This window comes from Ascidiella aspersa, chromosome 5, assembly GCF_963924565.1.
Source record: "Ascidiella aspersa chromosome 5, kaAscAspe10.2, whole genome shotgun sequence".
NCBI lineage: Eukaryota > Metazoa > Chordata > Ascidiacea > Phlebobranchia > Ascidiidae > Ascidiella > Ascidiella aspersa.
The window spans coordinates 22,141,822-22,265,239 of NC_139451.1; the positions used below are offsets into that span (position 1 = coordinate 22,141,822).

General features: G+C 37.5%; 9 protein-coding genes across 11 annotated transcripts in view; 5 read left to right on the forward strand and 4 right to left on the reverse strand.

Moving 5' to 3' along the window:
• Nucleotides 1–1,438, forward strand: part of LOC146145412 (uncharacterized) — a 5,587-nt gene extending 4,149 nt beyond the window's left edge. Inside the window, exon 4 of one of the 2 annotated variants that reach the window (XM_083390375.1) lies at nucleotides 1,228–1,438. In XM_083390375.1, coding sequence (XP_083246501.1) covers nucleotides 1,228–1,338 — 111 coding nt within the window. In that variant the 3' untranslated portion in view covers nucleotides 1,339–1,438. The remainder of the gene's footprint in view (nucleotides 1–1,227) is intronic. The other variant, XM_083390376.1, reaches the window with a different exon arrangement.
• A 10,163-nt stretch (nucleotides 1,439–11,601) lies between these two features.
• LOC146145413 (tropomyosin-like) lies at nucleotides 11,602–16,278 on the reverse strand. The gene is made up of 8 exons (XM_083389688.1): nucleotides 16,165–16,278; nucleotides 15,525–15,650; nucleotides 14,565–14,722; nucleotides 13,678–13,771; nucleotides 13,184–13,254; nucleotides 12,674–12,812; nucleotides 12,138–12,207; nucleotides 11,602–11,687 (listed from the first exon to the last, which is right to left on the reverse strand). Exons 1-8 carry the CDS (start codon nucleotides 16,276–16,278, stop codon nucleotides 11,602–11,604), a joined length of 858 nt encoding a protein of 285 aa, XP_083245814.1.
• A 1,432-nt stretch (nucleotides 16,279–17,710) lies between these two features.
• On the forward strand, nucleotides 17,711–21,073 carry LOC146145414 (large ribosomal subunit protein eL19-like). The gene is made up of 6 exons (XM_083389805.1): nucleotides 17,711–17,766; nucleotides 17,977–18,083; nucleotides 18,487–18,609; nucleotides 19,162–19,282; nucleotides 20,469–20,579; nucleotides 20,908–21,073. Exons 1-6 carry the CDS (start codon nucleotides 17,762–17,764, stop codon nucleotides 21,035–21,037), a joined length of 597 nt encoding a protein of 198 aa, XP_083245931.1. The 5' UTR covers nucleotides 17,711–17,761; the 3' UTR covers nucleotides 21,038–21,073.
• A 3,327-nt stretch (nucleotides 21,074–24,400) lies between these two features.
• LOC146145415 (endoplasmic reticulum junction formation protein lunapark-B-like) lies at nucleotides 24,401–30,380 on the reverse strand. 2 transcript variants are annotated; one of them, XM_083389559.1, is made up of 11 exons: nucleotides 30,240–30,380; nucleotides 30,029–30,124; nucleotides 29,579–29,712; nucleotides 29,036–29,094; nucleotides 28,923–28,963; nucleotides 28,688–28,826; nucleotides 28,180–28,338; nucleotides 27,629–27,731; nucleotides 27,201–27,271; nucleotides 26,433–26,618; nucleotides 24,401–25,544 (listed from the first exon to the last, which is right to left on the reverse strand). In XM_083389559.1, the coding sequence occupies exons 1-11, from the start codon at nucleotides 30,264–30,266 to the stop codon at nucleotides 25,351–25,353; spliced, it is 1,209 nt and encodes a 402-aa protein (XP_083245685.1). In that variant the 5' UTR covers nucleotides 30,267–30,380; the 3' UTR covers nucleotides 24,401–25,350. The 2 variants fall into 2 exon arrangements, with proteins under 2 accessions (XP_083245685.1, XP_083245684.1); XM_083389558.1 differs by having other exon boundaries at nucleotides 30,029–30,183; nucleotides 30,240–30,340.
• A 330-nt stretch (nucleotides 30,381–30,710) lies between these two features.
• Nucleotides 30,711–31,761, reverse strand: LOC146145416 (m7GpppX diphosphatase-like). Its single transcript, XM_083389560.1, has one exon. The coding sequence runs from the start codon at nucleotides 31,718–31,720 to the stop codon at nucleotides 30,722–30,724; it is 999 nt and encodes a 332-aa protein (XP_083245686.1). The 5' UTR covers nucleotides 31,721–31,761; the 3' UTR covers nucleotides 30,711–30,721.
• A 7,711-nt stretch (nucleotides 31,762–39,472) lies between these two features.
• On the forward strand, nucleotides 39,473–45,391 carry LOC146145417 (uncharacterized). Its single transcript, XM_083390555.1, has 3 exons — nucleotides 39,473–40,558; nucleotides 40,889–41,092; nucleotides 41,258–45,391. The coding sequence occupies exons 1-3, from the start codon at nucleotides 39,473–39,475 to the stop codon at nucleotides 45,389–45,391; spliced, it is 5,424 nt and encodes a 1,807-aa protein (XP_083246681.1).
• A 13,836-nt stretch (nucleotides 45,392–59,227) lies between these two features.
• Nucleotides 59,228–68,149, forward strand: LOC146145418 (homeobox protein Hox-A1-like). Its single transcript, XM_083390556.1, has 3 exons — nucleotides 59,228–59,951; nucleotides 67,145–67,323; nucleotides 67,928–68,149. Exons 1-3 carry the CDS (start codon nucleotides 59,228–59,230, stop codon nucleotides 68,147–68,149), a joined length of 1,125 nt encoding a protein of 374 aa, XP_083246682.1.
• Nucleotides 68,150–73,235: 5,086 nt separating this feature from the next.
• LOC146145419 (CLIP-associating protein 1-like) lies at nucleotides 73,236–112,968 on the forward strand. The gene is made up of 43 exons (XM_083390557.1): nucleotides 73,236–73,326; nucleotides 73,551–73,691; nucleotides 74,157–74,235; nucleotides 74,956–75,059; nucleotides 75,358–75,525; nucleotides 78,213–78,310; nucleotides 78,921–78,991; nucleotides 79,626–79,643; nucleotides 80,381–80,533; nucleotides 81,394–81,474; nucleotides 81,949–82,100; nucleotides 82,463–82,608; nucleotides 83,280–83,415; nucleotides 83,899–84,029; nucleotides 85,266–85,343; nucleotides 85,606–85,694; nucleotides 86,105–86,162; nucleotides 86,246–86,307; nucleotides 86,573–86,701; nucleotides 88,277–88,381; nucleotides 89,074–89,583; nucleotides 90,105–90,131; nucleotides 91,253–91,378; nucleotides 92,737–92,943; nucleotides 94,258–94,350; nucleotides 95,750–95,844; nucleotides 96,363–96,472; nucleotides 97,038–97,175; nucleotides 97,577–97,640; nucleotides 97,744–97,755; nucleotides 98,497–98,660; nucleotides 99,402–99,480; nucleotides 100,229–100,372; nucleotides 101,323–101,463; nucleotides 101,947–102,062; nucleotides 102,809–102,935; nucleotides 103,622–103,705; nucleotides 104,487–104,610; nucleotides 106,068–106,282; nucleotides 107,061–107,189; nucleotides 108,523–108,732; nucleotides 109,908–110,027; nucleotides 111,160–112,968. The coding sequence occupies exons 1-43, from the start codon at nucleotides 73,288–73,290 to the stop codon at nucleotides 111,229–111,231; spliced, it is 5,145 nt and encodes a 1,714-aa protein (XP_083246683.1). The 5' UTR covers nucleotides 73,236–73,287; the 3' UTR covers nucleotides 111,232–112,968.
• Nucleotides 112,969–119,593: 6,625 nt separating this feature from the next.
• On the reverse strand, nucleotides 119,594–120,478 carry LOC146145420 (uncharacterized). Its single transcript, XM_083390558.1, has 2 exons — nucleotides 120,085–120,478; nucleotides 119,594–119,811 (listed from the first exon to the last, which is right to left on the reverse strand). Exons 1-2 carry the CDS (start codon nucleotides 120,476–120,478, stop codon nucleotides 119,594–119,596), a joined length of 612 nt encoding a protein of 203 aa, XP_083246684.1.
• Nucleotides 120,479–123,418: the final 2,940 nt, after the last annotated feature.

Here is a 123,418-nt window from a genome sequence, read left to right on the forward strand (position 1 = left end):
TTTTTCTTAGTTCAATCAAAGAACACAGTCGTTGTTAACTTACTTTCTAAAAACTTTTACATATGAAACATTTTTTTTCTTATAATATGAAACCAAATACATTCGCTTAATGTCAGTTTGTTGACTAGTCACACTTTAGAACCTATTTCTACTGCGTTTATTTGTGTTCTTTTAAGTTAAGGGTGTTGTCTAATTATATACTCATTTTAACAGTGATTTTAAATATTTTCTTGCTTGTAAACCTATTTACAATTTAAAAGAACTTTAACCATGTACCAAATTATAGTAAAATCACACACAGACCAGTCATTTAGAATCACTCAAAAAGTTCATGGATACTAACATAAGGCCTAAAATACAATTTTAAAGTAGTGACTTAAAAAAGACCTAGAACTCTCAATCAAAACTTAGTTATCCCAAAAAATGTTTTCAATATTGCAAAAACAAACTTTGTTTAACAAGACTGTAAGACATGTAATTTCATGCTATGTAAATTTCAAAGAGAGCATTTTGTAAGTGACTAAGTAAGCCTTACATAGAGGTTGGCAAACTGCGACTCACAAACATATTTTATGGCTCTTCAGCTGCAAATAAGACTATTCCGAAACAACATAGTTTAAAACTCCTGTTAAAAATGTGTTAATATATCAATCTTGTTTAATTATGACAAAAGCGGTATTATATCTGCTTTTCAGTTCTATTAACCTAGATAGCACAATTATTGAGTAACACAATTGATCAGTTGAGTAAGACTTGCCTTGTTTTTCCATATGTGTTTTTGCAATTCTGATTTAGGTATGTGTAGTTTTTCACCGGGCTGGGAAGTAACTTAAAAACAACCAGAATCTGACCTTGGCCAAATTTATTTATTTTGCTCAGTCGCAAATATGGCTCAGACTTTGCAGCCTGTATTACACCCATCCATGTAACCAAATTGATGTGGATATACAGCAAGCAATCCACTCAAAGTAGTATCATATAACTTATCCACCCACAAAACGTGGTGCGAAAATAATCCACCATATGCTGGTCCATATTTACCATTAACAGTGTTTAACCTAATTACTCAAGTCGCGAGTTGGACTCCAAATATGTATGGTAATTATGTTTTTAGGTTTAGTCTTAAATTGCAATAAGCAATTTATTTTCTTCGGACCAAAGAATGGCTAGCAAAGGCATGGCGAAAGATGGTTTACAGCTACAGCATTTTTTAAATGTTTATTTCAGGGACAAAGCCCGCAATCTAACAGTTCTTCTTCCATGGTAACTGGGTCCACCGGAAATGGCACAGAGCAAAGCAGTCATTCTCAAGTAAAAGCAATTTATATAGTTGGTTGATTTGTTTACAACTTTCGGGATATTTCCCTGATACCAAAATATGGTTATTAATACTTATTAACGGAAATGTGTGTCAGATGCAATTCAAAGCCTATTTTTTTTATTTTAAACTTAGCGACAATTTCTTAAATCTCATTTTGTTTAGGTAAATATTTATATGTAAGTCGATCAAAAACGTCGAAACAGATTTTATATCTGGCCTGCGATCTTCAATTTACTGAGAGTTAATAAACAGCAAATATTTTTTTTCTAGGAATTTGCTAAGATATGCAAAAATGTAAAATATAAGTAACATAAGCTGACTAGTAGAACAATAAATAACTAGTTTTTTAAAGACATTCCAGGTGTGACTAGAATTTTACTGAAACTAGTTTTTAGTGAGTGCTGATTAAATAGTTGTTTAACTGCAGGGAAATGTTTTGTGGTAATGATTTAAATTCGGTTATGATTGGATATACTCAAAATGATCTAAAATGAGTTTGTTTGGGTTATTTCAGGGACAACGCCCACAATCTAACACCCTTTTTTCAATGCCAGCAACATCTACTGATAATGACCAAGAACGAAGCAGTGATTCTCAAGTAAAAATATTTATTGGTTAATATGTTTGCAAGTTTATGCTACATGATCTAAAACCGTGGTTCCCAACCTGGTCATCGCAAACCCTAAGTTGGTTGCATGAGGTTGTATGGGAGGTCGTCAAAAAAATGTGCAAAAAAAATTAAAAAACAAAAAAACAAACAATATAAAAAAACAACAATATAAACAAAAATTAGCAGCGCAAGGAACAAGAATATCGGATAGACAATTGTGGAAATTTTATTTGTTTTAGTGATGACATCACCATTGTAGTTGAATTTAATCAATAGCATAGCTTCAGTCCAAGAGATTTGTATAATATAAATAGGAACGGTTATATTCAATTGAGGACCCGTTTTATGACACTTCAAAGCTGTAACAACATTTATACACAACTTAATTTTTTCTCACTTTGACACCATTTCAGGGGAAAGCGAGATAGTACAAGTTTCTTTACAAATTTACCGTTTGACATGTCAATTTTCCATTATTTCGTAACAAGAGCAAAATTTATTTTCTACTTTGTTAAATTCGGACATTCTTGCCTAATTTTGAAACAATCTATCAAGAAATTTGTACATTTTTCGAATTGGTTAAGATTGTAATATGGTTTATGTGTAATACACATCAATTGGTGGGTTGCATGGGTTTTCAAAAACTTAAAAGGGGTCGCCAAAACAAAAAGGTTGGGAACCACTGATCTAAAACATATCAAAATCAGGTTGCCTAATCATGATTGTATTGCAAGCAAGGCTAAGATACAAAAATCTAGTCTTTGGTAAGTACCTTATAGTGTTGGGAGAGAGAGAGACCACATTGTATACCCACATTGATTTCTTGGCCTTTGTTCAACAAAAAAGCTAGTTAAATGTAAAGGAGATGGTTCACTGATTATCAGAAGTTCTGTAACTCTATCCAAATCTCGTTTTTTTTTCTCACCTACTCGTGCTTAGCTGTATCCTAGTTGAGATTGACATGCTATGTTGTATAATCAAAGCGCCCAGTAATCCAACAACACTTCTATACCATGCAATGTTCAGCAAGGTTGTCAATTACAGTTCCTTTGTGTACGTTTTTGCTAATATATCCAAACAAGTATCGGGGCTATTGTGGTTGTGCAAACTAACTATTAATGTATCCCTTTCATAAAAATACTTTTATTTAAATCTCGTTTGGTTTATACTTAATGACATATATGCCTGAATAGTTCACTTCTAAAACTAGATCGCAGTTGAACATATATAGTCAAATATGTATAGTTGTTTCAGTACTTAACAACAAACAATAGCAAGTTTAGGGCAACCAGCCTTACTCCTTCACTATTATTTTTAAGATCAACCACTTCTTTAAGGATACGTTAAACAGAACAAAAATAACTTGCTGATAATAGTGTTTGCCTGTGTCCAGGTAAACAGTCACCTCGAGGATGGCGAAAGGGCGTCAAAAAGTGGCCATTGTAAAGTGTGTGTTTTTAAGCTGCTGAGAAAGCTTGTTTGTCTGTGATTTACCAGGGTAAGAGCTGTGTAGCTGTCGTTCTGTATCCTGTTTGTCGTCTGGTCATGTTATGTCAAATGAACAAAAGTTTTTTTTTTTTTAAGCGTCTTTGGATTTTCTTCAAATAATATGCAATTATACCTACGGCACACAGCCGTCGGTTGTGTTTCATATCACAACCTTGAAACTTTGTTTTAGACATTGTGCGTATAAATTGCATTGAAAAGTGCATACACCTTTAGGTTCTAATAAGTAGCGTAGTTTGTCTCATAAATACGTTCTTTTGCAACAAGTTAAAAAGTATAGGGAGTAAGTCCGACTTACTGGCGGCTAATTATGAAAAATGTTTTTGTAACGGAAAAAATGCGTCATTCCATCAAGTTATTTGAACATTAACGTTTACTATAGTATTGGACTTGGTTTATTTGTCATAAAATATCCCGTTCACGTCACACTGTTACTATTATGGGCACTTATGTTTACTGCATTTAATAGAAAAACAGACAAGGACTTGCGTGATCATTGTCGTTTTGTATGTTTGTTAGTCGTCAAGTTTTGAGGAAAATCCACATCATCCCGAAAAACAAAGATCCGGCAATCCCCAGCATGCATCGGTCGGAAACGTAAGTTATCTTCTGGTATAACGCACAACTTAAAACTTTAAAGAAACATTTGTACCAGTAATTAAACCTGTCCGAAAGTGTTTACAGACCGTGAAATCTCGAGAAATTTTGCGCTACAAAACTTTATGAATTTACGCTTACTGTTGACAAGGTCGTTGAAGTTATTTCCGAATTTAGGCGACAATGTGTCCGCAAGTAACTGTCAGACTGATACCTTACGTGTATATAAGGTATTCTAATATGTTAAGTTTATAAGGTATTCTAATATGTTACATTTAAGTGATAATATAACAAAAAGTTACTGGCTTTATATTGCCCAGATTGTTTTGTTTATTCCCCTGAAGATGTGTGCAAGTCACCACCCTTGTGTATACACTTCAATGATCGCATTTGGCTCCAATTTCCATTTCCCGATTGGGCGTAAAAAATCTTTGTCTATCCCAGACAATATTTGGCGAACCATTAGCTGCTCTACAAGCATAGAAATTTTGATAGCCGAATTTTTAATAGCGCCTTAGTGTTTAAAGAAAAAAAAAAACATTTTTCTATAACAAAAAAATGTTAGTTTGATCCCATGGCTGAAATGCACAAACAAAATTTGCTATCTTGGGATCGGATATCGTCTCCCATCCAAAACATTTGTTTTACAGCCGTGCCGCTGATAAGGTATAAAGCAGGGATTCTTAAACTTTTTTTACAAAAAAAAAAAAAAATTGGCGGGGCTCGCGTGGACCACAATAGGCAAAAAAATGACGTCATAAATTTAAGTCAAAATACAAATGGACTTCTCAAATCTTCTCATTTCTGTCCAAAATGTGAAAGTGAAATGAAGTCTAAATGCATTCAGTGCATAAGCGTTTAATCTTTAATTAAACGATTTGTTTGATAAAATTGGCTTCCTAAATATACACTAATATTTAAATTAGGCGTTTATGGACCCCCTTAAAATAGTTTACGGACCCCTAAGGGGTCCATGGACCCCAGTTTAAGAACCCTTGGTATAAGCAACATGTGCTTTCAAAATGTACGTTTTCTTGCAGTCAAAAAGAGAATCTGAATCAGAAACCCCTGGACCCTCTTCAATGGCGATGCCCCAAAACCTTCCTCGAAAGAAGATAAGAAAGTCCAATCGACCTACAAACGTAAGAATGTTAAGACGTGTTGCAAAGATATGGGAGGTTTTACTACTGGGAGTTATACGTTGCACTGTCACTTTTTTGCATTTTTGCTGGAAAAACGTAAAATGGTTTATCATATTAAAAAGTTGTGTTTTAAACAAATTTTCTACATGTGGTGCAAACTTTATTAGTGTAGCGAGTAAAATTATTCAGGTATTCGTAGCTTTTTCGCATAATTTCATCACCTTAAAGGTAAACTAGCCCAATACTGATTAAACTGTAATTGGTCATAGATTCAAGGGCATGTCAAAAATTATTTTTTAATTTTTTTTTTTTGCCTACTTTCGTGATACTTTCAGTACCGTTATCAAACTGAAAATATTCTAACAATCCGTATTGCTGCTAAGCTAGCGATATTTAAAATAATTGTAGGCCAACTAGCAGTCAGAGAACAGCGCTACACAGCCCAAATAACTAGGAATGTTCGATACTTGACATTTTATTTGGATAGCGATACCCGATATTTTGATCAAATACTACTATTGTCCTATCCGATACCAAATGACGTCATTACTATGGTTAAATATAAAACCAAATAAATTAAAACGTTCAAATGTATATTTTCCAAAATGTGCTATAGCCTTTAGTAGTTCGGTTACCTCCTGTTGTTAATCTATACCGTTGATAGCTTTGCCTTTCAAGTTAAAAATCATTGCTAAAAATTCTATATCTAATTGGTATTGGATCGGCACCCAAACCAGACTCGTTATGTGACCATTACCACCAATTTGTATGGGATATAGACTCCCGATTCGATATTATCGGATATTTTTACCCTTTGCATCGCAGCCTCAAACTGCTCGCGACCGAGAAACGTCAAATCACCTTGACAGCACACCTCAGTCTCCGCTACCATCTCCGAGTGCCGATGTCCAGATCACTAACGTATTCGAGCCGCCAGGTAAGCTTGACTGATTGGACCTATCAGGCTTAGACAACTAGATTTATTTTTTAGCTTTTTAAAATTAGATTTGAATAAAAATTTGATCCTTTTAATAGTTTTCTCAAATTAGATTAGATTTGAAATAACCGAATTTTTAAAAAACAAAAGTTAATCTGGATTTTGAACTCAAAATACATTTAATTATTCACAATGAATTTAGTTTAAAACGCAATTTATTCTCATAATAATGTAAATGGTAAGTATGTGTGTGCTATTTTTACATAGCATAGCAAATGATTGTTAGACTGAAAAAATCGCCTACAAGTCCGACTAAAGAGTACAAATTTAAATTGCTGAAAATAGTGTTGGACAAAGCAGTTTTTTGGTAAAATCCGAATTGGATTAGAGCTTTATTTAGAGCACTCAACTAATTCACAAATTAGATTAGAATTAGCCGCATTTTGGTCTAATTCATTATTATATGCATTAACTTAACTAAAAAATAACAGAAACTCATATAGCAAGCAAATTGTTTTACGTGCAAAAATTTAGATAATTGTCGAAATTTAACAAACAAATGTTAAATGAAAACACTTCGTTTCAACCCAATAGGCATTTGACTCAATGACTTAGGTCTATGTCAAGTCATTTGCTCAAATACTTAAGTCAAGTCAATCTTTTTACCGAAACGACCTAATTGAATTAAAAATATTAAAAAAAAGCAACATAAGTGCCCTTAAGTCAGGTCATTGACTTAAGTCATTACAAAACTGTTAGCAAACTTAGCTTCTTTTAGAGTTTTGTCCTAAAGCTAAATCTATTAAGGAATCGGTTTTCTTCTTTTAATAATGTTTTTCACTGTACCACAGTGCACAGTGTTGGTGATATGAATGAGGTTGCATCTACTCGTAGTGCTCAGCAGGTACCAATGCCTGCAAGGAGAGTTGACAACGCCCTGCTTCAAACCATCCCTTTTCCAAGACAGGTTCAATCCGAGATAGGTAACTGTTTGGATTCGGTGTTTTTTTTTGTTTTTTTATAACAGTAAAAATAAATTCCATGAGTGTAACATGGTCGGAAGCACAACTACAGTGTTTAACCCAGTCGGTTATAAACTTTCAACATGTAGTTTACCTGAACTTGTTTTTTTCATAAGAAAAAAGCCAGTATGGGCAAGAAAAAATTAAAAAGGCATTTCAAAACCATTAAATACTTTACGCCAGCTGAATATGTAATACCGATACCCAATAAACATAACGCTTTTTATCAGCGATTTTAGAAATCGTGTTCTTTAAAGGAAAACAAGACAAATTTATACCACGAAGGAAAAACATAAAACACAGGACGAACAGTGTTTTCGTTTTGCAAAATTTTTCAAGTTGTCAGTTGATATGTCGCGTAGGGATTTTGTAAACTAAATTAATCAATAAATACAGCGCAGGAAAAACATTTTTTCCGAATATTTTAGTCCAATCCTATTTTGTTTACATTGCAGTGGTGCCCAACATACGAGCGTTCGACGATCGACGTCGCAATCACCATGCATGTTCTCACCCGAATTGCCAGGTGATTCTTGTCTTCCTAATTCCCTTACTTGTGTGGTTGGGCGGCGGTTAAGTCAAATTTATCATGTATATTTTTATTGCTATCCTAACTTAAAATCGGATTTTACAATTGTCTGAGATGACCTAAAAACGTCGAAGACATTGGATTGTCACATTCTACGGCTCAATACGTTTAGAAAGCTACTGGTAAAATATGTTTCACTCCAATGTTCAAACAATGACAAAAAAAGTTAGTTAATTCTCTTTATCAGCGAAAAACATGACAAAAACATCGAATACCATCCCTCTGCCGCTTTGGTTTTTTAATCCAATCATTAAAACTTGTTTTCATTTTACCGTATCTGTATGTTAAACAACTGTATGAAACAGGGGTCTATCAGACTATAATTTTGTAAAAAAAAATTATTTAAGTTTGTAAAACATAAAACTGTTTGAAAAACACTGCTTAAACAACTAGATTTTTTCACTCAGCCGTTTCTCTGATTTTGAACAATCTTCACTCAACCATCTTCCGCAGTTTAAAAATACGCTGATAAAAACTTTAAATTATCGCACTAAACCGTTTATCTTGGTTTATACCAGGGCTGGGGAGCCACAGTAAACCAGCGTTCGCTCTGGCTCCGGCTTTGTAGCCGTAATCTTTTGAAAAGTTGCTTCAACACAGGCTAAATTAAGTTACATTTGCCACAATAGATTGTTTAAAAGTTTTCATTATAGAGCAATTTAAAGTTATTTCGAGCTAGAGCAGATAACTTTCCTAGCTTTAGCTCTCCAAATTTAAAAAATAGATCCGGCTCCAGAAAAGCATTAAAAATGGCTCCAGCTACGGCTCCGTCCACACCAAAATAATAAAAATGGCTCCAGCTACGGCTCCGTCCACACCAAAATAATAAAAATGGCTCCGGCTCCAGCCAAAATGCTTGACTTCGGGCTCCAGCTCCAGCTCCGGCTCCCTGGCCCTGGTTTATACACACACCACCGGTTTAAACTTGAAATTCGTCGTTTTCACTCGTTCAAAAAGCACCGATGCAAATGCCGTAGTCTATTAAATCTCTACCGGCCTAAACGTACACACACTTATATTTTGTCTGCCTTCACAGAATGATCTCACTGGCCACCGTCTGGAGTTCTGTGTCTCCTGTTCGTCGGCCTTCTGCCCTCGCCACGCCTCCAACCACCAAACCTGCCGAGTGTGCGTGATCTGCCACAGCCAAACTCCAGTCGACAGCAGCGAGTTTTGCGTGTCCTGCCGTCGTCTCGTCTGCCCGTCGTGTAGTAGCCTTCCGCATAACTGCCGTGTTATGCTATGTCCCGTCACCGGGCATTCGCACGTGCTACAATCGGTCGGCGAGCCGCCGCGTTGCCTAGTCTGCCGTTTTCCGCTTTGCCCAGGCTGTGCGGAATGTCACCGCTGCGGCGTCCGCCCACCGCGGACCTTTTAACTTTAAACGGTTCGGGCGGTTTTCGGTTTTCTTCCTTCGACTAGGGATGTTCAAAGTAGAATACCAGGGGTTTTTCTAGAACTATAGGTTTCGAATCTAGAATAACACACCCCAGTATATTTTTATTAAATTAAATGTACTGCAAAGAATACAATGTTACTATTGCCATGACCGATAGTTGACGCTGTGTATAACCTCGCTAAATGTTGGCATAAAGTTGACCTTCAGTAACCCTGTAGCGCATTTTGTCCAATACCAGCACGTTTTACGAGGGAATGTTACTTTTGCAGCTTAACGCAGTTTAGAAAATGGCAAACTCTGCACCTGGCATTACACGTTACTCGTTCGCCCAATAACGCTTTATTGACGCTTAACTATTAAGCGAAGGTTATCGCGAGACGCAAAGAATAATTGGTCGCCTGAAAAAAAACGCTGATACGCACAACTAGGCTACTTTTAAAGCAAGCACTATAAATGTTTCGCGGCAGCGACAGGTCTTTATCTAAACTTGCCACTCGCGTATGTATAATCAGGCGCAACCATCGGCGGTAAAACATTAAATTATATCGGTTCCAATTACCCGGAATAAAGGGCAGAATTTGATATGAATCCAATTTGGATTCGAAACAAAAGATTTGATATTCTGCTTTGAACATCCCTATTTTCGACTGACGTTTCGGCCACAAGCCGCTGGAATCCTCGCGACGTTTCGCTCTTTTAAGTTTGAGAAAATAGTGTCAGGCGTTCGTGAGGCGACCGGTCGCGGTTTGCTGCTCAAAGAAATTGCGAGGCGCCGATTTTGAAGGACGGAAAAATCCCCCGAGCCATTGATTTGTACATATATTATGGTGATACTGTATTATTGAAAAAAAAAAATTAAAAAAAAATTAAAAAACACTAAAAAAAATATACAAAATAAAATGTAAATAGTCTTATTTGACCGACTTTGTCACGATAACGTTTTACAGTTTGGTAAACAAAATTAATCTTGTTAGTCAAATTATATTCTGTTTGATCACTTTCCAACAAAAGAGACACGACAATTTCAAATAAACTGATAGGGCTCGCCGACTAAAACGTTTATTCTTCACTTTTGTTACTTTTTTGAATTATCGATTAAATGCAGTTATAAGTCTATCAAAGATTTAATCAGATTAATTTCTAACATTTTGAAATCTAAAAAAACCCAAATTCACTCGATTTGCGTTTTGTCGCATCGAAAATTCGTTTTTTTAAATGAAATTTAATCGATTTCCATTTATTGCGTGGTTTAGTAAATATTGTTCCATCATGTGATATTAATTTTCTGTTTAGCCGCTGTTCTGTACATTGCTTTCATTATATACTCGTGCTTTTATTCTTCCTTTTTGTTTTTCTAAAAGGCCCTTTCTAAATATTCACTATCATTAGGAACTTTGTTAGGGATTTTTTTAGTGTGGCATAACCACCGTGCATCTTATTATTTAATATAGCAACGTTTATAGACAATGTGTTTTAAATCTGTTTTTTTTATAAACTTGCCCCTTTTTATTTTAGTCTTTCTTGCGGCATTTGTGGTCAACGTTTCTCGCAAAAGGTATAATACCTGCCCGCATTATGGCTGGGCAATTTTGGCGTAAATTGCTTCCTAAAAAAAAGGTAACACTGCGTAAGTAAACGGTCTGATGTTTTCGGGCGTTGTGTCGTTTACACATTTCAGCGCTGCGAACCAAACTTTTTGAACCAGGTCGAACTTTCAAATTTCTGACCCAACCAGAACTCTAACATGTCAAAAGAATATGTTTCAGTTAGTTACAACAGGAACATACTGCCCTTCATATATTTGCGTGCCCGCGGTACATACGTCTCACTTTAAAAAACACTGTTTCAGTGATGATCAATGTGTATCTTGTCAAAACACACGTTTTCAAAATAACGGTCGTTTGAAAAACGCGCACGATAGTGTTAATCGGTTAATCAAAGTCATCAAGCTGTTGCCTCTTGTAATGTTATGAGTTGTTTGTGAAATGAAACGACTTAATCCTCGGCTATGGCACACAACCATCGGTTAGGCATGTCACACTTGTTTTACGTTACGTCAACTGTGACAAATATCGATCAGGAATTACTAACAAACGTAAAACCCTAAGTTGTAGCAGCAATTGTTCGACTGGCGATTGGCAATCGGACTCAGTATAGAATGTTTTAAAATTTTATATTTTTCTTCTATATTCAACTTTTGCACTTCTCGAAGCAGAAACATCTGAGATTGTGACTATTTCAGAGAGATTCCTATGTTTGTCGTTGCCCCACATTTAACTCAAAATGCACCACGGTGGCCCAATCCGTTTCATATTGACGCGCCACTGATTCTATGTTTAATGTCATTATTAAAAAATAGAAAATTCTTGCTTTTTTTCTAAAATAAAAACAAATCTATGCGGAGCCTGGCTCGTTTTTTTATTTGTGCAGCACGGTAACGATTGACAAAGTAAGAGTGCGCGTATCTTTTGCGTTGGTTTAGTTGAGGTCGACCATATCTCCAAGAGTTTTGTCCAGTTTCTCGCTGATTCCCTTGTAGGAAAGCTTTTCGACGTAGAGTTGATCTGGAAAATGAATAGAGGGTTATATAGCCATATTATAACCCATATAACCAAATTAAAACTTTGAGGTTTCACTCAAGACCTGCAACGCCCCGCAACAATAAGGGCTACTTAACTTGTGGAATTAATCCACTTCTTAACGGACCAAGTGGTCTATTTTATTACAAATGTTCGACCGGAACACTAGACAGCAATAGGCCTATGCATGGACCGTTTTTTCAAGGTGGCCGTCTACATTTGAGTATATAAACAGAAATCACAAATATGGTAAAATAAAACTATAAATAAGGCCATCAGCAATCGTCTTTGGTCTGTCGTCTTAGAAACCTTTACCTAAATTAAGTAATTAAATATTCAGCAATGGTTAAAATACGCGTTTCTTATACGTAAGTGTTATTTCGTCTTATATGTACGTATAAATATAAATAAGTCGTGTCATAAAGGTCAACTTGCCTTCCAAGTAATCAATTGTCTTCTCCAATTTGTCCACGGTTCTTTCAGCAAACTCAGCTCTGGTTTCAGCCTGCGAAGAATACCCGAGTTGTTATTTAAGTTGTTCACAATGCGGCGTTAAGTATACTGCTATGAAAAGGTACATTATAATATCAAGACATTGTAATAAGAAATAGCCTGACAAAGTGTTTGAAAAAAATTGTCTGAAACTACATCTTAAAAAGATTTTTTTTTAAATACAAATGCTGATCCTAATCTTCTCAAACCGCCGCATGTTTAATTTTTTTTATGTTTATTTATAAAATTATGTTTGTTTAAAGTCGAAACTGTTTAATATAGTTTCGTACATCTCAAACAGTGTTGCCTACCGTATAAATCTATTTTGTTTAGCCTAAAATGTTTAAAAAATTATTTGTAATTTAAAGGTATGTGTCATGTATATTTAGGTAATGTGTCATGTATATATTTTAGGTATGTGTCATGTATATTTAGACGCTGCGCATATTACTATAAAGTTTATTTCTCTGTCGACTCACGTTTTTCAAGTTTTCGGTGAGCGCGTGAATCTCTTTCTCGTACTTGTCCTCCTGCTCGGAATTCTTGCCCGAGATCTGCTCCAACTGCCTCAGGTTCTCCTGCAGTCCCTTCACCTGGTCGTCGGACTTTTTCACCTTTCTGCGAGCGGAGGGTCGAGTATGAAGCAATCATTTTAAGGGGGGCATATACTATAGAGATATAGTAACGCATCTCTTAAAGTAATATGGAACTAATTTGGGGATTCTGTTTAGTATAACTTTTTATATCTGCATATCGAAAGTCTCTAGGCCTTTTTAGGGTGTCAAACTCTGGTTAGAAAAGTGCCGGGTTACATGGAATAAACGTCAATGAAATTGTTAGAAATTAGTTCAGTACGTTTATGCCTTTAAACGTTTGTGTTTTTTGGTAATGATGTTTTACGTCATCTTTGACACGGTGGTACCCAGTAAATATTAGTTGCAAGACGATCAAATTAAAAGAAAAGCTTTCAACACCCTACAACGACTCACCCTTCATACTCCTCGGCTCTGTCCAAAACGCGCTCCAAGTCGTTTTCCACCATGCGCAGTTTACGGCCGACCTTGAAACAACACATATGTCAAACACGCAGATACAAATAACACTCAATAACCGAGGGGATCCTGTGTTACAATTCGACTTTTCAAAAAAGAAAAACTTGGTGCCGTATGACTTGGAAAGCGATATTTATACCATACAAGTGGACCATAAACACGTCCAACGAAAAAACAATCAAAAAGGGCAAGTATAGGTAACTGTGCCAATCAAGCTTTTTTGATACGCGCGTGTCATACATTCCTTTTTTAACACATATTTTTGTCCCGTTTTCTTCATAAAAATGGTTGGCAATTTTGGGCTTTTAGGCCTTTGAAAGAACGTAAAATAGCCAGCAACCAAGTTTACGTGTACCAGTTACGAAACGGTAAGCTATTAACAACCAGCAGATAGGCATTTTCCATGTTTATGTGTATTCATTATATTATACCTCCTCATATTTGCGATCAGCATCTTCAGCAATTCCCTTGGCGTCCCTGAGCTGGATTTCCTGCAACTCCAATGTCTCTTCGTTCTTGAAGGACCTGGAAGAAAGAAAGCAAAACTCCTGTTATCGTTTGTCAGGTTTTGACGACTACAAAAGATTATACCGTAACATCACAATATTCTAGCGATGCTAATGTTAAGGTCAACACTTTATAAAGATGTCAAAAAGGTATATATATATTTTTTTGCCAGCGACATTTGTTTTGCAAGGATCAAGGTGATTTGAAATATCACACATTAAGTGCAACATCTATTAGATTGTTTGGGAGGGTGTATAGTTTAATGCCACGCCATTGACGTTGGTATGTCATAATTTGAAATGTCTTTGGATTTAGTTTAATGGTTAAAAATGGTTTAAACTTTTAAAAAAGTAAAGTGTTACTTTCAAAATAAAGTGTTACGAGATGAATTTGGTTTAGGTGTAACATATGTGTTTAAAACTTTTGTTGACATAAAATCTAAATATGAAGTGTTTCGCAGCCCCTTGTTAGTCCATTGTGAGGCCCATTGTCGTATAAATGATAAACCATTTTTATAGGGAATCCTGTACACATAAAGTAAATTGTGATTTCTTTGTAAAGATATCTATAAATATTTCAGTTTTGACCGATAAGAGTAGGAAAAAGTGAACATGCCTTGCATGTGTAATCCATTCAATAAACTTTTCCTAAATTACAATAAAGCACAGTAAGGCATATTTCTTAAAAAAAGGTTTATATAAGGTAAGCCGCGGGGTCGTAGTTTGCACAGGTCTGTACTACTGATCGACTTATTGAAGCACTAAGTCACTAAAAATCTAAAGTCGGTCATCCGTGACGCGTTCGTACTGACCTTCCCTCGATGACCTTGCGACCGCGCTCGCTTTCCTCGGCTGCTTTCTCGGCCACCTCGAGCTTGGCCACGACCTCGTCGAGTCGCTCGGTCACGCGCTGCATCTCCTCTTCCAGCAGCTGCATGCGCCTGGTCTGCGCGTTCACCTCCAACTCGGACTGAAACGATACGTAGTGGTGTTACTCACACAAGAGCTTCCCGAAATCAACGGGTCCGACTAATAGGTTTTATCGACCGCAAGTTGTTTCATGAATCGTATACAAAGTGTTAGCTAGAATCAGAATTTTTCTTTCGAATAAATAAACATTCTGCCTGAATCCGAATGGTGCAAAAGAAACTATTCTGGTTGCGTATCAATGATAAAGTTTTAACTAAGTACAGAACTTAATAAACCGAAAATCAGTTTGTTTGCAGTTTATATAACAAATACATTTTGCTCCTAAAACCATCATCGGCATCTTAATTCGAAGGAATGGCATATCTAAGCACAGAATGTTAGATAGATATGAGTTGTAGTAAGCGAGTTATCCATAGCTTATAAGTTATTAGTCTCCCCGTTAAAGCATGATACATATGTCGACATTTTGTTGAGGCAGTGGTTTCCGAACTTTTTTTAATACCTTGCATACTGACCGCATTTTGAGTTTACTCAGGATACCTTATAAACATTATCACTAAAAAAGCTGGGTTAAATAAAAAAAAATATAATAAAAATGTCAGTAAGGCAAGATACCAATTACTCAAATGTCAAAGCATGTTACAGAATATTTTTAGTGGGAAAATATGTAATCGGAACTTTGCTTAGTTTTGCTTATATATTGTCTTCTCCAAGCTGCTTCCCGGACACAAAGAGAAATACAACATAAATAAAGGTATATCCATCATTTAGTCATCTAGGACTTTTTTAAGTCCAACGACAGTAAACGCCCCAGCGCGTTTCTTTTATGATGTCATACTTACGTCGGTTGCAACTTTCTGGGCCACTTCCAGCTTCTCGATGGAGAGCCTGTACTCCTCCATGTTTTTGTCGAGTTCGTCTTCCAGAGTCATGATGCTCTTGTTGAGGGCGTTGATCGAATTCTCAAGCTGCGAAAATACGCAGTGTCGAGGATTTTTAGTTTTATCGGGTTGTTTGTCAGGAAGCAATGCTAGAAAATCAGCAAATTAACTTAATTGTTGCAAGCAATTCCAAGGCTGTTAGTAGGCTAAGTATTTTTTCGCGACCTGATATGTCTACCACATTTTTGATAATATCATGGAATAAATAGTCCAAATTCATTCTTTCCCAAATGCCATTATAGCGTTTTAACGCTATGCTAAATAGTTGCACAAACCCTATTACATTATGGAGTTTATTGGATATGGCGGTTTTGGTTAAACGAAGTTGGATTACCTAAGCCCATATAGAAGTAGGTAACATTTGTTGTTTGTTTCGAGTACTCTTTAAAAACCCCTACTACGCATTTAAATATATAATACGTGTTCTATAAATTTAGATTCGCCGAACACATCAGGTTAATACATATGTTATGAATGTTCAATCGGTGTTATCCAGAAACTCAATAAATAATTCTACAGTCCAAATTTTAGCAATTCAAACCTCTTTGGCCTTCTCTTCGCTCTGTTGCTTGCTTTCCTCCAACTGAACGGCGCGTTCAATGGCCTCATCCTTGTCCTTGATCAGACCTTCCATCTTGTGCTTGATTGACTCCATCTTGTTTTTGTCAGCTGAAAGTCCGTGTCTTTAAAGAAAGATCTCGAATTTAACTCAAGTTTGTGTGGCGATTGAAAGCAACTTGTTTCGATCTTGTACGTTGCAGCGCTTTTATTATGGCGATGTTGAACGGGAAAAAATGCCCAAGGTGACGATTGCGTATCGCCATGACGTCATACACACTCGATGCCCAACCTGCGTTCTGTCACTTTGACGACAGGCCCACTTTGCCGGCTGCTGGAATGAATGGTTTGCAATTGCGCCAGTCTTGGTGCGAACAGATGGCAAAACTGAAGACATGGTCGTGCCATTAAACACTAATACTTTTGCATATACTTGTTACAAGTCACAAAAGTTATAGCAAAGCCTTATTAAAGTGTAGTGCTGCCCTTCGTTGTTCTTATCTATACAATTCTTAGCCTAACCTTTTTTGTTATAAAAGGTACAAATGTCTGTCGTAAACAAGTATCATGTTTGTGCGCTTTTCAAATTAGTAAAACTCAACAAACTCATGTTTTTTTTTCAATAGTTGACTAGAGACAGTAATTACCACAACCTTTTGTAGCAAATAGGTGGTTTGTGGTTTCCACATATGCAACTTTTTGAGAAAATGTCTTACCGCAATACTGAAGATTATGCCTCAAATGTCGATCCGACAAAATGTCTGACAACAACACCATAAGAGTTGGATGAACGTTGTCGGGGTCTGTTAGTTGTTTCTATGTCGCACTTATCCAGTTATTTGAAGTGTAAATTAGAAAGGTTGACGTAGTCTTCGAGAAGTTTTATTTCGACCCAAGCGTTCTGCTAGCCTAACTAAAGGGTAAAAAAACATTTTGAGAATGATTTATTACATTACGCAAGTCAATCCGTCGTTTACTACTATTATTGAGTCTGTTAGTGCAAAAACACTGGTTTTATGTGATTAAACACTCTTCTTGCTATAGAGATTTACAGGGGGCATCCACGAGAATAGGAAAAAAAGAGTTTGAGCCTATTTATTAATATATTTTCGTTTTATCTAATTTGAAGTAATCGCAAAGGTACATATTTTTCGCGAAAACGTGTTATCAAATTTCATTGTTAGAAACACAGGTAAAGTAAACTCCCTGGATGTGCCACGGTATGTTATTAATCCATAACATAACGAGTTAGTGATTAAAAATGGCGCTTGTAATGTGAGACCATTGGTGCGGAATATTGGAATTTCTAATATGCGGCCATGCATTTATTTAAACTTTAATAAGTATAAGTGCCAAGTTTTTTAAAATTGTGTTTTAAAAAAATCCTATAAATACAGATTAAAATTGTTGAATAAGTTTAAACTAGTAACCTCGCCATAACTGACCCAAAAGCTAAGAAATATTTAGTAATAAGAAAGCGTGCTTCGGTTTACATTACACTCATCCAATTAATTTTCTGCTGTTGCTGGACTAGAAACATCCGGGTCTTTTTCCCCGTGCTGTGGTACCCGTGAACAATCATGAGGTTTGTTTTCATTATTTTTAATATAATAAATGCTTTTAACCAGTAATTGGATGTCGAATTGTTCACCTACAAATACACAAATCCCTTGATTGTACTTCAATACATAATATCATACAATTCGTTTTATACTTTAACTGTTACTTATAACGTAATCTCAAGCATGTGAAACGTTAATCTGATTTATAGAACTAATGCTTTTTATTTTAATAGTACTCTTCGGCTGCAAAAGCGGTTGGCCTCCGCTGTTATGAAATGTGGCAAGAACAAGATTTGGCTCGACCCAAATGAAACTTCCATGATTTCCAATGCCAACTCACGTAAGTTAACACAATAGTTAGATTAGTATACAAACTGCTCGTTTTAGTAAAGGACAATGGAACGGATTTAATTAAAACTGCTTTCTTTGTAGAATACGGGCACATAAACTATATATAGTTTTATGCAGTAATAAAATCAATTATTTCTGCCTACGACAAAACATATGGAAACTTTAAAGAATTAACTGCATATTGTTTTAAAACTACCATTTTTTTATACAACGAGATTTGTATAACACAATAGTATTTTAGGCTAATAGTTATTTTTTCTCCATGGATCCAACCTTTTTGTTTTATTGCAAAACTATAACAACAAACGATCTATTGTCCTAACATTGTTTAAACCTTTGAGAAATAGCTCTAATGATAAAAAATAGCTTAAAGTAAACTTTTGTTGTTTCAGGGCAAAACATCCGGAAACTGGTCAAAGATGGTTTGATTATTCGCAAACCAGTTGCCGTCCACTCGAGGGCCCGTGTCCGTAAGAACACCATTGCCAGGAGAAAGGGACGCCACACTGGCAGAGGTAAAGTAAAACTAAAGCTTTTTAACTTGAATTATATGTGACGAGACGGATGTTGCGACTGTTCTCTGGTAAAGGGTGTTTCTTTATGAAATCCAAAACCATTGGCAGCAGGTTTCTGATCACTGTTCTGCTGAGTCTGCTGACGCATATATAATATTTTTCTATGTATATGTACGTTACTTTATAGGCTAAACATATTTAAAAAGTCTGATCCTGGTTTTACCCAGGGTTTTAGTTTTATCGTTCTCTGTGTAAAGTATTGTAAGGCCACTGGACTAGTTTTTCACTGATTAAGTGGTACCCAAAAAAATTAAATGTATTTTACCTACCCTGAGATTTTTTACACAAGATAACTGTATAACTTAGATTAGAATTTGGCACCATTTTTTTTGCATTTTGCCTGGTGTGTTCTTTGCATAATTTTTTCAATGGTTAAAATCTTGACAGTTGCAGTTGTGTGAATAGATTTACTTAAATTTAAGTGTATTAAATCTGCATGAAATGCTGCCATTTATTCTTCACAGTCTAATCTAATTTGTAAATCTTATGAAGGTAAACGAAAGGGTACTGCAAATGCCCGTATGCCTGAAAAGGTTGTGTGGATGCGGCGCATGAGAGTTTTGCGCCGACTTCTGCGCAAGTACCGGGAAGCAAAGAAAATCGACAAACACATGTGAGGCATTTTGTTAATTGTTTATGTTTTAAGGCAGGGTGATATTTAATGTTCAATAATCTTACTAAAACACTGTCTATCAGATTGTAAAGGACCCAGTGTTTTATTTTTTAAATATTCGGGCCAAATGTATGACAGTCCTGTGAAACACTATGCCAATGATTGCTTGCAAGCCAGTATGGAAAGTATGGCAGATCTCGATGAGATCTCTGGGGGCTCTTTATGATTTTACTATGCTCTTTGTATTGCATACATTGCACTTTAAACATATACAGATGCAATAAATAAGGGTGCACAAGTGTTTTACATTTAGGGTGCAGTTCAGATTTTTTTCAGGGTGCACTTTTAAAAGGTTGAAAAAAATTGCGGGTGCACTTGCCATACTTTTCACAGTGGCAAGTTGCATTTCATACAAAACCTGATTTGTGCAGCATATTCCATGGTGCTTCAGATCTCCATTGGTTGTTAACTGCAGATTGACGAATTATCACTTATTTTGACTGTTACCAATAACTTGTTTAGTATGAACAAAAAATAATGTGTTTACTTGTTAAACTGGCAAAACATTAATCAAAAGGATCACATGAGGCACAAAACAGAGATTCAAATATTGCTCAAAATAGCGGTGTAAATAGTCTAACTGATTACGTAACATATAATGGTCCTTTTTTTATAAGTCGCACAGTGTAACATGCAATAGTAAGCATAGTGGCTTTGGGCTGAACACATTTAATTAATATTAAAAAGCGCGAAGAGTGAAAAAATATTGTATTTACATAGTTATACTTGGCTAGAAGTACTATTTGGGGGACCTTTGCCTGCTGGCCCTATGATGCCAAATTTAGCTGAAATAAGCACTCTTAGCCACAATATTTATTAAATAAAGTACAATGAATAAATGGTACGGCTATAACGCAGCTTACAACAACATAGTAAAATTGAAATAATAAATAATAGCCCACAGTTCACAACAATTAAAAAATGGCTCAAAGATCCACATTTTGACTGTGGCCCACAGTTTTCCAACCAATGTTTAAATGCTATTAACTAGTATTACATTGTTATCGTAACTTCTTGCATTGGTGGTTTTAAATTAAAACCTATATTTTAAGCTATCCGCGTTTACTTTTTGCTGAACTGCACTCAACTCCGGTATAGGTTCTTTAATTTATACGTTTTATCACAGGTACCATACGTTGTACTTGAAAGTGAAGGGTAACGGCTTTAAGAACAAGCGTATCCTCATGGAGCACATCCACAAGCAAAAGGCAAAGAATGCCAGAGCCAAGATGTTCGCGTAAGTAGGAAGTTTTTTTCATTTCCAGTAAACTGAATCCTACAAATTTTTACTTGTAACCGACGAACACAGTTTTGCCAGTTACAGCAAAAATAGCTTATAAAATTCCTAATGATATAACATATAACCCTGCATTTTGTCTAGCACTCTGCAGACCACCATAATAAAACACCAAGATAAATATAAGTAGTGTCACTTTTGTGTCAACCTCAGCAAGCAATACAAAATGGACCACTGTATTTATCCCACTGATAGATAAATTCACCCTTTAAGCATTAAGTTTTTGGTCTTTTTTCTTGCCCACTTATTTACGGGTTGCGTTCATTAGTGATCAAGCGAGCGCTCGTCGTCTCAAGAACAAAGATGTCCGAAGGCGAAGAGAAGAAAGGATTGCTCTCAAGAAGAAGGAAATGCTTTCTGCTTTGGCCAAGGAAGACGAGGCCTCCAAGAAAGAGTAGAGCGTTTCTTCTCAATAAATCCCCGTACACCCAAGAGTTGGGTTGTTTTTCTGTTCAGTAGGGCTCACGTGAATCGTTTTTTGGCAAGTTTGTGCGTAGTTAGGTGAATCCAATCCCATAAAAACAGGGTACTAAAAAGCAATTTGCGCTGTTTGGAAAATAAATTTTCTTGAATATTATGCTGGTGGATAAGTGGCTAGGAATAATCATAGTAGGTGGTTACTGTCCCAACAAAACTGAAGAGGAAATACATAAAATTTCGCTCACTGATTTCCGTAGCTCATACTTTTTCAGCGGAATGTCTTGCTGAATTTTTCGGGGTTGGTTAACAAATATAACCATTACGACTGCCTAAGTGCTTCATCACGCAATTTGCATATTGTGTATAAACAGAACACGTAGGTTTCAGTTACTGGATACGGGCTGTAAGGTTTTAATTGCGGAAAGGATGTAACTGGCAACGGTGCTATGGTCGTTTTTGGAGGTCTTCTGTTCAAAGTCTCCGTAGGATAGTTGTTTTTCGAGTTGCGCGATTGTCTGCAAGCCATCCGGTGTATTATATTGTGTGTCGTTATCGTGATCAGTGCGACTCACAGAAAGGCTTGGCACAGAATGTACATGTTAAAAATCCTGTTTCAGTTCGAATATCACCGATCAAAGTGCAACAAAATAACAGAAAAATATAGGTTTAAGTCTACCCAAGCGGTGCTGCTTGATCACTCCATAATCTAGAGATGGCGAACCACTGACCCTTCAATCACAGATTTTTATTAACCTGTAGCACCCGTTAGAACAGCTCACATTCACATTCGCTGAAGAGCTACTTGTCTCTCTAGAAATGCTATAAAATAAACAAAATTCAGGAAAGAATTTCTCTTAATCTTTGTAAAAGCTGTCCATTCCAGGGCTCCTAAAACTGGGGTCGTGCAAAGTGTTTTAGAGGAAGCGAGTAGGCCTTCCCTTTAAAATGTGCAGCAATAATACGCTTCAACAAATGCGTGCAGAGAAAGACAACTAAAAACATTTTTATTTTCCGTTTTAAACTTCCGAGGTGGAATTTAATAGATTTAGTATGTAACTCGTTGTAGGCCATAACCCAAGGATTGGTTTCTCGTTGGCGACCCATTATTCCATCATAATGACTTAAGCAGTTTTAGTGTCGACGTTTGAACTCCCTAGTTCGACCGGCGCCACTGTTTTGGCACCGGATTGTTTGCCTCTGTTTGGGGTTAGAAATTGGGTTAGGGTTTATTATTAGGGGAGTCGGTTATGTATTTAGGAGTGGAGTTTAGGGTAGGGCCTGATTCTGACCATTTAGTTTTTATTCCGTCGAATTTAGGGCTTACTCCGATTTGGACGGCTTAACGACTATTAGTTCTTGAGCCTATTTTGGTCTTCTTCCGAAGTGTTTTTTATTTTAAAGTTGTTCTTATTTCTGTCTTATTTCTTATTTTCTGTCTTCTGGAGTCCAATTATACAAACAATAGCCTATAAATAATGATTACCATGAAAGAAAAACTGTGCAGAGCCTTACTAAATTTGCCTAAAGTTTAACATTTCATTTGAATTGCATCTGACAACATTTTAACTGAAGTACTTCATCTTTAATAAGGAAATGTATCGCGAAACGGATTGTTTGACCCGGCGGTATTTTTTTCCGTATTTTGGTGATGCCTGTTGTAAAACATAAGAGGTGCATTCTGAGCAAAAATGCAAGTCAAATTCATTTTTGAATGGTTCGAACCGCTCAATTCGTGTTCGACAAAATATTGAGAATTCACAAAATAAACAAGTTAAGAAGCAAGTTAAATTCATATAGTGTGCTGACAGCTAATTAGCAAATGTACCAAAATGACTTTTAATATTATGCAAATACCAGGCTTCTCTGCCTGCCCTGCAATGCGACCTTCTGATTTAAAATAGTTAGTTAACAACTGAAAATTTAACAATTATTTTACCTTTGGATATTGAATTGACAAATAATTAAGGGTATTTTGTTAAGCCGCAGAGAGAAGTGCGAATTTAAAAGTTGGATACCCACTACCCAGTCAAAAAGTGAATTGTTTACATCGCACTCAAGACATACCTCGTAATAAAACTTATTTTAAAACGCTATTTCATTATTGACAATAAAATGAAACAATTCTTCTCCATCATTAAGAGAACTTTTACACAATGATATTTTAAGTACCGGTACCAACAGGCAGGGCTGTGGAGTCGGTTAAAAACAACCCGAGTCCGACTACGGCCAAAAAAATACACCCGAGTCCCGAATCCGACTCCGGCCAAATGCAAGATTTTGTCGAGTCCCGAGTCCAGCTGTGACTCTACAGCCTGTATTTTACCCATTTACGCAACTAAACTAAGGTGGATTTTCTGCAATCCACTCATATTGGTGTCATAATTGATCAAAATACTCAAGATTTGAATTTTATTACGATTTATGTTGTTATCAGTAAATATCTGGCGTAACCATTCTTTGAGGGCAGGTCAGTGCCCAGCAGAACAACAGTTACAGCCACTGCTCGACTAAAACGAAGGTTAAAGCTATGTAAATCGGCTGTTAAAAAGCCCCTATCGTAAAGTTTTTTCACCTTGTTTTCGTTTGCAAGCAATTTGACCGAACGTTTAGTGCAGGGATGTCCAACCTGCGGCCCGTCTAAAATTTTTGTGCGGCCCGCTAGTCATTTTCACTCCCAAGTAGTATTTTAAACCTTCAATATTAGCCTAATTAAAATGTACTAGTCAGCTTTTAGGGGCGCAGTAATAGTATAGGATGGGTAAATATATATATATATAATTCTAAAGGCTCGTTATAATTCTAAAGAGCAATACTTAATCTTGAAACGTAATAGGTTCTGCGGCCCATTAAATTATTTCAAGTGTCAATGCGGCCCACTATAATAAAATGTTGGACATCCCTGGTTTAGTGCGTCACTATTGCGTCAACAATCAGACATTTTTGTCAGTGTTATAAACAAGTCATTTTGTAATGACTTACGTCCAAGTCGGGTCATTTGTAAAAAAACCTTAAGTCGTTTAAAAAATAACAAGTCAACGCCCAGTTCAAGTCAGCAATTGCCCAAATAAAGTCCCAGTCAAGTCATTGGGCCTATTAGAGCAATTAATAAATTGGTTAACTCATTTGTCCAAAAAGGCTTTTAGCCGTAAGAGGATTAGATTTACAAACCGGAAGGTTAAACCGTCCCGAGTAGTTATGGGGCTATTTTAATGTGGAATTATCACGTAAACAACGATTTCGGTTGCCTCATCATTAGGACTTAGTTTTGTTAAAAGCTAATTTGCTGCCAAGTCTCTCCATTGTTCTTAAAGTTGACTGCATATAGGAGTCGTTGGTTAGTGTAGCAGACAAGTCGTGTCAACGAAGAACGATAGGTTTTTCAAACGAAAAAAATTGGGAAAAAAACATAGCAAGTACACAACTAAAGAAGTGGAAACCTCACACCGCACACGTTGGCGAAACGAAAAATATTTCGAACATAACAATAAACATTGAAAGTATGCATTTATGTTGTAACGCGTCATACCTACAATACCATAAAGTAAAGCCCATTCTCAGCCCATATAAGTTATTGCAGGACTAAAGTCACACAAGCTAAAGAATAAGTGGGAGTTAACAAAAAGCACATAAAACCTGCCTTCAATTTTTCGACAACATTAAAAAATTGTTATACGTAAGCTGAACGTCAGACATGGCAGCGTTTAAATTAGGAGGATTCTTTGGTTTTGGGCAGTTACACTAACTAACAAAATCATAAATTTACCGGGTGTACACAAAACAATCAACCACCAACTATGATAGTTCAGGTGCAGAAATACACACCTAAAATCCTGCACCATACATTAAATAAGGTTTTATGAAACAGGATTAGATAAAGCCGGAGAAGTTGTCGGATTTAAAGTAGGGTATTATTTATGGAAAGTTTAAAAAAAAATTATCATTTTTTGTAATTAAGTGTTACCCTACGAAATAGCATTTTCATAAGAAACAAAAGACCACCAGCTTTCTGGGCATTGTCCGACTGGACAAGACTAAATGCGGGACGACACAAAGGTGATCCACCACGCCAAACACTCCGGTGTCATGAGCCAAACCACAACTTTGCAGATTGGACACAAATCATTATTCCATTATATAATAGTCGCGTACACTTCGAAAGCGGGTCGCCAAAACGTACAAATCGAGCTACCGCGTCATGCTGCTTTGAATAATACCATCCTTGCCTACCGCACACGGGCCACGGGGTTATGCACTAAAGCGAACAACGTAGAACAATACGAAAAGAAAATAACTAGTCATTCTTCGACTGGTTTAAGGTGGTTGAATCCGGTTCCGCCGGCTGATCGACTTCCATTGGGTCGACGTTTTCTTTTGATTCATCGACCGAAGACAGCGCGTCAATCCGGTCGAATTCCAGCTTTTTAGCGTGTGTTTCGGGCGGCGGCGCTTCTGGAAGTTTCGATGCAGCGGCGGCGTCCGCGTGCTCTGCGCGATTTACGTTTTAAATTTACAGGTGAATTATACGCTGATCGTCAATAGCTGGGGAATCGACGCGAAAAACAGCAATCTAGGTCGGGGCAAGAGATATACACGTAAATATTTTTGAATCATTGACATCGGGTTAAAACCTCGTTAGCCGCAACATTTAAAGCAGAGTTACGTGTTTAGAAAAAAAAACTAATGCCCGGGTAATATTAACAATTCTTGTTACTCTGGCGAACAGGTAGACTTGTTTAAGAAATTGATACTGTGCTTAAATTAGAGCGACCATATTTAGGGAGTTACGGACACTTTAAGAAAGACACTTGATGTCGTGTGCTAGATGGTATAACATGTTTTTACATCTCTTGAGATGACAGGCTATTTGTTGTAACATGTTCAACCACCGCTCAAGTTTTACCCCCCTCAAACTTATCTTACATAAATTTAAAGCACAAGACAAAAAAATTCGTAAACGCTTTTTAAAGACAAGTGTTATATGATGGGATTTTTTTAAATCATTATTACCATTAATCAGATATTGTGTTAGGAGTATTCAGTTACCACCATGTTGTTTAATGAAAAACGAGGACATTAAAGTGACCCGCAATGAGCGACAAAAAAAAACACGGTTAACTTTCCATCAATATTGTTCGAGAAGAAATAAAAAAAAATGCGCTTGTTCTATCGCATAAACAGGGGTAGCCAACACGTCGATCGCCACATTTCACCTGGTCGAATATGTGCTACGTCATTACGGTAGCTGTCGCGCACAAGGGAAACAATAAAATGACCATTTGTTGTCTTGACAAGCCTACTGTAATAGAGCGTTCTTTGAAGTAACAAGGCATCACCTGGCATAGAGCATCTAACAAAAAATCGAGCCAAACTTACCGGTTTCTGACTCTTTGGAAGACGTTGGCGAGTCGTCGTGACCGCTGTCTTGGTCAAGCGGCTTGGGTGAAGGTGAGGGCGATTTTTCTTGGGCGAGCGGGGGCGGGGGTCGTGTGGGGAGGACGGGCGCGTTGGGTCGTTGCTTCTTAGCCGGGTTGAAGAAGCGGCAGTAGCCACAGCGGTAGTCTGCACAATTTGGAAGAGGGAATTGCGTTTGGGTTTTAAGGGACTAAACGAATTTGGCCGTAATAGCGATATTGCGGCAACTTTTAGGAAAAGTATTGAAAAAATTGTTTCAGAAAATATCTGAAAAAACTAAATGCACAACTCAAAGGATAAGTATTGAAAAAATTGTTTCAGAAAATATATGAAAAAACTAATTACGCAACTTTTAGGAAAAGTATTGAAAAAAAGTGTTTCAGAAAATATCTGGAAAAAATATTTGGCAAAATTTAACTTGTCGTGGGTGGCCAGAAAATTTGGTAATTGGTTTAAACATTTGCAAAACTAACATTTTCTAGTAATTAATTTAATGATTATTACCGGGGACTTGTAGGATTTTTTGTTAAATATATTAATCATAAACCGATTGGCGTTCCCATTCAGTATGTGAGTACCTTGTATCAACGCTCTACTCATCACTCTGTCTAGTATCTTCAGAATTTCCTAGCTTAAGTTTCATCACACATGGTTTGTTACAGGGCATAGTGTAATTTTGCCTAACTTTTAAATGAGAAGGTCTAAAAATGTACATTAAACACAACCTACCCAGAAACTCAAACTCCTCGCGTAGGGCCATTCCATTGTGGGAAAAGCAGTTCTTGCATATCAACGCGTATCTGCGGATAAAACCAGACGTGAGAATAAATATGAGCCAACGAATTATCTAGGTAGGTACACGGTTTTGTTAAAACAAGAGCTCAAACCGGTAATGTCGGAAATGAGTTTGCTTGAAGACAAGGTTGCAATTACTCTGAATTGTAATGATTCTAATAAGCGATATTTTTTCACTAAGAATCAAACAATTGTAGATTAATTTAAAAATAATGTGAAAAAAATATCATAAGATGGCTTGATTCTTAAATTTTGGCGAACATGTTTAAGGAAAACTATAGTTACAAATTGGACAAAAAATAATTTACAATGACAACTTATCTGGCGAAAAATAATTTACAAATATGCTGCATAACAATTACCTATTTCCTGGCCCATCTCCAGTAAGATACTCCAAAACCTTATCCATTGTGGTACGGTTTTGATCAAGCAAAGGTCGAGGCAGAATAACTGGTGGACGAGGTCCTGTGGCAATAAATATTAATTGTCTGATAGATACATTAGGGTAACACATAATTCTGGGGTGTTGAAGTCTGTAATTATGGGATATCACACACACATAAAAACTTATTCAACTTTGGCATAGTATATTGTATTCATCTAGACCGGCGATTTAAAAAGTTGGGTCTGCATAACAAATGTGTCCCATAAAGTGCTTTAAGAGGGTCATCTATGAAAAGTTTTTAGCCCTAAACTCAACGCAAAGACATAAATGAAAGAAGCCAAGTAATTAAATAAATTCCCATAAACTTCCCTAGATAATGGTTTACTTTTTTATGTTGTTGTTTTATATTTTTTTACATGGTTTTTTACTTGGTGACATCTATTCTAAGGTATTTTTAGTGCATGGATGCATTATAAAAAACACTTGCTTACCACACTAAAATAAACAATCAAAAAACAAACAGTATACCTCTGAATGCACCATTGTTAGTCATTAGAGGAGTTCCAAGAGGTGTGGGTCCAACATTGTTTCTCTGATTAGGGGAAATTGGGTTGCCCGATGAGCCAGGCTGTGAAGTTGGTCGAATTTGTCCTTGTGCATTAGGACTGACATTTCTCCGGCGTAGGTCTATAACAAGAATGCAACATTCAGGAAAATAAAAAAATATTATTATTCTACCTTTATTCATTTAAAATGAATAAAGAGTTATTTGAAAAGTTCAAAATGATATCAACTTCTGTATGGGCTTTGATATTTTTATTACGTTTTACTACAACATCTAACCATTATGCTACAAAGATTTTTATGTTACATGAAGTTTATTTGTTTGACTTCTAGCGATTAAACTACTGAATTACGTTTGTAAAATAAGATACCATATAATACCAGAAAAATTGCCACTAAGAATAAAGTATGTTTTTCCCCTTTTATTTATATGCATAGGACAGTTTTAATCAAAAATATTGCACAAAATAACCTGAACCAGGTGTAGGAGATGGCTGAGGTGTTTCTCTTCTTGTTCTCTCTTCTTCCAGTTTTCTCTTTGTTTCCGGATCGAATTTCTCCAGAATTTCCTTTGCTCTCTTGTATGTTTCTGTTTCCATGACGTTCTCGAGCTATTGGTTTACAAAAAAAAAAAATAAGGAATAAATTTAAAAACATAAGTTAAGCTAAACATTGTAAAAATTACAATACCAAGTAAAAAAACTTACAATATCTTTTCTTTTGTCTCTCAAAAGTTCCAATTGCGTTTCTAAATATAAAGCAATTAAAATAAACTAGCAGCGATATATATATACTTTTATTTAACAAGAAATATATTTACCATTGTAGCGGATCTTGCGAATAAACCACCAATGAAGAAAGCGCTTCAAAAAATAAATTCTAAAAAATTCAATATTGTTAATAACTTCTTGTGGGGATGCTTAGCCATAAATAATTAATATGTTATTTTTTTAATTTGAATATATAGGAAAATAACCTAAAAAATACATTTACATCGCTTTTAAGAATAATGGTTGTCACAGATTGGAATAGTTCACCACATGTTTTTTTTAACATAGATGAACAGTATAAATTGATGTGCCTTTTTAAGTTGCTTAATTAAAAATATTTCATTTTAAGCATTTTAAAAGCCTTAAATATTACAATGGAACTACTCAATTTAATTGCTACTTTGTTTATTGAGATATTTGTATGTATTGCATGCTCTTGTAGGCAGAAAATATTGTGAGAATAAGTAAAACTTTAAGTGCTAACTGCTAACAAGTGACAAACAACTTGTAGCTTTATCTAGGTATTCATGAGAGCAAGAAGATATGTACATAGCAATTGTTAAGTATATGTACATGATATTATTAACACTTACATGAAAACAAAACACAGTGGTGCCAATACTTGCAATAGGCGGTCAAGCGAAGTTTTTGGGGTAAAGAAAATGTACAACAAAGGACAACCAATAATGCACAGGATGATTGAATAAAAGATCAAACGGCCAATAAGCTAAAAATAAATAACAATCTGAGTAGAATAAACATAAGTAAAACTATTTACAAATTGCAAATTGGTTAAAGGTTTTAGTTAAATGCAGTTGGAATGTCGAAGTCATATTGAAGTAGATAACATTTATTTTTCAACATTAAAGAGAAGATTTAAAACATTCAAAATGTTGCCCAGTTCTATATAAAATCAATCTTTTTAAATTTTATCCAAAGATTTTAATTTTTTTACAACATACATTTTAATGACATATATATGCATTTTAAGTGGCAAAAATATTTTGACTTCTAATAGTCAAAACTACTAATTAAATACGAACCCTTTTTTCGGTGTCATAATTTGATCTTTTGTATTTTTCCAACTTTGATATATCTTTGTCAATCTGTTCCAAAACCTCAACTGTAGTTTTGGATTTCTGAACAAAAAATACACTGACTATATGGATATGCAAAACTGTATACAAGTGGAAATTACCTAAAAAAACAGTCCAACTAACTCTCATACAGTTACAGCAAACTTTAAACACTTACTTTCCATTTCGAAAACAAGGCACCCATCTCGTTTCACTTGAAACTTATAAATTGCCCACCGTCAGTTGATCATTGGTATATTTACAACAAACCTCATTCCCTACAATGTTTGATGCGCCTGGTACAGAAAATGTTTTGTAAAAAGTTTAGCAGGCAGCAGTGGTGCAAATGAATTGGAATTGACTTATAGACGGAACATGGCCGTATGCATGTCAACAAACATACACAACTGTGCATGACATGCCTGTCACATTAATAAAGGCTGTTGGTGTTAATAGTCACAACAATGATGACAGAATGTTGCAACACAACAAAAGCAAGTTTAAGCCTTGTCACAAAAATTTGCCACATTTAGGAAAACAGGTCCACAACTTTTTAACAAACAGGCAGTGAAAACAAACCAATAATTCAAACTTGGTATAAAAAACATTATTGATTAGTAAGAGTAAAAAAAAACATTTATGTGAAAAATGTTCATGATTTCAGCAATTTTTTAAGGCAGCATAGAGCTTATCGCTTTCCTGAAGAGTCATAACCATGGTACGCTTTTGGTAAAAGTCTCCTTTTGCCTCTATATTTTCAATAACATCATCAAGCAAGTGCGCGCGCATGGCACTGGTTCCGGGCAAGTCCAACTCAATATGATTAAAGTGAACATGTAAATGGTAGAATGAAGGCTGATAGTGAAAGTATACACGAAGCCTATCAGAATGAATGCCAAACTTTTCTGCTATTACAGCAAGAGACTTTTGGCGTATATTATCCAGCAGTGGTAAATGGTCACTGTTTAAATCCCTTATTGACTTTAGGCCTCGCTTGTGAGGCAGAGCAATTGCGTAAAGCGAATTCACATCGCTTGTATCCCACTTCATATCTGGAAGTAGAACAAAACCGGTTTCAGGGTCACTGTCTTCAAATATAATCCTCTCTGTTTCAGCTTTATGGTCAAGGATGTTGTATACCCATTGAATGTTGAATTTTTTATCTTTGAATTGCTGCTCAATGTGTGGCACAGTGATGTTTGTGTAATTTTCAGCTGTTTCCTTCACAACAAAGATATTCTGTTTTCTGTATTTGTTGATGTGCTTTTCAGATGCTGGGCAAATCACAGTGGCTTTTATGTCGTTTTGCACTGAAGGAAATGCAGAAAATGTGGAGTAGACGTCATTTTTTAAGTCCGGCACAAGTTTTGTGTTTTCGGACAGTAATTTTTCAAGTGCTTCTGGTGAAGTATCAAAAGGTTTTCTTTCAAGAATGAAAACAGCATCCTCTTTTTCGTTTTCCGAAAATTTTCCATGAAGAAACAGTACCTTTTGGCTTCTTTTGTCATTGAGAACAGACACAACTTTGGCTCCTGTAAAACTACTGCGAGTTTCTTTATTGGATTCCTCATCTAACTTTATTTTCTTACTTGCTACTTCTACCTCTGAAGCAACACCATTTTCATTTTTAGATGTCATCTTATTTTTATCAGATGTCATCTAACAAGGGATTTAATCGAATCTAAATATTAAACTGTCCCTGATCTGCAATGTAAAGCATTTATCAATCATTATTCACCCTCTTGTGCTATTAAAATTTTCTGTGGTAGGTGACATCTTTGAAAGTTTATAGAAAACCACCACAGACACAACCTTGTTAAGTTGTGACCTAAATTGTTTTATTATTTATGCAACTGCAAGATTTATGTTATGCTTACGTTTCCTAACAAGTAAAGATTATTAATCTTTGTCGATTAAAATATTATATTATCACTCTTTGTCTATGGCCTAAAGACCGAACCCAGAACTAGAAGTTTGAGTTGAGCTAAACATTTTGGTTAAGCTGACTTCAGAGTTTTATTAAAATATTATTAAATTTAATGTGCGCTATCCAGACATAGTTTGTATACCAAAGTTGCAAATTACTGTTTATTATGTCATCAAACATATAATTTCACACTAAGGTCCCAAGTTCTTTTATATACAGTGTTGATTATAAATTAAAATTTGCACTCGCCAGTCGGATAAGTGTCTACCAGTCCGAACTCGCACAAACAACAATTGCCCCAAAATTTATAGCATGCCGTGTACTGTCTGCAAAAGTTTTGACACTGGTTAAACCAGACTTTCTACTTCAGTGCATTAACATAGTACTTTATAATGATAAGGACTTTTACCATAGCTGCCATGCTTTTTTATATTTTGGAGCATAATGGTTGAAGGTTGTAGTAAGACGTAATAAGAATATCAAAGCCCATACAGAAGTAGGTATTATTTTGAACTATATTGGTTTTTTTTTTATATTGGTTTTGTAGTTGTACATTATTTGGTTGAGAATAACAAATTGAGTCCAGTAGGTCATAGCGACTCACCAGTCATAGGGACCACCAGTTTTGTGTGCACTTCAAAAAGTACCTTGCACCAAAATTCAGAAAACGGTTGAGATGTGCTAAATTGCTGCACCTCAAGTGTGCAAAAAACCTTGGGCGCTGGTCTAGAATCCTACCACAGTTCTAAAATCAACGCACAAAATTTGAGTTAGGTTGCGGGTTAGCGTTTGGGTGTGGGTGGGTCAAGTATTATTATATTCTTTATTTAATAATAATACTTGACCCACCTTTACCCAAACGCTAACCCGCACCCTAACCCAAAAGGTGTTTCGTTGTGGTAGGATTCTAGACCAGCGCCAAACCTTGATTGTACATTTGCACAATATTTCACACCCTATATCTCGGGTGTGAGTGCCATGGAATGCAGAATAGTCAGTTGGGCATATGAGGGAATTGCACTGGCAATGGCGTAAAAAAATTGTCGTTTTTGACTAATATGAAGAAAAAATAGGGCGCTCCTTCACTTCTGCACGTAGAAAGTTATGCAAAAAAACGGTCTGCAAATACCGCATACCATAACGCACATTATTTGGGTTGGGGTGCGGATTCGCGTTTGAATGGGGGTGGGTCAGGTGTTATTAATAATAAATATAATAACACTTGACCCGCCTTCACCCAAACGCTCCCAAATATTGTGCGTTATGGTATGCAGTATTTTTTTTGTTTTTTTACATAAATTTATATGTGCAGAAGTGAAGGAGCGCCAAAAATTGTACTGCATGCGCTGTTTTTAAATTAAAACTAAGACCTTGTAAGATGGCAGAAAGCAATACTACAGAATATAAATGAGCTTAATTAAATGTTTGGAGCTAATATAAAATAATTTCAAACGTCATAATGACGCAATTTTAGGTATAATTTTTTCGTCGGGATTCCCGGGAAGTTTCATTTTTCAATCCCGATTCCCGGGAGTGAAAAAATCCGGGAAAAAGAGGAACCCTACGCACAATATCAGGGTTAGAGTGCGAGTTAACATTTGGGTGTGGGTGGGTCAAGTGTTATTATATTCATTATTTAATAATAATACTTGACCCACCCTAACCCAAACCCACACCCTACCTAACCTAAATAATATGCGTTGTGGTAGGATTTTAGACCAGTGCCCAAAGACTTTTTTACAATAGTGAAACAAACCGTCAAAATTGAAATTGCAAGGAAGAAATCATCATGGGACAATAAATCTCACAATAATAATTGACAAACCCTATCCCAAACGCTAATTTGCACCTTGGCCCAAATAATGTTAGTAATATTGCTAACAATATATACCCCAGTCCTGGACGAAAATGTGGTGCGATTTTAGACCAGCGCCAATTTTTCCGGCACATACATTCTAAAATATTTCACAGTAATTTATAAACTTCTGATTTCGCAAACTTGGTCAACGAACGTCACCGTGTACTTAACTTAATCACAACCAATCACCATTTTAAAATTCGGTAATGTGCTCCACCAACTGGTTTATAAATATTTCTAAAGACCGACATGTTTTATCACGTATAACTATTTTTTTGGGGGGGGAGGGGCATGAGCAATACACTTAAAAGGGAACATTTTTCAGAAGGTAAAAATATTAGTAAAAAATTGTTTCGCTACATTTAAAAATAATAAAATCCCGCAAAAATTAGCAAAACATTATTTTCTTATTCATTTTTTGACTATTTTCTTGCAATGGTGCTATAAATGCGCAAACGCCAATAAGTGACATTATTAAAACTGTTTTAATATATTATAGTGACTTCCTCAAGTAAATTCCATAAGTTTGGCCAAAAAACGAAAATCTTTCGTTCAACCTGTCTCAAAGCAACGACATATATCTATACAGTTTTATGAACCTGTTTTGGGCTAATTTTATTCGAATCGTAATCGAACCTTAACCGTTTTTTTTAAATTAGGATTCAAACCGGAATTTAAAAAATTAGGAGTCGAACCGGAACTCAACCGATTATCTGGAGGTTACTCGAAACTTAAATGAACCTAAACAGACCAAAAAGCTGTTCACTCCGGCATGACTTGCTAATGGTGGCGCAGCAAAATATTTAGTGCGATTTTTTCGTTTCGAATATTTTAAATATACAATATCTCAGTTTAATAGCTTGAGAAGCGCAGAGCTTTTTATATGAATATGCATTTTGCCATATAAATAAATGGCATCATCAGTTTATCTTATTCAAATAGAATGAACGAACGATCTCAGATTAACTGACAAAAATGTAATAAAAGCAACGACTAAATCGCCCTAACCAACATCGCACATTCATTAAAAAACGGGGCGTGTTTATTGTTGTGGGTTTAAAAGCAACTGCTTCTTTTGTTAAAAAAGTTTTACGTTCTTAGATATTTAATTTTTATGCATTAGATTAAACGTGGGTTTACATAACGTATGAATGCTATTTAAGGTAAAGTCTAGGCTATAAGTTTTTAGTTGACTGTAAAATCATTTCATTGAACCGAAACCGGCACTTTATAAACTATTTTTAAAATAACTTTGTTAGAAACGGAGCTGAATCTGAACTTTCAATTTCCTTCTAAACGAAACCGGAACTGAACCGGAATTTGAAAATATCTTAAACATGAACCGAATAAATCAAACGGCTCAATTCCCTATATACCAGCCAGTCTTCGAGAAACGTTATAAAGCGCAATTTGCTCATATTTATGTATTGCTGTAATCAAATTAGGTGGGCAATTGAAATACCGCATTTCTACTTTCCTAAAAGAAGCTTTAATCACAATATTCATTGATTCAATAATAATGTAAACCAACTAACGCGTACCGGATCAAAAATACCTCGCTACCATCATGCCATGTCCCAAATTCGCTCAACGACGTCTCATATCCGGTGACGCATTGTACGAAGTTTCATGCTACATATTTTTTTCTTTCTGCAACCGCTTTGCGTCATTAGCTTGTGATAGTTTGCTCGGAAAAGTATGTATTTTTTATATAGTCGTTTCGTTACCTCATCGTATGATGCAACTTTATAACATCATCTTAAAATTTCCATGCCTTCATATTTTTTGAGTGTTACAATTTGTTGATTTTGAATAAAACCCACATGGAACTGAATGCTATGCTTTTCCAAATTTATCCTAAACAAGTCTAAAGTATTATATATAGTCCTCAGTGTATCTGTAAGTTTAATTGTGACCCCAGAATCCGAGATCTTTACACCGGATGACGTCAAAAATAAAAAAAATAATCTTCAAAAAATGGTTGTTTTCGAGCAAACTCGTGCGTATAGTGCAGCGAACCCTGGACGAATCGCAAGAAGCGCAAAAAAATTGTATCCACGTAGGAAAAGATGACAAAAATATAGTTTTGGGGGGTTATAGCCTGATGGCCCTCTGGATTCGCCCCTGTCTCCAGCAGGGTTGCGCAATTATATTTATCAACGGGTCGCATGGGACAGAGAAAACGTTATACAGGGCCGGGTCAATAGGGATTTAAGATAAACACGTAATATGAAATGTGATCCAATTCAAATAAAACTATTTCTATGCTTGTTTTGTCAATGTTTTGTCTTTCAAGTGTAATTTGTTTAATAAAATATTCTAAAAAAACACGTAAAGGCTTATTTTGCCTAAAAAAAGATCAATATAAAGATAGCCGCGAGCTGGATTAGATTATTTGGCGTGCCGAGCCCGGCCCGCGGTCTGTAGTTTGCCAAGAGGGTACCGGCGTTCGAATAAAAAGCTTTGGCTATAATTAACCCAACACATTGGCAACCTCGGCAAAATTTTCAAATCATGACTCATTTTGCCACTAGGCGATGCTGGAGCGTAAAAAAGGTTTGACATTAATTTTTTTAATAGAATTTGCTCCACCTTGCTAAAAAAAGAAAGCTGATGTTGCACTAAAAACGCAAATATACCATTAGAGTCCTGAAAAGAATGTGAGCTAGCATCAATGAAAATCCGCGGTTTACATTCATCATGAAAAAATGTGTTATTTGCAGAGAGGCATAGATCGGTAATAGCATTATGCCTAATAGGCTTAACATCAATAAGGATTATTATATTCGCAGTTCGTGAGAAAAAAAACTTTTTTTAGGTTGAAGGTTCAACGATCTGCCTACATGTCACATCTGTGCAAGGCCAGACGTCACGTATAATACGTTTTCTGAAATACCTGCGCTATTTTTGTATATGCATTCAAAAAAAGTTTTCGAGCCACTGACTTCTGGGTATAGTTTATTGTGTCCAAGCGGCGTTTTTGCGTTCTACTCGAATTCGACCTAAAATCGCAAATCTATAGCGTCTGTTTAATTGAAGCTTTGTACAATTCGCAGCCTTATGGGAAAGGGTTTTGTATTGACCTATCAACTTACAAAAATTGAAGTGGTAAACTTTTAGATAAAATAAAGTGTTGCAGCATTTCAAAATAAAAGGGACACTGTGACAATAAAGACGTGGCACCTGCCGTTGAATTTTTAGTGCACGCACCTGGAAAGTACAAATTAACTAAAAAATTAAAATTTTGGGACTTTAGATGAATTACGTGCGTCATACATCATGAGAAAACTGTCAATATGCAATCATGGACAGGTGGGGTTGACGACATACCATATACGTCAGAGGACCGGAATACTCTATACACCGTATGATGGATTTTGATGGAACTCTTCTATAAGCTGGCTGCAAGACGCATATAAACGCAGTTTGAGATCCTTGGTTATATGTTGCTTAACAAAGGCCTTTGCAAATCAGTATAAGATGGATGTTTCAAACGTAATTTCCCCCACGAAAATAAAGACAAACTAAAGGAAATCTACCACGTTTTTGGTGGTTTTGGTAATGGGTAAAAATAAAACCAGAATTTTCAAAACTGTTCTTTATAACAACAAAACGTTTAAGAACATAGAAGTGACGCCACTCAATAACCAGTTTTTTTTTTTTTTGCATTTTGTAAACGATACATGTAAGTCAAATTGCGTGTTGGTAAAACAGTTCCATAGGCCGCGCGACGACTAGTTCTGCTGTAATAGCTTTGGGTCGTGTAGAAACAAAATGTCACACATCCTGCTAAACATAAGTGTGTAATAATGCGTTACCGGGAATATTTTTTCCTTATGGTTTCGACTATATCAAACTTGCCCCCATGAGAATACAATCCGCTCTAATTAAGAAGTCGTTAAAACTTGTTTAGAAATGTTCGAGGACTTATGGAAAGTGCTGGTTATAATGTTATATATACGTCGAAAAAGTTTAGGGTTAACATAATAAAGTTTTTATACACTCTAACCAAGTGGTTCTCAATCGGTGGTACAAACATACAAATATAGTAATCGAAGATTTTTAGGTGGCACGCGACACCCTTTATGCCTTATGAGAATGTTGGAAAGGTGTATGCAAGTGTAAAATAGAGTCTGCATTATCTGTTTACTAATCGACTTATTATCTGAATGACATTTTCTAACAGTAAAAACAAGATTTTTCTTAATTGTTTTTAAATTTTACCGTCAAGTAAGTTATTCAGGTAAGCAAAAAATGTTCGTTTAAAACCACGTGTTATGCCGTTGAAGCCACAAAACACTCAGTGATACGCCACCACAAAACGCTAGGAACAACTGATTTAAATGTACAAAAAAATTTTCAACGGATGGAAAATAGAAAGTATGCTGTAGTTCTGTCGGTGCATAAAAAAACTTTTGCCTATTTAATAAGTAACAATATCTCTTTGTTCTCGTGACCCCTTTTAAGTTTTCGATACCTTGCGCGACCCCCCAATTATATTTAATACATAAAACACAGAGTCAATAATAATGACATTGGGAAAATATCTAGTCTAGACGGATTGTTGTTTTTTGTTAACATGTTCACTTAGACCGGTTCACAATCACTTAGACTGGCGGTTGCTTCTGTTTGTTCTATACTGTTAAACTTTTAGTTCGTATTGCTTATTTCTTTAAAGTTTTTCTTTGTCACATACTACACGGCGATCTCCCAGGCCACCCCTTGCGACCCCCAGGTTGGGAACCACTGCATTAAAGCTACAAACAAATGATAATGCCTGTAATATAAAAAATAAACGTATTGTTACATCGCAAATCTACATTTTTGTAAACTGTTCCCCTTTCCGTGTAATTTAAATGGTTAAAAACACCGCCTCATGCGGTCACGATGTCGCCTCGTTTTTTTGTTGGAAATGTAGCCGTTTTGTTTGCTGAGTTTTTAAGCTGCTAATGTTTTATTGTTAATGCCTTTGCAGAAGTAATTTAAAACCTAAATTTGACCTAACTGTGTGAAGTTACATTTTCTGTGTATTTGAACGCAAGCTGATATTTTGGTAAGTGTTGTGTTGACTGTTGCAAGTGTACATGTAAACATAACTCAGTGTGTAGTAATTGTAAGAATTGTCATTATTGTTCATTGTTACGGCAATTGTTTTCATTGTGCCAACAATAACTAACCTAAATATCATGTAATTATTACAGTTTGGCTTCGTACCGACACATATTAAATTGAAGACCCAGGCACAAACGTTTCGGTGAGATTTGTGCTAATTGTTGTTTTGTGTTGAAATATGTATATATAATTTGCCTATTCGTTGATTTTAGAAAACCGCTCACTCGCCTACATAATTGCTCGTCCTGCCATTTCAAGCCTTTAAAGCGTGTCAATAATAAAGTTTTGGTTAGATGCTTTTGTGGAGTCTTTGGGGGAGAGAACTGTGTAGGAGGGCGCGTTTTGGAATCGTCAAACCTGAAGTACCCGTTTGGGCGTCTGCGTAGGCCTGGACGCAGAAGTAGACGCTACATTCGAAGTTTTCGAAACGTTTTTTTGTAAACGTTTTGCACCGAAGATTTTGAAACGTTTTTTGTAAACGTTTTGAACTGAAGAACAGGCCATATTGCCCACAATGCCCGGAAGTGAGAGTGGACATTCCTATAGATCTTCTCCTATGCATAGGAGAACAGTACAGCTAACTAAACATGCTGTACCTTCAATGCAGGAACTTAAGCATGATAAAGATCTGTTAAATGACTGGTACAGAACGGCCGAAAATGCAATGATGTATAAGGATGCATCATTGGTTAAATCAGTTAGTAAACGTATTGAAGAAGTTTCAGTGCGTCTAATGAATAATTATTCAAAGTTATTGGACTGGTTACCACCTGGCGAAAAACGTGATGATTTCCAGCAGCAATTAGATGGAGTCATTTATGGCAAGATGGAAATGGAAAATAGAATTACGCAGTTTGAACAAAAGCTGATAGATAACATTGGACATGACCTTACTTCGAGTTCCTTGACATTTCTAACATCTCCTGTTGCTCAACGAACAATTTCAGCTGGAAAGCCTTTACCTGTTGCTAGTGAAAACTCACACTCTTTGAAGTCTACGCATCGTTCTGGAAGTGTTGCAAAGACCCTGTCAAGTACCTCATCCAGTACAAAGAGACTGGAAGCTAAAGTTAGACTTGAGAAGGCACGGGTAAGAACATCACATGTTGAAAAGGAACAGAAACTTGAAACTGAAAAACAGAAACTTGAAACTGAAAAACAGAGACTTGAAACTGAAAGTCGGAAACTAGCAGCACGAAGGGAACTTGAAGAAGCAGAAGCTGAAGTTAAAGTGTGGGAGACAGCGTCAAGGCTGTCTGTAGAAGATCATGTTGTAACACATGTTAATACTTGTGATCTTCCTGTTTTAGAACCACCTAATAAAATCGTTTCTGAAGAGGAAGTCCGTTCTCCATTTAAACTGGTTCTGCCTCAGTCTACCGTTACACAGGAGCACAAACATGATTATGATCCCCCAGCTAAGGAGGAAGTGACACAAAGGGAAAGTAATGCTGTAGTTCGTGGAATTATGACTGCAGTTGGAGAAGCAATGTACACCCCCAAAACGGATGCTGTAAAGTTTAATGGAGAACCAATGGAATATTGGCCATTCATCAGAAGTTTTGAAACAATGATAGAGAAGAAGGCACCATCTGACCAGGTGAAATTAAATTATCTGTTGGGCCATTGTAAAGGAAAAGCATATTCTCTTATAGAGCATTGTACAGTTTTACCCCCAAGTGATGGATACAATGAGGCTCGATCCATATTATATGATAATTTTGGTAAACCTTATATTGTTTCGAGGGCGTTTGTTCGCCAACTTACCAGCGGACCTAACCTTAAACCTGATGATTCAGATGGCTTGCAGCATTTTGCTACTTCATTGCGAAAATGCCTTTTAATTTTGAAAGGTTTAGGAAATTTCAGTGACCTAAATACTACTGATCGCCTAGTAGAGTTAGTACTCAAACTACCCTACAGTTCACAGAATCTGTGGAAGCGACGTGTGGCTACCATTCTCAGGGAGTCTGGTAAAGAAGCAAATTTCCAGCATCTGGTGGAATTTGTTGAAGAAGAATCCGAGGTTGCCAATACTGTTTTTGGAAAGCTGTTGGTTCCTCGCAAAAGAGAAGAAAAGAAGCAGACAGAAAGACAAACGAAAAAGAGCTCTGTTCACACCGTTGTAACAAAGGTGAACAGAGTGCCAACCCAGCCCGTTTTTGTTAGGCCAGTACCAAGATGCTTGTTTTGCAGTCAAGGACATTTATTTGTGAATTGTCCATATTTAAAGGCAAAGACAGTTGCGGAAAGAGCCGGCTGGCTACGTGAAAAGAATCTGTGCTTTAATTGTTTACAGAGTGGGCACATTGCAAGACTCTGTAGAGAAGCTGTTACATGTACTGTTCAAGGCTGTGGAAGAAGGCATCATGCACTGCTGCATTTGCCTCCGAAAAGCATTCCTGTCTCAAGAAGTCCTGAAGCAAGAGAAAGGCACCCACCTGAAAATGATGTGCCTTCGACATCCAAAGTGAGTTGTAACAGAGTAAAGGACGGACACAGCGCCTATATGAGTGTTGTCCCTGTCAGGTTTCTCGCCAATGGCAAGGAAGTGGAGTCCTATGCTTTCCTTGATATTGGTTCAGATTCAACGTTTTGCCATACCAAACTGATAGAGACGCTTGGCTTATCTGGAAAACAAAAACGAGTACAAATGGATACACTTGGCAGAAGACCAAAGATACTAAAAGGAATTGGAGTTGATTTACAAGTTGTGTCCATGGATGGAAAGGAAGTCATTGATATAGAAGACGCAATGTCAGTGGACCATATTCCAGTTTGTCCATACACCTATCCTACTGAAGAGCAATTACAGCATTTACCTCATTTAAAGGGACTGGATATGCCAAGAGTTGATAGCCAGGAAATAATGTTGTTAATTGGCACCGATACGCCATATGCTCACCGAACCTTAGAAATTAGAACTGGAAGAAAGAAGGAGCCATTTGCGGCTCGAACACCTCTAGGTTGGTCTCTGATCGGTCCTTCTCCAGACAAGGGATACATTAAAGCAAACCGAATTCAGACAGTGGAGCTTGATCACCAAATACAAAGATCGTGGTATCAAGATTTTCAAAAGGAACCTGGAGAACTAGAAATCCCAACTTCCAAGGAGGACAGAGAAGTTTTAAAGTTGATGAAGGAAGAAGTCCAGCATGCCAATGGACACTACTACCTTCCTCTACCATGGAGGCCAGGCATGAAGGAACTAGAGAGCAATTTTATTATGGCAGAAAGAAGACTGCAGTATTTAAAGAAGCGCCTGCAAAGAGACGAAGCGCTTCGCAATAACTATGTGGATAAAATCCAAGAGTACATTGAAAAGGGCTATGCCCGCGAAGTGCCGTCCCACGAGCCTGTCACAGGACAGGAGTGGTATCTTCCTCACCACCCAGTTTACCATCCACAGAAGCCGGGCAAAGTCAGAATTGTATTTGACTGCGCGGCGAAGTACAAGGGCCTGTCTTTAAACGATGCCCTCATGCAAGGCCCTGATCTCGTTAATAGTTTGATCAGTGTTTTGACCCGATTCCGCCAAAATCCGATTGCGATTGTCGGTGATGTGGAGGCGATGTTCCACCAAGTTCGGGTCAAAGAGAGCGATGCCAATTCGCTTAGGTTTTTATGGTGGCCAGAAGGCAACATGGAAAGAAGACCCACTGTTCACCAAATGTTAGTTCATATTTTCGGAGCCACATCGTCTCCATGCTGTGCCACATTTTGCATGAAGCACACAGCCGACATGTTCGGACACGAGTTCGACAAGCATGTGTCTGACATAGTGAAAAACAATTTCTACGTAGATGATTGTTTAGCATCTGCTTCCACAGAAAAGGAAGCCATAAGCACTATATCCCAACTGAGTCAGTTGTTACAAAAGGGTGGGTTCCATCTAACAAAGTGGATTTCAAACAGTCAAGCAGTTTTGGATGCCATACCTGAAACAGAAAGGGCAAAGTCAATGAAGGAAATATTTCCACAGGAGGGAATTCAAGAGCGTGTGCTTGGTGTGTTCTGGGATGTTTTTCGAGACACATTTGGATTTCGTACAAAGGAAACTAAAGAGGAAACTACGCTTACCAGAAGGAAAATGCTATCAGTCATCAATTCGCTGTATGACCCACTTGGTTTTGCAGCACCTGTTATTCTTGTCGCCAAGAAAATCCAGCAAGAGGTCATTCAGATGAAACTAGGCTGGGATGATGCAATCCCAACGCCCCTCTTAGTAAAGTGGAAGGAATGGTGTTGTCAACTTCCAGAGCTAAAACACCTGACATTGCCAAGGTGCTTTACTCCACCCAATTTCGGCAAAGTGATAAACCGTCAAATACATTACTTCTGCGACGCATCTGTTAACGGCTATGGTTTTGTTGCTTATCTTCGTCAAGAAAATGATGCTCATGATGTTTATTGTTCATTTCTGTGTGGAAAAGCCAAGGTCACGCCACCAAAGAGTGAAAGCATTCCAAGGTTGGAACTTGTTGCAGCTGTTCTTGCAATCAAGGCTGACAAGTGGTTAAGAAACAATTTGGATGTCTCTGAGTGTGAATCTGTTTTCTGGACAGACTCAAACGCTGTTTTATTCAGCATTCGCAATGAGCGAAAGCGATTTTCAACTTTTGTGGCAAATCGATTGTCAAAAATTCACCAGCAAACTACTCCATTTCAGTGGAGGCACGTGAGGACTAAGCTAAACCCTGCTGATGAAGCATCACGTGGGGTCACCGTGAAGAGGTTGCTAGGATCCAGTATATGGCTAAAAGGTCCAGCATATTTATGGAAAAGCAAAGAGTTTTGGCCATGCACTTCTAGCTCAGAAGAAAAGATACCGGACGAATTCAAGCCCATAGAAGCAAAAACGTCAATGGCAACCTGCTGCGGTTCTATAACGCCATTGGAAACCTTTGTTCAAAGATATTCATCTCTGAATCGCCTAAAAAGGGCAGTAGCGTGGCTGTTGCGCTACAAACGTTTCCTACGTTTCAAGAAAGGAGGAGTTTCACAAGGAAGACTTACAGTTCAAGAGATTAATGAAGCAGAGTTGGAAATTGTGAAGTTTGTTCAACGCTCCGCTTTTCCAGCTGCATTCAAGGCACTATCAGAGTCAAATTCAAACGCTGATAGGCAGACTCGTCGTTGTCTTAAGAAGTGCGACCAAACGAAGTGTTTAAATAAACTGAATCCCCTACTAATGAATGGTGTCATAAGACTTGGAGGAAGATTGGACAATGCACCTATACCATTTGAGTCCAAGCATCCGATAATTCTGCCCAGCTACCATCACCTTACGAAGCTGATAATAACCTATTATCACAAAGAAGCAGGTCATTCCGGAACTGCGCACACCTGGACGTTAATTCGCCAAAAGTATTGGATTATTAAAGGCGGTGCCGCAGTTCGGAGCACTCTGGCCCATTGCATATTATGTCGCAAGCGCAATGCGCCGCGCGGCCAGCAACTGATGGCAGATCTACCCGTGGCTCGTTTGAAGAACAGCGAACCACCGTTTGCGCACACTGGAATTGATTATTTTGGCCCGTTTATTGTAAAACGTGGCCGCAGCGATGTGAAAAGATACGGCTGCATTTTCACTTGTATGACTATGCGCGCAGTGCACATCGAAATCGCTGAGGATTTATCAACTGACGCATTTATTAATGCCTTACGAAGATTCATTGCAAGACGAGGAAAGCCAATTGAGATATACAGCGACAATGGAACCAATTTCGTTGGCGCTGAACGTGTTTTGCGCGAAATACTGGAACGAATAGATGAAAAGGGGCTGGAAACGCACCTTCAGCAACAAGGAATCAAGTGGTCGTTCAATCCGCCTGCAGCCAGCCATATGGGCGGAATATGGGAAAGGATGATCCGTTCAATTAAAAATATTTTGAGCGGAATGTTGCATAAAGCACCTAGCATCAGCGAGGACACTCTTCACACGCTGATGATAGAAGTTGAGAATATCCTCAACTCGCGACCACTGACACCTGTCACGTTTACCCCCAGCAACGTAGAACCGCTGACACCAAACCACATTCTACTGCAAAGGCCCAGTCCTGTAATGTCACCTGGGCAGTTTGATGAAAAGGATAACTACAATCGACGTCGCTGGCGACAAGTTCAGTTTCTAGCAGACGAATTTTGGAGGAGGTGGACGAAAGAGTACCTGCCCACCATCGCTCTCCGACAGAAGTGGCCTGACAAAAGAAGAAACCTCGAAGAAGGAGATATCGTTCTCATCGTAAACGAATCCATGCCCCGCCGTGGCTGGGACATGGGTCGTGTGATCAAAACCTATCCGGACAAACATGGAGTTGTCCGACATGTGGATCTAAAAACGCAATCGAGTGTCGTAAAGCGACCGATTGCAAAATTATGCCTCATCGTAGAGGCGCGCACCGGCGTGCATCCGACACGCTCCGACAACTAGTCGTCGATTACTAGATCGGAGTGTGGTGCACAAAAGAAGGATGATATGGAAACGAACGCTCTGCTGGTTCACGCTTGCTCAAATACAGGCGTGACTATCGCGATTGCAAATGAACATACAGAGAGGCTTCGGTCTTTCGACCTTACGTTGATTTGCGCCGTTTTTTCGATGTCAATTGAAATGTACTGTCCTGTGTCGTACATTTAGGGGGGAGAATGTTACATCGCAAATCTACATTTTTGTAAACTGTTCCCCTTTCCGTGTAATTTAAATGGTTAAAAACACCGCCTCATGCGGTCACGATGTCGCCTCGTTTTTTTGTTGGAAATGTAGCCGTTTTGTTTGCTGAGTTTTTAAGCTGCTAATGTTTTATTGTTAATGCCTTTGCAGAAGTAATTTAAAACCTAAATTTGACCTAACTGTGTGAAGTTACATTTTCTGTGTATTTGAACGCAAGCTGATATTTTGGTAAGTGTTGTGTTGACTGTTGCAAGTGTACATGTAAACATAACTCAGTGTGTAGTAATTGTAAGAATTGTCATTATTGTTCATTGTTACGGCAATTGTTTTCATTGTGCCAACAATAACTAACCTAAATATCATGTAATTATTACAGTTTGGCTTCGTACCGACACATATTAAATTGAAGACCCAGGCACAAACGTTTCGGTGAGATTTGTGCTAATTGTTGTTTTGTGTTGAAATATGTATATATAATTTGCCTATTCGTTGATTTTAGAAAACCGCTCACTCGCCTACATAATTGCTCGTCCTGCCATTTCAAGCCTTTAAAGCGTGTCAATAATAAAGTTTTGGTTAGATGCTTTTGTGGAGTCTTTGGGGGAGAGAACTGTGTAGGAGGGCGCGTTTTGGAATCGTCAAACCTGAAGTACCCGTTTGGGCGTCTGCGTAGGCCTGGACGCAGAAGTAGACGCTACACGTATAAAGCAAACTCCCACGCAATTCAACACAATAGACCAGTGCTCTTCAACCTTTTTTGGTTTAATAAACCCTAAAAGTTGTTGTGACGAACTCATGCACCCTGTTTACTTAAAAAGTGAACTGAGGTAAAAAGCGATGTGAAAAATCATTATGCATATCAATATCATCATGTCAATTAAACCGAGCGGACCTGCCGATTTTTTACATACTGTCCGTGACAGTTCAAAATGGCTGCAGGCTGCTAGCGAGTACTATTGCATGACATAAAGCAGCATTTTAACAAACTTGTAAAGTCATTATTATTGGTTCATTAAAAGTTTGTGATGCACCCTTGTATACCTTTTCGTACTGGGGCACCCTTTGTGTGCACCCTAGGGTGCACCGACTGCACCGTGCACACCGGTGGAAGAGCACTGCAATAGACAACACGGGTATAGGACGGAGTGTTTGCCATCAGCATCGTCCGTATAAAGCGAATGGTGACACGTGTCGCGCAAATAGTCTCATTAGCGGCGCGTGGCCACGGCTGCCGCCTAAGCCCTTCAACAAATACGCGCAAAATAATAATCGAATGGCGGATAAATAATTCGCCATCAGTGGAGCTCGACTGCCGAGTCCCGAACGTACGATCAGTCTCGGGACGCGGCACGTGCATATGCCTCGACGCTTCGGAGACAGATTGCTGGACTCGTTTTGATAATGACGCGAATTAGCGTGGCGCGTAGACGCGAACGAGAGACACCATTTTTTGGAGGGCGTCTATCGCCCGCCGACGACCTGTCAAGCAGTTGGCGCGTTACACGACTTTAATGAGCGTTTCAGGGACGCGAAAGTCGCACGAGACGAAACATTTGCGAGTGTTGTTGTTTTTGATCGATACAATAAACCCTTTCGCGTTTAAAAGAATTCGGCGTTTTTGCGAAATGCGAAAAAGCAAATGCTTCATTTTCTCTCGATCTAGCGACCTCGGCTTAATTAACATTTAGGCTTAGTAGATTTCCAATCGTCCATAGCAAATGGTTTTCTATATTGCCCAATCAACTTTCAAAGGGTAAAATGGTGGATAAAATAAAGTGCTTGTACAAAGGAACAGATTGTGCACCTCCTCGAAACAAAACCGCCATTGCGACAAATAGACCGCCATTATGACAATTCAGCCTGCCGTTCAATTTTCCGTTGACCGACCTGAAAGTACAAAATCATCGCGAACATGTGTTTACCATTTGAATAAAATGCTTTTGACAGAAGATCCTGTGATCGTTATCGAAGTGCGTTTTTAAGCTTTAAGATTGATACAATATGGCTTCTTCTCCCTTATGAGATTATCCTCAAGGTATTCTTCAGGAGAAAATTAAATTCCAAAAGATAATTAAATGAACAAAGAAAGTGCTTTGAGAGGGGCATAGCGACAAAAAGTAAAGGTATACAATATACCGTCAAACTCATATAATATTGTTACAAAATTTTAATAGTTTTTTTCAAAATTTTGGTTTACGTTTTTTCGCCAAATATTTTGTTTGTAGGTTGGCCATTTAAACGGTGGTTTTGGTTAACCCCGGGTAACGCAAAAATTGGTTATCCCTAGAACACTCCAAAGTTTGGTTATCTCAAGAAGAGGCAATTTTTTTTTTTTTTTTATTTGAGTAAAGAAATTTATTTTGCCAGCAACGAAAGTTTAAAAAAATACTATATTGCCCTATATGACGCTTTATTGTTCCATGATTTTAACCTATAGTTGCAACTATGTCCTTGCTCATAGAAGGAATTAACCAATTAGAACTTAAGCGAGTTTTCAGAAAAGTACATAACCATTAAGATATTTTAGTATTAAACGACAAATGGAAATACATGAGTATAGATTTTCGAAATATTTACACGATGTTACCTGCTACTGTATGGGCTTGCATTATTGTCGTAACAACCAGCATGGAATGCTTCAAGGATATAAAGCTTTAAACTTGCATTTTTAACCTTATTTTATATTTGCAAGAAATTTATGTTTGCCCAAGCTCAAGGCCTTGTTTAGTGGAAAAAAACGACGGGTTTCAAGTATGCCGGATTTAAATTCAACCGAATAAAAACAATTACTAACCAATAAAAAATAAAAACCTGTTTTTTCCCAAATGCCAAATAACTAAATGGCTCTTAGGCTTAAAGTTTTTACATCACCGACGCTGGTGATAAATGGGGAGTCGACGATGCCAACGTGCTGAGAGCAAAAGAGGCAGCTACATAAACCAAGCGCGGCCGCGTGTCGGAGGCTAAAACAACTGCCGGGCGTCAAACAAAATGGCCCCCCATTTATAAGTATAAGGCCTCGCTGTTCGCCGAGCTATGGCAAGCCACCGACAGGCTTCAGGCGGTAAATTGCCCGTGCGGCGTACATATAGGCACTCTCATATATATGCCGTATTGCACAGGCCGGTGGGTCGTCTATCAAACGTCGCTGGCTGCGACTGGCGAAATCCGAGGGTACATAATCGCTATTTGTAGTTTGGGCCCACCTATGACGATCGTGCGAATTCGAGGCCGCGCGGATGGGTTTCAAAACAAACAGCAATTTGTTCCGTCACCGCTGCTGCTGGGACAGCGACGGGACCGTGGCGTCGGCTAAGCCGTGTATACGCGACAAAAGTTGGCAGTGAACTGCAAGTGTATTTCAACAGTTCAGTCGGACATTCTGGCGAAATAAGTCTGAGCATTCCGACAGTGCTGTTGTTTTTTGCAGGTTGTCTGTGGCCATCGCTGCGCTGAAACTTAAGCACGAACCTTACTTTTATAGGTAAATGTGTTCTTACAGATTTGTAAAGATAAATGCGTTGTTGTAAACAGAGTTGTTTTAAGGTTCGGCAGAAAATACTGAGAATATTGAACGAATGCAACTATTTCATCATCTTCTAATTCTTTGTTGTATTTGAATGAGTTTAAGCTATATTTTGTGGAACCGTTTTAGAAAGAGTCCCTCAAATCACCTTAAAACACTGGTTGTTATTAAAACTTAGCCATCAGTAAATCGTATATTGTAATACAGGGGGGTATTTCAAATTTGTCGTCAAAGAATTAAAAATAGATTGACAGAAAACGCAATTTAACATTCTTAGACCTAAAAGCCCTGGCAAAAAATCGCTTGTCAGAGGATAATATGTTTGTCAAGTCAAGCAAGCCTGGCAGAAATCAGCTAAAACTTATCTTGTGTGCTGTTATAGCTTATTCATGCGGTTTGGACACTATAAGAAGCAAGTATATGAAACGATGAGTCAGTTTGAGAGCTTCCTAAATATATTTTTTTCGTACAATTTAGGTTATCAATAATAGCGCAAGTTAACCGCGATATACAATGTTTCAGGTTATCAATAGCGCAAACGTGATATACAATTTATTTTTAGATACAATATTATAAATTGTCAACCAAAAGTAACAACAAAAGCAAAATTTGCGTAAAAAAAACTGACTATATTGTAGTTTATGTGGGACATTTACAGTTTGAATACTGGTGTATTATACTAGACATATATACTACAAGGTATAGCGTCAATCAATTTTTCTTCTATTGTTTGCGCATCTAGAGAAAAGCAGACCGTAAATAAGTGCTGACAGTCCAAAAGTTGGAAATTAACGTTTGACAGAGTTTACGGTGAAAGTTAGGCAGTTCAAAACAGCACTTTCGAGTGCTCGAAACTGTTTGTTTCCTTTTTGGGAGGAGGGGTGGAGCCAATACCGAAAGCGGTATAGCTTGCAGAAGCGGCATAAAAGACACGTTTTATAAGCCTTGGAAAAAATCACTTCCAGAGGGTGCTATGTTGCATTGAAGAAGTATTATGTCATTACATTACGTTTGTCAAGTTAAGCAAGCCTGGCAGAAAAAAAATTGTGTGCTGTTAAAAAAAAAATTGTGTTCCTAGCTTATTCATGCGGTTTGTTGATACCAGAAGAAGCAATAATATGAAACGGTGAGTCAGTTTGAGAGCTTCTTTAATATTTCAAAAACGATATAGCTTGCAGAAGCGGCGTAAAAGACACGTGTTATTCCCAGCCCAGAAGGCCGCGCGCAATTATTTGCTCGCCACTCGTCGGCGATTGGAAGCGCGGAAAAGGAGAAATGCAAATAGGCGATTAACGGGCCTCGCACGTCCGTACACATGTGAGGGGGTGTGGGGGGGAGGTAGCTGAGTCGGCAGGTGCTACCAACTGCGGTTTACGCATGTGCGCCGACACCCCTCGCCCTTAATCAAGGCAAATACCCGATAAAGGATCGGTTTTGGACGTTGCAAAGGCGATTTTTTCAGGATGCTGGCTCGGTTGGATATGCGCGCGAGATTGCCAATTAAAATTGTCATAGGCGCAGTAATCAGAAAGGTAGATACACGGCTGTCCTGGCAAGGTTATAACGAACCTCGGTATTATTTCTATACTTAAATAGCGGTTTTAAACGTCACAGGAAACTACACAACTATAGTGTTTTTTTAAATCCCTGTATGAAAAAAACTTTACTCGTATACTTACACCTAGAAATAATTGATTAGATTGGTTTGATTTCGATTATCCTCATTTCGAAAAGAAACAGAGAGTCAATAAATTCATTATCAAACAACACAAAAGTGACGTGAAAATGTGCATTAAAAGATCTATAAATTTTGTTTTTGCGTGAAGACGGATAGCAACACGCGAAAAATGCTCCTTGTATCATTGTCAAAATTGTCCCGTAAAAATCGCTATATTGCCCTATTTGGGGGTAATTGACAACAGTTTAGGAACCACTGAGTAAACCCTAACAGTTCGGTAAAAAAGCTTTTGATATGGGCTGGCATTTATTTACCTCAAAAGAGTTTTAAGAAAAAGAGAGACTTAATGAAATATCAAATAATAAGTTTTGTCGACATTTTTTTGGAAAATACCTTGCCTGCAAATTGCTTTTTAATAGTCATAAAGCAGTGTTAGGCCTATCTATGTAAATCCTATTGCCAAAAAAACGAACTAAAATATCCACCGTTGAACAATGTAAATATTTCTTGTCTTCGCCTTCGTCGCGCCACAAAATGGTGGCGAAAACAACAATTTTTAAAAGCGCGAGAAATCAGTTTATTTATCACCCGGAAAAACAGACTTCGGTTTTCGCTCTAAAACCTAAAAAAAAACGCGACCACTGTTTGCGGAGCAAGCAAAACAAAAAATCGAGCGCGGTAAGGCGATAGGCGTATCTGTGTTGACCCGGCCGACAGCATCAGCAAAGCGGCATCAGAGGCACAGCATAGCGTCTGTTAGTTTGTGTTGCGGCCGCGCGAGGCAGAAAGGCGGTCTACTTGCCGGGCGGCGGGCACGGCACATTAGTGGCTCTGTGTCAAGAAGGTATTCGAGGCCCTTTGTCGTCCGGGTCAACATTCGGTCAACAATGCCGCGAAAATCGCCGCTCGGTGTGACCGAGTGGACAACAGCTCTCGCGTCGGCCGCTTCTGCCTTTCTGTCTGAGTGTTTAAACGCTTCCGTGCGAATGCCGGCGCCCGTTGTTCGACTCCACATGTGCGCCATTGTGTGTTGTGTACACCAGTCACTTTGATTTGACTAAATATCAAGTCCGATTGCTTGAAAAACGAAGTTTGTCCCAATCAAGTCGCGATCTTGGTCATGAACAACCCAAGTCGAATGGTTTGATTGTTAGTCTAGTCTTTTCCCAGGCCAAGTATATAGTTTAACGTTTAAACAGTAAGTCTGGTCATATGCATGGATCAAAGAAAATTAACAAGTTGTTGTCAAGCTTTCCTTGTGGTACAGTACAAAACAAAATATTTGTGGACACTTTTACAGCAATGCAATAGTTAAATCTCCTGATATTATTGGTTTCTAATGGGTAAGGTGCATATAAGTGTCTCATCTTTGCTTGTAAGCATATGTGTAAAACAAACACAGCAAGTTTATTTCCAAAACAACAAACATTAGGAGTCACACTTAAAAACTTCTCGTGGCACACAGTTTAACAATCACTGGAATTAATCAAATTGACAATCTCATTCGATTTTAAAAATATGTGAATAGCAAATAGAACAAACTCTATAAAACATATAGCATTTTAATTTTTTACGTCAAAATTGAAAACAGTCAATGCAAAAAACGTTTTATGAACAGAAGCATTATAGTTAAACGTAATTATTCACTGAACTACCTGAGGTCGGAATAGCACTATTTGTTGAAGCGACGTCAGTCAAGTTGAGTGATGTCACGCAAATGATTTATTTCGTCAGGTCAGGCTATTTGTGAACCGTTACCTTCGCAGACCTAAGTAAGGCAAGATAGTTTAAAACCGGTAACGTTATTGACCTAAGTAAGTCAGGGCGCGTCATTTTAAAAGTTCCATACGTTCATTTTACTAGTGTCATTAAAACACTGGTACGCACCACCTATTTTCCGTTCCAAAGCGGGCCTGTCAATCAGCGGAAAAGTAGTCGGCTATAGGCAGCGACAAAAGACAATTGAATCGAGTCCTCTTGGGCCAGTGTTTTACGATGGACACTTAAAGCTGACCATCAAAGGCAGATACAACTAATTGCTCGCAGCTATAGGCTAAGCGCGGTAAAGCGGGTATTTGGACATGGGCCCGCTGTCGGACAGGTATTGCTAATAAATAGGTTTGGGTTTCGCCAACCGAGAAAGAAAATGTAACGTCTGGCCCAATTTTTGATGAAAAACAGACGATCGTTAAAATTTAACTTTGAAAGCTTCCAGGTGACAAATAAGCAATATTTTTCAAATTTGTATTAACTTTTTTGCCCAATTGTTGCGTGTCTGAGTTGATGACACTTTATAGAAGGATAAGAGGTATTTTTAGAATTGCAAAGTGGTAACGTTAAATCACTCAAGTTTTAAGTAATTTTCAATGCACAACAAGAACACTCTCAATCCAAATTATTAGTTACCAAGTCAATTTCCAGTACAAGTCACGTTATTTGTCTCCAAAATAAAGGTGAAACTTATAAAATTGGTGAACGCGTTGCATTCCGTAAAAAACTTCCCATCTCAAACTATAAAAACAAAACTATTGGAAAGCACATTTTTTACGTCTAAATATTTCGATAAATAACCATTTTGTCAATAAAGTGTGTTTAATTAAAATAAGTAATATTAATGAAAGTATAATTTCAACCAAGACGAAGTCAAGCACCTTGACAAAACAATTAGGTCAAGCAAAGTAATTTGAAAACCGTGACTTGAGTGCCCCTCAATCCTCAAAGCAACATCACGCAAATACAAAATTTGAATTTTTCGACCGTGTTCCCGTGATCCGCGGCTTTTAATAATACCGCGGCGATTCTGTCAACAAACTACATGTCGAGAAACTAAAATGCCTTTTGCACGTAATAAATCATTAGAAAGCTCAGCTACCATCGTTTGTTATTGTCTGTTAATTGAATAAAGATAAAAAGTACTTCCAGAAAAAACATCTGCCTTGAATGCATACCATGTCCGAAATGAGCGTATTGATTTTGGCATCTAATTGTCAATAATATAACTCTAGCGCCGAACGAATACCAATACTACACCTATTGACATCGGGAATCCGATCCGATATTATCGGGCATCCTTAGGTCTGAGAGTCTGGACTCCGTGCCTCAAAAAGTCGTCGACGTTTGCGACACGCCGTCATCAGCCGAGTCACAAGTGTTTCGATTCGCGCAAAGACAAAAAAATGCCGATTTATTATTATTTGCGAGATCCCGCGTTTTCCCGATTTTCCGTGCCGCGCGATGCGATCTTTTCCGGTGATGACGCCCGTCGGCGACGCGCGGCCAGCGGCGTATTGTGTCGGCACGCCGGGCGGCGGCGGCGACGCGAAAGTGCCGACGGACGGCGAGGGGTCAGCGACAGGTGAACCGGGTAACAAGGGGATGACTGAGATCGCTCGACTAACCCTGCCAAGACCCCTGTTGCCGCCTTGCCGTGTCTTTTTTCGCACGGTCAGTTTCTCCCTCTCTTTCGCTTCCTCTTTCTTTCTTTCTTTCTTTCTTTTTATCTCAGTCTCTCTCTCTTTTTAGTTTTGCGTAGATGGGTGGGTGATGCTGCCTTGCGGTTCCGCGATGCCTTTAAATACATGTGTTGAGAATGCGATGGCAGGTGCGCCGCTCTGATCTTTTCCCAACCTACGCGTGTTTTGTCTGTATTATAAGATTTGAGGGAAGGGATACCCCCAATCATCGCAGATAGAATAAAGAAAAAGGACCACTGAAGTCTAATTTTTTTACTTTGATCTCAAAATATGCAGTATCTTTAGATTACTTAGCACTTCAGGGAGTCACTTAAGTGCCGATATATTGCTATTGAGCTAAACTACGATAATTAGTATTGACAGAAATGTTTGTCGAATTCATCCATAAACAAGACTTTCGATGAAGGTTTAAACAAAACGACATTTAAAAAAAAAAACATATTTTTTTATAATTACTTCAATCAATAATTATCAAGTCCATAAAATTCGATCAAAAATTTAATATTTGGCCTGCGATCGCCAGTCCTTATACGGCCTTTTATGAAAAAAGTATGGCCACCCTGCACTACAAGGTCCTTTTCCAGAGACAACCTTTCACACGCTTTATCAGCTAATTATAAAACCAATTTTCCCCACAGTAATAAAATTTACAGTCTATCGATTAAACAAATACGTGAAAGGTTTATAGCATTTGCCTGTCGGAAGCGGTATTCGTAGTGCCAGGTTTTACCGCGTGTCAGTCAGTCATGAAGAATTTTGTAGCGCAGCCTCAATAAAGAAATGTTTGGAAAGTCCCGTACGACATGCACGAGTATATATAAAAAGAAAGAAAAAGAAAAAGAAAAAAAACAAAAATAGAAAAAGAAAAAAAAATGTCCGTCAAGTGTAACACAACTTACTATTGTTTTTCAAACGACGTCGTCTTCTGGTCAGTTATAACTCGATTTTTTTATTCTGGAAATTGTATAAATATTGCACATTGGTAATTTATGCCCAACATATAACACAACCAGGCAATAGAAATATGTTGTGAAGACTTTTTTAATAGCAGTAGCACTGTTCAAATATAGCCAATTTATACACTTTTTAATAGGCTTAAAGCGCAACCAACCCGAACAAATATCTAAATAGCAAAAAATATTTAAAATATGTTGAACATCTTACTGGTGCGCTTCTCAAGCTTATTACAATTATTTAATTTGGTTATATTTGACCAATGCTAATTATAGAAGTGTTCGTAAAATATTTTTATTTCCTGCTTGTATTATATGTTGTTGCGCTCCTAAAGCTTATTAAAATTTTTAGAACTTTTATCGTCGACATATTGTGTTCTGTTGGATGACAAGATTCTGTTCTTGAAAACCATTCTAGGCAATTAATATTTTTCATCTTTACTCAAAGGTTTTTAAAGACAAAAAAATGCTATGAAAAATTAAAAACAACGAAAATTTGTTTACTTAAAAAAACTTTTCAAAAAGGGTAAAGCAAAATGTTTTTACTGCCGCGTTAAATCAACGTTTTAAAGGTGGAACACTCACCGGTTCTATTGTTACACAAAGAACAAAGTCTGGCGCCCTGTAAATGGGCGTTGATGGTGGCGTTAAAATCACACGCATTAGCTCAGGAAAGAATGATAACAACCGGTCGACGACCGCTGGTACCCGTATGCGCCGCTTCTCTAGAACGACAAAAACACTCTATAGGGTCGCAGAGTGAGAATACTGTAGTGTACGGTCGGCGTTGGTTCGTAATGGGCTTCTTGGCTTGGAGAGGTGGCGGTTAGCATCGCCAGAAGCCGGCAGCAAACTACGAAAAGTCCGGGTGGGGGAGGGGGCAGTGGCAGAAGCAGCGGTAGCGAGAAGCGTGAACTTTTCAACCCGCGACGAGTGCCGGGCAAGTGCGGTACGGTCACTCCTCGTTTCGCATTGTTGTTCCAGTGGCCGGCCGAACGAGAGATAGAGAGAGAGCGGCGAGCGAGAGAGTGGCGAGGGAGAGAAGGGAAGAAAGAGAAAAAGGCGAGCGGCCCGGCGCCTCTCTCGGCGGCGAGAGAAAAACAAGCGGCATCGCCGACAGCTCTTCACTCGAGATTCCTTTTCAGTTGTTGAGAATCAGATCGGGATCGGTTTTGAAACGACACCCCCGTTTTTTTTACCAACTCATCATCGTCGCAGCAGCAACGTGCCCGTCTGCCAAGCGAATAATAGAGCTGTCTTTTGACTGCTGATTTTATCGCTTGTTGTCGAGCGTCGTTACGCCTTTACAGCCGTTGTGTTTGTGAGTTGATGTACGAGAGACATTTTTCATAAGTTTATCCGGAGGAAATGCAAAATGCGTAAACGTCAGTGGCTATTGCAACAATAGAGGCGAAAACATTTATATTGAAGAACTGGGTAGATCTGAATCGGTTCTAGAAAAGAAAACTAGTTTATGTTTTGTATATAGATGGTTTTAATTTTTTAAAAGCGAAAGATTTGTAACTAAGCGTAACATTAACAGAGGAGTTTGCAGTTGTAAAAAAAAGCGTACTTGAAAATTGTTTTTTCCTCCTTAATTTCGGAGCAATTGAAAAAAAATAATTGAGTTTGGCAGGTTATTTACATTTACAAGAGAATTTATTGCTATTTAATAATATGTTGGCCACGAATTTTCACTGGCCACGGTTAATTTATTTATATATATTTATTTGCTTGCCAAGATGAACTTGTTTTCTGCGCTAACTGGCTGCACATGTAGTTTTGTGTGGTAAAGTTATATAATGGCTTATGTTTATTTTCAGGGTTTGATAGGCACAAATAATATTGATCTGGCACAAATAGTTTTATTTCAAGAAATTTTATCGGGGTGCAAGTCCTTAGGATAAAACAAGGTAAGTTGAAATGTGAATTTTTGTAAAATTATTTTGGTAACTTTCCATTTATGGACCACTGAGTAAAGGTGTAGTATTCAACGCTTACCGTGTACAAATATTGGTCCTCAATTTTGAATGGTATTCCGCTTGATTCTTGATTTGTAAATATGCCAGTGAAAACCTGCTACTACTCTTGGCGTAGGTAACTCAAATAAAAGCCATTGTGACTCACAGAAAGGTGAAAAGGGTTTTAGCAACGCCGTCATTAGTATAAGTATAAGTGCTAGTTGATTTACCTAATGTTATGTAATGCCTGCAACTCAATGTGAAATACCTTGTGACTTTTCGGCAACATATACCAAAATAAAAGCCAGGTACATTTGATTTTGTGACTTCATAATGTCTTTGATGTAAGCCTAAAGACAAATTGTTTCAACTTTTGTTCAGTATTTCGGGGGATATTGCATCAAATTACAAAAACTTTGTTCGTAGAACTGCAAAACTAACATTCTTCCTTTTATACCTTTATTTAATGAGCCGATCTCTAAGACAACAAACTTCAGAACTGATAAGGCAGTGTGTATTAATTTCAATGCAAATACTGTTCGAGCGAGTTGGGCTATTTGCCGAAGAAGGTTCCTTCAAACAACGATGTTTGGTCGCGGGCCGTAATTTACGCCCGGGTGTTTGAGTTTATTGTTTTGCGTAATTAGTCCCCAAAGCACGCGTCTGTCAACAGATCTGATGTTCCCTGATAGACAATTGCATGTTGATTGTTTTTCTAGTTAAGTAAATGGATTTAGAAATTGTGAAACATGGCTTTATTTACGCTCATAAAGTACTGTACAATTTAACTAAAAATAACATTATAAACCTACAAAAGTTTGATGTACAAGTTACCAATTTTTTCGCGGCAAATGGGGGGGGGGGGGTTAATTTATTTCGTGTTTTTTTAACTGTTAGACGGAACTTAATTTGCTGTTAGTTATGAAGCACTGACCATGGTCATGGCTAAGCGAAATAAACGAATAGAGGTTCAGTGTAAATATTGCACTGTACACTACATTTCTTACCAAATATCCGATACAAATGACGTCAATTGTTTTACTAATTGTTTTTTAATGTTGGTTAGAATTTAGAAACACTGTACAAGTCCACATATCTAACATAAATGGGCCTACAAAGGTTTATGTAAAAGTTTCACTGTTCAATATTTGAATACAATTTTCCAAATATCTGGCGGCAAATGACGTTGATTGTTTTTTAGTTAAAAATGGTGGTATTTTTTAATTACTTGGCACAGTTTTCGTTGGTTAGTACCACTGTAGCCTAAAATTTTGTCATAGCTTTAAAAATGCCATTGGTAATAATGATTCGTTGACGAACGCTTGGTTAAGCTAATTTACTGCGCCATTAACTTTTCAGTTGCCTATAACTGCGACTGATAAATACCCTACAGGAGTAAGAGGTTTTAAAATAAGTGTTTTGTATTATACACGGTAATTTACATACAGAAAAAAATCGTAGACTTGAAAACAAATGGTTATGTTAATTAATACTATAATTTAAATAAGGAACAAATTAAGTATAAAAGTTTTAAACCGAAAATTCATTTTGTTTAGGATTAAAAATTGAGGGCAGAATCAACTTTTAGAATGTTAGTTCTGAGTTATGTTGATACTTATTAGTGATGCAGCAGAGTTGCTTGTTTGACTCTTACCACAAAGCCGGATTCTTGTTTCGAAAATAATTTGATTACATCAATAATTTTTATTTTTCAATGGTAAAGAAAGCACTGTATTTTTTAATAGTTCAAGGTCAAAATGCAATATTTCTTGTTCGTTTGTTTTGGTAGAAAAACACAGCAAAGAAAATAGTATTCTGTCTGGGTGTTTAGCAAACAGGACAATTGGATTTTAAGGCCCTTTAAATTAGAGTTAGGGCCGCTAGTTGTTGCATTGTGTAAGACGTGTTTTTATCGAGTGTCCATATGCAGGATTCCAAACCAAAAACAAAACGCGAGACGGGAATTCCGACCGCTTCGCATCACCCGGGCGCCTTCCACGCCGTCATGAATTCATACATGGAGTATCCAATCCACACACCCGACAACAACATGTACTCGAACCGCATGCACGTCCGTCCCCACCACACCGGCCACAACCTCAACCACCAGCACCAGCACCAGCTGCCCCCGTCGCCAATACTGGCCGAAAACAGTGGCTCCTCAGTTTCGGCGGCAAACCTGTACAGCTCTTGCGCCGTTGACGATGTGAACGCCATCGCGCCACAGCACGCTGACGCAATCGGTGCCGAGGCGTCGCGTGTCGACGGCGGCAGCCCTGCGCGCACCTCACCCGGTTCCTCCCCCCTGGCGCACAACGGGGTCCACCTGGGTGACGCCATGTACCCCCAGGCGTCGACAAACTACAGCAGCGGTGGCTTTGGCTACGCGCCGTCGCCATATTACGGCGCCGTTAATGGCGCGCCAAACCCCGCCATGTATCCAATTAACGCGCATTACACCAACCCCGAGTCGTACAACGCGGGTAAGGCACTGTACGCCGGCGCCGCAAACAACGTTTACTCGCAGTACGGCTCGTGCTTTCTCGGCGCCGGCGCAAGTCCAGAAGCCAACCCGCTGGAGCACGGACTGGCCGCCTGCGGGATTCCGGACCGCAATTCCCCGCCGAGCGTCGCGTACAGTCACCCCGCCGAACAGCCTTGCGCGAGCGCCGGCGAGTCGGCCAACACTTACGACTGGATGAAGATTAAGCGGAACCCGCCGAAAAACGGTAAATATGTTTTTGCTGTTGTTGCTCGTGACAAAGGCGACCTTCAAGGCGTGGCGCTCGCGCTGAACTTGCCGCCATTTTGTCGGTCCGCTGTTCGAAGCGGCGCATTCAACCCTTAAGCGCGCTGAATTTGCCGTACAGCATACAAAACAAAAGTTCAATGGCTAAACAAAATAGATTAGTTGTTTGTATTTTACAAGCAAAGTTAACAAAAAATTAAAAAATCAAAAGTTCAAAGGACAACTTTACAACCTCTGTTTTGGTTGTTTTGTCAAAAAATAAGCAGTATTTTATTAGGCTTCAGTGATGAATGAAGTGTAAACGGCGCTTAAATTCGGGTATGCGATTATGCAATGACCGCAACGGAAAAGCGTTTGTGTTTATTCAAGTATTTCACGCAGGCTTGAACTCTTTTCATCTTACGCAATGACTTTATTGTGATTTACAGGCTTAGTCAACTCCTAGGGCCCAAGACTCGTTTAGGGCTTTGGGATAAGTGCGAACGGGCGAAATTGGCGTCGGGACTTTGGAGGACTTCAAAGGTTTCACAACCTTTAGCGGGCCATTCAAGGCCATTTAAAAACGCGTTTAGGGAAGCGCTCGGCTGAACACGAGGCGAGAAAACGGACTTCGGAACTGTAACACAAATCGTCGCCGTCCGATGATTAAAGGAGCGTCTACAAGCCGAAACGCGTTAGGGGATTAGGCGCTGTACAAAACGGCGGAAACAAAGCTTGTGTAGTGCAAAGCGCGCCTAGGCACCCCTATCCGTCATACCCTCGACAAGACCGCGCCGCGGCGCCTCTTTAAAACGGTCCCCGTTTTTTATGCGACGGGCCCAATTTTTTCGACACGCCGTAAAGCCTATTCCGGGCGCAATAAAACGACGGTAATCACCAAGGCCGAGCATCGGGTGGCAAAAGCGAAATTCGGGTGGCAGCGCGGCCGACCTCACCTGCCAGCCAATTACCCGCCACCCAAGCGGGCCTGCCAACGCGAATATAACCCTCCTGACAAAGCGATCCATCATGCGGCGTGTCGCGAATTCGGGCGCTGTAACTTTCCGCGAAGCGACGTCGGGCCGAAAAACATTAAGGTTGTCCGCTTTTTATGAGCCGTTCCAGAACAGGTCAACGTCATTTTTAACTCCGATTTTGTGTCATTTTATTTCTATGGTTGAAAATTTGATGATAAACGAAATGTTTACAATCAAGATATCACCCCTTGCAAGCAAATTACGGCAGCGACTTCAAATCGAAGCGCAGTTTTAGAGTTTAGACCGAAATGTTGCAATTAAATTCAGTTATTTTAAAGGATGTCATTCGAATAAAGAGACTGAAGATATCTTTCGGCTGCAACATATTTTTATTACGACAAAAAAGTCAAAAGATTATACGCTGTAAAATTCACTTTAATTCATATACGAAATATTATTAAAGAACATGGTTTCCACTCTAAAATGTTTTATTTTTCAATTTTTTTTAGTAAAATCCCATGATTTGAATTCAGAAATAAAGAGCTTCTTAAAGGTGAATAACTACTACGATTTATGTTTTGTTCCAATGACTTATTTTGGACTTGACTTGCCAATCAAGTGACTTTAGACTGGATTGGCATGAGTATGCTATTGCTTAAACTGGAATTAAACTGTCATTTTTCGAAATGAATTGACTTCGCTTAGTTTTTGCGCGAATGACTTAACCGGAATTGAAGTCAATTCAATAAAACTTGCGTAGAACACCGCCGTACATATTTCACAAGATGGAAGCGTAAAATAACGTTTTAAAAGCGGGAGCCCGGAGCCTTTTCGAAGAAATTACTCCAACAGGCCGATATAGCGACGTACCCTTTCGGCGCGTCCAAAAGCACTTGCACTCTCGCCCACACAACGACGGGGTTTATTTTAATAGGCCTTCTTGAACTGCGTGTGAACCCGGCCTTAAAGCAGCGATGATGATATGATGCCCTTGCGGATCACGCAACTCGGCAATATCGCGTTTTGTCGACGTCGATGTCATAACTGCTCCGTAATGACGGAAGCGATCGCGCGCATAACGAGCAGGATAGTTTAGCGACGATCCTGGTTCTTGGGTTCATTCGCCACCCGCGAGAGCAATTTATATGATCGACCCTGAGCTAGACAAATGGCCTTTTTTAAGGTTATCAAAGGATCCTCTCGAACTATACAAACAAAATCGCAGCACAGCTTCAAAAAACGCGGCCATTTTCCGTGCGGTATGCTACAGTTTTTTTGCGACAGCGTTTAGCATGGCAGAAGCTCAAACTAAATACTCATCCAGTGGAAGTATAACGCCCTGTTTTAAAGTTGCAATGGAACAGGGTAAATTGATGATATTGTGGCAAAAATGTTTCGGCTGGCGGGATGCGTCGATGTCAACAGTAAAATATCTAATTTTAAAAATTCGCTATTTGGTCTGATTTCTCTTTATCAAATTGTTCTACCAAAATGAACGACTATTAAATATGAAAAATAACCCGTTTTAAGCCAAAAAATTGGTCAATTGTTAAATCGATAGTGTATTTGAGCCAAGCAATGTGAAACAATCGTAATTTTGTTTTACTGTTATAAAGTTATTTAACACTTACATATAAATCTAAACACCATCGGTCCAGCTTACCACTTGGTGCAACCCCAGGCCCTGTCCTTTAATTAAAAGCAACCTTTAAACGTAATTAAAGCAACGGTCGACAAAAAGCGCTTACGTAACGTTGTATACGTATCGGGCTTCATTAGAACGCAAAGCCGCCGTTCGTGAACTTTCCACCCCGCACTAGACGCACTAACGACCGACACTGACTGTTTAAAACATTAGTTGAAACATTTCTCGTCGATGACACATAACGGGGCGACTGTGAACAACACAAACGTCCCACGACTATAAGACCACTGTTTCCCAACCTGTGGTAGGTGAACCGCATACGGGTTCGGGTTCGCGAAGGCTTTTCAGGTGATGGTTCGTTAACAGCTTTCAGATCCTATATGGGGATTTTCGGGAAATTACCGCGTGTTTTATTATTGCGGTTGTCGTAAGTTATACTCGACTATTGCCATATTATATCAACATACCATCTAAATTCTAAACTCTACAACTATAGTACTGAGAGAGGTTTTCAATTCATTTTTGCCCTATAAATAGATGTAAAATGGAACAGAAATAGTCGTTTGAAACTAGGAGTGTATATTGACAATAAAAGCCACTATTGGTGGTACCGTGGTACGACTTATAACATAAAATTGAATGGCCTATTTAAGATAAAACGGTGGCAACCATACATTTGAAATGACTTAGTTAAAACATGACAATAGGATGGCCAAAAAGCGGACCAATGTCATTTTTGCGAAGAAAACAACCTTCGGTAAAGTTTCGGCCAGGCGGTGGCCACCTGCGTCACAGCGATCCTTTTCCTGTTACGCAACAATATCGGAATTGTGACGGATTTATGGTTTGTTTACGTTTGACCGGGGTCAAAGCGTCTAGAAGCACGCAAAGGTGAACGAGGGTGGCACGAACTTAATTAGCAGCCTCTGACAAAAATCTGAAAACTTTTTGCCGGCTATAACTCCAGGGGTTGTCAAACTTGGATTCGCATACCTTTATAGTGCTTCGGCAGATAAATTATGGGGCTTAGAAGTCCATTGTATCAGCGATTGGGTCACCTTGGAATATAACCGTCATTTAAAATATTATTTTATGTCATATTTGTAGACAAACCGCAATGTTTATAATTTGTGTAGAAAGTCTCTTGTTCTTTCGGTCTGTTTAATACTGTTGTGAGCAAGCTTTTTTTTTGTACGTCCGTCAGTTGGGGATTTTTTACAAAGCACTTTATGAAAGATATACGCAATGTCGCAATATGTCTGATCATTGGTAGTGTATAGCAACAGTTTATATATTGGTAGTGTACCTATAGCGTATTTATCTCCTGGTCTACTCGTTTGCTGTAAAATTGGAAGCACGTCCGTTTTGGAGCGTTAGTAAAACACTTGTTTCTCCCACATGTGGGCTCATTGCTGGCATACGTATAGCTGGAAACGTTGTGGAAAAGTAGCTGAAAACCGAAGTCACTTACGTTTCGGAACGCTTGCAAAGTTTTCCAAGTCTGTTTTGTGCGTGAGAATGGCAGCATCGTGGGAAACGTCGCAGCACCGTCGTCGATTAATCGACAGATTTGCTCGGTTCGCGCGCGACGCGGCGTTCATCCGCGAAAAAAAAACCTGCCGGTTCAGCGCTAAGTTCAGCGGCCAAACTACAAACGAGCGGCGGAGGTCAACGCGAAAGTGGTGCGCAAACAAAACTTGCCCGTTCCGCCGGGGCCTCCAGCAATCAAACAACAAGGCAAGCGCATCATACAGTAGGAAAGAGCGTTTACATACACAAACACATGAATACGGAAAGGGGGGAGGGGGAGTGATACATAAACACGACGGTCGGTCGGTCGGCGTAGAAAAAGTCCGGAGGGCATCCCGACGCGGGGTCACGAACTCGCTGTCCTTTGGGCGACCGATACGCAAGAGAGGCGCGGGCGCTCGGACGAAGGCGCGCTGGATCACAGGCGAGATGCTGGTGCCTTTGTTTCGACGCACCCCGATATGTACTCTGGCCCGGGCTCCCCTTGTGTTGCAGTCGGGCGTGAAGCGAGCGCCGAGCGATTTTTCGGCCTAAATCACACGCCGCCGCAGCCGCGCTCACGACAGGGGCGCTTTGTGTATGCGTGTCGACTTTTCGTGTTATCTTCCCCGATCGTTTGGGCGCTCGTTTTTTCATTCTTGGATCGGCTGCCGTTTGATCGACTCAGGTGAGCGTCGCGTCGCTGTGCGCTCGGGCACGTTGGTCTCGGGTTCGGGTGACATGCCACCTACGATAGATGCGATATATATATTTTTTAAACTCTTTTAAATGGGAGTTCGGACCCTCGTGAGCGCGCTATGTTTGTGTTCGCTGTTCTGCTCGACAACCCGGAATGGCATCGCAACTACTGCTGATGCTAAGGCTTACAGTTTTACCTTGTTTTGCGCGGATGCAAAAATTAAGTGACCGGTCGTTGGTCCGGTGTTTGTGCTTTTAATTTTAATGCCGCTCAACGACGATTACCGAGGGCCATGCGCGGTAACAGGTGTATCAAGTTGCAGAACCTTTTTAGTTTCAGGTTGAAAACAAGGCGGAACGCGTTTTCATTTTCTGGCGACCCGAAGCGCGCCACGTGGAAGCCATAAATCTGCCGGTCGCTCTTAATTGAAAACAAAGGACGACAAGTCTTGACCGTCCCCTTTACACAGGCCTGAGCTTGGCGAACGGCAAGTCACGGCGGTTCAAAGGTCAGCCGCCAGCTAATATTACCTCGCGCCTTTGAGAAGCCATGGTACGCGGTTAAACCAAGGCCTATAAGCTATGGCCCCCCCTCGCGCGCTAAGTAAACGACGAGCGCGAAAGTTGTAAATCGACTGGCTCATTTATCAAAAAGCTGCAGCGGTCCCGGGTCCTGTGTGCTGTTGCTGTTTACCGAGCGAACCTGGCCCATAGCGGTGCACGCAAGACGCCCGGGCGCTGATCGACGTTGATTAATTTGATGGGCGACTTTCGGGGGTCAGTCAACGGCCCTCCGCCCCTCTCACCCCTGTTTAGCCCCTTGCGAGTAATGCCGAACAATGGACAAACGGTTTGACCCCCTTCTTAAGCGTGGGTGTTACGGGTAAACAACCGCGAACGCCGCAGGAAAGCACGGGCTTAAGAGTTTTTTTTTTGGAAAAGCAAAGAAGGCCACCGCGTGAAACATCTCCTGTTGCCCGGCCGTCCGCAACAAATAGGACCGATTGCTTTTTCCTATAGTTGAAACTGGACCTGGGGCGCGTTTCACGGATCGGAAACCAGTGTTTTCTGTTTTGATTGCGAAAATCGGCGGAAACAAGAGTAAAACGCGAAACAAAACGGGAAAACGATTGAAAGTAAGGAGACAGGGCTCATATTGGGACTGTCGCGCGAAAATTTGACCAGTATTTCAAGCAATAACTTATAAAAACAAATCGATGTACAATTTTAACTTTTCCCATAGTTTATTAACCATCGTATTTGTTTTATGACATCTTAACCGTAACAATGCCTGTGTCTATAAAATAAATTTTAGGGTATTGGTCGCACATACGTTTGTAATTGCTTGCAGCAATGTCTCTAAAACATCAACAGTTCGCTACGGTTCTCAGGGGGCACAACCCTATCGAACGATATGCACACGCGCCATAAAACTCCATGTTGTATTTGCCTTTCAATGTCGCGTGGCCCGGTGCGAACTGTGTCGTCATAATTGCCATTATGACACTATTATCGGGATCGCTACGCATCGATAGCCGATCGCTCCCGTCGGGGTGATTGCTGGACGCCGCGATTTCGATTTGCGAGTCGAAATAAAAAAGGAATTAATCTGCGGGGAATTGCGAAATTAGCGCGTTTAAATGGCGATCGATTTTGGATTTCGTGCGACACATGTGTCCTGGCCTAAACTTGATGTGTTATCGCGTCGCGACAACGTTCCAATCCGATTTCCAAACACAGCCTTGGTGGCATTTATATAGCAACTATATAGGCACAACTGTCTTGTAAAGCAAGCGTTTTTACCCTTGTTCATCTAAACCTTTGTTTATTGCGTTGAAAAGAAAAGTAGCCTAAATGATTTAACCCATACATTTTTATTGTTATGAGACAAGTTTTGAAATGGTTCCATTACTAAACGACAGGAAAATGTGTAATTTTTTTGGCGGTTTGCCTTGAAAAAAAATCATAAATAATTTTACCATATACAATATCACACAGTACCACGGATTTAGCGATTTAATACGTATAATAATATTATAGTTAACATTATAGCTTTGAAATTAAACTAGTAATTTATCGTGGAGATTTATTATCGTTTTGTAGAACTATATCGAATCGATCAAAGCGTTTAGAGTCTAAACTCTGAACTTTGGACTATTTCGTTTTCATTGTACAATTGACTTTGGGCCGTTTGAAAACAATTTTAACTTTTTTACGTGTGTATTTTAAAGTGTGCACTTCACGAATATGCTCCATTAAACTCGTCAAATCTTGCGCGTAGCGCATACTGTATAAACTCCCCGAGAGACAAATATTGATCCAGCTAGCAAAATTGACCGGGCCACCATTTGTCTTATTTTGCAGTCTACTACTCGCAAAACAAAATGGCGGAGTACGGCTACGGCGCGCAGCTGGGCAACGGGCGGACGAACTTCACCACCAAACAGCTCACGGAGCTGGAAAAGGAATTCCACTACAACAAGTACTTGACAAGAGCCCGGAGGGTGGAAATTGCCGCAGCTTTGCATTTGAACGAAACTCAGGTACACGTTTACGGCTCTTTTTTTCTGTGTTTAAAACCCTAGATTTTCGGGTGCGAAAATCTTCTCTTACTTAACCGAACGATAAAAACTTAGCCCCAATAAAAGAGCAAAAGGTTAAAAAGTTTCAATTTGTCACACTTTTTAGTCACTTAAATCAGCTTCTAAAATACATTAGCGTTTTTGTTAGGTATATGCAACTATGGTAGCTTAACTATTTAAAAAAATATAGTTTTACTCTTGCTATTCGCGCTGCTTAATTTTGATTGTTTTGGGGGCTGAGTGGCCTATGTAATAGCTTAGTGGCCTATGTAATATACCAATAACAGAAACTTAGATCACGTAAAACGTTAAAATCTCAAATATTTTATTGGCAATTTATATTCTTGTGATTCTTAAGATAAATCCGATGTTTAAATTTCAAAAAACGTTTAGGTGATTTGTCGCCAACAACGCTTATACTCTTCTTAAATCAAGGATTTTCATCAGTTGACTCTCTTTATGCAAAATGTTGCTGAACATATCGTTTACTCTTGGTCAAACCGTTTTTTTTTTGCTGGACCCTAGCATGCCAGCCTTGTATAACTCAAAATTTGTTTAACCTTAGGTGAAAATCTGGTTTCAAAATCGTCGCATGAAGCAAAAGAAGCGCGACAAGGAAGCAGAAAAGCAGCTGAACACTGCCGGCAAGGCCGGAGACAAACAGGAGAATCACAGCCAAGCGGCCAAACGCACCCCTTCCACGAGCTGTCCGGACAGCAGCAGCAGCAGTAACTCGTGCAATGTCAACTCGTTACAAGTTAAGTCGGAACGCAACCAATGCACGTGAAATAGCGCGCGTGAATTTCGCGTATCCGTGTTGCCGCTTTCGCCCCGCGAAACGTGTAACGCCGTCGAAAAACGGAAGTTTGTTTGTGTTTTAGCACGCGACGCTCCGTCAAGCAGTACCCGTTTTTATTTGCTTATTGCTCGCTCATCAATTTTTTACCGACGCTGACGGTGTCATTTTGCGCCACTGCACCTTTCCAAACAAAAATCATCGCCATTTTATATCACTTTTGCGCGGGTAAGTCACGTTTTCCAAATGAACAGGATCTGTCACATGTTAGTTTAAAATGTGAAGTACAACAATATACATATGAACGGATTAAAAAGATACACTGCCGAAATTCGTTTCACGCTTTTTGCATATTTTTCACACACATATTAAAATATTTTTGTATGTTGAAAAATATTTCACATATTGAAGTCTGCTTTTTTGTCAAGCTGAGACGGTGAAAACCGGGTGCAATCATTTTGAAACGTGCTCTTCTGAGGTTGTGCAACATATAGGCCGGGGTACAAATTTTCTGCTGTGTTTTTGTTCCATGTGTTTTTGTGCAACATTCCACTTTTCAATTTTGCTTGCGTTTAACCGCAAATAGCCCAAAGACTTGACAATTGAAAAACCGAACACCTTTCGTTGTCTGCTACTGCGCTCGTTTTTAAATAATGTGCAACTTTGGGTTTGTGCTTTACATTAGTTTTTATTTTTCCACATTAAAAGACAGAAAAGGGAATTTGCATAGATATACCATTTTGTTTAAAATAATTTGTCCATCTCAAGTTTGGGAATGCCAGACGTATAAATTTCTTAAAATATTCAACCGCTAACTATGCCACGATGTACACCCAGTCGTTTTTGGTATCTTTCTATATATAAAACTGAATGAACTACTGTATGACTTCAAAATGCGTCGAACTTTTTCGTCTTCAATTACATTTCAATGTAAACTGCTGCTGTCTCAGGGTCCGCCATTTAAACCGCCTTCACCGGTGTAGAGAAGCTATTTTTTCCAAGTATCTTGGATGTGTTTCTGAAGCAAGGCTTTCCGTTGCGATATAGACTCCTTATCGTGACCGTCGCGTCCCCATTCCACCATTACCTCTTTTGTCATTGTTTCTTTTGCGCTGTTTTTTCCTTTTGTTCTCCTTCGCAACGGCACCATGGCGTCGCCGACCGCGCACAGAGTTTTATTCGTTAAAGTGCACCATTTATATTTCCGTTTTTGTTTGCCGAGGTTTTGCGTTTGTCCCTAAAATGCCACGTGAACACGAAAAACAACGAAAACGTTCGTGAACTATAAAGCTAAGGTAGTGATATAGGTTGTGCTAAAGAGTGATTAGATTAGTTCACTCTCCAAGAAAGAGAGTGAACTCTCTGGCCCATTTACGTTATAGTTTGATGAAAAGAAAAAATATAATAGTTTAGTGAAAGAAAAAACTGTAAAATAGGTTAAGAACAAAACACAGCAGAACATATTTCAAAACAGATTATTTATTCAACCGTGCATAAGTGAGATACTTGCGGCTGAACAATAAATTTACATTCAATTTTAATTTTCACCCACACCAATATTCCTGCAAAATTAAATATAGTGACACAAATGAAACTAATTCTAGCTTTTTTAAATTGCTCTGTGGCCCAGCTCAAATGTTCTTATGGCCCACCGGTGAGCCATGGCCCAATAATTGAGAACCGCTGGACTATATATGTAATGTCCACGTCTAGATCTTCTAAATGTTTCCAAAATTGCATATTTGCATCGATATAAGTTAAGCAAACTTAAGTAAACAATAGTTGAGTTTTGAAGGTCCTATATGGCTTTTTAATTGGTGTATTTGTCATTAAAAGTGACAAATAGCCGCACCACTTCAGTCTTTTCTACGTCGCGAAGTTTAACCCTACCCGAAAATATCTGTATGTAACTCAGATGCACCGTCTACCGGTTGTATTTTATCCTTCAGTTTTAATACCTCAATCCTTATTAATCCGATGTTGGAACCTTGCTCTATTTTCACGTGCTTTTTGTGCAGCCATACAGCTGTGGGTCCACTAATCCTCATAAATTGTTCTTCCTTTTTCATTAATGCCAAAATTAGGTTTACCATACTATTTAGCCTTAAAACTTGGACGCTTCCAAAATGTCTGCAGTTTCAGCCTTTTTATTTTTTTATTTGTTTGTGTATTTTATTGTGGCGTCACGAAATATGTCATAGGGTGACGTTACCAAACGTGCAACTTAAAATGACCTTTTGTTGCCAGTCAATTAAAAATATGACTAAATGTATTAAAAAGTTGTTTATGAGAATATAGAAAGTCTAACATAAACAAATATTTATCAAAACCGTTCTCATTTGATTAATCAGGAGGCGAAGCCCTTAAAATCGGGACATTCTCGTGCCCGTCCAAATCGGGTGTATGTTAAGCCTAATTAACATCAAGCAACGTTATTTTTGGGGAATCTGTCCAATGCGCTACGTCACCCAGTAAATGATTTTCTTTAACCCAAAAAGAGATTTTCAACACTAAAATGCTTTATTGCCATCTCCTTGAATGTAAAAAATAAAAATTTTACCCTAACATAAACCACTTTAAATATTTTTATTTCGGTAATTAAACAAAAGCAACCTACAGAATAAAGCTTTAAAAAGACAAAATGTCTGGCGCCATTAAACTTAGAAACGCCTGTTACACATACATCAGTATGTTATATATTATTAATTACAACATAACACTTATATACAATTCCCGTTCCGGGATTTAATTGATTAAATGTAAATTAGTCTTCACAATGCGGATTATATTCAAACAATTGCTCAACGATTTGCTGTTAATTTTTAATTTGTTGAAGAGTTTAAACATAATTCAGTGTAGGTGTAACAGTTTGCTTTAAAAAGTGCGCAACTTTTGACACGACTTTTATTTAGGTATTATATTACACGAATAGAACTAAATAACGAATTTGTATCTTCTAAATTTATTGTAAAATAAAATATGTTTTACTATTGGGTTGTTATAACGTTTTGCTAATCAATTTAATTAAGCGATCGTGTAGTTACTGTGGTGTGTTTTACCTCTGCTCCATTTTATTGTCTCGTATTTCCATTGGGGATTAGCCGAAGCAATTGAACCGAATATGTGCAGACTGACTGGCTGCTGTGTTTTTCGAATTTGGTAATATTTATTTTACAAAGGGCAATAAATCATAAGTAAACTGAACCTAATTCAAATTTTTAGAGATGTTATTTTAGTGCAGTTACAGCCTTATATAAGTTGGGTTATAGACAAGCTTGAATTGTTGATTTTATTCGCCATTATAGACAAAGTAACAATAGTATCGCAGCTGTCAGTCTGCATTTTTACTTTTCGCTGATATTTAATGTGTTCAGCGCCGAGTTTAATGGGCGCTTTTTCAGATTTTATTTACATTTAAGTGGTTTAATCTAACAAGGCATTTGTATTTAGGTGTTTAATTGGCGCTGGTCTAGAATCCTACCACAGTTATGAAATCAACGCACAAAATTGAGTTAGGTTGCGGGTTAGCGTTTGGGTGTGGGTGGGTCAAGTATTATTATATTCTTTATTTAATAATAATACTTGGCCCACCTTAACCCAAACGCTAACCCGCAACCTAACCCAAATAATGCGCGTTGTGGTAGGATTCTAGACCAGCGCCGTTTAATTTGCTAATTTAGGCACACACACATTGATTTAGAAAAATCTTGGGCAAGCAGCTGCTATAGAATGCAGATAGGGTAACAGCCATAAAATGTAGGATGGATGTCAGACTGCGGTTATTAATATACTATTTCATAAAACAAGAGTTTTTAAACATGCAATTATTTATAAAATCTTGTTTGCCGCAGGACAATTAATGGCACTGTTTCCCTTCTGCACATATAAAGTTATGCAAAAAAAACGTCTACAAATACCGCATACCACAACGAACATTATTTGTTATTAACACTTGACCCAAACGCTAACCCACACCCTAACCAAAATAATGTGCGCTATGGGATACGGTATTTCTGTTTTTCAATAACTTTCTATGTGCAGAAGTGAAAATGCGCCCAATTACCAATATGTTGTATTAAAACATGCTGAAAGTGAACCACTTCTGAACTTTTTGACAGACGGACTGATTTTGGTTAAAAAGTAACCCAGTATATGTACTTATTTTTTATATCTTTAACTGTTTAGCCCTTTTTAGATAGCATTCACCAATTGTAAAATTTTGCGTAAGATGCTTTTTGATTTGCGCAAGACAATATTTAAGTAACTAAAATAAAAAAAAATGTTTTATGCAACTTAAAATAGTGCAGCTGTCATAAAGTTACTGCCACAATTTGGACTGATAATACAGTTACTTAAAATTAAGCGTAAAATTAATTAATAGCAAAAACTGTAAGCGTGACTGAGTTTTATGTGTTTACTGTAATATTTGATGCTGAACGCATTTTCACACTTTCAATCTATTGTAGATGTTTGAAAATTCTGTCTAAAGGAACCTTTATGATTTTAAGTTAAAATTTAAGCATTTATCCAGGCATGTTATAAGCTGACTTACAATGCCAAAAATGCAAATTTGAAATGTCGCTGCTATTTGATAATTAAAATCATTGTGTAGTCAATGAATATACTGTTGCTGTCAGACATTGTCAAATTGTAAAATTGTTATTCGCCCCCCCATAAAAACTAAAATTATTTCCCGATAAAAAAGTTTTTGAATGGATTGTGTAATCAATTCAGTCCTTCTCTAAAGCATTTTTTCATGTCAGTTTCAAAAATATTTTTTACATTGAAAAAAAACATTACATTTTTCAGTTTTTGTTACTCATAGTTAGTAAATGATAGCACATGCTGTTTTTGGATTATTATCAGTTAACCACAACATAGAAAGCATAATCAACCATACTTAACAGTCATACTTGGCAATTTGATTTTGATTTGTAATGCTGTGGTTCACGATGTATACCTAATTATGCCAAAAAAACATTATTTTTGTTTTGTAGCACTGTGTAAATGCGCTAAATTGTCAGTTGAAAACTGAAATCATGGTTTCAAAGTTGTGATTTATTTTTTCTTTCAAATCGGGAGTATTCACCATTTTAGTCTCAAGCGGTTTAGGTGCGACATAATCCAATATGGACCAGGACACAGCATTACTTCTCACCAGAGAACAGGTACATAAATTATTCTACTATAAAGTGTTTTTCAATTGGGCCAGTAGGAATATTGCACTATATTTGTTCTGTTATTTTGATATTATGGCAAATGACATTACTTATCTTCTACAACCATATTGCCTGCAAATGTTTAAAACTATTACCATATTGTTTCAACTGGTTTAAACATTTTAGATGGAGTCGAAATGTTACTTTAATAAAAAGAATATTGTTTTATGCAGGACATGAAAACCCGTATGGTTGGAGGCCAAAAGCTCATTGAGTACTTGAGCATGACTGAGGATGACCTTTCAATGTGGACTAACATGGATAAGATTGTCGACGCCTTGTCAACATATTGGGTTAGCTCAAGCAACTTCAAGGTAAATTACAATTTTTATGAATAAAAAAGATAACCATTTTCTGTAATCGTTTGCAGTTAGTGTTTTATGTGTTAAACTAATATTTTATTTTATTGATTATTAAATAATTTAACTTGTTGTGTTTTTGAATTGTTAACTTAAAACCAGTAGAGGGACAATAGCAATATTCACAGAACTACATCTCGAAAATCTCTTAAAAAAATTTCCTTTGGTTTTATACTTTTGTAAACCCTAAAAAATACTTTCATGTAAGCCAGTTTTCTGATCAATAAAAATATTTCTATTTACTTTTAATGCTGTTTAAATAAGGTGGCCAAATGTTATGCATTTGATAACATTACATAAATTCGTTTCGCTTGACAACTTCAGGTCTATGCCAATAGATATTGTCAAAAACTGCACATATTTAATATGATTAGTTGATGAGTTATTTTGCAAGGTTGGTTTATGCACAATTCTTTACAGGTTGCTCTTCTGGGTCTGGATATACTCAGTCTCCTGGTTGAAAGACTTCAGAGGGAGTTTCAGCAGTATTACATTCTTGGTAAGACTCAATAATCCTTACTTAAAGGCATTGCAAGCATTAGGGGCCTTGGGTGCATTAGTCAATTAGTGGCAAAGTGCCCATTATTTTGTCATTAGCTTTACTGCCATTGTTTCTTCACATGGGCTTGCCAATGATTTCTTGATTGTGTATTCTATTGTACTTATTTGGCCAGTTGAGTAAGTAGTTTACTTTGCAAAATTTTTACAGAAGTATAATATTTACAGCTCACTTACACTTTTTTTATATTATTTTAAAATTAAATTTCAGTTTCATTTTCTAAAACTGTCAAATCTATTTTGACTTCACAGTTAAAAAATGCTTTAAGTTAACAGAAAATTAAATCTTTTGTCACATTTTTAAGCTTTATTGGGCGAATTTTCTTGACGTATTTTTTTTAAATAAATGTTTGAATTTTTTATTTATATATTTATATTGGTATGAAATATATACAAATAATTAGGCCTGTTTTATATTTTATTTTTCACTTTGTCTGATAAATTATTACACAACATCACATTATATAATATGGTTTAAACTTTACTTTTTTCTAGAAGTAAAAACTCTGCCTTGCTGAATAATGGCTTATTAATTTGGCCATCATGCATCATGATGACTGTTTATTAATATCACATATACGTCATGCGCAAAGCTCAACTCTGACGACTGTCATTGTCATTTATCTTAAAAAACGAAATTAAAACGTCATTTTCTTTGCAGTGCAAAATGCACTGGTAGATCGCCTTGGAGACCAAAAAGATCAAGTGCGCGATGCAAGTGTCACCCTATTGGCCAATATTATGGATGTGGCATCTACACCTCAGGTACTTCATTTGAAATCCTGATACACTTCATTCATGTTGTTTGAATTTTTTTTTAGCTTATGTCAGAAAAATGCAAATAGCAGTAGACAACTGTGTTTTTTATATTTTTGAAGATTGTGATAAAAGTTGTTAAGTTTGCAAGTTATGAATATCATGTTTCAAAAAAAGGGAAGTCATTTTTGCAATACAACCCCATTCAGGAAATTTATGTTTATAATATGTATATTTGTTTTGACCTAACATCTGACCTGTGTGAAAAAAACATATCTTTGCAATTAAATATGTTTTCTTTCCTCAGTATTTGTTCGAGAAGCTTGCCCCAGCATTTACCCACAAAGTGTGGCGGGTTCGCGAGGGTGTCTGCCGTCTTCTGATTGCCACCATAAATCGATTCGGAGCCAAGTCCCTGTATCTCAGCAGACTCTTGCCACATGTGTGCAAACTGCTTAGTGATCCCCACTCGCAGGTAATTTCAAACAAACCACTTAGTTTGCACATTCTTGTAAAAGCTTGTTCTGTTTTAAGAATTCAAGGTAAAACATTCACACTATTTGATAAATACACTAAACAATAATATTGTCGGAGTTATATGTTAAATACAAAAAAATTGCTTGAATAAATTAAAAAAAAATTTAGTTATGATTTTTTCGTGCTCAACATTGCTGTGCTTATTCATCTGTTTTTTTTAATTTTATGACTCACAGCTTAAAAAGGTATGCACAAGTTTCTGCAGTTGTATGACAGGCCCTATTCTTTAAACTCCTTTATACACTCAGTAGTTTTATGACCTTGACCAAACAGAAATGTAGGCTTGGCATGTTGATCTTTCAATGGGCAATTGATTTGTTGTTTGCTGGCAACGCTTAGATTGAAGTACTCGTAGGGCAAGTCCAACAAACAAGTAAATTGTTATGACTTGTACATTTATTCAGTTAATTATACATCTCTAAACCCTAGTTGGATAGTATATATGTATATTGAAATTTACCAACTGCTAATTGATGTATAGTGACGTTGAAGTTATTTATTACACATTTTTTAAACAGTACATAGCTTATTTCTTTAAGCTTTTTATATAAACGCATAAAAACTGAAGAACCACTTAAGAAAATGTAGCAAATGCAGTTTATTCACATTGAGTTAATTATCGACTCGTTGGATGCACCATGTGTCAAGTGTTTAAAACGACATATGGGGTGTGCAATCCCAATTTGCAAAATGCGTTTTACTTCTGCAGTATAGTAATCTGTTGTTTAGGCCTTGATTTGCCTGGGTTGGTTTTGTTGTATGTTGCTTGTTGCAGTCTCATGAGGCTGGCAGTCTGGCCCTGTAATAAAATAGGTTATAGCACCAAGATCATGAATAATTGATTGGTCCATGAGTGGTGATTTCGCTGCTCTTACAGCAGTTTGTTGACAAAAATGGCCTGCTGTCGAGCCTTCTGTGTATTTTGCCTGGATAGTGGCATGTTTAAATAGGGTTTACCTGTTTAAAGTTATCATACTTCTGTGTTTTAATTATTTTACTACAGTTTATATGGGTGAACAAACAATTTATGTAAACTCGTTTTTTTTTTACCTAACTTCTGTGTTTGTAATTAAGTTTATTATTGGAGTTTATAAAAACGGGTTTGATCTTACCAAACACCTTTTTATCTTTAATCAACATTTACTGTGTGTATTTCAGCTGAAAATAAAATGAAAACACACTTATGAGAGTACAAAATTGCTGCCATGCCATTGTGGCTTACGGTTCACCTCCACTCTTATCACTTTATTGTTATTGTGCATTTTGAGGTTATATTGTAGTAGCGTTTCTATGCCATTCACAGTCCGCTCGGCCAATGTGTTTAGGCAAAGAAATCGGAGAGAGATTATCGGGCAAGTCTGGAGTGGCCAGTATGCCTTTGTTGGGTTTCTGAATTGCCTGCTCGGCCCAACAAAGACACATACTTTTGTCACTTATCCTATTAGTAGGATACAACAACCACTGTTTATTGTCAAACAATAAGCCACAAATCCACCTTTGCAGAGTCATTAAATTTGGATTTCTATTCCTGTTTTTGTAAATACACCTAATCTGAGTGCCCATACAAGCTACTATGCATTACATGTCCATATGCAAATAATAAAGTTTACAAAAAGTAATGCTTGGTATAATTGTACCTCATGTAGCTATTACAAATCAACACCTGCTATTTTTGGCATGTTGTGATCCTATCTATTCTTATCTAAGACATCATATATTAAATGTATATTTTATTAACTAAACATTTATATATAATGTAATTGAAATGACCCTTGCTCTAAAATACCTTTTTAGGTAGTTTTACTCTGTTTTAAACTTTTAAACGGTTGGTATGGTTGCTTTGTGTTCAAAAAAAGTACAATCTTTCTTTTGGACATCCTCCACTATTATGAAGTTTCAATCATCGTTTAAAAGCTTTAAAAACTTTAAAACATTTAAATCAGTGATAGTTTGTTCCCTTTGCTACAAAGCACACCGATGAGTTATGATTGCAATAGTTATATCTATGGCAAAAAGGCTAAATTTAGTTTTTATGAGGCATATAATATTGTGGAATGCGACAAATTGCTGGAGTGTTAAAGGTTTGGTAAATATTTGACACTCGGCTTTTTCACTAATGTAAGCTTTGTTTGCATTCCAACACTACTTGGGAATTGCCACGGCCAATGCGGCTAAGTTGTACATTAATTCAACTGCTGTACACAAGCAGATCTGTATATGTGTACTGCATCACTGTGTTTTAATTATAAAACTTGGCAAATGTATATACTTTGAGTAATCCTATATTTAGATACAGCTTTATTCAGGCTGGAAATATATTGCGAGTCACTATATAGTGATATATATATACTGCCAAAAAATGTTAACACCTGCTATTACATAATTAGCTATTACATACATAACACGTGTGTAACATTTGTTTAATTGCTAATTTAACAAAACACCAAAAAGTCTTACTATGAACCTAACTATTTAACATACACAGAGTTATTTCAGGTAGAAAAAATAAAACAAATACTTAATCGCCATTCTGCTAAAATAATATATATTAGATGTATATACATATATCAATTTATATTTATATCAATTTGAAATGATAGTTATTTGTCAATTTCTTTCTTTTAGGTTCGTGATAATGCAATGTCAACCATTGTGGAAATCTATCGTCATGTTGGGGAGAAAGTGAGACAAGATCTTGCAAAAAAAAATTTACCCCAACAGAGGTACATAAAGGGGTATTTGGTTCCTAAATATTGTGTAAAGTGAGGCCCTGTATTTTAGATCAATAGAGTGCTATTATTGAACCATAAACGTGAAACCATTCCTTGTTTTATCATTAAATTTTTGCTTTCAATGTTGACAAAAACCGGTGGGTAAATCTAAAATAAGGAGGCAAATTAATAAAAGACCTAAAAGGAAATTAGGAACACTTATATAATATTAATTATTGAGAGGCAAACAGATTTCATAGGTTATTCATTAATATATTGTTGTATATTCATTTTTCTGAATGGTTATTCAACATCGGGTCATTGAAAAGAAAATTACTACCTGTAGATGGCATTTTACCGTTTCAGTTGACGGCTTTCATCACAGTCTAACATATGTTTTTGCCAACAGTAATAAGATATTCTGCAGGGCCCTTGGGACAATGGCACAGTAATTTAGGTATATATTCACAGCTAGTATCTTGTGATGGGAAGCATTTCGTAAAGATATTTAATGCTGGTTTTATCAACACTTGTTGGTTACCAACCCACATTTTAGCCAATGTAATTTTTTTAACTGAAAGAATCCTAGAAAAAACACTTTTTTATATTTCATCTTGTTTAGATTAAATGCACTTTTTGATCGCTTTGACGAATGTCTACAAGCCGGGGATATGATTCCTGCCTCTGACACAGGTAGGACAATTTGTACTACCAGCAAAACCACCTTTTGCCATTTATTATTGCATTGCCCTAATTAGCTTTAATGACAGATGCTGATCCATTGATTTTGCCTACCAAGGGGCAGTGCTGCACAGGTCTTTGCCAGCTGCCCTGTAATGCATGTTCATAAAACTGGGTGTGGGCCGCTCATTAACTTTTTCAACCCCGTAATTATCTATTGCAAATGCTTTTACAGCGCAACTAAAAATGATTTGTTTTACTTTTTTTAAATCAAACTCATAAAATTTATCTAATGATTGAGGTTTACTGCTTTACTGAAACTGCTATATGACAGAAAGTTCACGTGCTTATTTATAGTAGTTTAACAAAATGTTTTTAAAGATTTTTATTATAGGTAAATTTACCTTTTTTTTTATACATCTTGCGATATTATGCAGTTGTTACGAAAATATATTTGGCCACCCTTAATACCAAACAACCTAAGAAGGTATTAAATTATATTGTTTTTTGTCCATATAATATGATTTAAAAAAGTCAAAAATTAAAAAGATTTTACAATTTTGGACATCTTGTTGTGTACTTATGCACATAGTGGTAGCAAAATAAAAAAAAAAATAAAATATAAACTTCCATTGTTTATTTCTAGGCTTTGCTCCACGATCAGGTGTTGTAGCTTGCTGTGCATGTAGACCTCCTAATAATTTTTGCACTTATCTCTAACAATTTTCACACCACACCCTACTGAATTTAGTTCAATTTAATTTTTCAATTTATTTAATATGTCTAAATGTATATATGTTTGTACTTACTAAAATCCTTTTAATTGGCCTTGTCCACAATTGCTTTGCTTATACATTATTATTAACAGTGTAGTAAATCTCTTCAACAGAGGTTTAAACTCTACTAACAAATAAAGTTAGCACTAGACATTTGGTAACACTTCTAACTTTAGAAGGGATAGATCACTATTGTTGAACAAATATGTGTGTGCCTCTTTTACTTTTAACATGTGGTAATTGTAGATTAACTGGACGTAAACCTTGCTAAATTGTTTTATTCTAACAATATTCGCTATTACTTACAGGTTTTTTTGGTAAACATTAATATTTTAAAATTTAAATTTTTTTTGTTTGTATTAAACTAAATGCCACCACACCAAGCTGTTTAGATTATGTTACTGTTATTGTGTCCTAATAGAACTGCTGTGAAACTCTTTGCATAGTGACCAGTTTAAACTTAGCTTTACTTGACAACAACTAACCTAATCTTTGCCTTAAATCGTTTAATTTTATTTGTCAGGCAAGCTTACCCCCATTTTTAATATGCCCTAACGCTTTGATACCAAACCTGGTTTAGAACCAATACCAGGGTTTGTGTTACATTGATTTGGTGTTGTTACAGCCTCACTTGCCAGTTCGACTGGGAGTTTCGACTCCGCTGATTCAATGTCATCGGCGGGTCTCATGAGACCACCACTGACCAGCATGGTCGCCAATAGCAACAACAGCAGAGGTTCAACGGCTGTGCCGCCATCGTTCACAACATCCACTGATGGTAATCCAATAAGCTACTTAAGACAAACAAACTCGAAAGAAAAGATCAAATCACTCTTTTTTCTAAAAAATGAAATTAGGCTGGTGTAATTAGCCTTGTTTTTTTATTGAAGGACCTGTTCCAACAGTGTTAGTTGTTGTTCTTCTTAGATCATAAAAACTAAAATAAAACCAAAAATATATTTAAAACACCCTATCAAAAACCCTAGAAAACTGTAATAATAATTTATAAGTTGAATTAGCAGATTTTGTAAAACATTTAATTTTAGTGAATTAGACTGAACTTACTTATGATGAATTTTATTCAAATTTAGTTTCTAGGTTGGATATTGAAAACCTTTGTGGATAATTTTGGATCATGCCAATTTTCTCAAAAAAAAAAATACTAAAATACATCTGATGCGACAAACAAGAATCTTTCTTTTAGTTTTATCGTCTGCGGGAGATTCCTTACTTCCTAAAGTGTTTCAGCTTACTATAATACATGTTTAAATATGCTTCACCTTTCTTGATTAATATAATAATTTTTTTAATTTTTAAAATTTTATTGTATATTAAAACAGTATAGAACATAAAACAGTATAGACTTTCTTGTCTATAGGACCTATAGTGACTGATTTTGACTGAGACAAGAAAGTCTATACTGTTTTGCTACCATTCGAAGTCATTGTCGTCACTAACGTGCATTAGGGCGAGGAGATATCTTCTTTTTCAAATATTCGGTTTGCATTTATTGTATATTATGTGCCTTGATATTAAGTTGATATAAACTTTGACTGAATGAATGAAATGATTACCGTAGTTTTAAACTTATAGGTTTGCTAAGAAAACAAGCTGTAAAAGTGTTTTATTTTACGACAGGTCCTGCAAGATCGGCTTCAGCCCAACCAAGGAAATCATCATCTTCAATGCCGGCACCCCGGATAAGCAGATCTAATGCTGGTAAATTTCATATTTTCCATGACTTGTTTGAAAGCAAACCCTTGAAAACATCTGTCTTTGTTTTTGAAATTTGTTAGATGTAGAAAAAAACTAAACTGCCGATTTACCTGCCATAAAAAGAGTTGCCACCATTTCTCCTTAAAACATGGTATCTTGCATCTGCACAGTGACACATATATTCAAGCACAGACCGTGTTTTTGTCATAAACTTTTTTTTTTTTTTATGTCCGTCTTTAAGACTATAATAATTATTGCCGTAGGTGGTTCAGTTCAATAAAAACAGAGAGACAGACAATAAAATATAAAACTATGTAATTGTTGCTTGTCTTCACAAAACAGGTACAGTCACTGTCAATTCCATCACAAATTTAAACATTATGTTTCTTTTAAAATCACAGTTACGATTTCTCTGTAATATTTTGATTGTGTTATATTGTCACACATTTTACTAACACATAGCTTGTTACTATTAAGGTGCAATTGACGAAGAGTCGTACGTACGAGAGTTTGAAGCCAACCTGCCAACTGTTCGCATTTTCTCGGCAAGGGATGTCAACGATCAGCTGGCAAAAGTCCATTGTATTTTGTCGGACGATCGCAAAGACTGGGAGGAGAGAACCAAAGCGGTATGAAACTGAAATACAAATTTTTATTTCTGTACTACTTAAACCGCATAAACTGATTCTTACTGATATAAAAATACTTTTTTTTTTTTTTATTTTAAACAAGATTTATTTTGCTGGTAAAATAGCCATTAAAAATAGAGCAAAAGGTATTCTATAACAAATCCATTGCCAGCTTTAAGTAATTAGTCAGAGTTTATAGTTGTATGTCCAAATCATGTTTGCACAAACTTTAATGTCCATAAAATATCTGAAATTTCAGTCATACTAAAAGTAGTTTGTTATACTAAACAACATTAAGAAAATATTTGGCACTTCTGGTGTGATAAGAACCAACAGCTTTAAAATTGATTAATTTGTTACAGTTAAAAACTTTTCGTGCTATTATTGTTGCTGGCGGAACTGAATACGATTCGTTTTACCAATATCTTCGTGAAATGGAGCCAGCACTTCTGCTTAATGCAAAAGATCTCAGATCGCAAGTAGTACGAGAGACCTGTGTTACCATAGGGTAAGTTTAGTATAGTTTTTTGGGGGGTGTCGCTGCACCCTGGGGTGCCATTTCTAATGCTCAAGGGTGCCGCGACATAGTTGACAATCTTTAAGAATCTGATTTTTGCTTAACTCGCGCAACTTTTTGTGTAAGATTAGGATATAAATCATGTTATAACTTCAAGTCCTACAGAAAAATCTTATAGAGGTGCCGTTATCTATTTATTATTTAGAAGGGGTGCCGCTAGCCATAAAAGGTTGAGAATCATTGCTCTATTGCTTAGAGCTTAGACATTCGGCATATTTTTAAAATAATTGACAGACTGACCTTACAGCTTGTACATATTATTGATATATCCAAAAAGCATTTCAGCAGTGGAGAATGTTAATCAATACCCACAGAGCACACTTTTGATTTGCCCCAGATATTGATTTCCATTGCACAAGCAATCTGTAGGAGAGACCAAAAATGGTTGTAAGCTGAATTTGCGGGCTAAATTATAAGTGTAACTAGAAAACAATACACGATACCCTGAGACACAATACTCTTTAAAAAATAGACAATACTTTTAAGAAATGGCCTCAGCGCTGCAGTTTACAGGACGTATCAGCAATAATAATTATTTGGGTAAATTTGTTTAAATGATGAAAAGCTTTTAAGTTTGATTGTTTTGATGTATACGATTTCAGTCAGCTTTCCACCACCCTCCGAAACCAGTTTGATCATTGCGCTGAGTTTTTATTGCCAACACTGTTTTCCCTGCTTCCAAACTCGGCCAAGGTGATGTCAACATCTGGCATCCTCGCCATACGTACTATTCTCCAGGTGAGCTACAAAATAAAAAACAGAAACTAATTGTGCAAAAATAATATTAATTTCACTTATTAAATGCTTTCAGCACTGGAAAACGCTTTCTATGCATAAATACTATTATTTTCGTTGTATACACAACTGGTTCTATGAAATGTAGGTCGTACATTTTACTATTTTCTTTTATTATTAAAGGCTTTGCATTGGAAAACGCTTTCTAATTTTAAATGCAAAATCATATCATTTATAAATATGTCTTTTACATTGTTTAAAATAGATTTTTTTCACTTCCTAGGTGGCAGTGTAGAGCAGGCCAACTGAACCTAAAACCTATTTTAACAATAGAAGTGCAGTTTGGTATGTCTATAAAGAACAGTTAACATTAATATTGAATTTTCAAATATACAGGTTTAAAAATAATGCAAAGCAAAATTTATTTCATAATTTGAATTCCTAAATAAAATTTTATTCATTCACTGTTCATATTTTTGTTGTTAGCACACACACAGTCAGCGCATTGTCCCTGTTGTTCTGAGTAACTGCTCTTCCAAAACCAACGTAATTCGTAAATACTCGCTGTCATTTTTGGGCATTATCTTCGATCATTGGATAACCGGACTTTTGGAGAGGTTAGTTTAATAAATAAATTAATTAAGATGTGACCATTTTTTCCATTTTTTGTAATGTTTTATTGGTTAAAATGTTACAGCATAAGTTCTGTAGATTACCTTAAAAGGGTCATTGCACTTTGTACTTGTTTCAAAGTTAAAGCAATCAATTCCTATTTTAACATCTATTTTGCAAATCCTTTTTTAATAGTTCTGCTGCTTTTTACTAAGACTTGAGTTTTTGTCTTGCCTTAGGCTGTGGTAGATGTCCTAAACAAAAAAACAGTCTTATGAGATTACACCTGCTTAGTTTGTTGTGATCTGACCTGAAAAATGCCATGTGTTCCTGACACAATCACAACTCTTGACAATTTGGTTGACCACAAGCTAGAAAGCCATTGTGGAGGCTGGACATACGGCATTATGTAAAAAGTTGGGTAAAAATGTGCACAGTTAGAAATCTCATGCACGCTAAGGCAAACCTTCACTGAATGTATTTAGTAAATACCTGCAGTTTTAGCAAATTTCTGTTAATTGTGTGCCATTCAGTTAAGTAAAAAGTGGATATATTTGTCTTTCTTCACAGTCGCAGCATTCTCGTTTAATTTTCAATGTATTTAGTAATACCTGCAGTTTTAGCAAATTTCTGTTAATTGTGTGGTATTAAGTTAGGTAAAAAAATGTATTTGTCTTTCTTCACAGCTGCAGCATTAACGTTTAATTGTCAGTTTATATAATGACATTTACAAGGTTTTGTGGTGTAACCAACCCTTACAACCAGAGTATGTTACAATGCGGACATCTCATTGTGGCAATGCCCTCCACTTCTGTAGCATTTTTGACATTTCACCCGCTGTAAGATTATCACCACCGAATCCTTTAAAGGCCAACAATGACAACACTGTGAGGGCATAATGGGCATTGTGTAGCAAACAGGCGTCAACAAAAGCCTGGCCGCGTATCAATCTCACTTTCATTGTGCGTTTGTTTTAGCTGACAAAACTGTGAAAGGATAGTAATGTGTGGCGTTTCGCTCTGGCCAAACCTTTCTGCACTGAGAAAGGACACAAAGTTTAAAGGTCCTAGATCTGTAGACTTAGCATAGAATGGACTGTTGGCAATAATATATATCTTTGAGGAATGAGCCAGTGACAGCTTATTATGGTTGAGCATGCCTATCGCTGTGGCATCTATTCTTCCCAGCGAAAGTGGGGGCGAGGGCTTTGAGCAGTTGCTGATACGTCTTTTTCCTGGCAGGCACTTGGCCTCACTGAAGGACGCTGTTTTTAAAGGAATAAACGACGCTCACGCTGAGGCAAGAGAGGAAGGAAGAAAGTAAGCTTTTTTAAACCTATTTATTCTTTTTATTATTTTGTGAAACATCAGTTTTGGTTAAGCATTGTCAACCATTAAATTGAAAAACTACCTTTAGACATTCAAATCAGGCTGTAGTAGTTAAAAAAGTTGTAAACCTATGTTAATTTTCATATCTTAAAACTTACCTTTAGACATTTAAATCATGGATTAGTAGTAAACCTGGTTAAATGGTAAAATAAGATAATTTGATGCATGTTTTTAATGTTCTGTTTTAATTCAGAGCATGGCTCGGCCTGCAAAAACATTTTCCTGTCGAGGCAGATAAACTCTTTGCCGACCTCAACCCGAGTCAGCAGAAATTGATGAAAGGTTAGTGTAAATTCACTAATCAACCAAGACACAAGTTTGATCATTTTTACATTTCTTTACATTCTAGGCTGATAATTCAAACTAATATTATTAAATATGTCAACATTTTCATTTTGTGTGTAGCAGGATTTGTACCTATGATCAGGTACCCAGATTTTATTAGTGATCAGATTTTATTTTTTGCACATTTAGGTTTGTCAAAATTTATTTTATAAAACACCCTTTTACTATGTTTTCGAAGCAATGGTTTAAAGACTGATTTATGAAGGTACCAATTGCTAATAAAATTTGCCAAAAAAATTCTTACAATAAATTGGCGATACATTCTTGTAAATTTAAGTAACCTACTACACGCAATAAATAATCTAAATTTATTAAAAAATGAATTTCTTAATATAACTTTTCTTCAGGTGGTTTGTCTGTCTCTGATTCACTAGGAAGCTTCACAAAACCTGATGGCGTGGCGAAGTAAGTTCTACTTGAAATTGATATAAATATCTTCTATAGCATTATCTAATTTGCATTTACACCTGTGTGTTCTTTTTACGCAGAAAATCTCGACTCAGTCATCAAACCACAACAGGGGCTGCAGCGCGCCGCATTGTCAACAGAGGTATTATAGTGATGTTTGCTTAAAAACTCCCTTTTTATGTGCACTTAGTTAATATTTTTTAATAAATATTTTTTTTTTGCATTTTATTAGTTTCAGCTATTACACACAGAATACAGCTTTTTTTAAATGGTAAACCTATACACACAGCTTACATAAGTTTGTAATACATTTTTCTTTATTATTATTCATGTATTATTAACAAAACAGCAACATACTTACGTTTTTAAGTTGCTTTTCATATTCAACTGTTAATTTTTTTAACTAGCTCCACCTAGTGCTGGATTAAGACCATCCGGCAAGGCCAATGGTGGATTTTTCCGTTCTCGCTCGGATATCGACCCAAAAGCAGCACAGCGTTCAAAAATGAAGGCCAACATTAGGACTTCAACCATGGGTGAGTTGAGTGTAAATTGGCGTGACAATTAGAGTATTAAGGTTGACATCTTATCTTGTGAATATTATGTATGGGTAGAGATTTAAATGATTTTGTCAACTAATCACTCTTTGAAGCTTAAGCAATACACTGCATCATTCTTCTTACTCTGCATCATTTTTTCTTAGGATTTTAAGTTCTCTACCTTAATTGCAAGATACAAGCCAACTTTACCAATTTTGTACCCATGCAAGACGCAGTTGTTTCTTTGTCATGCTTGCAGTTAAATTTCTTACAGTAAAAATGCTATTTTGTTCTATTTCTAAAGTGTTATCAAAAGAAAAATCTGAATGCCCTAAAAAGGTGTTATGTTGATAAATAACATATTTGTTACATATTTGAAAAAAATGCAATAACCGAATATTGTTTAATCACGCTTTCCCGGACACCAGTGTCCCATGGCTCTGAACCCGGCATAAATGTCTTGCCAGTAAGTAAACCATTCACTTACCGTGGCATGTTGCCATCCTTGCAAAAAACAATATCGCTGCCCAGAAAACCTGCTAGTGACCCAGGGGGCTACCTTTCTGATTCTGACGTTGGTAAGCTTTGAATGTGACTGCATACTTTTAAAAATAATTAATTTCGAAAACTTGAATTTAGGAAATTTGAATAGCTTTGTTGAGAAATAAGTTTTGTTCTGAATTAAAAAAAAAAGTCTTAATTTTAGTTTTGTTATTAATCAAAAACTTCTTTAAATGTGACTGCATACTTTTAAAAATAATTAAAATTGAAAATTTGAATGTAGGAAATTGGATTAGCTTTGTTGAGAAATAGGTTTTGTCCAAATTTAGAAAAAAATTTATCGTAATTAATTTATATTATTATTCAAAACCTCATTTAGAACTCAAATTAAAATGTTTGCTTTTGTAATTTTCTGTTTTACTTACCCTGGTGTTTAATTTTTGTTGGAGTGGGATCCTCATATAGACGTAGATTCACTGGTATGTTGCTGTCTGTAACTTTGTTGTAGCTCCTTAAACCGAAGCTGTTGTGCTATGAATGTCAAGTTTATATTGTCAATTGCAGATCTCAAAACTGCTAGTAGTTGATGAAAGCACTAGAAAGCATTGTTTTTTTATTGCTGCCCATGCTTCTATCTGTTTTAATATATGTTTTGTGTTGTAATTAAGCACGACAGAAACAAAACAAAAAAGTTTAATTTTACACCCTTAAAAGTGCTGTTTTGCACTTGCTAGAGACCCTTTTCTGTTAAAGGGCGATTTTGTAAAAACTAGCTGTCTTTGTCTTTAACATTAAAGATCAGTTAATTTCAAGCCTTTTCTTATTTATATCAGTTTGAAGACAACAGTCTAACCCCCCCCCAAAATATTTTTTTTATGGAACGATTAGATATAATTCTAAAAATAAATGTATTTGTTTGATGTGGCTTTTGCAGTAAAAATGAAGAATCTTATTAGAAGACTTTTTACAAATCATTTATGTGGATCATGTTTGCTAGCATGTTTTTCAGTGTTACATATCATCACAAGTGTGGTTACGTAGACTTGTGCTAAAACCTTTGCTACTTTTCAGGTCGCGTCGGTCGAACAGTCAATCCTCGACTTTCCACAAACTTTCCGCCAAACAAAACTTCAACTGACCGAGGGCGTCAAGCTGACAGACCAGCCATCTCACAACGTAAGCAATTTTTTCTTTGCCAAACTTTTTCCAATGCATTTCGTTACTAAGTTGTTATGCAATATTTTTTACAGACATAGTTCTTTGCTTAGAGTTTTGGTTATATCACATGCAGAATTAAATAAATTTATTAATATTTTATTGGTGTGTTAATTGCCTTTTGCTCTCACAACATAATCAATTTTCTCTTCACTAAATTTTTTTTCAATACATTGTATATTGTTTACAGACAGTTCTTTGCTTAGAATTTTAGTTATTTTAGATCAGGGATGGGCAACTCACAACATGCGGGCCAGATCCGGAATGCCAACGCAAATCATTTGGCCCACAGGCCACAACCTATTTAATATACTGGATACAATGCCATTCTTCATATTATTTGGCTATTTTAACTACAAAATGCAAATATTTTTTGCGCTTGGCGTTTATCTTGTTCCTCTGTAAATTTAAAAATACCCTAGTTTTATCGCTGATTAACTGTCGTTGCTGTTATAATAAGATGCGTAAAGTCTACACAGTTAACATTTAACCCGCCAAGACTTTTTTTAGTTTAGTTTTGGACCACGACTAAAAAAAGGTTGCCCAACCTTGATTTAGATGCAATGTTAAATCAATTTATTATTCTTTTATTGGTGTTTTAATTGCCTTCTGCTTAATACATATGCTCCCCTACCTACTTCAATATCTTTCAGGCAAAAAATCCTTATCTGAAAATCCCTCTCCTGTCCGTTCTCTTCCTCCTACGCCAAACTACTCCTCTCTTCCGAGAAGAGGCAAGAAAATCCTTCCTCCAAAACGATCCACCCCTTTAAATCTTCCTTCTTGCTCACGAGGAGAGCTAAAATCTTCCAATTCTAACAATGCACCAGTAAATGCAGAATGGCTTGATTCCCAACTTCGTGCTTTAATTGCAAGCGACTCGAGTTATCAAGACCCTAGTGATGTTTACTTGCAAGCCAACTGTATGTATCGAAGTGACACGGATTTGCTTCCACTCTATGATGACACCGGTGCCGCCCTTCGCTCGGCCTACTATGATGACAGCAACTTTGACGTTAAACCTGCAAATCCTTTGTTGAATCTTGTTGCAAGCGGCTATTCTACCAACTCTTTGCCGAGAGCCAAAAGAAGGTTAATGTATGATCAAGCTCCAATGTCAAGTTCATCAAGCGATTTCTTTACCTTGCCCAGGCGACCACAAAGTAGGCAAACGTCATCTATCTTTCTTGATATCTTACTACTATACTTAATTGTGCTTGTTTCTCATATCTACTCATTTTCTCCTTGACATGTTAAAAACATGAGCCTTTCAAAAAGAATTTCCTAATTAAACACTATTCCTTCCAGGTGTATTACATCTATTCATATCCATCACTTTACTTGAAAGATTCACATCACAATACCATTCAAATTTACATACTATTTATAGGTTATCTTATAAGCTTCCTTTATGGTCCTGAATTAATTCATTTTGCCATAGTTCATTCCACTTACATGGAAATGAATATCATAAAAGTTTTAGTTTGCTTTTGTATGTATGTCTATACCTGATACCTGTTTCATCCATATTGCCAATAATGCCTCATGTCATCCCTAATATCACATTTTCCTAGTTGGCATTACACATGGAAACTTCTAGACTGAAATAGTTATAATCTGTTCTGGGCAGTTCTATGCTTATTTACTTTGTTCATTATTTTGCTCCACATTCATTTCATCGCAGGGTCGCTGTCAGCAACAAGATTTAACGGTAAGATATGGTGTTGCACCACTGTCTTTGAATGCACTTGTGTCTCTGTGCCTTTTACACAGGATCTGTCCAATATGTGCCGTATACGCTTTCTATAACACATGGTTTACTATTGCTGCTCTGCACACAGTGAATGGGTTTGCATGCTTAAGTATAAAAGAACATTGCCTACCAAACTCAATATTTAATTTTCTCTCTAAATAATGCAAATTACTTTAAAGAATAACAACTGAACAGTAAATATAGATTCTGCTGCAGTAAAATGGTTTTAAGTAAAGTATAAATTATAAATATTTGTGGTAGTACTTAGTGTTCAGTGATGCCTTTGGATTTGTTTGGGTTCACTGTTTTAGTGTCGTACATTAAATGTGGAATTTATATTTAAGCAACACCAGTGTTGATTTGTTTTGTCAAATTAAATTACCAACCAGTGAAAACTATTTAAGCAAAAGGCTATTGCTCAAACGACAACCATAACTTTGTGTATTTGCTCTGATACTAACATAATGGTGAACTTCCAACCAGCCCTTAACGTAAATAATTACATTGGCATTGTTATCATTGTGGCTTCCTAACCTGTCAGGATAACAAAACCACAGCTATGCTGGACAATGGCAGTATGTTTTGTAAGGTACCATGGGACAATACATCCTTTTCAAAGGTGTTTATACAACTCTTCAACTTTATTGCCATGGCATAATCTAAACTACTTTATGTCCCCAATTTTTTTTAAAGGAAAGGCTGTCCTATATAAATGCATTATTGTGAAAATATATTTTACGTATGTGACCTAAAAATGTGTAGGTTACATATACAAAAAGTGTATTTGGGAAAGCACTTGGCTATGGAATTTCTTTTAGGAAATACATTTAATAAAATATATTTTTTTTAATTTGTTTAAACTAACCTTGCACAATGCTCCAATGAATACTAACTACATTTAACTTTCTACTTGTTTTTGGCAGTGAATTGACAATATTGACTTTACTATATTAGTAATTAAATAATCTGCCGCAAGTAACTAAATTGCATGTTTTTAGCAAGACCATTTTCACTTTATGATGCACATTTGTCTAAAATGTGGCCGGCATGGTTTTGAATTTTTGTCTTATTTTACACAGCTGGCAGTCGGTCAAACTCGCCGAATTCGCAGAGAAGGACTTACGGATTGACGCAAACTCCAAATCGCAATACAAAGGGTCGCATTCCCTCCTATGGATCGAATCGTGACCAGAGCCCACCTAGAGGTCAGTGATAAAGTTTCTAATAAAATGAAAGCTGTGCTTTGTGGGGTTTGGGTTTTAACATGTTATGCTGTTGGATCTCTGGGAAGAGAATTAAATTGTTTTTATTAATTTTCCTATTTGTTTTGGTTTGTCTTTTGTGTGTGTGAATTAAACTTAGTGTTGAGTGTTTGGTGTGGCTGCAATATCAGTCTTGGTGATACTTAGAAATGCGATAACAAATTACTATAAGCTCAAGTTGAAGATTTTAACTGTTAACTCAGTTTTATCTTCTGTTAACATTTTATGTTTCTTGTGGATATGTACCTTATGCCGATTTTGGTTAAATTTATTTTATTAACATGGATAGAACCGGTTCTAGTTTGATTCAGTGTCTTTAACAAAAAATCTGTTTTTTTTAATACAAATTTGTAGTGAATTCTGTTTAAAATCAATTTTGATTTTAGTGATATGCATTATATTATCTTGCATAGAAACAATCAATCATAACTGCATTTAGTTTAGATGAATATTGACTATATTGATTTGCTGTAGTAAAGCTGGTAATAAAACAGTTAAATGCCTGCTCTATGTGGTGTTAGTTGCACGACCACTGTAAAACTATAAAAAAATCACAATATTCTACCACAATATATATATTTATAAAATCAAGGAAGCATTCTTAGATTATTTTACAGACAGTTAAATGTAAGCAGGTATACAATAACTGATAAAAACTTAAAATAAAACTTGAATTTACATTTTGTTGTGATTGTATCACAATGGTATAAAGTTTGATGTGCTTTTATGTTTAATTTGCATCATGATGTAACCTAGATAAGTGTATCCAATTACAACATTTGAAATAAAAAAACATTAATTAAATATAGTGAAAGACATCGTAGTTTAAAAAGCGTCCCAAGGTTTCAGTATTTTGCAGTGCTAAAGATGCCATCGTGTACTAAACGTGATCCAGTGCGTCGTTATTGGTACCTAGTTTTAAATACAACAACAAGGACAAAGAAAAACATTTTATTTCTAAACCATCCCCAGAATTTGAGTCTGTATTTTATCCATAGTGTTATAAATGGTGGGTCGTTACTAGTACACAAATTTGTATTAAAAAAAATCTGTGCTTGGTGAAGTATACTCCAAAACCTAGTTTTAAATACAACAACAAGGACAAAGAAAAACTTAATAATAAACCACCCCCAGAATTTGACTCTTTATTTTATCCATAGCGTTCTAAAAGGTGCGTAGTTACTATTACACAGATTTCTATTGAAAAAAAAAATGTTTCCATACACAGTGAAGTATATTCCAAAACCTGGTCAATACAACAGGGACAAAGAAAAACTATTTTATTTCTAAACCATCCCCAGAATTTGACTCTGTATTTTATGGGTCCGCTGGGGCTGCCCATTCCACCCGTACCCCGCCGTCTTCGCCCACGCAACAGCGCCGCTCGCGGATCCCTGTGTCGAACTCGCGACAGGGGTCACGGGCGGGGTCAAGGGTCGGCTCGCGTGCCACGTCACCGACTGGAAGCCGCGGCGGCTCGAGAAGTTCCAGTCCGCATCGCTATCGAGGTTAGTTTTGGCGCTCGCCGCGCTTTGCTGTTGCTAGCTCGAGGTGACTTTAACTCTTTGGTTTCAAAAAGGACCCGGTTCCAAGTCTGTGTGCATGTTTGTAATTTGCATGTCACCCACTCGTCACTTTGTCTCCGCCCATCTTGTGCGCTGCTTCCTCCCAAAAAACTGAAAAAGATTGAAATGAGAAAGTCAGCTGCATGCGTTTAAGTTTTGTTTTTCGCTATAATTTCGGCCATTTTTAATTTGCTTTTATGTAATGAGCAGTATTGTCACTCCCAGTTAAGTCAAAGCTGTGTCTGTTAAGGGTCGCGAGACCAGAACTGTTCCATCGGTTGTGTTTTATTTTCATGGTCAACCGCCATTCAGGGGACAGAGACAAACAAATTCCTAACTCTGATACCCTAGCTGCCACGCCTTCGCCCACTCGCCCACTCGAAAGGCGTTTGTCTTTGCCGACCACTCCACGGGGTAAAAACGGCAGCAAACACCACTCATCTGCCACCTACCCTGACTGCGCTACGCCGAGGCGACGCAGCTTGTCCTCCAGTTCGTCGAGCGATCTTTCACCGACCTCTTCGAACAGCAACAATTTCTTAAACGAGATCTGCCTTCGTCTTCAGTGCCATGTGCAGGCTGCCTCGCTGGGCCATTACCGAGAAACTCTGAAGCGAGGTATCGGCTCAACAGTATCGTAGTTTTAGCCTGAATCCAACCCTCACCTAAAAGACCCATTTAGACAGCCTAACAAACTGCACCAAACTGCTTTTGATAGGGTTTGTCGCCTGTTACATCTAGATTTCTGTAGGTTTTTAGGCTGTAGAAGTCGCGATTTGGGCAGATATGTAGCGGACCTGTGCTTAACTATGCAGCTTTACTAACCAACTCTTAGCATTCGTTCGATTATGGCAAAGCCTGGCTTTTTCTGCTCTCAATTTTCACAACGTTTCCGTAATCTACTCATTAAACAAAGTTTGCGTGTTTGTCATTGACATATTTAAATTTAACCTGCATTTCCATAACAATATTTTTGCCGCTATGAACAGCATGAGTTTCGCATATCCTGGGGAACACGAAACTACAATGTTCTTTTTGTGTTCCGGAGTCACTTTGCCAAAGTTTGGATCTTACAATTGGAAATTGTTGCTCTCAATTTCTATGCATTTTGCTTGTTTGGCGGGTGGTCGTTGATATGCTGGTTGTGGTTACTGGAAAGTCATGTCTTGCTTCGCCAAAACATGCCTAATTGCGTCTATCTGCGAGCATTTACCGCACCAGGCGCCTTTTTCCCAAAACCGTATTGTTTTTGTGTAGTTCCGCCGTCGCGCATTCCGCGTACCGAGCCGATTTCGCGTACACGGAGCCGTATTTCGTCGTCACAAGTTAGCAGCCGCGACTCGAGCCCAGGTTTGTATGTCGTCGAATGGCAACGCGTAACTTCTCTCGAACGGCTGACTGCCTTGCAGACTTGGACAACTAAATAATTCTAGTTTTCTAATTCATTGAATTAGAGCAAAATGGGGCTAATTCTTAATCTAATTTGTGAACTGCGTAAGTGCTGTAATTCTATTTCTAATCTAATTCGGATTTTACAAAAAATCCTAGTTTGTCCAACGGCATTTTTAGTCTCTCAGTTCAAACACAGAATTTCAATTATAATTTTTTGGTTGGAACGACTTGTATGAAATATTACAGTATAAAAAGCATAAAAATAAGCACACACATATTTACCATTCACGTTCTTATGAGAATTTATTGCAAATAAATTAAATTGGTTGTAAATAATTAAATGTGATTCTAGTTGAAGTTTGATGTTCTGATTTTTAGAAATTCGGTAATTCTAATTCTAATCCAATTTAGAAAAACTAAAATGCTCTAATTTTAATTCTAATCTAATTTTAAAAGCTAAAATAAATCTAGTTGTCCTAGTCTGCTGCCTTGTGCTCAGCATTGCATTTCATTCACGCAACGGTTGCATAATGCATATGCGCCACCTTGGGAAGCTGAATATACCCGTTTACGTGGTCAATTAACAGCTTGTTACTAAATTTGCTTTGCAGTAGTAAAATCTGCTGAATGCTCTTGCGTGTTACGAATGTGTATGAATTAGTTAGGGGACGCTTGTGACCAGAATGTTGACCTAATTACACGAATGCTCTTCCTAACCTGATGCTGTTGATGTTATCATGTTATTATTGCAGGTTTTTTTTATTGTTTGTATTGTATATACCAAGTTTTTTGTTACTGTGCATGTTGTTCACGCTGTACAAGCAGTACGGTAAAACCATACCATTTGTTGGTTGGTTTCAATCTATTGGTTTGTTATAAAATGTATTTATTACTTATTTGGCACTAACAGGTCATGTGTGTGCATCATCTAAATAATATTTATTTTGGTTTAAATCATTTGAAAGTCCTAAAAAAATTTTGCTTGTGAAGAAATGTGTGAAGTGTGGCTAATTTTACTAATCTCATTTGTCTCTTTTATGTTGTGTCGTCTGTCATTTAATTACTTCACTTTAAAATTATGCATGGCTACATTTAATGTGTATATTTAAGCCTCTCATCTTGGTTTTCCAATTTGTAAATCAAATATATTTGTTTAATCCTTTAAATGTTAAATGGAATTTCCTAACGTGTTTACTTAATGGAACATGAAAGAAAATATCTGTTTTAAACTAGAAAAGGCCAAATTCGTGTTTCTGATAAAATGGTTCAAAATTTCTGAAATCCATAGTTACTGTAAGGATTATTCGTGTAGCAGTGTAATATTACCTTTATATTGTTCTTCTTACACGAACAACAGGCCGAAGCGCTTCCAGTATTTCAAATCACGGAATCCCACCTATGCGAGTGCTGCCAAAGGGAAGAGAGGGTGAAATGGCATTGAGTGACGCGCTGGTATGAACTTTGTCATTTTATAAGTTTTTTTTATTAAAATTTGGGGTCATTCAAATTCCGAAAATGCTAGTAATTTAAAGTTACCAAACGTTTTGGTTCTGACTTATCATTGATGCTTTTGAATAATTGCTATTTTTTTAAATGATAAAATACTCTTTTCTACAAAGTCGTTAGTTTGTGACATATTATCAAAATTAAATTTGAGTACGTATAAACAAATATAAATGCGAAATTTTAGAGCATAATGACAGATTTCGAAGCAATACAACAATAGGGAGCACTTTATGGACGTTTCAAATAATTCTTAGTAATTGTGAACAGTATGATAATTTATTTAAATAAATATGCTGTTGATACCAGGCATAGTATACTAAAAATATGTTCTATGTGTCATTCTCTAATGAAGGCTTTCTGAATAGTTAGCCGAAATGTTGGACAAACAAATATATACCAGAAGAACTTATTTTTAGTATAATTTATTTGTTGGTAACATACTTTCAACTTGCTTGCTTTTGCAGAGGCGACAAGTTCGCAAGGGCGCGGGCGACGGTTATGCGATGTCTGACAACGACGACGACATGTCGGATACTTCGAGCGTCTGCAGCGACAGGTCTTCCTACTCATCAAGGTGATTTCGAGTAGTAAAATAGGTTGTTAGTTAAAAATACCAAAAGTAGAAATCAGTTAAACTATATTTTCGACACTAGGTGTCATGTGCCGCTTTTTCGTTTTTAATAAACAAAACGACTGGCAAAGGGACCAACAGTGACCGACAAACTTCTTAAAATCAAACTACCTAAAAATTAGACAAGTCATTTTCCATGCCATTTCTAACCCTTAGTGATTTCTGAAGGTTGTTTCGCATTCGCCACTCCAAAGCTGGAATAAATCATTTTGTGCCATCCACCGCCTGAACGGTTTAACTTTAAAGTGTTGTGACCTTTAAAAAAAATTGGATTTAAATTTTACCAAAATAGCAAATGAATTTATCAACCACACAAGTAACAACGCTGGTACAAAGAGTCCCGTTTTTTATGATAAACTGTCTTACAACTTTTTGAACTTAAAGCGATAAATGTCGCTGTAACCTGTAACTAAAATAAGGTGAGTAATCCCGCTATACTATCCTCAACAAAGCCAAAAAATCGCCCCCAACGTTGCTCGTTTAACTTACTTAACTTTCGCCGTCGTAGAAACGGCCTCAAACGTCACACTCCGCACACCGAGGACATCGCCGAGATCCTGCAGCTTTGCCAGAGCGGGCTGTGGACCGAACGCAAGGAGGGCCTGCTCAGCCTTCACGTTCTCATCACCAAGCAGAGGGACTTCAGGTTTGTCACTTAACTTGCTTGTACAATCAAAACTACTGTACCACTTACGGTTTGTCTATGAAGTGGGACTTCCCGGGGTAGATTAAGTCGGCTTTTGGAATATGTAGGTTTGGCCATTGGAATGCGTATTCCTTTTATCGTTGGTTCAATGCTACAAATGCTTTTTTTTGTTATTTTTACCCAACGTGTATTTCTACATTTCTATATGGCACATATGTGTAGAGCTGTGCAGACTTGGGGACCGTTTTTTTTTTTTTTTTTTTTTCTGTATTAATGTGTGGCCAATCGTTATTTATTTACAAAAAAAGGTTTTAAAACGTTTTTTAATATGTTGTGGCAAAGACCTAGTATATGTAAATATTTTAAGTAAAACAAATATTTTAGCGCCACTCTTTTTACAGTCGGTTGCAGCTTAAAAAAATCATTGAGATTTTCAATCGAATGTTCGCGGACCCCAACGGAAAGGTAAGATTTTTTCCTATTGTTGTCGCCTAGTCGTCCGTATTTTATTTTCTAAAAATTTATTTGCTTTGACAAACCCAACTTTATTTTCTTTCTTTGCTCACAGGGAACAAAACGGGTAATTTCTTTGTCTGTGCTTTGTTTGTTGTCTGTTGTCGCAGTCATTAGGTTATAGCTATATACAAGTGTGTAGAATGCACCTCGTTTGAATACTCAAAACTCATTTACTATTTGGATTTCAAAAGCGATATATTTCTATAATCTTGACAGGCTATCATATTGTCACTCCCCATTCTTTAAAGAGAACGTAACATCAAATGCATGTGTATCAGGCAACGTGTTTTGCTTATAAGTTTTCTGAGTGCTTTGCCATGTTTTTTTAGTCAAATTTTGTGTGCATCCATTTATATCGCGTAAATGTAAAACAACAGATGGACATGTTTTTTTCGTCAATTTGTAAATATGGAAACCTTTGCAAACAAGACATTTCATGTTAGCCATAACAACTAACAAATTACGGGTATACTTCATTATATTAACTCCATCTCAAAAATTATACTAATTGTAACGCATTTGTAAAACAAAAACAAACCTAATGTGCCAAAAATGCATGTTTCAAGTATGCACTATTTAGATGTTATCTAAAAGTTTCTGTTCACAGAGTATCTTTTTTTTTTAATTTGTTGGCTTGCACGAAACCCGTGTCATGTTAGTAGTTAAAAACGCAAGCACGAAAGATAGTAATTTAAAGCAGAAAAACAGTCATAAGTTGATTAACACGCTTTAAAACCTAGCGTTTCCTTCCTGAGCTAAATTAATTACCATCCTTTAACCGCTTTCCGATTGCTACAACGACCAGGTCTTCAGTATGTTCCTGGAAATTCTCCCCGACTTTGTGACCAACTACAAGGACAGCGTTCACGACTGGTTGTACGTCCTTCTCACCCAGCTGCTCAAAAAGATGGGCGCCGACTTGCTCGGCTCCGTTCAGTCCAAGGTCTTGAAAGCTCTACAAATCACGAGGTATTACGGTCGTTGTTTTTGATTGGTTGGAAATAGAGTTGCGCATCCACCCTGAAAAGTCAATATTTTGCGAATTGGGTTAATGTGCGGTTTAAGTTCTGTCTTTTGAAAGTGCCGTTGTAAAACCAAATATTTAACCTTTTTTTTAACGACGGAATTTATATTCTTTAATTTTTCTTTAAAAATTCATAGTTTTTTAATTTTTGCAAAAGTTTCTGGGAACCATGTTGTTTTTTCGCTAGGCGGTTTTGGGTTCCGGATGGACATAAGTGTGCCTGACCCAAGTTTTCGTGAATTAAAGTTGTTTTGTCGAGATTTGATTAAGTGAACCCTGTTCATGTTTAAGTTTGTGGTCATATGTTTATTTTTTTGGTTCCTCCGTCGAAATTATACTTTAATTTTAAAGCATTTTGTGTCAGTGATGCCTGCAGATTGGAAAAGTAACACTATTTGATTGCTTTCAACTTTGTGCCTAACTTAAATTTATTATCCTAAAGGACTCGGTGTAGTTATTTTGGTAATAATGCAATTTTTTTCAACAAATTCTTGACAACATTATAGGTTTTTAATACCTTGTGAGGATGAGGCTGTTGTAAGGCCTAGGATTTTTCAACAGTAAGACCACTGTTTTTTTTATATTGATATCAAACCATACTTGGCGCATTTTATATTTGTTGTTTTAAGATTTATAAATGTTGACTCGTTCGACGCATTTTTCATTTGCTTTTAAAATGTTTTCAGGGAATCGTTCCCCAGCCTTTTGCAGTTCAACATCCTTTCGCGTTACATCGTCGACCAAACGCAGAAGCCAAGTTTAAAGGTATGTCGGTGCCAGTTTTAAGTTGGTATTGTTTTCTGCAGCAAACGCGACATAATTTTTTTAATCACTTTTATAAAGTTACCGAACATATGAGTGAAAATTTTGTTCCATGTTAAAGTTACAGGAATCTAACTAAAAACTTAGGCATTAAAGTGTTGTTAATTTGCTGTTCAACTTACACCAATCGCATGCATACGTTGAAAAAGAGGTGTTGTACTCAGTAAGATAAACCACCAAAGTTTTGACAGCTTTCCGAAACGCTCGTAGTTGATTGATTGAATTAATTAAGCGATATGTTTTTTAAGAAAACTAGTATTGGAATCCCAACTCCAATATTTTTACGTCCTGGTACAAAACATTGTTTATTTCAGTCAACACCCCCAAAAATCACGAAAACCTAAAGTTTAATTAAAATTTGAACCAAATTTATCTTTAATCAATTCACAGCCATTTAAAAAAATCACATTTGTTTCTCACCGTAATGTGAATGACAAAACCATAAATGCTATTTTTCAGGCCTAATAAGTGCATAAACATTACTGAAAATTTGTTCGGACTCAAAAACTGAACAGCTGAAAAACTTCGCTGGAAAAAAGTTGCATGTTCGGCAAAAACGGATTTAGAATTAGCAGCATGTCGCTATAATTAATATCACTGGGCAAATAAAATTACCTTGTTCTTAAAGTCTGCCTAATGTGTATCACACAATACTGTAAAAACTAAGAACTCGTAAACGCTTTTATCTCAGGTGAGACTGGCGCTCCTTCACTATCTGCTTGAGCTCACGACCCTCATGGAGATGAAAGAGATCGTGAACAATAGCGACACGAGGCTAGCTGTGTCCAGGATTATAACGTGGACCACTGAACCGAAGAGCCACGACGTCAGAAAGGTGACTGGAGGCTCATGTAACAGTATTTGTACTGAATGCTTCGCAAGGACCTTTTAAAACTCATTTATTCCAGCTCAGTTAGAATTTATTTTTGGTAATTTTACCATACCTGGTATTTTCTGTAGGTTAACAGTTCGTACACTTTGCACAAAATGATTTTTTTGTTGTCTTTAAGTGCTTTAAGGTTTTTTTTTCAGTATTTATTGAACTATATACAAAAACTTTTCCGAGAGTTCAATTTTTTCCAACTCTCGTAAAGTTTATTTTTTGGTGGTTTTACCATATCTGGTGAAGTATTTTTTTCCTTTTGAAGTGCTTTGAAGCGCCTTTATGGTGAACCCTTCAGAGAGTTTTTTGTGAACGTATAGATTTTTGCTATGAAAAATTTATTGGGATCGACAGGACTTCGTTTAGGAACATTTTTATTTAATTGCTAACGGCAGGGTTGAGAACGTGTATTTTGCTCTGGGCGAGTGCTGATTGACACCCATTTGCTCGACCGGAGAGTGTAATTTTTTCGCTCTTATATAGTTCAGTACAGCAAAAGATATATATGCCTTTCAGCGAGCATTTTTTCATATAATAATTTATGAAAAAATAGTAATTATTTTAGCGAGTTTTTTAACGATGTTGCTCTGTATAGTTAAGCACAACTATGTGAGAAGTTGTTCAAATTCTTTCCCTACAACACTTCCACTCAAGTTATTAAAAGCGCTGTGAAAAAAATATATAAGGGTCTTCATATTTTATTTTGTCTCTATTGAAAAAAGAGCTTTTTAGCCTCTTTTCTCAAGCAACATCCTTATTCTATTTTACTACTTAAACACAATTTAATGCGAAGCAAAAAACACACTCCAAAGCCACTTTTTCGTTTGAAAATAGCGTGGATGTGTATTCAGTGATTCGATTTACCACGTGGCTGTTTGCATGACCTTGATTTCTCATCCAAGGTCGCCGAAGCCCTCCTTCTAGCCCTTTTCGACCTGAACGCGCAAGCCTTCACTATGATGATACGCGTGCTGCCTAAGACCTTTCAGGACGGGGCTATGAAAGTGCTGCACCAGTACATGAAGATCAACGGCGACGCCAACGTAAGAAAATGTCTTTCTTCGTGTTTTATACTGACATTGTTTTACTGTTTAGGTTTCAATGCGTTTGCAGTGAAAGAGAGAAAAATACGTGGCCCTGCCTGAATATTATAAATGATTTGTATTTTTTGTACTAAATTCCTCTTTTTTATTCATTCAAGGATGTTATGTGACAAGTATAATTTGGTAAACAAAGTGTGACCGATTTTTTGACAAAAAGATTGACGGTATTATTGTTTTTAAATAAATAAAATTTTTCTTTGTTTCCTTACAGCATAAATAGCATGTACGAAGCGCTGAAGGTATAAATGCATTTTAAGTAAAATGCTAAATGAAATTTATTTTGATGTTTAAAGGTAATTTATTTTTAAACAGTATTCGGGTAATTTATTTTATTTTTTTAATGAAATGTTGATATTTATTGCGGTTCCACCTCGACCAATTAACTTCTCTCAAATGTTTACACTTCCTTGTTTTTTTTCGTAGTCGACTCAGTCGGACAGTTCTTCAGGTCACGTGATAGGGCGGGTGGCGATGTCCCCGGGAAAAAAGGTGCTTTCCCCTCGCGGAAGCGTTGGCACAATCGAGATCCGCTCGCCCAGGTAAGTTTGCCAGGAATATGGGTTACAGATTTGGAAGTGCCGTTGACTAGAATGGAAGCTTTTAATTTGCAGTAATCAGGGAGTCATTATTAGTTTGGCAAAGGTGACATTTTCAATTATGAAGTTTTGTAAACAAATACGATTTTTAATAGTTCTTCAAAACACGTTAGAAGCTTTGGAGCATAATGGTTGAAGTAAGACGTAATAAGAATATCAAAGTCCATACAAAAGTAGGTATCATTTTGAACGTTTCTAATACCTCTTTTTTCATTTTCAACATCGTTCAAAATGAGGTTGAAATGAATAAAGAGAAAATGAATGATGTTGAAAATGAATAAAGTGTTATTCGAAACGTTAAAAATGATACCTATCTTCTGTATGGGCTTTAATATTCTGTCACGTAAAGAAGCGCTTAATGTTTAATTTTTTTAAAGGATTTCGCTGTGATATAATATAAACTTGAGTGGATTGATTTTAGTTTGCCTTTGTTTTAAATTACTAGCGGGTTTTGTTTGTGGGCATAGCCACAACATATTTTAATAACCAAAAAGGAACGTACTTTTATCAAAGCTAGATTATGGTCAGAATTTAAGTTATAGACTGAGGGTTATTTTTCACTTTATATGCGAGAATTATTATTTAAAAACCATCCTCCAAGCCAGTGGCTTCCCGATCCAACTGCTTTGCGGAACAATGTCTGTGTCGATTTCAAACGACAACAAATAAACACGATTGTTACGTCACAGAGGCAGCGTGGACACGGAGAACATGAACCGTGACGAGATAACCGAGAACTTCCGCGATATCACGGCCGGCATCCAGAAGTTGCGCATGGACAGCAGCGCCGATTTGGACGGATACATTCACGGAAAGGTAAGAACTTTTTCGCCTTTTTTCCATCAACTTTTTGTTATAAAATGTTTAAAGTTTTTACTCTTTTTCCCCCACCGACTTTTTGGTATTTATGGATTGTTATTTAAGGTTTGGTCTTTTTTGCCTTTTTTCCATCGCCTCTTTGTTATTTTAGATTGGTATTCATGCAAGATTAGCTGGGAGGTTTTATTGGGGCTTAAAATAGGGAGTTTTGTTCCTATGTCGTAAATTTGTTCTACGAAATGGCCAAAGTCTTGAGAATAGATGCGTTATTTTCCTGTAAATTCGCCTGTTTTTAGTTTACTACAGTTTACGGGATATTTCCTGAAATTTTTAATTGAATTGAGTTTCCGTGTATTGTTAATATAGTCTTTGCAATAGTGTTTTTGTTGAGGTAGTGATTAACTTACCGGCTTTAACATTTTGCTTTATTTTAAAAATATTTCCTTTATATTGTCATTTTACATAGGTTTATGATGGATTTTTTTGTAAATGTAAGAAATCGTTTAAATTGATAGTCTTTTTTTTTTGACCGAGCCGCCATTCTATCCGTAAACAAATTTACAAAGTTGCGTTTTAATCGCTTACAAAAAAAGTCACAAGATTTCGTGACGTTTACTTTTCCAAGGGGTTCTATCGGGATATTTTAAACAACATCACTGGAAATTTTCGAAATTGTTTTTCAGGAATCGACACCATCTCCGACTCGAGTTGGTATGATCAATCCGCCCGTGTTCCCACCCCTACAACAGCTGCAGAACTCACCCAAGGTAAAACTACCGGCTATATTTTAGATGCTTTAACTGAAAATACAGTTCCCAGTACAAGACAGCTTCGTGACCTTCAAAATACCTTTTGTTTATTGGTTGTGTAGGTGCTATACAGTGCAACACTGGTATTGAAACCCAGTTGCAGCATATGAGCAATGATTATGTATATACGAAGCCAATTTGTGCTTATATAGATTCCAATCGTTCTCTTTGGCAAGTAATCTAATTCTGACCATAGGTATTTTCATTTAAATTTTTCTGTCCGATGGTGAATTAATCGTCACTGCCGCTGCTAGGGATGTCCTTTAAAATCTGATTGGAGCCCATAGCTGTTGGCCGTTGGCCGTTGGCAAGTGATAGTCTTGGCTTCTCGTCAAATAATATTGACCAAACGAAATTATACTAAGGCATGTGATTGTGAGACATGGTTTGCTTAACTCAACCCTTTTTTTACCTTAAAATCAATGTTTTTTAAAGAAAAGGTATACTAGCAGTCTGAGGTAGATAAGTTTCTCAGCCCTGCGAACAAAGTGTCAACCTGAAGAAAAAACATTACTTTGCTTATTTAACCATATTAATGAAATCATTTGGTATCGAATTTGACGACCGTATCGGACATCCCTTGTTGCCTCTCATTCGTCCACCTGAAAAAAAACTTTGTTCGACACCTTTTGGGATGTAAATGTAAACTTTGTTCAGTTACTAAATTACAGTGCGCCAAAAAATAACTTTCTTTGCCTGAATGTTGTTATTTTGTTACTGATGATTCCCTATAATGCAGCTGGCGCCCAGTCGTTCGAATAAGTACAATCCGACCGCCTACTCTGACGTCACAACCACGCCGCAGCTCAACCGCGGCGGAGGCCGTGACGTCATGTATGATGACGAGGACGGATTTGCCGATGGTAGGTTTTCAGCGAAGCCAACAAAATAAGTTTGGACCAGGGCTGTGGAGTCTCGGGACTCGAGTAAGAGTAATACAGTACCCGAGTCTGATAAGGCCGTAAACTGCAAAGTGGAAATGTATATGTATAATTGTATATGGTGGAATGTTTTCCAACTATACATTGTTGGTGGATGAATTAAAACACACCCCTATGAGTGAATTGCTAAATACCCACCGTATTTTAGTTATGTAAATGGATGAAAAATAGGCTGTAGAGTCAGAGCTGGAATCGCACATTTGGCCGGGACCCGTGCACCGCAGCCCTTGTTTTAACCTATGTTTTTTGTCGTATTGGTCCAATTAATCAAAAAAAAACTTTAGTTGCTTTAGATCAGGGTTTTGCATCCTTTTTTGGCTTGCGACACCTTAAAGAAATTATAAACAATTTGCGGCACCCCTTGCCATTTTTAATGAGTGGTTAACTGTCACGTTACTATAAACGAGATTGAAACACCACATATTAACTGTGAAACAAGGTTGAAAAAAACTTTTTTTAATTTTTGGCAGTTTTATCGTACACAAAAAATAGTATCAAAAAGCTTACTAATAGAGCAAAAATGGGAATCCTAAATAATTTGAAATATCTCTCGGCACCCTTGAGCGTTGAAAATGGCACCCTAGATTGCCGCAGCGCCCCGGTTGAGAACCACTGCTTTAGACATTAGCAAAATACACCTATATTACTATTTTTAACATCATATACATGTGTGTTGATATTCCTACTACATCTAACTAAAACCTCCGACCATTATGCTCCAATGTTTAACATTAAACTTGGAACATTCGCAATATAAATTAAGCCGAAATATAAATTATGCCGTAGACGCCACCCTCAGCAGAATGCGCCTATACTACCGCGCAGTGTCAGGTGTCAGCTTCCACTCAACCTTAAATCTCAAACAACATTCATTTGACAAATCGTAACCACTTTTACTTTCAACACCAGCGTTGTAATGACTTACGTCACTGTTTTCAAATGACTTGACTTGACTAAAGTCATTTGGGCAAAATGACTTGTCTTGACTTAAGTATTTTGGACAAAGGACTTTGGGTAAGTGTTAGTATTTTTTTTTAAATTGAACTATTTATCCAAATGTTTGCCTATAAAACAATACGCTCGCTATATGTTGCGTTTTTCTATTTTTTAGTTCAGTTATTGGTCATAATCGTACTAGTTTAAAAATTCTATTAGTTTAACGTTTTATTTTTATGACAAGGACGTGACTTGAAGTTGACTTGCCCTAAATATGACTTGACTGGGACTTGACTTGCGCAACTGATGACTTGGAATGGGACTTGACTTGTTATTTATACAAAAAATACTTGAGTTGGACTTAAGTTATTTTACAAATGACTTGACTTAGACTTTAAGTTATTTCAAAATGGCTTGTTTACAACACTGTCCCACACCTACAGAGATCTCGTTCGCCGAGCCCGACAGCAACATCGCCGAAGTGGCAAGGGCGCTGTCTAGCGGCGGCGACAAGCGCCGAGCGCTGGACGACCTCGCGAGGGCGCTGCGGAGCAGTGACGCAATGGAAGGCATCGCCGCGACTCAGCAGCTGAACCAGTGGGACGTGCACTTCCACACTATATTGTCGGCCGTGCTCGAAATGCTCAGATCAGGCGACGTGAGAAATATTTCTGTATTTTTTTACGTGCTTGTGATTGTCATTCAAATTACATCTTGGTAAACGGAAATTCTGTCAATATGAATTTAGTTTTGTGCGATGTGAGGCTTTTTTATGTTTTGGCATATCTAATTTTAATACTGATGTGAATTGCGGAGAAAAAATGATACAAAATTGATTTTCTTTAAATGATTTGTATTGGAATTTTAGTCATTTGGACTGCTTGTCTTAGTAACCGAACAAAATGTATTTATTCCTATAGGACTATCCTTAAGTTTTATCGATTTAAACGTTTTCCTCACTTGGTAATGCAGTCGCAAACAAACCTTAGGCTTAGGCAGACGCATAAAAATGATCTAAACAAGCTTTTCACTTGCAGCTATTATTACAGTTAAAAATGTTTCTATTTCAATTGTCGTCGTTAACACGATTTATAAAAAAAAACTATACATATGGGGTGTTAGTCCGCCTATTTTTCCATTGCGGTACGATGCTGCACCGCAGTTCAATATACTGTTGCAGCCAGGCATTGCATCAATTGTAAAAATTGTGCTTCCAGAAAATATTTTTTCGTTAAATGTACCGACGTTTCGCTAACCTATACAGAAAATCGTCATCAGGGCATTGATATTGTAACTGGGCGAAATATGTGTATAGCAGTCGAACAATAAAGAATACACAATGGAACACAATACTTACCAGTTAGCTTGACAGAACACACTCGATAAATTACCAACGAAATCCTGTAAATCATATTTTCACGTTTGTCGTTAAATAGTGCGACATCCGAATCCACGCGCTGAACGTGCTGCGTGAAATGCTGAGACATCTCTCCAACCGTTTCAAGAGCTTCGCCGAAGTGACGGTCATCCACGTTCTGGAGGCGCACAGAGACGGAACAAAAGAGGTAACAACAATTTATTATTATCGAACAAAAATTTAAAGGTAAAAAAAATTATCAAACAAAAATTTACAGTAACAAAATCTTAGTGTCAAATGGCAATGCTTCAGTGTTTCAAGTTTCAAGGTAGCTAAACATCCTCACAATGTTACGTTCATCATATTGTCAAAACCTCATCTGCTTCGGCTTCGAACTTAAGGAAAATATTGGCGTTTCCAATTCATAGTTTATTAACTTTTTCAGGCGCTTAAAGCTACTATTTAAGCTCGTTAGCAAAGTTACAGCTTTACGGCAATAAAGTATTGTGTCTGGCTGATTGCAGTGCACTGTTAGTGATAAAATAGCTCAATCCTTAGATGACGTTACAGCGAACTCACTTTTACAATTTTGAAGTGGTTGAATAATTCAAAACGTAGAAATCGATGCCTTCTTTGTACTGAAATCCTTTTTAGCTCTCGCTTAGTAGTTCCAATATGCATTATGCAGCTTTTAAAACTTGTCCTGTTTTCGTATACCAGGGCGATTTTCGCCGTGAGTCTAAAAACCAGCATTCACATGTGCGTTCTTGTTTGCATAGACTGCCGCTGAAAAATTGAATGTTTTCCAAACTTTTTGAAAGATGTAGTCGCAGAACGTTTTAGAAAACTGTTGAAGATGCTGATGTCGTTTTGGTTCCTCAAACACTTCAAATGTCGCTTAGTGCTAATTGAATCAAATATGAGGGGTATTGGGGTAATAATAGTGTTTCTTGAGGGAATCGTAACTCATTGATTGAAGATTTCTGTATCACGATATCTTGGCGCGTTCAATAAAGACTTAAGCAACATTTGCCTTAGTCAAAATACTATAAAAAACATACAGGGTCCTACTTTGCTACTTTACTTTGGTTTACAGGACTTGAAATTTCATCACCAGTAATACGATTAGTAACTTGATAATCCGTGTCATAGGTTGTAAAGAACTCTTAGAAAAAAGACACAAATTATGCAGTCCGACGTTGGTTTTGAGGACTTAAAATTTCATTACCAGGAATACGATTAGTAACTTGATATATTTCCAATCGCGTAGGTTGTAAAGATCGCTTGAAAACAAAACAAAAGAAAAATACTCGACCCAACGTTGGTGTTAAGGAACGTAACATTTTACCCGGGTGGCTTCACCAGTAATACGATTGGTAAAACTTGAGATATTCCCATCCGTGTAGGTAGGTTATAAAGAACTCTTAGCAAAAAAACAAAAGATACGCTGTCCGACTCTGAATTTGAAATTTCGCCTAATGTTTCATCACCAGTTGGTAGTAATACGATTCCCAACCTGACATATTCCCATCCGCGTATAGGTGGTAAAGGCGGCCGAGGAGGCGGGCAACGCTCTGTGTGCTGCGGTGCCGCCCATCCTCTGTGTTAAAGTGCTCAGCCCGCTCACGACCTCGGCCAGCAGCGAGGGAACCCAGGCCTGCCTCAAGATGCTCACCAACTCGATAAATCGCTGCTCGGTCGACGAACTCAGCAACCAGATCGTGGCCGGCGTAGTTCCCGGAGTTTTGCAGGTAAGAAAAAAATACTAGGCTTTACTTTTCTAAAAATTTTTGTTTAATTTTTAAAAGTAAATGTATGTGGTTGTTTTTTTTTTGGTTTGATTTGGAGTTAGATTTTCCGAATTTGCACGACCCAAATATGAAGTGTAAGGAAAAAACGTTGGGTTTCTAATGTAATTTTCCCCTGTGAAGTGGTATTTAATAGGCTTTCCCTTTACTTTTTTCTAGTTTTTTTGTAATATTTAAAAGTAATTTTTTTTTCTCAGTTTATTTTTTTTAAGTTTAGATTTTCCAAATTCGCACAACCCACAAATTAAATGTAAGGAAAAACGTTGGGTTACTAGTTTTATTTTCCCCAGTGAAGTGGTATTTTATAGGTTTTACTTTTTTCCTATTTGTTTCTAATTTTCTTAAGTAATTGTTTTTTTTTTTCTCTGTTTGGTTTGGAAATAAATTTTTCGAATTCGCACATCTCAAAATTGAAATTGTTAGTGGAAACGAGATTGCTTTTACAAACAACACCTCCAGTATAATAAAAATATAAAAGCCATAATATTTGATAAAAGCGACATTTCGCAATTTACAGACGTTTCAGCAATAACTCATGCCATCATCAGTGTAAAAAACAAGTGAAGATAATTGCGAAAATGTCGCTTTGATCAAATATTATGGCTTTTATATTTTTATTGAAATTACTAAAGAAACCCGTGTATAGTGTTCCAAAACCTCCAGTATAATTGATTGAATTTTAGTTGTAATTTATTCTCATCAAAATGTTTAGCACGTGAATTAGCTAAATCTCCCAATATAGAGAACCGATGAAAACGTTGGTTTTCGCTCACTGTAGCTTCCCACCAAGGTACTTTTGACAAACGAACTTTGATCCGAAAGTTTTCTTGCAGTCAAACATTTCTAGAGCTTTTTTTTCTCAACTGTACCATAAAGGTAAAACCACCTTATTAATTGAACAACATGAGCAAATCATGTAGAAGTGAAACCTTGGGTTTTTCTGTTATTTTGTGTCGAGGGTAATTTTAACCCTCTCTCACGCGAAAATTTTACAACCAACCGTAGAATTGCAATATGTTACGTATGTCATAACTATCGCTGGTTAAAGTCGATCTGTGTGATATTTTATTATCCTATTCCTAACTACTGTAAATACAAAGTTCCTTTGCATTTTCCAGTGTTACGACAACACTGAAAGCGGCATCCGGAAAGCCGCCGTATTTTGCCTCGTCGCGCTCCACCGCGTAATCGGTGACGCGGAACTGAGCCAACACCTGTCGTCACTCTCCGGCGGAAAGGTAATTTCTCGAGATTTACTATTGTCGTTCTCTTATGGTTTTGTTCAACTTTTTCCAACCAGTTATATATAGTTGAACTGTATACCTGTTTAAAATATGAGTTAGCACCACCAGGCAACATATCAGTATGTAGGTATACTTGTTTGATTGTTTCTTTTAAAAATTAATGGCAAATCATTGCCAAGTAAAAGCCCAAAAAAGTTTTTTTTCCAAATGTTTTTGCTTATTTTCCAAACCCAAACACGCCCCTAGTTTTTTGATTGCTGAGTATTAAATTGTTTTTCGATTGCTGAGTATTAAATTGTTTTTGATAACTAAGTACTAAACTGAAATGTTTAAATGAGAATAACTTTTTTTAATCGATCCAATTTAACGGTCATTGTTTTCTAAATTTAACACTGGATACTTCTTGGATCCACTTCGAGTATGCTTTATGTGAAAAAAACGTTAAATTAAAAAGCAATATCATTAATGTAAAACTGTAGCTGAACCCTTAATACTCGCACTGGCAGCTTACATTAGTTATTAGTTTTATTAAAAAAAAACTCATTGTTTGCGAAGCTTTCAAAACTACTGAACGTTCCCCAAAGGATCTAGAGCCCACCTTAAAATCAGTTATATATACCTCAGTGTTGTAATGACTCAAGTCAAGGACTTGACTCAAGTGCACTTAATTAATTGTTTGTAAATGACTTGACTTGAATTAAGTATTTTGAGCAAAATGGCTTGATTTGACTTGAGTCTTTTAGGTAAATGACTTGGGTTAAGATTAAGTGTTTTCACGAAGCATTGTTTTTTTATAAAATTGAGTGTTTATCCTAATTATTGCACATAAAACAATTTGCTTGCCCTATTGCCTTTTTAGTATTTATAGTTAAGATATTGCTCATAATCGGACATTTACTCATTTTAATAGTTTTTTTTATGACAAGGGCTTGACTTGAAGTTAACTTGCTCTAATTATGACTTAACTGTGGCTTGACCTGTTATTTATTCAATAAGACTTGACTTCGACTTAGGTTATTTTAAGAATGACTTGACTTGGAATTAAGTAAATTCAAAATGACTTGTTAACAACGTTGAATTATCCCTACAGCACTGCTCTTACCAAAGATCATTTTTTGTCACTCAGATGCGACTTCTTCAGCTTTACATCAAGCGTTCGCAGGCCAACTTCGCCTCGTCGGACCCCACTGACCCTTGACCCCTTGACCCGGCCATCTGTACTACCACCATCGGAGGCGCCCCAGAGCATTTGATCGACGTCGAATTAAGAGCGTCGCGTGGCAACGCTTCATAGGCGCGCGGAACCCCAAAATAAAATCAAATACACACAAAGATATACCGGGTTTTTGCGCGTTGCAAAAGCATGTCTTCTTCAACGACTTTTAGCATTCATCCGGGTTAATATCGACCATATTCTCTGAATAGGTTTAATTTTTAGTTTTGTCTTTTAATTTTTCCACATCGGTATTGCAGCGCGTTCTTCTACCGAAAGACACCCGAGTAGAATACGAGTTAGCTTTATATCCTTTTTCAACGAGGGTTATCTTTTAGCCGTTGTTACCTCAACGAAACGTTATGACTGCTTAATCTTTTTACAGGCCAAACAAATCTACTGAATGTTCAATAAACGTTGAAATGCCAACTCGCACGGTGACAGAAAACGCGTCTTTGTACTTTGCATGGCTTCAAACGGGTTTCGAATGTTGATTTCCCTGCTAAGCGTTTTTCCCCGTTATATTCAAAAATATATATATTTCTATATATAGTGTACACCAGCTGCTGGCCTTTATACATACATTACATATACACCAGTCTCCCACCGTTTCGTTACTGTGACCACAAAGAAATGCCGCGCTTTCCCGCAAGCCTGACTATTAGAAGGATCGGTGCCAGTCGTGTTGCTAGAAAAACCGTCACCGCGTATCTGCTTCGAGTGTTTTTCTCGCCTGCGAAACGTCGCCCCCTGTTTGGTATTGAACGGCCGCTGTCCTTGCCGTGTCTTTTCCGATGACGTACGCGTGACGTCACGTGTTTTTTGGACGCGCGAAACATTTTTTCGCGATCGTAAAAAGAAAAAAAGGGTACGTTGTCGCAAAACGCTTGGTGTGTCATACTTTTTACTTTTGTGTATTTTTGTTGCATTCGGGCCCGATCGTTTTTCAACAAGCTTTTTCTCGAACTGTCTTATTTCGCTCTCGGCCGACTTGCGAGTAATACGTTTCTGGCCCCCCGGTGGTCAGCATTTTGAACGACTTTCTAGTTCGTAAAGACAGCTTACACCACGCCAATATCGCCTAATGAGGACATGTTAAATGCTCTAGTCATTTTTCTTCGCGAATGGCAGCGATCAACAGAACATCAAGCTTTCTACTCCTGCAACACATTTTTCTCCATGGTTTTCATTCCAATCAGTTTTAGATTTGGTTATCAGGAGTGCGCGAAAGCACAATTTTTACAATAAGTAACATTTTGCGTAAAACGAATGTAGCTCAACTCACGACCACAATTGAGGGAGGCCCTGACATAATGCAAGCCTTCAGATTGCCACGGCGCAACGAAAATACGAAAAAAATTGAGGTGCTTTTTTCTCGTCGTTCTCCCGCGTTTGTTTTTTGTCGACAGCAACACATTATTATCATCGTCACGATTTAAAAACGCGTTTTCCTAACGTTGCAAAATCGCCCACGTATATAGACTTCCCACCCCCGATCAGTGTAAAATTACCCGCTGTGTTTTTATCTGTTGCAAATCTCCTAGCAGACGACGCCCCGTGTGTGAATCGCTCTGACTTTCGTGTTTGTATTTTTTTCGTTTTTAGTTTGCCCCAATTCCCTTCCCTCTCTTGTTTTGTTCGCGCGCCGGGCCGTTACCAAATTTTACGTCGTCTCCTTCTTTCTTTCTCTCTCGCGCGCGTCCGCCTTCCCGCTTTTTTGTCCGCGGTCGAATAAAAAGCGGAAACTCGTCGTCCCAAACAGGACTCTGCTTCTTTTTATGAAAATACGGCTGTTACTAAAGTAGTGCGGTTTAAATAATATTTGCCGTTTTCGACCAGGCTATTCACCCGGACACCGAAGTACTTTAAATCGACGTATAATCACTAACGGGTGAAAGTGTAAATAGTTTTATAAGGTTACTTGTTTTATGATGTAACTTGTAACGTAATCTATCAAAACTTTTATGCATTCCAGTAAGAAAATGTGCATGCGTTACGATATGAAAGTTATTATACACCCCTGATAAAAAAAACAAATTAAAGTCATCGACCAGGTAAATAAAAGAACTTAACAAAGTGTTTTAAAATCAACGCAAGTTGTCAAAACCGTCGTTTAAAATACGTTAGAAAATCGCCAACTTAATTAAGGTCCGTTGGTGTCGAGCGGCTTTGTTTTTTCAACACTCCACAAAAGACTTTGCACTGGCAACCGTCAAAAAGTACTCTCCAACTTAAGTGGCCTACGGAGTACCCTGGCGACCCCAAGACAATACTGAAGTACTTTGCCCAAGCTAGTTCTGCCACGTCTGAAAGCTATAACAACGCAGTTTAGTAACATTTTAAAACGAACTTGCGTTAGTTACTTTACCAGGTTTAAAGCAGAGACATAGCCGTTACTTTAGGATCACAATAGTTGGAAAATAAAGGTTAACACTAATTTCCGAAATAGGAAAAGATTTTTTAAGATTACGACGCGTATAGTTAAGAAATATCAGATGGTGGGTCGCTACCATTCGTCAGTACGATGTTTTTCAGATGAGGTTGATCACAGATAAACTACTCTACTCATGAGACTGCACTGCATAACTAATGCCTATCCTTAAAAAACTAAACTGCTACAACGCTCATTAAATTAAAATGACTACAGTAATTGGGTCCACGTTAGATTGCATTAAATCAACCATGCCATGGTAAACATTTATTTCGGTTTATGTCAAGACAGTAGTTGAAAGCAAAAAGAAAACCAATACCTATTGCAAGTAGACTTCTTGAAAACTCAACTTATTCTCTGCTTAAGTGCTTTATAATTGTATAGGAAAAACTGTTCAGTGCTTTGTGTGATGAGTGTATTGACTAAAACAGTAGACTTGCTCCGTGTAACGATTCGTATGACTATTTAGCCTATTCATATAGGGATTTAGCATTCGTATGTAATGTAATGAACGTTGAAATGCAACATTATTATTATTATTAGTGGACTTGTTACTGTATTATTACTGGACTTGCTACTGTAGGACAAACAGATAGGACCACTCTTGTTTAAGGTTTTGTATCGATTTGTGTGACCTTTACACGAGTCTGTTTTAAATAAATACCTTTTGATCTATAGAATCCGGCATCTTTACTAATGTCGCAGTATTGTAGGCAGTAGCTTTCGATTAGTTGCCGAACAGTAAAATGTAAAAAACAACATTTTGGTGCATTACTGGTGAAAGGAACGACCAAATCAATTTGCAAATGGATAACAAAGTATCTATCAATCTGTTGAAAGAAATGTCGGGAATTCAATTGCTTTCTATACACCACATTAAATCCGATTCTCAAGCATTACAAAGACGAGCAAATGAAGGAAACACGTTTACCTGGAAAACTAAATCCTTCACTAACGGATTAATGAAATGTTGCACTGAACTTCGTGACCATGTACAACGCTAGATTAGATTATTTGTATAGCCTGTTTAGGTTGCAAACAGGTAGATTTTATGTTGTATAGACGTCGCTAAAATTTAGAAGTTATTAGTTTGGAAATTTACCAGATTTGAATGGAGTTAATCGTTAACTGAATTTAATTAATCGTTAACTGTAATTTTGTTACCCAAACCATTAAAATGTTTTATAACATTTAGGTGTTACCCTTTTTGTATGCTTGTTTTCTTTGTAAAATCATTTTGATTAGGTGTAGGTTTCCGTGTACTGTACTGTCTACAAATAAAAAGTAGTATAGTGCACAGCATGTTGCTCTCGTGTTTTCTCGCTTATTAGCGCTTCACCTAAATCTTGCTCGCCGTATTGATTCGTGTTTGTAAAACGAATATTCTAAAATCGCTTCTCCTCCTATACCCATGCGATTTATTTTTCGGATTTAGTTGTTGTATTTTTATTTAATGAAAATCCTATCATTTCTAAGTATATCTCGACAGGTCATTTAGTTGGCAGGGATTTCGCGCGTATTGAAACAAGTGCTGTAAATATGAGATTTCTATAAACTTTGCTATTTGTGAACAGTGAAAAAAATGCTCAACACCCGATTTTATGTAAAACTAAATGCTGTCAAAAACTATGGTGAAACCAAGCATTTTATATTTCTCTATATTCGACTGTACTGTGGACAAAACACGTTGAAACCGACCTCATTTTATTTAGCCTTGTGCCAATTTTGCAGCGTATTGCTGCAGATATTTTGGAAAGTATTAAAATCAGACACTTTTACAATCCTTTAAAAACTATGAAAATGTCACTGTGTAAGGCTTTGTAGTAAGTGTGACTTGTGTTTTTGTTTTTTGTATCTATTTTTGTCTCCGGACGACTATTCAGCCAGCTGCATTTACCTAAACGCGTAGCTTTGTGTAAATAAATTTTAGAAGTCGATTTAGTTTTGTTTAAAAGAAAAAGGTTTTATGTTTACTGTATAAAGATGACATTTGGCTTTCGTTTAACAAAAAAATGTTGTATGGATACTTTATAGACTTTGGTCAATACGTTTATTGAGCGTTATATTCGCGCAGCACAAAGGTCAGAAACACGAAACACGTTAAACATAACAACGCGATTTGAGAACGCACTTTGGACATTTAGGCCGCTTAAGAGTTATTATACGCAAGGCCTTATTTGAAAAAATGTCCGATGAATATTCAAAGCGACATAAAGAAGCTTACAAAAAGAAAGTTTCAAAAGGTTTGTCTGCCGATATATTAAAAGCACAGAAGCAGGTTTTCGTGCCGCGGATGTACATACAGTTAAGCAAAATGTTGTAGGAACGGTGTGTGTATAGTTTCAAAGGGTTCTGTTGCAAACTTTTTCACACAGAAGAGAGCAGGGCCCTAATCCCGAGGCGGTTGGCGAACTTCAAACGTATCCTCGGCCATTCCAGATCGCTTGGCCAACTTTTGCTTTCCTTCCGACTCGCCAGCCTCCTCGAAATTTGCCCGCTTGTCAACATCAAGGTGCAGCGACTGTTTTCCGCCAAACCCGGCGTTGGCCAGTTCCGGATTTTCGCTTACCCAGTTTAACCATTGCTTGCGGCGCGCCTCGTCTCTGTTTAGCTCCTGGCCGCTCAAAGCACTGCACAAAGCGCTCAGGGCGCCGACGTTTCGCGCCGAAGGATCGTAGGACCGCTTGCCGCCCGGGTTGTACCTGTTGCTCCAGTGCTGGCGAAATGCAATGCGCAGAGGCTTTTGGCCATCGTCGCCCTCTTGCTTATTTCCGGCGCCAATCAGTTGCAGAATCTTACGCGCCAGCTCTCGAACTTCCAAGTTGGACTCCATTTCGCGTTCGACGTCGAAGGAGGGGTCGTAGCCGTTGTTATTGTTGTCGTCAGATAGTGGAAAAGACTTTGCGTTGACGAAAGCGCACGCCACGAAGGCGACGTGGCACGCCAGGCAGGTCGCTACTAGATTCATGACCTTCTTAAATTGACTTTTGTTTGATCGCTCGGTAATTGACTTAACTAGAAAATTAGCCTTATCAGAAAACAAAAGAAAAATTGGTTGAGTCTACTCAAGTCAAATAAGTCGATTTAAAACAACACATGTCCTACTCCGACCGAAGAAAGTATTAATGCCAACACACGTAATAGGCGTGTATTTTTCCATATCGTATTAGTTTGCCAGGGTATGCTTAAGATCAAAAATATATATTCCTATCTTTAACGGAGTACTCCTATGAATTTATCAATTCTACCAATAAGATATCGCGAAGGTTTAACCACCGAAAATTGAGGGTCTCGGTTTGAAAATCTAAATCATGTGGAGCACCCCTTTTTGGTCTATATAGGTCGATAATTGACGAGTAATTGCGAGAAACGCGGTAACTCGGCCGGATTTAGAACCCATCTTTACTGGATTGACGATTTGAATTGCTTAAACAAGTCTACTTTAATCCTATAACGTAAAAACGGCCAGACATAAATAGATCTATTTCAACGCCGGTAATGTACAACAACCCTTTTAACCGTTGTATACCTGTGCAAAGCAAGAATAACGATATTTCTTTATAAAAGCCCAGCTATCGATCTATCAGTTTTATCGCCGTTAATATACAACGGTCCTGAGATAACCGTTGTACCTCTGCAAAACAAGTATAACGAAACTTATTTAAAAAAGCCAGCTATTCATATATCAGTTTTATCGCCGTTTATATACAACGGGCCTATTTAACCGTTGTACCTAAGCAAGTATAACGATATTTCTTAATAGCCAGCCGTCGGGCGTCCATAGCCAATTGTATCGCCTTTAATATACGCAGCGGGCAATCCAAAACGGCATTTCCGTGTTCACCTGGTCCAACAAAATACCTGATCTGGCCGGACGACATGAAAGGGACATGCATTAAATAGGCGGCCCGCGTTGAGCGATTACCGCTGTCAGGCCTAATTCGATTTCGATTCGGATGCTTTTAGTTTAGCGCGGAGACAGAAACGTGAACTGACGTGCGGCGATCGAACGCGCAAAGCGAGAAGACGGGATCTGGTGTTTATTTTTACCGCTTTACCAGTGTGTGAAATAGCCGAAGGCCAGCGCGCCAGTGCTTCGACCGACTTTTCGCGTCTCATTTCCCGCGGGACCGCATTAGTCACCTGCCGGCGAGCGGCGCAAATGCCCGATCGACGGATAATTCGTCCGTTGACCGAGAGTGCAAAAAGGCCCGCCTGCCATCAACGGGCCAATTGCCCTTGCCGTTTCGTTGCGGGCCAATTTGCGTCCTAATCTAATTCCCTTTGACCGGTTCGGCTGATTTCTCGCAAACAACGTTAACCGGCCCACTGAGCGAATCGCGGGAAATTCGGCGAATTTTGCGCTATACCAAAAAAAAGCATTTTATTTTATTGTCGTTTATTTTGTAATGCAAAGAGAAGCGAACGATTTATTTTACGAGGAACGATTTGTTTGACGTTTAAACTTCCACCGACTTCCACTCCTATCAATTTTTATTACTGGCTACCCGGCTTGGTGATATCATCAGTGTTGTAAACAAGTCATTTTGAAATAACTTAAGTCCCAGTCGAGTCATTTGTAAAATAACTTAAGTCCAAGTCAAGTGTTTTTGAATAAATAACAAGTCAAGTCCCAGTCCAAGTCATCGGTTGCACAAGTCAAGTCCCAGTCAAGTCATAATTAGAGCAAGTCAAATTCATGTCCAGCCCTTGTCAAAAAAGTAAAACTTTAAATTATGAAAACCGGCAAACTTCTCCGATTATTATGAGCATCTCAAGTTAATAATAAAATAAAAGCAACATATTGCAAGCAAATTCTTTTATGTGCAAAGATTGGGATAAATAACGTAATTTTACAAATAATTGCTTAATTAAAACAATTTATTTTAACCCAAGTCATTTGTCCAAATGACTTAAGTCAAGTCAAGTCATTTGCCCAAAAGACTTAAGTCAAGTCATTTAAAAACAGTGACTTAAGTGCACTTAAGTCAAGTCATTGACTTAAGTCATTACAACACTGGATATCATGACACGAATACAATTTGCAAACCGTGAAAAACAAACTAAATGCGTGCGTTTTTAACTGTTCGGATAAGTCTTCAACTTCGTGAAATATATAACCATATCTTGTACAGAACAAAGCCTACGATTTTCTTCTTTTACACATGTCTATTATGTTATATATAATCGTCTCGTTGTATGTTCACGTCGAAACACTTAAAACAAGTTTTGAGCTGACCAACCCAACTTGCACCTGCTGCTTTATATGGCCACAAGCTTGCCGCTTTTGTTTCTGTCACTGTTTTTATTTTTATATTAATAATTAACGGGCGTCCAACACGGAAAATTGTTTATGCATTAAACATGCATAAGCCGTCATTTATTAATTCCGAATAGCTTTAAATTGGGGCCAGATTAGTCCACGTTTTTGATAAATCTGTTAGGCGCCCTATTTTGTTTTAAATGGCAATGTCATTTTTTATATTCCGTTAATGGCGAACGCGGCCCAGCACCTGAACATCGATCTCCTCTGTTTTCGACTACGTTTTTGAATTTTTTTACGTTACACTCGCAAATATAAGGAAACCAAAGTCGTTATTGCACGAATATATAAGCAAATTTATTTTTCGCCGAAATACGCGCGATTCGACTTTAAAACAGAAAAATGTCGCACCACCAAAGCACAGATTTTGAATAAAATGTTTTCCAGCATAATGCAAGCGCGACTTGATATCATTTTGCAAATGTGTTCGCCGGTAAAGCGTCAAAAACAGCCAAGTGAAGATATCAAACGCGAAAACACAGGTTTAAAATAGATACAAAACTATAGCCGCAAGGCCGAAAATCGCGTCAAGCAAAATTTTACTACAGCAAAATAACGTGCATGAGCTTATAAACCGAGTGACTTTTCAAAACCTATTTCTGGGCGTCGAAATCCGTATCTCTTTCCGACTTTTCCGAAACTTCCTTGTCGCATACCGGCTTCGGCTGCGCGATCTTGAAAGCCTCCTCCGGCATACCGCGGGTCATCTTCCTCCTGTGTCCTTGCGAGTCGAACTCCGCGAGGTCCACGCTCCTCTTACCTCCAGGACCCAGGCCGGTGCTCCAATGCTGCCTCTTGCTGATGACGTGTCCATCTTCCGGAGCCGAGACTCCCCCAGGAAAGGCGTTGTTTAGGCGCTTTCCCCCTGGTTTAAACATCGGGCTCCAGTGCTGTCGCTCGTTTCGCGGGCTCGTCTCCATCTCTTCGATCTTCTTAAGGAGCAGGATCCAGGATGGGATCAGAGAGTCCTCCGTAGTATGCCCGACGCCACCATACAAACCTCCAGCCGCGTTCCCAGCTAGTTTCGGGTGCCCTTCCTCCGAGTCTAGTTCACCCTGTTCCGCGAATTGATTCTGAGCGCCAGGGAGCGAGTTCTTCTTGCCGCCGGGAAGATAGAAGTTGCTCCAGTGCTGGCGTATGACCGCCGGAAGAATATAACGCGAGATTCCGCTCCGTTTCTTCCCGCCCGGCTGATACCTGTCGCTCCAATGTTGTCTGCTCTCGACGCGATGCAATCCGTTCCACGTTTCACTTTCGTCCTCTGAGGGTCCTCCGGCCCAGTTCAGACTCTCTTCAGTCGGCGGCATTTGCTGGAGGTAGCGCTGGATGTAGAGGTCCGTAAGCGTCGTGTCGCCTTCCTCCTCCTCCTTTTCCACCTCGTACGCGCTCGGCTGCTCTCCGGAGGACTTTGTCGGAAAAGCGATCGCGGTCAAGCAGCAGGCGCTCAGCACCAAGCCGAAGCATAACAACAACTTCATTTTCCCTTTAGATCTTCCTGCTTTTTTACTGTTTTTGAGTTGCTGTTGTTCAAGCTAAAAACTGCGAAACGAAATCTCGGTTAAAAGAGAACATTACTTGGAAATAGAAAATTCTTATCCGCCTGATTTTAAGAGGTTTGACACTATTTTGTTCTATATTATACCACTTTGCACTATATAAGTATCCTAAAATTCTGCTCGGTTGGGATATACTTTTTTGTCAATTGAACACCTTTTTTGAATACTTTCCTAAAAGTATAGCGATAGTAAGTGTAATCGATAAATCTGCAAAGTGTCCGCACTCTGTAAGCCGACTGAGAACCAGCCATTTAGGACTATTTGAGTTTTTCATTGCGGTTACTTGACGACAAATACTTTACAATACATTAAATATCCTTTAATTTGAAAATTAGACTCTAATAAATTGCTAATACAACAATAAACCAAATGACGTAGTTAGTTAAACCACTAAAAATGAGAGTAGTACGAGTGACGTCCGGTACATAATTTATTCGGGTACCCGATGTAAGGGGCGGAAATTACTTCCAATATATTCGATATGCAATGACGTAATATTTTTTTACAAAATTGCCAAATCATTGAAACAAAACTAGGAAGTGTTTTTAGTTTGTTGTACGCCAACATTTTTTACTAAGTCACTTCTTACTGTAAATTGAATATTTTTTAAGAAATTTCTATCTCAAGATAGAAAACGTTACTTTGGATCACAAATCGTGACTGAAGTGCAAATCAAATATTAGGTATAAGATCGGCAACAAGACCACGAAAAGCGCAAAGCTGGAATACTACATTGCTACGTTCAACACGATTTTCAACTTGATAAAAAAATATTGAAACTCGATTTCACTTCGACTTTCCTTCACAAGATTTTCCTGCCTCGCCGAAAAGGCTCACTGGATGCCGAGGTGTCGACGCCCCTCCATAAATACCCCCGGATTATGACGGAGAGCCATCACGCCCCGAGAGTAGCCATCGATCAACGCATTTTCCGTGCGGATGCAGACGCATATTGCGTGTAATAATCAAGACAAGGTGCCATAACCCGTCGGGACCAAAATCGTGCATTTTCCCGGTTTCGTTATCTTACAGGCGAGGCGCCAACTGAGCCGGCTTATTGGAGCTTCGGGTCTTGGCGGAAATTCAATGAATTATACTTCCGCGGTTGCCGGCGATAATTGCATTTCTTCTGCGTCACAAGTCGATTCTCATAATTTGGCGTCGAAGAGATGAAGGGCCGCATATATGGATGCTTTTCAAAAACACATCAAAATAATAATTTTTTTTTCGGCGAAGACAAAGCATTGCGTTTTAATTATGGCGGATTTCAGAGTATCAAATAATGCTTTATTAAGGCCAATATATAAGTACAGTACGCAACATTGTGAACGTTTTGATTATCTCTTTGTTCATTTTTAACATCAAGATGTTTGATATTCCTTTTACGTCTAATACCTCCAACCATTATGCTACAAAACAGATGCTTGATTTCGATATACTTGGTTTAAACTCTAACGAATATTTCATGTTTGACGGGAGACCTAATTATTTTCTTTACCGCCCAGAGAAATTATTTTAAACCTGAAAACGCCCCTCCTTCTAGGTTGGCCTCAACTATTGTCCAGCTCCTACAGGTAGGTTTTATTCTGCTTTTAAGACAACTTGTCTTAATAGCTCAAGGTTTATGTTCACATCCATGGATATTTTTCGATGATTATATAGATAATTTTTCCAATGCAACCTTGATTTCGTCAACTCCTTTAAAAACAAGATACATGCTCGCTATGTTTTTTTAATTTGTCCTCGCTACATGTATGTCAAAAATTTTGAAAAGTGCTCTAATATTAAAAATGTTTAAGCGTTTTCTTTGCCCAATGCTATGTTTTGTTTTATTTGTCCTCGCTGCATGTATGCAAAATCATTTAAAAATATTGTTATATTAAAAAATGGGCAAATTCGTTTTCTTTGCCTAATGGGTTTTATCCTTCTAAGATAAAATATTGCAAAATTAAACAAACAAATGTACAAATGTTTTCCCGTACACGAAGTTTCTGCCAAAGTTCCATATTTACGTACACGGGTTCGCTTAAGATAACGTAACAAGTACAAAGCATTTCCACTTTTGTTTCGATGTATTGCGAATCTTCTTTTGAAACTTGACATCATAATTTATTTTCAACTTGAAAGGGAGCAAGGTTATGATTATGTGTAGCCAATCACCCGCTGCTTTGCAATGACTAACACAGTACACCGTATGAATCTAATACATGCATAGCCTCGGCATGTTTTTCTTCCGTTTAACGACGGCCTTTCTTTTTCGTGGCAACGGGTTAACCCCTTTGCGTTTTATCCGTTTTCTATTTTCGTCAAAATCACCGCCGATCAGCCGTGCATTCGAGCACGTTTACGCCAGGTCGACGATTCGTATCCGCGAATCGGCAGCTTGGATTAGGCTCGTTTTCGATCATTCGCACCGTAATTGACCAAATCGAATTGCCCGCCCCCGGAATTGAAGACTAGCGGTTCGGGAGATCGGCGGGCGGCGAACGTCCCCCCCAGACGATCAATAATGCACAGGAATCCGCCGTCGTGCCATTTTACCCGGGATTGACGCGCGCGATCCGGCCGGGAAAAAATATGTGTTTGCTTCCGAACGCCGGTAGTCGGTTGACTTGTAGATTTAAACAAGCAATGTTGTTATTGTTGGGCTTTCTTCAGCAAAACAAGATGACCGTGAGTACTAAAGAAATACCTCTGCAACAGTGGTAAACCCAGAATCATATAAACTCCATTTGTGACAACAAAAAACACAAAACACTACAGAGGATTTTAACAAGCACTACAGAGGATTTTAACAAGCAAAGTACTAATGAAATACCCCTGAAACCATGAAAAAAATTAGAAGCACTAATGAAATACCCC

Coding starts and splice junctions, on each gene's coding strand:
- LOC146145413 (XM_083389688.1), bottom strand. CDS start 16,278: ATGGAGTCAATCAAGCACAAGATGGAAGGTCTGATCAAGGACAAGGAT. Junction 14,723..15,524: donor CCCAGAAAGTTGCAACCGAC/GTAAGTATGACA, acceptor GTATCGTTTCAG/TCCGAGTTGGAGGTGAACGC. Junction 12,813..13,183: donor AGAGCCGAGGAGTATGAAGG/GTGAGTCGTTGT, acceptor CTCCGCTCGCAG/AAAGGTGAAAAAGTCCGACG.
- LOC146145414 (XM_083389805.1), top strand. Junction 18,610..19,161: donor GGGACGCCACACTGGCAGAG/GTAAAGTAAAAC, acceptor AATCTTATGAAG/GTAAACGAAAGGGTACTGCA. Junction 20,580..20,907: donor GCCAGAGCCAAGATGTTCGC/GTAAGTAGGAAG, acceptor TGCGTTCATTAG/TGATCAAGCGAGCGCTCGTC.
- LOC146145415 (XM_083389558.1), bottom strand. Junction 29,095..29,578: donor CCACTGTGTTTTGTTTTCAT/GTAAGTGTTAAT, acceptor TGAATTTTTTAG/AATTTATTTTTTGAAGCGCT. Junction 28,964..29,035: donor TCGCAAGATCCGCTACAATG/GTAAATATATTT, acceptor CTTTATATTTAG/AAACGCAATTGGAACTTTTG.
- LOC146145416 (XM_083389560.1), bottom strand. CDS start 31,720: ATGACATCTGATAAAAATAAGATGACATCTAAAAATGAAAATGGTGTT.
- LOC146145417 (XM_083390555.1), top strand. CDS start 39,473: ATGCCCGGAAGTGAGAGTGGACATTCCTATAGATCTTCTCCTATGCAT. Junction 40,559..40,888: donor AGAAGGCACCATCTGACCAG/GTGAAATTAAAT, acceptor TACAGTTCACAG/AATCTGTGGAAGCGACGTGT. Junction 41,093..41,257: donor TTCACACCGTTGTAACAAAG/GTGAACAGAGTG, acceptor AATTGTTTACAG/AGTGGGCACATTGCAAGACT.
- LOC146145418 (XM_083390556.1), top strand. CDS start 59,228: ATGAATTCATACATGGAGTATCCAATCCACACACCCGACAACAACATG. Junction 59,952..67,144: donor GCGGAACCCGCCGAAAAACG/GTAAATATGTTT, acceptor CTTATTTTGCAG/TCTACTACTCGCAAAACAAA. Junction 67,324..67,927: donor TGCATTTGAACGAAACTCAG/GTACACGTTTAC, acceptor GTTTAACCTTAG/GTGAAAATCTGGTTTCAAAA.
- LOC146145419 (XM_083390557.1), top strand. CDS start 73,288: ATGGACCAGGACACAGCATTACTTCTCACCAGAGAACAG. Junction 82,101..82,462: donor GGGAGGAGAGAACCAAAGCG/GTATGAAACTGA, acceptor AATTTGTTACAG/TTAAAAACTTTTCGTGCTAT. Junction 110,028..111,159: donor CGTCACTCTCCGGCGGAAAG/GTAATTTCTCGA, acceptor TTTGTCACTCAG/ATGCGACTTCTTCAGCTTTA.
- LOC146145420 (XM_083390558.1), bottom strand. CDS start 120,478: ATGAAGTTGTTGTTATGCTTCGGCTTGGTGCTGAGCGCCTGCTGCTTG. Junction 119,812..120,084: donor CGGCAAGAAGAACTCGCTCC/CTGGCGCTCAGA, acceptor CTCCGGAAGATG/GACACGTCATCAGCAAGAGG.